The 144,179-nt window shown below is 46.2% G+C and overlaps 2 protein-coding genes and 1 long non-coding RNA gene across 3 annotated transcripts; 2 read left to right on the top strand and 1 right to left on the bottom strand.

Moving 5' to 3' along the window:
- Positions 1-3,992: 3,992 nt before the first annotated feature.
- Positions 3,993-26,445, top strand: LOC126534082 (uncharacterized). The gene is made up of 4 exons (XM_050181304.3): positions 3,993-4,149; positions 13,238-13,320; positions 14,918-14,974; positions 26,084-26,445. Exons 1-4 carry the CDS (start codon positions 4,116-4,118, stop codon positions 26,375-26,377), a joined length of 468 nt encoding a protein of 155 aa, XP_050037261.2. The 5' UTR covers positions 3,993-4,115; the 3' UTR covers positions 26,378-26,445.
- Positions 26,446-69,512: 43,067 nt separating this feature from the next.
- Positions 69,513-105,822, top strand: LOC129385821 (uncharacterized). Its single transcript, XM_055072971.2, has 4 exons — positions 69,513-69,641; positions 98,332-98,411; positions 102,687-102,737; positions 105,466-105,822. The coding sequence occupies exons 1-4, from the start codon at positions 69,605-69,607 to the stop codon at positions 105,820-105,822; spliced, it is 525 nt and encodes a 174-aa protein (XP_054928946.2). The 5' UTR covers positions 69,513-69,604.
- Positions 105,823-118,778: 12,956 nt separating this feature from the next.
- On the bottom strand, positions 118,779-138,586 carry LOC129385438 (uncharacterized). The gene is made up of 4 exons (XR_011895476.1): positions 138,420-138,586; positions 137,457-137,545; positions 130,407-130,454; positions 118,779-119,096 (listed from the first exon to the last, which is right to left on the bottom strand). It is a non-coding gene; the product is annotated as an uncharacterized lncRNA (long non-coding RNA).
- Positions 138,587-144,179: the final 5,593 nt, after the last annotated feature.

Raw genomic sequence — 144,179 nt, 5'->3', positions numbered from 1 at the left:
TGATTAGGCGTGTTCAATAGTGTCTCGAACCGTATTAATACCATTTCATATGAACGTAGTCCTAAATTTAAATCAAGCTGCTTCTGGTGCCAAGCAAGTGCCTGTAGGACCGCGTCCCGTTTAAGCATCGTCTGAAACACTGCCACGACAAACTAATATATGAATTTACGGAATGGAGCTATGACAGTAAGATAAAGTGTGTTTCATATTCAACAGCGCCGCCGCATGTTGACTAGCAACCACATGCGTTGAAGCTCTATTTATTGGGCCACCATTTTCCAGGCGGTAGTCCTTGGAATGATTGAGGGTGGCTGTCGTAATTTGTACTTGTGGGCTACGCAAGCATTTACGCACTACAGTGAAGTTGACTCGATGGACAAGGCGCCTTCGCCTAGCTTAGATGTGATAGGAATGTCAGCGAGGATGACAGGTCCTATCCGAATCGCAAAACTCTGTTCTCGTTATGATGTTGATAGTTTCAGCTATTGTACGTGCTCTTTATCTGACTCCTGTCCTTCCTGGATTCAATTTAACTTTTGTTGGACCTTGTACCTCAGGTATTTCAAATTTCTGTATTTTCTGTTTTCTTTGTGTAACACAAGTGCACCAATACTAAGGTGTAGGGCTGTTCTCCAGCGCTTTCAAAAATTAATCAAAAACCTGGCAGCTGACAATTCCACACATCCTCGAGCTTTGCATAGCTGAAGATAGCACAGAGGAGGAGGCGCTACAATGTCTTTTATCACACTACTGTGTTGAAAATGACATGTACCTAAACCAGCCTATAATATATTCACGTGCGGTCGTATGAGACGACTGTAAGTAATGCATTTATAGATTTATAATTTTTTCTGTATTATCAATATTTTATAGAATAGGACTCTGAAATTTGGGAACCTGAATTACCTGCTAAAGCAATTCTAAGCTACTACGCAACATCAGTGAAGAGAAAGCTAAATCTTGCTGCGGTGAACCTAATTCGTAGTGGCTATATGAGATATCAGCTTTGTCAATAGAGGCAATACTGCCTGGTATGGCTTCGGAATAAATCTGTATAATTCTGTAACTCTGTAAAATGAATTACACTGTACAAAATTTGTATTAGTCTGCCCAAAAGCCAGTGATCGAGTGCGAGCTCAGGAACGGTTCAGTGCTATCACTGAATAGTCTCAATAAATAGAAAAGCATTATAAAATTCTTCCTTGTGTTGTTTAAAACGTAGAAATGACCAAGTTTTGCAGAACGACCGCTATGCCAATTGTTGAGGCACTACCGGCACACTAAGCAATTTTTTTTCGTGTATTCACAACTGGCCACATACATGAATAAGATGTCGCCGAGATGAGGCTGCGGAAGCGTCCTGCCTCTCGCGTCTGTGGTGGGGGACAACTTTCTTTAGCAGCTGTCAACCTCGCACCCCACGGCGCTACGGCCAAACTAGGCCTCTTCTTATTTAGCCGCCCTAGCCACAGTTTTACTCGCCAACAGGTTGCAGCAACGCCTACCTTCTTCATGCGACAGATATAATATCGGTTTCACAGTATATCTGCTAGACACGTCTGTTTTAATCACAGGAAAAATCAACGTTTACTATGCTCTCAGAACGAAACATAGGTAATCGAAATTACGGCATCAGGCTCTTTCTAAGAAAATGTCTTAAATGTGGGCTGCTGTTTCAGCGGTACTCACTTTAGGACAGGGCTAATTCTCAACCAAAATACCAGGGCAATATGCACCCAAAGTATGCTAAGAAATTGTGAAGTAGTATTTGGGATGCTTGAAGCCTCTAACCAAGTTTATTAGCTAAGGGATAGAAAAGTTATGACAAAATGACTAAAATCTACAGACATTCTCCTATTAAGCATACACTCCAGCAGTAATTTCCATACCTAGTGATGTATAACTGGCTTCCTTAAAAAAATGGGGTATAACATCTATTTGCGCAAAGATATATGTCACACACCGTAAATTTGTAACAGCCACTGACTAAAGAAGGAAAATCAGTTTCACGTCTGCGCCCATGTCGCCTTTGTAAGATGTTTAACGTCACCGCTCCATTGTATAACACTCAACCGCGTAACAACCGGGCACATGTCTGAAGTTGAGCTAACGTCATGCGTTTAATCTACTGTTCTGTGTGCGGCAATAATGCTCAACAAAAATGTAGTAATTGTTACTTGTACAAAGAATTTCATTGTATTACGGATAAGGACATTTGAGTGAACTTCAAGGAAAATGCTAAAAATGGTACGGTGCGGAGAGAGAGAATTAACATGTTTATTACATAAATAAAGCTTTGGAGAGGCGCCTTCATTTCTGAACGCCTTGAGCTCGGTCTGCGTCCTGGGCTTTCTCGATCAGCCGTTGGTGATCCGCGAGGTGAGAGGCGGCCAAGGCTCTCTACCATAGCTCGTTGGTTTGATGAAGGTTCGGAATATGTAATGGTGCCTGTCTTCAACCCTCTACCATGTGCCTGAGGAACCAGAGTTCTGTGCAGAAGCGCCATCGTGGAGAGAATTGTCTCGGGGCTATAAGGTCATTTCAGACTGGGTGGGGAGAATGCATTAACTTGTAGAGCTCGGAAGAATCGTTCCTGATTTCTGGATAGTGCTTTGTGTGGCGGTGCTTATGTTCTGCGGGTTAGCTTGTGATGTTGCGCGATGTCTTGGCACGAGAATGGACGGTGCATGCGCTGGGGTTCGGATTCCTCGGCGTCCGCTCGGTGAGTCAAATCTCGAGTCACGTGGTTGGCAACCTCATCGCCAGAAATGTCGTGATGAGGTGGCGACCAGATGATCATGACTGATCTCGTTGGCGTCCCTTGATTGATGATTTTGAGCGTATTGGCATGAATTCTGCCGCTAGCGAAGCTGCGACATGCCTGCTCAGAATTGGTCACTATGACGTCAACCTCTGTTTGGGATACCGCGAACGGCATCCGTTTCCTCAGCTTGGAGGGAATTGTTTGGGGGAAGTGGAATGCTGCTCCGATGTTCATTCTTGATGATTACGTTTGCTGTTGTGGCTGCTCGCCTGGGAAAGACCCCACATCCGTGTAGGCTGTAGAGGGGTGACTCCCGTATTGCTTGCACATGGGTCGGTAATGAGAGGAGACAAACACAAGGGTTATCAGTTTTCGCTCACATATAAAAAACATCAGCTATATGGCTCTATTTTACTGAGACTTTTATGGAACTACTGTAAGAAGTTATCGTCTGTCTGTAGAACAAAAGTGCTATCTGTCATGCGGGCATGTTTCTGTTTTTACTCCAAAGAAAGCTTTCATGACGGACTAATGTAGTTCTTCTAGGAGACGCTTATGTGTATTTAAGGCAATATTGGGAAGACGTGGCTTACTCTTTACAATTTTAGGTCAGTGAAGACAAACATAGGGTCTTAAATAATTTTATTGCGTTATCGACAACGCTGCATACTATAAATTATGTTTATGTTCCTAAATGCAAAAGTAGCCTCTCGACAACATGAACGGCGAGATATGGTGGTGCGACATTTGTACATCTGTATACACTGTGGACTTCTCTGTTACTGGCTGTGCAAGCATAGTACATAAAAGCATAATTTATTATCCTGCGTACTCAAACGCCAGTCGCATTTCGTCTCCACAAGTCGCAAATTATCTTGAAGCTCCTTCTTTAAGAGTGTCTAGCGGGACGGAAACAGACACGTATGAGCAGAAGACGCGTTCAAAGCCCTTCCAGGTGCTCGCGACAGCGCTGAGAACGTAGCCGAACTGCGCCAGGAAAAGCGCGCGATTTAGAAGCTTCGTGCTTTCATGCACAGAGCAGGTTTCGTCTTTTCAAGTCTTCTTAAAGGTCCTGCGAGGGCCGACAAGTTTTGCGTCCTGGTTTCTGTTTGCTTCTCACCTTTAAGCGACACGAAAGCGCGTAAATTTGACACGAACACGCGTTCGCGCGGGACAACGCGTCACTGCCTAAAGCCACTTCGCATAGCTGTCCGGCATGGACGCCGATCCGCTCCGTAAGCAAAATCCTCGGCCGACACGTTTAAAGCTGCTTTGCGCTCGGCGAAGAAGAGCGCAATTTGAGCACTCGAGAAACGAAACGTGAGCCACGCCGGCGAAACGCACGACACCAATGGCGGCCCTCACTGTACTACCTGTCCTTTTAGGTAAGCGATTCAAGGGACTGCTCTATAATATACGCAGTGCAACAAACTTGATCAATTCGTGCACCCAGATGGCAGCGCGCTTATCACTAATCTTTTCAAAGTTATACATTCTTCTCAGAAATTGCATATCACCCGTACACAGCAGCATTTTAAAATCTGGGGTGGCTTGGAAAGCGTGTTGTATAGAAACGATGTGACAAACCAGCAAAATGTCGCGTAGTAATGACTCCCCTTTTCCTAATTTTGCTCAGTTTTTCTCACACTCAACTTCTGAATGACACAGTCCGGTGAAGCGTGCAAACGAATAGATGAAAGAGAAGGGCTGAGCCATTCGGTTTGGCTGCAGTTCTTTTAGCTTCTCGGCTTTGCACTTTCAGGCCGCCCACTTTTCTCGTCGACAGTATGAGTTTCGACGTTAACGACACTTGCGGTTCCATAGACTACAAGTTCCCTTGGATGCCTTCTTCTACGCAAATTTTTCGTTGCATGCTCTCTTATTGTTGTGTATGGTGCGACGTTTTGCGCGTTTATTTCATTTTTTTTCGTTGTTTTCTCCCACGGACTGCGTTGATCTTCGAGTCTAACTTGCGCACTTCGAATTTTAATTTGTAGACTGCCTATAACAAATCGTAAACTGCTCGAGGTAACGGGTTATGTAGTACTTTGTGGATCACCGTGTGTTTGTATTTCTAAAGCTATCTTTGTTTTAAGTGCACGATGGAGCACGACGGCAGCTATTGCCTTTATAAGGCACCAATGGCTTCTTGCATACATTTTAATAAAAACACGATTTTGTATTCAGATGTTCTTTTTTTCTTGAGAACGCATTATATCTCCACCTGGAGAATATACGGCCAACTTCAGCACGTCTCCTTTCTTCGCGGTAAATAATTTCCCAACATATGTCGCCGTTACGCGGGCCCTTTGAAAGGCTATACAGACAAACGGGTAGCTACAAATGCTCATTTTGTAGAATGCGTGGTTCGAAAATAATCAAGGAGAAACAATTTCGCACTAGCAGTAATACGACGGGGAGCGTCTCAGACGAGTATGCTAGTGACTAAACATTACCGTACTAATGTTATATTCAAGAGGCATATGATAAGCGGTGGATTTACTTATTTGCCGATTCATTCTTGTAGTAGGTAGCTTAACGGAAACATGCGCGACATGCGTGACCGCCTGAATATTTTAGGATGCCAGAGAACTCCGAGCCTCTTAGATCTTTATTCCTTATGTGGAGTGCAGGTAGACAATGCGTAAAGGGAAATTACAGGCGACAGAACCCAAATTACCTTTCAAAGCGTTCTCCGTAATTTAGTTTTCTAGAAATTCGGCCTAAGTTTTCTAGGCCCCAGCAGCACCGTGGAATTATCGGTGCGTTCTATGCACTGCTATTTTCCGAGGTCAATCCGTCGGCAAAAAGATAGGTAAAAGTATTTTAAATTTTTTTCTCAAAAATTCCCCAACACCATTGAATGTCTTCTTATCAATTGCATGACGCTTTGACGGTACTCGTATTATTGCGGCTTGGGAATACTTTATTTAACCGCCCGAGGTTCGCGGTTTACTGTTTTATTTCTTTGCTCAGGCACGCTTTCATAAGGCGCTTTATTGACGTAAGGCTCACAAGACAAACAAAATTACTTCGCGAGTAATTGCCAGGCAGGTATTTGATAAGTGGTAAGGGCTTCCAAAGAACACATGCGTTCAGACTACGTCAATACGTACCACACCTAATCGTTCCTTTTAGCAGTAGGGTAAAATGTAAGCGGCTGTTGTATTTGAATAGAGCGATGTATTGCTCGTAGGAAATCCGAATACTAGCCGTCCAATCATTAGTTGGAGCAGATAACAAAATAGTCTTCGGGAATACTTGCGCATCGTAATGGTGTGAATGAACATTGCTGTTTATGTGCACCGTGGTGCCGTGAAGCAGAAGTACAACACCGGGCTTTTAATGTGAAGGTCGTATGTTCGAATGCTCCTGCACACTACATTTTCGGGCTTGGAGTGGCGCCTGACAGCAGCAAACGAAATTACCGAGATCCATTGGGTCCAGGTGCTGCCACATTAGGAAGGCCTTTTAAGCTTCATCAAAGGCAATCCTTTACCAGAACAAAAATTGGGTTCCCTGGTGCAGTATTCGACCACTACCTCACTCATGACTTCTGCAATTAACCTATGACCCTCAGTCCCCAGCGATTGCGGAGCACCTGACCGAGGCGACAGCCAGACCTGCGAGGCGGTAGAAGGTGCTAAGCATTTCTGGATACGGACAGGCCTCCACTGCAGACTTACATTAGGAATATTTAACACGCGGACCCTGTGGTATAAGGCTAGTTTAGCGTGGCTCTTTCAGGAATTAAAAGGCATTGCCTGGGATATTCTTAGCCTTAGCGAGATTAGAAGAGATTGTGACGCTTATACGGTGCTGTCTAAGGGCCAGCGTCCTCTGCATTACAAGTCATCCAGACAAGGGAAAATACGGGGCAGGATTTTAATGGATAAGGACCTCGGGGGCCACATTGACGAACTCTGCAGCATTAGTGCGAGAGTAGCAGTCATCGTAAAAAAGTTGAATAGGAGCAAAAGAATAAACGTAGTAGGAGCCTACCGTAGATGATGTAGAAATGAAACATTTTTATGAAGATGCTGAATTATCAGTAAGACAAGTGCAAGTATAGTGTATTCATGAGGTGACTTCAATGCAAAAGTTGGAAAAAACAGGCTGGGGAACAAGCAATTAGCAAGTACGGCATAGATTCTATAAACACTAGAGGGAAGATAATGACAGAATTCACGGCAAGGAATAGACTCCGAATAATTAATAGCTCCTTCAGGAAGCGTAGAAACAGGAAATTGACCCGGAGAAGCCCTAATGAAGAAAAAAAAAATGAGATAGATTTCATACTGTCGGCCGATCCCAGCATAGTACAGAATGAAATATTGTTAGACAAATTGAGGCTGGTACTCGGAAACAAATATGCAGCTTTAGAACAGGAAGATCAAGTTATCATAGAGGTTATAAATGAAAACATAACAAGGTTGATTTCAGAAGCAGCAATTGAAGTATGAGGTAAGGCACCAAGGCAACCTGTAGGCAAGCTCTTTCGGTTAACAAAGAACCTAATCAAGAAAGGACCAAGCTTGGAAATGTCTAACTCATGAGATCAGACAGAGTTCGTGGAACTGGCAAACTGATCAACAAGAAGAAAGTAGGGGATACTCCAGATTATAATATAGTTCGGTCGCTAGTTGGGTAGGTGCCCCATCTGCCAGCGTAGTTCAACGCTTCTCCGCTCCGCGACGACAAACATGGCGCTGTGGTCAGAGACCTGACAGAAGCAGCGCGCGCCTTGGGCTGCTGTGCTCGTATTACGGTCGAAATGCGGCGAAGTTCTCATTTTATCTAAACTGGAAAACGTCTTCACAGTCACACCATCGATTGTTATAGGTGTCTGTATGCAGCGGAGCTATGCCACGTGCCAAAGTAACATACTTGCCTTCTCCGTCACCAGTTTATTTTTCTGTTTGAGAGGCAAAAATACAGAGCTCTTAACTCTGTTTTGTACGGTAAAAATGATCAAATTGAGTCAACGAAGATCTACACAATTTCACCACGGACGAAATAGCCCTTCATCAGTGCTTATAAAGGGAAACGTAGAGTCGAAATGTGTTTTACGAATTAGGATGTGGGTGCTGCATGAGAACGTAATTCGCAAAGGGAGTATTGTCATGCCACAACATGCTTAATGAAATTGTATTGGTCTACAGGAATGTAAAATACAATAGAATAAATATTAATATTCGCACAACTAACCCTTTGGCATTGCACGTATGAATGCTATTATATATAAACTAGATGTATCATAATCTCTGTCGAGCTATACGTATTTTCAGTATATATATATATATATATATATATATATATATATATATATATATATATATATATTATTTGCATAATACTGAAGACCTCATGAGGTCCTAGCAGGAAGGGCCGATAACAAGGCATATTTACAAACGCCATAAAGTTATTGCATAGACAAAAGGTTTGATACATGATACAAATGAGCGAAACAAGTCAAAGGAAATACATTGCACATCAATCAGCACATCAAAATGCATTTCTAAGCTTTCTTTCAAAACTGTCACTTGAGACAATATGTTCAGGCAGTGCATTCCAATCGTTTATTGTGCGCGGAAAGTATGAGTATTTAAACAAGTTTGTTTTCGCAAAATGTGGTGTTAGGGCGTGGGTATGTTGGTGACGGGTTTTTCGTGTAGTTGAAGGTGTAACATAGGGTGAAGAAATTACAAACTTTCCCTGGATGAGTGAATGAAGAAACGTTAATCGAGCAATTTTCCGTCTCATATGAAGAGGTTTAATTTCGTTGGAGGCCATTAAAGCAGATGGGGCATCAGTTCTTTTGATTTTATGGTAAATGAAGCGCACAGCCCGTCCTTGCACGTTTTCTATTTTTGCTAAATCTTTTTTTGTGTACGGGTCCCAAACTATAGCCGCAAACTCAAGTTTGGGCCGAATAAGAGAGTTATAGGCTAATAGCTAATATATATATATATATATATATATACAAAACTTTTTCCCAGTAAAGCTAAATGCTGTTTTCTGAAAAAAACTAAAGCTGTCTTACCTTGTTCGATGACCTATGATTACCTTAACGATATATGATGAGAGTAGGGGCTTCTAGCGTCCAAAAAGATAGTCTGGACTCTTGAGGTCGTATACCCAGAGGTGAATGTAATAAGGAACTTCTTAGGTCGCACGCGTAAACCAGTGACACCCAGCTTTTACAGGAAACTGTAACCTTAAATTAAACACACGGCCCTTAAACACAACTCCTCACAATGCATGAAGCGTATCGCAAGCTCTTTTTTCTTTTCTGAGTACGCTCAGGAGCCAATTAGGTTCTTGCTCGTCAAAACGAAAGGCAGGAGGGCAATGCATTAGCTTGATGATGCTGTTCGTAAGTCCAGGTTTCTGCTGCTTACAAGCAAGCAATTCAGAAGGTCTTAGCTGGAAAGGGGAACAAAACTCTGCCATTCTGTTCACGCACAGTAGTCGTTTGGTCGTGAACTGAGGCCGCGCACTTGAATTCGAATTCTATTCTGCTATGTCGCACGTGGACATTTGTCGTCCTACTTCCCCAGACATATTCTATCTTATCGCATAGAATCGTTAAACACGCGCGTCCTTTTCATTCTCATCCTCTTTGCTTGAAGCGCGAGTGCAAGTTTGACTCACGGTCTCTTCAGGATTATTTTAGAGACCGGCATCTCGTCAGAGTCTTGCTTGTTCCTTCTGCTGGAAGTTTCTTTAGCTGTAGCGTCGAGCAGCATCGAAACAACAGTGTCACGGGTTAGCCGCAGATGTAGCTTTGGAATCTGCTTAATACGCTGAATGAACTGCTCCTCGAAGTGCTGCTGACACATGACTGGTGTTGTTGAAACATTTTCTCAGCAGAGAAATCTGAAAGCACACGTCTTTTGGAAAGTTTTCGGTGTCGTGGCGCCAAAATCAGTTATATTTTAGCCATCGCTTGCATGTTTGTTGCCGAGATTACGTTTCCATGCAAAGCAAGTAGTGCCTCTCCGGCTAGTTTTCCTCTTTGCACGAACACTTTCATCTGTGTCGCAGCCTAAAAAGCGTCGTGTTCCCGATCATCAGCCACAATATTCAAAATTCAATCCTTAAACTTCTGAGTAAATTACGAGAATGCGGAGAAATTACGCGACTGCAAGCTTAGCGCACCGTGCTTTAAGCGCGTTAACTAGCAATATATATGGCCGCTTTTGAAAACAACTCGTTGGAGTAAGCAACATCATATGTTTAGGGACTCTCTCAACATAATTTAACCTTTTTTCAAGCTCTTACTGCGAAAACCAGAATATTTTGACGTAACAGACACGCAATAAAACGGTCTCAGTAACAATGATGGGCGTTTCGCGACTGGCTTCTGACCGCAGCGCCATTCCTGCTGTCATGACGCGGAGAAGCAGTGAACTACGCCTGTCGGCACACGTACCCACCTAGCCACCGTAAACGTGGGAAGGATCCAAGAAGCAGTAAAAATGACCGCAGCATGAAATCAGTGAGCAGAAAACTTGGCACCCGACAAGGAAAGCTGTGCGCGCCGAAAAATAAGCAGAGTAACCCCTTCAGCAATTTCGGTTATATAGTAAAAGCACCACAATAATTCTATACTAGCCTGTACAGTGCCGAGAGCAGCCACGCTACCTTCATTCGAAGTAGTGATGAACAGAATAGATGGGCTCCTTCTATAAGTAGCGATGTAGTTACAAGGGCCTTGCAAGATATGACTGGGGGAAAATAGGCAGTAGAGGACGGAATAACAGACTATTTATTGAAATATGGAGGGGATATGATGCTTGAAAAAAATGCGACCCTTTATAGGCAATGCCTCATGACTTCAAGTGTACCAGATAGCTGGAAGAATGCCAACATTATACTTAGTTCATAATAAGCAAGACGATGAAGAATGGAGCAATTATACACACATTAGCTTGCTTTCAATATTACATAAAGTTTTCACCAAGATATTTTCCAGTAGAATCAAAGCAAGGCTTGATTTCAGCCAACCAAGCTAACAGGCTGGCTTCAGGAATGAATATTCTCCATTGAATCACATCGACGTCATCAATCAGCTAACTGATATATCTGCAGATTACAATCAACTTCTGTATATGGCATTTATAGATTAGGAAAAGGCAGTTGATTCATTAGAGATAAAACCAGTCATAGAGGCATTGCGTAATCAAGGAGTACTCGAGGCATACGTGAATATTTTGGGAAATATCTACAGATTCCACAGGTATCCTAATTCTTCGCAAGAAAAGTATCAAGAAAGTGCTCTGGCAATTTATTCAGTGCTATTCACTGCCAATGCTATTCACTGCATGCTTAGAAATAATCCAGCAATCACAGTCGGAAGGCTTGAGTGTGAGAATCACCGGGGAATATCTCAGCAACTTTCGGTTTGCAGATTACATTGTCCTATTGAGCAACACTGCGGACGAATAACAGCAAATGATTTAGTACCTTCACCGAGAAAATGTACTAGTGCGTTTGTAGAATGATACGCAGAAGACACAGGTAATGTAATATAGCCTGGCAAGGGAACAATAATGCAGGATCGCCAGCCAGCCTCGAGAATTTGCACAGGAGTACGTTTATCTAGATAAATTATCCACACGGGATACTTATCACGAGAAAGAAATTCACAGAAGAATAAAAATGGGTTTGGGTACATACGGCAGGCATTACTAAATCTTCACTGCGACCTTACCACTGTCGTTAAAAAGAACAGTGTACAATCATTGCATTCTACCAATGCTAACGTATGGGACAGAAACTTGGAGGTTAACAAATAAGTAAGAGAACAAGTTAAAGGGCAACTACAACGAAATTTTCGAACGCGTAAGAAGCGCAGTTTCAGTTAATTTAGAAATAAAGTAGCCTTTGTGTAGAGTTTTACGCTTGCAATGTAGGTCAATGCGTCACAAAGCGCTCTTATAATCAATGTTTTTCACACCAACACTGAAAAGAAACGCCGCCATGATCACTTGGCGGAAGTGACGTATAATGAAGAATGTGGAGTGCAAGCGCCAGTGCTGTCTGCTGTCCTTGCTTGTATTCCGTTCAGGTGTGTCAGCGAACAGGTCCCGCCCGTCTTCCAGCCATACAGTTATTGCACTTTCTTAGCTGCTTCGTGCGCTGTGATACGCCGTTGCGCGACCAAGACTTTCCTTTAATGCGAAGTATTCTCAGAGTCCAGCCGGTTCTCGAAAGCGTTTTCCACGCATAAGACGATGTACCCATCATGATCTGCATGGCAAACACACTTTCTTGGGGAAGACTATGGCTGTGCTATGACTGTGCTAGGTAACTGGGCTGTTCAAGTGTAGCGTGTGCAGCTTGGCGAACTGCAGCTTACAGGCTTTCTGCGCGTTGGCTGGTCCGAGTCGCACTTACGTTCTCCGCCGCGGTGCAAGCTTGCGCTCTGAAAGCTGGGACAGCAAAAGACATATTTGGCGTCCCTCTACTGAGTGTTCTGTACTGCGCAGTTATTGCTCGTGCTCGACTACGTGTTCGAGCACTAGACGGCCACGCAGCTCATCGGCATTGTTGCAACAGCTCAAATCACGAGGGCAACAGCGAGAACGCTCGCCGAGAGATATGGCCCTCAACTAGCAAATGTTGAGCGGACAATGCGCCAAGCTGCCTAGACGCGACGTGGCGCAATTGAGAGAATAATAGTTCCGCACGGTTCTTCAATATTCACCATATCCCCAACTCTACCGCTTTTCTGCCAGGCACACACGTCGTATGCATAGATACTATTTATTAGGTGATAATAACAAAATTAGGCAATTACCATCCCTGCTGCTTTACCAAGATTACTTTGAGAGAATACACTAAACGTTTATATTCGATTTAGCCGAAGTCAAATTTCGCTACAGTTGGCCTTTAAGGGCAACGCATAGAGCGATAGAACGAATAATGTTAGGCGTAACATTCAGACGGACGAAAAGAGTGGTGTGCATCAGAAAGCAAACGGAGATGGTTGATATTCTAGTTGAGATTAGGAAATAATGGAGCTGGGCAAGCCATGTGATGCATAGGGTAGATAACTGGTTGACCATTAGAGGTATTGAACGGTCGCCAAGAAAAGGGAAGTGCAGTCGAAGACGGCACGAAATTAAGTGGGGTGATGAAATTGGGGAATTTGCAGGTTCAGTGGTATTGGTTTGGAATAATTCGTTACAATTCATGACCAATGTTATTTGCGCACCACTTGGAATGAGAACTGTGTCTCTCGTCCACCAGCCCTCATTCCTAGTAGTGCGCAAATAATATTGATCATGAATTGAAAGCGCAAGTTGGAATCAGCTAACAAAACCAGGGGAAATTGGAAAGTCGCAGTTGACATAATTCGCTGGTGCTAATTGTGAAACAGTGCTGAGTACTCAGGTATACTTTCATCTTGCTTGCGTTAAATATATTCACTTAATGGGAAGGACTTTGTCGTGGCCTTTATTTCAGTCGCTTTTCTCGGAGCGCGGGGATATGCCGAGGACAGAAGTAAGAGACAAGTCGTCGGACCCGAAGTAGTTCCGAACACTGCAGTAAGTACCATTCTTTTAAAGCTGATTAATAAAGGTTATGGTGTTCCACAGAAACAAATGCCTAAAGGGCTTCTGAAAGCGCTAGTTGCTCTTAGAGCAATGGATGCAGAGCAACTCAAGGTGGACCGTAGGATATTCAATCAGTCTAATAAAACATAAAACTTGAATAATGCGTTCAGTATTTCACCGACCACGCATCCACGATCCACATGAAGAACAATACCGTCTCTCATTTTTTCTTTGCACCAAATTTGATCTCTACGGCTCTTACAATTACTGCATGGCAGCTATGCCAGTTCTATGTGGTATTCAAAGCCCCTGTATTGAGTCCCGAAGCACACGAATATGGAATTTGTTGCAAAAGTCCTAAATGAACCTGAATTTTCCTTTAACCACGCGCTTTGGACCTGCCCATTATTTTTATCGAATATAAATGAGGCACCTCCATTAGTTCACCGAGGCATGGTACAACCCTCACATGCAACGCATTACGCTTCAAAAGGTACAGAAAACAACGCTCCAGTAAACGTTGGCAAAGCTCATAATGAGGCGACATATGATAAAGTTTTCTCCCGCGGTGCACATAACGCAGCGACCATGCTGACGAACTATAACATAGCTGTTAGGTAGATTTCCCTCGAGACATAGAAAAATATTACTCATAGCATCGGTTTCATACTTTCGGGAACTTGCTTGATAATTTTTTTTTTCACAAAGCCCGTATTTACCTTACGCTCTTAAAACTTTTGTCACACATGCCTCATAAAGTTGCATCAAGTCCCACATATTGTAACTATTATTAAACAGAGAGAAAACTCGAAGCAAAATATACTTTAACAACCTTACGTCTCGGAGTGCGACTGACTCATGCTTCATGGGTGAATCTATTGCGCTCGTTCTTCCACGTTGTCTTTCTCTTCTCTCGGCCGAAGCCTTTCCTTCCCCCTTTCTCTAATTTCGCGAGTTCTCGAAGCTCGCTACTGTTTCGCGCGACGGGCCACCAATTTTGGGCTGGAATTGTCTTCACTGCCACCTAACAGTGATGGTGTTCATGATGGCTCCGTTCAAGACAGCTGTTTAAACAAGGAAGGCAGGAAGGAAAAACCTTATTGCTTTATTTGCAGCTTTCAGCGGCTAACAGAGGTCTTCATGTTTTACTGAAGTCTCCGTCGTCTTCAGTGGTCAACAAGGCGATTAGCATCTCGTAGCGCGGTAAACATTTCACCCTTAAAGACGGAGTCGGGTAGTGTGACCGGCAAGGATGTAAAAAGCAGTAAAATGTGAACATTAATTTTACGTGTGCAAAAAACATTATTTTGAGCGATAGTTCATGCACGAGGAGTTCGACTCCGCCTCAAGTATGCGATAGGCTCCTAAATGCGCTGTTGGAGTGCCACACGTTTACCTTTACGGCAGTGTTTACGAGTCAAGACGTCTGAAGCTTTGTTGTGTGGTTAAGGAAATGCTTGCCATGCGATAAAAGCGCTTCTCGCGAAGCTGCGCCTCCTTTCATCAACGAGTTGACTCCGCATGAAGGTGTTCAACTTCTTTTCATTCTTTCCTTTATTTTTACTAATGATGATGTCGTTTTCTTCAGATTCGCATACCATTCACGATGTGCCAGGCTAACATGAACGATCTGGCTCCATGCACAGTAAGTTTATCTGTTCTTTAGTGCTTCTGCACGTGCGAAATACCATAGGGCTGATATATCAGTCTGCATTTTCTTAGTTCTTGGACGTTTTCACAAAATTGGCCTGTCAGGAAAGTTAGTACATGGCATTGCATAACGATTGCGCACTAGCAAACGAAAAGAACAAAATAAAAACTTAAACAAATCTCAGGAACGACGCAGAAAGGAACAGGAAAGGTGCTGAACCAAGATGGTTATCTCTTGCTGCTCCTTTCTCTGTCTTGACTAACAAATTTCTTTTATTTCCTTTGTTTTCTGGAATCACGTTTCAATGTCAGCCTAAATAAGGATGTTTAATAGTAGCCGGAAATCATAACGGGTGTTCCACAAGGATCAAAACTTGGACGTTTTTTTTTCTTTATGATTATATTAATGATCTGTGCGACATACTCGAGTCCCATCAATTAGTTATGAATGCACATAATATTAACATAATATTTAAAGCTGCTCCTATTACAAAGCTCGAACTAAAAGCTAACAATTACCTGATGCAACTGTCTTGCAGGTTACAACAAAATAAGTTGCAAATGAATTATTCTCAAACGAAATATTTAATCTTTGCTACTGCTAATAAACTACGTAAATTGCAATATAGCTATCTTCTTGAAAATAGGGCGATAGAAGAGGTCTCGGAGTCTGGTTCCAGGAAGATTTGGCCTGAAACATGCACGTCGACCAAATTGCTATTGAACTAAGTAGACCTGTCCGTTGCTTCTATAGACTGAGCACCCTGGTTACTCCGTGGTTGCAACATTACTTGTACTGCGCACTTTTTTGCTCTTGCTTAACTTATTGCATATAATTTTGGGGCACTACTTCGCAAAAAAATAATAAATTAATAGTAGTGCAAAGACGTCATACGTCCATTCGAGGGATATCGTGGTCTTGTAGAAAACTTTAGAACCAAGTCATTTTTTATAAAACATTCAGTGTTAAAAGCAAACCAGGTATAGTACTACAAGTTGATGCAATACATTAAACAAAACAAATCACAGCATATCCTGAATGTACCTACCAATCTGCATTACAGCTTACGGTAAGATAATATGAGAACACTTAAAATAAGAAACAATTACGGAAAACAACTATTTAGTTACAAGGCGCCTGCAATGTTAAATCGCCTACGCAAGTATCATAATGAAATTATGGAAGGGTCGAATAAATCACACGAAACCTTTCTCAATGTGAACAATATAGAGTTCGTCTGATCAGAACCTTGACATAAATTGTCAGTCTTTTCTTTCATTTGTTTTCGGGTTATAGTTATAGTTTGAAACAAAATACCTGAAAATTTACCTTAGGTGTATTTCTTGAAATCATGTTCTTTATTTTTATTTTTATTTTTTTAAAGAAAATATTATTTTGTATCCATACACTCAAGTTGATTTCCGTATATCTGCAGGATTTGTATGCTGCGTGCGGTCCACATGCCGAATCGTTGTAGGAGCAGAAGCCTTTGTCAGGCCACGTGGCCTTTAGCTTCTGCCCGCTTTCTGTTGCAAACAGGAGAAATAAATGCAAATCCAAATGTTCTTGAACGTACAAATGCGCTGTTCAGGAAAAGGTCTTTTTAACTCGCTGCAACGGGCTTGAAGTATTTAGGATTGTGATTGAATTAAATTTCGGACCTGCAGCCACTTCCACATAAAAACGACGGCTTGTTAAGTGAAATATAAACGTCCTATAAATATCAAAATTGTATGACATGATACATCTACATGCTGAGAATATGCAGGAATAATTGGAAACTTAAGGTGTAATGAAAATATAATCGGAAATCAGAATATTTCCCCTAAAGCGTGGTGCGATGTACTACTTAAGTCTATAACGCGTTACCGCTGTCGGTATCGCCTTACGCTATTCCGTGCCGGCGCCAAGTGCCATCAAACTGAACTGTCGTGCCATCCGCCAGATTTCAAATTCCAAATGCGAGGAGGAGAAACAGCGTCGAGTTGTCGTTGTGGGGGGATTTGAGCATACGCAGAGCGGAAACGGTGGTTAGAGAGAATGGTGAACATAATAAGAGGGGGCCACTTGGGTCACAAAGGCGGAGTGGCTCCTTTTGGTCAGAATGCGAAGAGTAGTTGACGTACTGCAGCGACGGCAGGCGGGGATTTCGAAGCTAATAGCTGATGTGGTTAAAAAACTAAGAAAAGTTTCTTAGGATGTGGAGATCTCAGTGTACATGGTGCCAGACGTTGAAAAGAAGGGGCATCTAAATTGAAGGAGGAGTTCTTGGAGTAAACAATGCGATATGGATGCTAGGTATAGTAATGCACCTTTCAGTCATTGCCATCAACAGGGCCGTGAATCGAGTGGACCGCGGTGGCGTTTAGTGCGTTACGGCGCACATTTTAGCGAAGAGACAGCTGCACCAATCCAACGTCGATTTTCTGCATGGGCGCTAGCTTTTTCAGGCGGGCCACAGACCCTAACAAAGGTACGCGGAGGTTCCGGAAGTAAACTTCGTGAATGTTTCTTCAAAGAGGAGGTGGTACACCAATTCAAACAACAAATTGCCATAAGAATCCACGCCCGTTGCTGGTTCAACGACGGAAGGAGCGTCAGCGGAGGAGGAATCAGTGATGCGCAGAATGGCGAAGGAGGGACAGTAGCAGCAGACTGGCGTGTCAGAGGTTATTCCAGTTGAAATAACCATGGCAGACAGACATGTCAGTGCGTGCAATGGCAGGGTAGCGCACAGACAATGGCAGTGCGGCTGTTATCTCGTATGATTGGGCACCTGTTCCCTGCATTGAAATTCCCGCCCTCGGGATATCGTAAGAAGCCAAAAAACACTGACACAAAAGACAACAGAGTGGAAATTACTTGTGCCTAATAAATGAAACAAAGAAACGATAAATTAGTGGAAATGAAAGTGGTTGAAAAATCAACTTGCCGCAAGTGGGGAACGATCCAACAACCTTCGCATTTCGCGTGCAATGCACTACGAATTGAGCTACCGCGGCGCCGTTTCCCCGTCCACTTTCTTGGGTATTTATGTTTCCTAGTAGAACCCTGGGAGTGTTAGCCAGTGCCACCACTCTCATACCTTGGCGATGGATGTAGAACTTCTCGTTTACCACCCTCGAGACGTCACTTCCAAAACAATGCTGAGGTTGAGCAGGATGTGCGAAAATTCTTTGCATCGCAGGGGACCGAGTTTTACCAGAGTGAGTTCTTCAATCTGATTGCACGGTACGACAAATGCCTCAATGTCGGTTGCGACTAGCTTGTTCTAGGTACAGTGCATGACATAACGTTATCATGCTTTTCCAACAAAAGCACTAATTATGAAGGAAAACATTGCAGTACTCTTAAACAAAGGTTTCACTAAAATATAAAGAAGAGCGATTGTCACTGTCTTGCGAAATTTATCGCGCAGTGTACACAAATTATCGACTAAGGATCTAGTCAAGCCGTCTGCGCTCTTAAATAGGTTACAATAGGTTACTTATATCCAGTGAGTACTGATTGAATAAGGAAAAGCACTGGCAAACTACAAGGCTTAGCAGGACGTATACAATATTCACTAACTTCACTTCTGCACTTTTTTGCGTATCGAAGTAAATACTATCGGGGTAACAAAATACGAAGGATCTGGCATTTTCCATTGGAAGGTAGCTTCGTTTACCAGCTAGTAAATTTCCTCCAGTTGAAGATACGCGCTCCCAGCCTGCACACCTCTCTGGAGCACACATCTAATTGTTTAGAGTGGGGCTCTTAGGTGTGCGATCTTGGGGTGAGCGTCGGCGTTGTCCGACGGCGCCGGCACAACCGAGCGAACGAGCGCTGCGAAGAATGAAAACGAACGCTAAGCGCAGCGAAAGATGAAAGAAAGGCGATAGCGCAGGAGGAGGGTGCAGCGGAACCTTGAGGCAAAAAGAGGAGGAGGAGCGCAGGAGAGACGGCGTGCGCATATGCAGAGTTGCCAGCGGCCTAGGCAACCGCAGCCGCGCGGGCGATCTCATCTGCGCTTCCAAGGGGTAGGGGGGAAGGGTGCCATGACGCGGGGAGGGCTGCACTGGTCCTCTGCGTCAGCTTCTATATAAGGTCAGTGCGCGGTACCAGCGTGTGTGACAGGAATCGCTGCTCGTGCAAAGCACGATGGCTAACGGCTACGATCCAAACTGGATGTGACGCTCCCCCGGGTGCTGCCGCAGCTGACACTTCATGGTGGCACGACTTCCCCACAACGAAGGGCCGCTCTCGTCGTTTGTGGTACGAAATCCTAAAAAGAAAAGCGTAACGCTGTGCAAGACCGATTGTCCGGCGACAATGGCTATGATATGGATACAAAGCGCTGCATGAGCGGAGGTCTGTCTGTGACAGCTGCTGTGAATCACACCCACGCGTTACGCACGCGCTGCCTCTCCCTATCTCGCGGTTAGCGAGGCAGATGCGCCACACTTCGCCCGGTTTGGAACGTGCCGCGCAAGACAGATAGTCCGTGCCAGCCAATATAACTCGAAATAGAATCACGTATAGTAATGCGCTCAAATTTTGCATTAGGAAGTACCGCAATCGGGGTGATATTTTTTTCGCGTACTGTGTGACTTGTGTTGGAGATGCAGTATTTCCACCACTTGTGAACACTCAAGGTATGTCTCAGCTGGGGTAATGGCAGGTATGGGGGCAAATTGAGCCGGCAGGTTGCTGAAACCAGGCTGTGCATAGAAGACAATTTTGATAGTTGTTTCAATCTGGCAAGCGCCCATTCCGCTTTCATTAACCGGAGCTCCCATATTGTTTGGGACGTCAATAACAGCGGCACGGACTACAGCTTCCGCCTTGCGCATGGCTTTTGAAAGCGAGGTACTTAAAACCACGTACAGTCTTAACGTACGCTTAAAGGAATTTGTTGCTTATTTTCGATTCTCGCTTCACGGAGTACAGTGATTTGAAGATGTTAGTTTGAAGTACAGAAAAGATATGGGTATCAGAAATTTCCTACGCTATTCAGCAAGAAACCAGGCAGTGAAACCAATCACAAGGGCTATCCAGTTTTCAAGTTAGAATAAACGGTGAATCGAATAAACGAATAAGTGGTCTTCTCAGAAAACTGATTTGTTGGTGTTTCTCTAGTTCGCAGCAGTAATAACGCGGAGCTAATAATAAAAAAGCAGCAGACAGAAATAAATTGTCAGTGGTGCACAAGAACTCACAATATGTTTTCTTTATTTCAATGCTTTCCTTTTTTTGCTGCGGGTGTAAAACATTCGCGATACCTGCCGTCGTTACTTTGGGGCTTTGGCATTGCTCTGCTGTCGACACGGTAGGAGGCTCGATCGATGCCGCAGCGACCGCACTTCGATGGGGACCAAATGCAAAAAAAAAAAAGGAAGAATGGAGAGATCACATGTAGATAGACTTAGGTGCACCTTAAAGAACTCTACGTGGACAGAATTATTGCGGAGTTCCACACTCTCGCGTGCCTCTTATGAAACCCTAGGATCTCATTATTTTTATCATTTGTGGTAGTTAATAAGTAATGTTACTTTATTGCATGCTAATGACTTCAAAAAATTAGTACTAAATCTCCTGCACATGCTATAACGTCTGAACATGAGTTTCTTGCTACGCTTTCGTGATCAAAAAGCAGCGCAACGGAAACAGCCTACCTTGAAAAAAGAAAGAAAAAGAACATGACTAAACACATTTGTTACGCGAACGCTAAAGACAAAATAGTACGTTAATTAGAAAAGAGGACGATAAAAAGAACCTGTAGTGTGGGATGCGATCGCGGCTGGAAATCAGCAGAGCGAAGCCAGTGATGCGTCCTTGAAGAACAAGCAACAACTGACTATTTTTTTGTTCGTTCAGCCGGCTCGCTTGCACACCCTCGGACCACTTCCATTTCCCGCACACTCTGCGATAATATTTTATCGAGTCAAAAGGGGAAAGGGTGTCTGGCTGCTGCTGTGGGACCGTGAGGCAGCCACATCACTTGCCCTCCTAGTGAGTTAGCGAACGTCCATAGGACGATTTAAATTGTTCACAAGTCCATACGACGGGGCGCCCTGGATACTCGTCCACTGCGTGTCCTTGTGACTTGGCGTGTGTGGACGAGTAGAGCCTTGGAGGGTAGTGTCAGAGATGACGGCGCATGTGAAATGGTGTCTGCTTCTTCAATGTGCGCTGGCTTCAGCCGATCGAGTGATACCACTTCGTGACGACCGCGCACGTCGATAGTGAAGTACTTCTCACCTCGACGCAGCACTCGGAATGGCCTGTTATACGGTGGTCGGAGTCGCCGAAAAACGGCGTCGTGGCGCATAAACACCTCTGTGCATGAAGCGAGTTCTGATGGTACGAACACCACCCGTGGCGCTGCCCGTCGCGGTGGCATAGTGCGAAGGTTTTCTATTATGTCTCGTAGCCTAATTGCGTAGGCTGCGGTGGCTGTACAACCGTCTTGCGGGCTGCCCGTGTACAATTCTCCTGGAAGGCGCAATGTCGTTCCGTATACCAGTTCACCAGCGCTGCTGCCGATGTCTGTCTTGACAGCTGTCCGGATTCCCAAGAGGATGAGTGGTAGTGCATCCATCCAGCTGCGCTCTTCTGTTTCGGCGAGTGCAGACATGAGCTGGCGGTGGAAACGCTCCACCATGCCGTTGCTAATCGAGTGGTAGGCGGTTCTTCTGATGCGAGAAGCACCAATGAAGCGCGTAAGGCTGGCGAAAAGTGATGATTCGAACTGCCTTACACGGTCTGTTATGGTAGATGGGGCACCGAAACGAGCAACCCAGTGGTGCAAGAAGGCGCGGGCAACCGTGTCAGCTGTGATATCCGCTATTGGTACGGCCTCCACCCAGCGCGTGAATCTCAGTGCACGTCAGTAAATAGGTATTCTCTTGGCAAGGCGGCAGAGGTCCGACAATGTCGTGGTGTACGTGGTCGACACGCGTCTCTGGAGGCGCGAACGTTGCCGACGGGGTCACAGTATGTCCATGAATTCTGGCACGCTGGCACGGTATGCATCCTCTTGCCCAGCAACGTATGTCTCGGTTGATACCTGCCCAGATGAACCTTGCTGTGAGCAACGTTTGCATAGCTTTTATTCCAGGATGCGATAGCTTGTGAACAGGAAGGAAAATGCGGCGACGTAGATTGGCATGCACGAAGAGGCATGGATTGTCCGTGGAGGTGTCGCAGCAAATCTGGTCGCCTGATCCCGGAATCTGCCTCCACTGTAGCTTGATAGTCGTTTTTGTTGTTAGGAGGATTTTTAGCGCCCTTCGTCTTCTCTTTGGGCTGCCGCCAGCGCGTCGAAGGTAACTCCTTCTGGAGAGTTGACGACCTTTATAGCGCTCCGCAACAGGGCATCGGCAACGACGTTGTCGCTCCCTTTTACGTGGCGCATGTCTGTCGTGAATTGGGAGATGTATGCCAGTTGCCGAAGTTCACGGGCCGTGTGCGTGCCACCGCCCGTACACATAGAGCGGAGAGCATAGGACATCGGCTTATGATCGGTTAAAATTAAGAACTTGATGCCTTCGAAGAAACGACGGAAGTTGTGTATACTCGAGTAGATGACCAGCAGTTCGCGCCCGAAGGTGCTGTAGCGGCCCTCAGTAGGTGTCAACTTCCTCGAGAAGAATGCAGTTGGGTGCCATGTGCGGTCGCTCAGCTGTTGCAACACGGCGCCGATGGCTATGTCTGAGGCAACAAGCATTAAGCACTGGGGAATGCCTGGCCGTGCGTATTCCAGGAGAGCCGCAACTGCCAAGGCCTCCTTGCTTTGGTTGAAAACCCTTTTCGCTTCTTCGCACCAAGGCAGGTCATTCGAAGATCATTCGTTGCCTTGAGCAGTCCGTGAAGCGGTTGTATGATATGGGCGCATTTAGGCACGAAGCCGCGGTAGAAGTTTAGCAATCGCTGAAATTCACGTAGTTGGCGCTTCGTGCTTAGCAGTGGAAAATCTTGTATGGCCTGCATTTTAGATGGGTGTGGCCGTACTCTCGAGCTTAAAATGATGTGGCCCAGAAATGACAACTCAGACACGCCGAAATCACTCTTGGTTGCATTGACGCCCAAAAAGGCGCCCAAACAATGCGCAGGTCCTCTTCGTGTTCTTCTGGGGTGGTGCTCGCGATAAGCAAGTCGTCCACTTAGGTGTGACATAAATTCAGGCCCCGTAGAACACCGTCGATAAACCTCTGGAACGTTTGACCTGCGTTGCGAAGGCCAATTGGCATGCGCAGGAACTTGAATAGACCAAAGGGTGTAGTCATAGCAGCCTTGGGGACGTCTTCCGGTGACACAGGTGTGGTACGTGTGGTATGCCCACACGAGATCAATTTTTGAAAAACGTTTGGCCCCATGCATACCTGGCAGTATGTCGTGAATATGTGGCACGGGGTACCTGTCAGGCGATGTGACACTCTTCAGTGCTCGATAGTCCCCGCAAGGACGCCAGTCACCCGATGATCGCTTAGGAACCATGTCAAGGGGAGATGCCCAATGATTGGAAGAAGGTTGGATGATACTCAACTCCAACATATGGTCGAATTCCTGTCGTGCCACCACCAGTTTCTCAGGCGACAGTCGACGTGGTCGAGCGTGAACCGGTGGTCCAGTAGTAGTAGTGTGGTGAAAGCGTCGTGTTTTACTGGGGATACCACTTGGTGCTGGTGTGTCAGGTCAGGAAATTCGCTCAGTATAAGTGAAACGAACAGGGCCTGCTGGCTCGATCAGCCTAGGGCTGAGCGGCGTATGCCTTGAAGGCTTGCCTTTTACATCGCTTTGTGACACAGGGTCCTGTAACCTCCGGTTACGCACGTCGACTAATAGTCCGAAGCGGCGCAGAAAATTCGCCCCGAGAATGGCAAATTTCCCGTCGGCTACTATGAAAATTTATCGTAGCGTTCTCTGCAGGCCAAGACTGACGGTTAGGGAGCAGTTTCCATACGTCGCGATGACCGTGTTGGTGACTGCTTGCAAAGGCTATGTGTTCGGGTCCTTTCGGTCCACGGGCGATGCTGGAAGTACGCTCACTTCAGCGCCTATGTCGTCGAGGAACTGGAAACCGCTGTTGCGGTCGGTTAGGAAAAAGACTGATGAGCGACATTCTTGCATGGCAGAAACGCTGGTCGCCCTCAGCGCCTTCCCGGAGCGTTTCCCAAGACCTCGCAGGGTGGTACGCATTTGCGTGCAGCATTCCCGAACTTGCGATGGTATCAACATAGTTTTTGGCGTTTCATAGACGACTGCGGAGCACTCTGACTGGTTGACCGTGACGCGGTATGGAGGGTGGCCGCGGAATCCACGAGACGGGAGATTTCGTTCTTCATCTCTTGAAGCTGCTCATGTGGCGATGGTTCGCTTACGACCGCCGTGACAGATGTGGGAGCTACCGCCATGAGCTTGTCGGCTAACTCGGCCAGCTTCGATAGATCGTTCTCATTTGAGGCAGTCATGACCATTCTGATGTTCGGGGGTATTTTCTGTAGGAATATTTCTCAGAGCAGCAGGCTGTCAAGACCATCCACTTTGCTGCCCAATCATTGCCTCATATGACGCAGCAGCTGCCTTGGCGTCCTGTCGCCGAGGTTCGCTTCGTGGAGAAGCTGTTCTAGCCGTTGGCTTTCGAGGGGCGTGATCCTGCGAACGAGTGTTGCCTTCAACGCCTCGTAAACGTTGTCTTCTGGTGGGGAAAGCAGCAGGTCTCGAATTTCGCTAGCGGTGGATGGGGGCAGACAGCTCACCACATAATGGTATTTCGTGGAATCTGCTGTGATGCGTCGTGCCGCGAATTGTGATTCTACCTGAATGAACCACAATGTAGGGTCCGCAGTCCAAAATAGAGGCAGTTTGACGTCGACGCCGGAGAGTGTCGGAATTTCGGTGCCTTTACGTGTGTCCATAGCGCTTGCTGCTCGTCCGGCTCACTAATGCAGTGCGGGACGCGAGCGCGGCTGGAAATCAGCAGAAAGAAGCGAGTGATAAGTCCCTGAAGAACAAGCAACAACTAACTTTAATTTTGTGTTCGTTCAGCCTCTACGGCTCGGTTGCACACCCTCGCACCACTTCCCTTTCCCGCACACACCGCGATAATATTTTATCAAGTCAAAAGGGGGATGGGTGTCTGGCTACTGCTGCGCGACCGTGAGGCCGCCACAACCTATATGTGTTTCATCAGCTTCTAAAGGATAACTAACGCCTGTGTAGGGGCGTTGGGGAGTTGATAAGAAACATTTGCTGTGGCATACTTACTAGCGTTAACAAGGCTAACGGAAAAAAATGTGGCACAGGACGGAGCGCTCTGCCCTCTCCCACGTTTTTTTCCCGTTATTCTTCTTAGCGCTGGTAACCATGTCTCAGCAAATGCATCAACATCAACTAGCCCAACCTTCTGCGTTGATAAGAAACCATTGGCGATCGGGATCAGCTATACAAATAGCGTACTTCTGCACTAGTCATGATTTCTGACATCAAAGTAATGCAACATGGACCTCTGCAGTGACCGGCTTTATCTTGGTAAATCTTGGGGCTACGTTCATCACGACACGTGGCTGCACAGATACATGGACACCTGCTACGTGTCTTCGATTGGGAAGTTATTGACATGCCCTCGCAGATCTATTGTCCAATACATTTGCCGACGAAGTAGTCGGACGAAGCATCGTTGAAACAGTGCAGCCTATAGAGGTTTCATATCTGTTAGAAAGATGTATCTTACAACACACTTATTGAGGAAGATGCGCGTATACCCGCCGGCACATTTTCACAAGTTGTTTTTGGGGGCTGTGAATACCGCTGCGACACTAGTACCTGGACCTACTATCTTTATTGAACCCTGCGTCACCCTTTGCGCGCGCAGCCGGGTACTGGCATCACCGCCTCATGCACGTGCGACAAACGGTAAGCTTATTTATTGACGCCGCGCTACCTGTCGCCCCATTTGATTTTCTCAGAACAGAACATGGTATCCGCTATATTACTTTAGCCTCACACCCAACAAGAATTCCATTCATCGAATGCGATTCGTTCATGCGAGCAGTAATCTGCAACGATCATGATAAAATTGGTCAGCTCACCATTGACCTCTGCTTTTTCAAATCCACGCAGGTGTCACCCTTGGCAGCAGACTGTTTCCAAATGAAAGGAACCTGCTGCAGGGGATCTTGTGTCTGCAACTCCTATCCCAACCCGTGCATCCTAGACAGCGGTCCGTACTTGGCGAGGCGCCGGAAGCGTGCGGTTTTCGAACAGAGCCATACCCGTGATCCACATAGATGCATGCAGTCCTGCAATGACCAGTGCCGGGAACCACGCTGTTTGCTAGGAACTAGCCGCAGCCGGTGCCAGCCGGAATGCTTGGCGGTTTGCATCCAGGAGTGTGAGGACAGACGCGTTGAATGACAGGCTGAGAACACTGTCTGGTGTTAGGCATGCTTCATATAAGTCTGCAAATAAAAATGAACAACATAGCTGAAGCGTTGACAGCAGTTATTGTCTTCTAGGACCATGTGCTACTCTGAGTTTAGTATTCCGCGTTACTCAATGGTCGGGTAAAGGTAAAGTTATCGTGACTAAAAGGATGCCTGTTCGCCTGCGCACAGCTTCGCATGTGTGCCGATTATCACTGCGATGAAAAGATGGCAGCCTCCGCCCCCCTCCTCCTCCTCCTCCTCTTTCCGAGAATAAATAATATTTAGGCACACCATTAGTTCATACTGTCAAGTGTGTATGAATGCACAAGAATATGTACTGACGATTAATTCTATACCATTCTTCTGTATTTTTATATTTGACTAATAAGATTTCTGGTTGTGCTAAAAAAGTTAAATGCGGCTCATATCGAAGCGAAGCTTCCTTTGTCTGTTTCTTTCACTTACGTTTTCCTGACGACTGCAGTCTTGCAAGAATAGATCTTGAAGGATGCATGGGTCACATTGAGCGTAACGTACCCGTCCCAACGTCGACGTCGTACAATTATCTCTGCTGGCCGCTTCCTACAGTCGTAGAAGTTTGGCCATTAACGGGCGTAGTGCTAACAATTACCGGATATGGTGCAAATGGAGGCAGCCTACGATAGCGGGTAACTTACGTAAGTACGGACCTGAACTATAAAACCAACACACCGTTGTTGTCACCCTGTGACATTGTGATCATTCCTTCGTTCTCATGTCATCATCATTCTTTCATAGTTCTCACTCTGTCACTGTCACTGAGTTGCCATATTGTCCTGGTCAATCCCTCATCTTCGAGTCACCATTTTTATACCGTCATCGTCGTTCCACCACATCAGTCTTTCGTCATAATGTCATTGTCGTCATTAAGTCGTCATTAAAGAGTTGCCCTTATGCCATTGTGGTCATTCCATAGTCGTCATTTTGTCCTAGTGATGCCAATGCTTCCATCTTATTATCATCATGCCGTTGTGGTCACACCACCATCATGTTTTTACCTTCGTCCGTGCATTACCATCATGTAGTCGTCGATACCTTGTCGTTGCCATACAACTGTGAATCCAACATCGCCATACCACTGTAATTATTTCACAATGGACGAACTGTTGCGAATGAATAATGAATTTCACGTGCCAAAAATACGAATTTATTATGAGGCACGGCGTAATGTGGCACGGCGGAATGATTTTGACCACCAGGAGGTCCTTAAAGGACCCGAAATGCACGCGACGCCGACATTTCCGCACTTGGTTCTCATCGAAATGCGGCCAGCGCACCGCGATTTTATCCCGCGACCTCGTGCTTAGCAGCGCTGCACCAAAGCCGCCCTGCCACGGCGGCGTGTAGTCAACCTGTCGTCGTCATTCCAACGTTGTCATTCTAAATCCATCATTTCCTTCCCCTCTCCCTGTCGCCGTCTCTTTAACATGGCAACACTTGATCTCATGCCAAGGTCGTCTTGTCATTCTTCTCAAGCCATCGTCGTCACTCGAGCATTGTACTCTTATGGTCGTCATGCCCTCGTCATCACATCGTCCAGCGTCATCGTTTTCAAGTGATCTAATTGTCGTCGTGTCCATTAGCTTCGTGTCATCACTGTCATTCTCTCGTTTTGTTTCGTCGTTGCCATGCATTATTCATTCATTCATTCATTTTATTTCAGCATTACGGTACATTACAGCGTGTACAAAAATGCTGGGGGCCCAGACTAAAAGCAAGAAGCTTGACGGTGTTTGTGCCCTATAGTTGCACTTTCACAGGGGCGACAGCAAATGTTCGTATGCGACAAGCTCACAATGCCAAAACTGTACGTTTAAAAAATATAACTAAAAGCGTTGAAATTAACATTAAAACGGAAATACTTTACTTTTACGCACGACATAAAATTTTTGAAAACTTGGAGAAACTTTTCAGCACAATATAAAAACTTAACAGCAGCAGCATTAGAGAAAACAATGCTGGTTGTTTAAAAGAGTAGGCAATGTATGTGCGATCATTCGTTGGCCATAGTTAGTACGGGTCCGTGGTGTAAACCAAAAAGTGATTCCGCGCGTGTCATAAACATGCATTCTTTCAGTCAAATTAGCAAGTCTTTCAAGCACACATTGAGTGTTTTAATGCCTTGTTTGTAGCGTGTCCTTAGTAAAGAATCGTACAAGTCGACAACAGGTATTACGTTTAGGTTTTTACAGATGAGCCCTCTGTGTGCGTTATATGGAGCAGTGACAATCAAACGGGCAGCCTTCTTCTGTAATCTAGAAAGCCTCAGATTGTAGGAAATTGTGGTGGTTCCTCAGACAAGGTAGCAATAGCACAGTTTTGAAAAAAAAGTGAATTATACAACAATTTTACTTTATTATAACATAATATGCCAACCGAGCGAGAAAGGCTGGAACAAACATAGACTGCGAATCCCAGGACATGCTTTCATTAAATAGTACGCCAAGACATTTCACAGCAGGAACTACCTCAATTTTTTATGTACCAAGACAAAGCGCCAAATCAAAGTTGACTTTCTTGTTTTTAGCTCTAAATAAAATCGCTTTTGTTTTTGACCTATTCATGGTTAGCGAGTTGTTCACAATCCAGGTGGGCAGTTTCGCTAGTACGTTGTTTGCTGTGGATTGAATTTCCAATAAATCTTATCCTAAAAAAAGTTAGTATCGTCAGCATAAATTATAATTTGGGTATTTTCATCTATTCTTACTACGTCATTAATATATACATTAAAAAGTAGAGGCCCTAGGATGCTTCCCTGCGGTATTCCGCTGTTTAGGGATCGAAAGCTTGATTTATAGTTAGTATGTTGTACCTGCTGCTGGCGATCACTCAAGTAGCTTTGGATAAGTTTGTAAAATGCCCACGACATCCGTAATGCTCTAGCTTATTTAAAAGTGTGGTACGATTAATCCGATCAAACGCTTTCGAATAGTCTAAATATTCCAAGTATGTAAAGCTGACGCTCGAAATCATCTAATATGATTTCTCTTTGAAGAAGTAACGTGGATTGCGTGGAACGTTTTTTACTAAAACCAAATTGAAACGGCGTTATGATATTGTGACACGCTGACGAAGAATATGTTTTAATCATCGTCGGAAGAAGACTATGTTCTGGACACGAGCGACAGCGTTCTCTGCGGCTTCTCTCTCTTGGCCAGGTTTTGGGTGATATTAGGCTTTACTAATCTTATTTGTTGAGTTCTCACTGATTCTAACGCCAGCTTCATCCTAGGCAGATGTGCATAAACTCCCCCGGTAGGGGTTTTTCCCCATGGGCTGCCTCTATTCCAACGGATGAATTACCTCTAGATTTGTTCATCCGCAGTAGTGTGAGCAGCATCCCGGTGGCTCTGGTTCCTTCAAATGGAGGCTTTATACGTCTGACCGACCCCCAGGCGATCCAGAAATCTCTGCAGGCTGCTACCTCTTTACCAGAACATCACAGAAGTGAGGCAGTTCGGCCGCGGAGGTATCGTGTGTTGATCGCCAGACCAGTCCTGTGTCGCGGATTTGCTTAAGTGCTCATCATTCGCGTCATTACCGGTGAGTACCTACATCCCTGCTCACCTCACCTGCACTAAGGGAATAGTCAGAGGTGTTGAGGCTGATCTTTTTCCCGCTGAAACACTAAAGAGATCATCTGGGACTGGAGTAATTGCTGTTTACCGATGCAATAGAGTGGCAGACAATAAGCGGGTCCCAACAGAATCGGTGATCGCAACTTTCGCTGGAACTTCCTGCCCATCAGAACTCAAGGTGTGGCCCCTTGTGTTCAGAGTTGAACCCCTGGCGTCGCGTCCGATTCAATGCCGTAATTGCTGGCGATACGGCCATAGTATGGCAGGGTGTCAATCAAGACAACGTTGTTGCGCATGTGGGGAAGAACACGCTCAACGTGATTGCAGTGCCCAAGAAGAGCGATGCTGTCTCTGTGATGGAAATCATTCAGCCAATTATTTAAACTTCTGTTAGGGCTCCAAAATTACAGGCGATTGAAATAATTGATCGACGACGCTGCTCTAGGATGGAGGCCATAAACATTGTGGAAGAAAGGGCATCTGGCTATGGCGGGGATAATAGGCAGACAAAATCTTACCACGGACCGATCACTTACTGCAACTATAGAGGCTGCTGTGGAAAAGGCAGTTACAAAAGCTATGGAAAAATTGGCAATGAGCCTTGGCAATGAGCCTTGGTGAATGCATCTATCAAGCCGTTTCTAGCCATTTATCTCATTTGTTGCAAACTACCTGCCCAGCTCCTGTAACAACGCAAACAGTTGATCCTGAGCACCGAACTAATCATAAAAGATCAGATGCCAATCCTTGCAATAATGACATTGAACTTGCAACTCCCTCTTTCGCGGGCCCTAGATGTGTAATATGATTAATGCAGATTTGGAGATGACAGAGGTGGAACAAAATGCTCAAGCATATAAAAAAAAACCATGTCTTCTATTAATGAAGACTCCTCCCCCGGTCCTCACTCAAAAGCTAAGAAAAGTCAGTCCAGTGTTGTGCTAAAGGAAAACATTCTACAGAAGGCAGTTTCGACTGCGGTACTTTCCAAAAATAGGATCCCTAAAAGTGCTTCAGTGAAACTGCCGCTCGTTATATTCTGCTTCAGTAGATTTAACTTGTCTAACTTCTCAACTTAATCCTGACTGAATTATGTTACAAGAAACGTGGCTAAATCTTGAGAAATCTTTTCAAATGAAATTCTAGAGATCATTTCGATTAGACCATCCTGCAAGAGGTGGCGGATGAATTACATTTATCTCACATAAAATTTGCCATAGGGCTAAAATTTCATTTCAACTTTCTACTCCAGAGTGTGCAATCCTAGCGATAGAGCTGGTTCTCCCGGGATGTTGTCCCTTTACTGTAGTTAATGCATATTTTCCATCTGGCCTACAAGACACTAGCACACTGGATAGTGTTATTAACTCTTGTTGACGTGATATTGTAATCACAGGTGATTTCAATTCTCGCCATATCTCATGGGATATAAGAACAGATTTGTGCGGCACCCGATTGTGGAACTGGTCGTTGGACAATCGACTAACGTGTGTAAACTCCGGATCTATTACGTTTGTGAGAGGCCGATCTTACTCTTCACTAGATCTTACATTCTGTGGCCCGAGTCTCTCCATAACTTCTTGGTCGACTATTGATTGTTCGAAAGGCAGTGATCACCTTCCAATAGTATTTGACGTTGCACGCCCTGTAACAGTTATGAGTGACCAGGTTAGAACTTTCATAAATTATAACATTTTAAAAAAATGCTTACGAAAGGTTTTTTTCAACTCTGTCTGATGTGCCTACAGAACAAAAAACCACGATTATCTGTTCCGCTTTGGAAAGTTCACAAAAACAGGCTCAATTTGAGATTAAATTGAATAAAAGGACTTCTTACAGTCCTTGGTGGAATGAAGAATGCACTCGAGACTACAGAAAGAGAAAAGCTGCTTGGAAAAAATTATTGCATAACCAGAGTACCAAAAATTGGAGTGACTATAAATTTTTTCGAGCTGTCTTTAAACATACAGTTTCTAAAGCCAAATATGAATTCGATTGTAAGCATTTTGATTTCTTGTCTAACAATAAAAATGAGCGTGCATTGTTCCGTTTTCTCCGCGGTAGAAAAGTTCTTCCGCGTCAAATTAATATTGACTCTATAATCTTAAGTAGCGATGAAATGCTACAACCACTAGAAGAAATCGCGAAGGGATTAGAAATTAAATTTTCTTCTGTCATGCCAAGTTGTTCTCGCTTACGAAGGGCATCAGATGATTTTACAGAAATCTCCATTTTAGAATTGGCTGAAATCGTGGAGCGACTTCCAGATTCAGCTCCCGGCGTGGATGGGGTAACATCTACTATGACCAGAATTTTATTTAAGGAAGCTTCTGATGACCTTTTATCTATTGTAAATTACTCAATTCTTTTCTCGTGGATTCCGTCTGCGTGGAAAATTGCTAAAGTCATCCCTATCCTTCAAAATCATGGGGAAGGATATACAATAGATAACATTAGGCGAATTGCGCTAACTTCAAATTTGGTCAAGTAAATTGAAAGAATTATACATACCTGTATGATTAAATTTATACAGAACAAAGACTTGCTTAGCCCCTGCCAAATTGGATTCCGACAATCATGTTCAATTTGGCAAGCTCACGTGGACTTAGAAAAGATAATAAAATTAGCACGGCGACAGAGGCAAATAGGTGCTCTTCTGACAGACATTTCTAAAGCCTACGACAGTGTAGAACACTTAATTTTATTAGATATATTGCGAAATCTACAGATTCCAAATTATTTTTTAAACTGCATTGGTGAATTTTTAAATGGAAGAACATTTTATTGCTGCCTAAGAGGCGTTTCCTCGAGTATATATATAATCAATCACGAGGTGTTCCTCAAGGAGCTGTCACTTCACCATTACTATTTAATATTCTGATGTGTTCCATTCCTCTTCATCAAGATGTACAAACATACGTATAGGCGGATGACATTGCTTTCATCACATCAGACAGTGATATTCACTCTCTATGTTATCGACTACAGAACTACCTCAACGCCATAGAAACCTGGATAAACAAAATTTGCCTTTCACTTAACGTTAGAAAATGCTCGATATTGGTTTTCCGCCTTAACAATCCCGTTAACATATCGATATCCTATCGCCTCGAGACTAAACCTCAAGTGGAGTCGATGAAATATTTAGGTGTAGTACGTGACGGTTCCCTCAGCTGGCTTGGCCATATTGACCATATAGTTAAAAAAGGAGCGCGAGCAGTTGGCATGCTACGTAAGCTGTGCAACAGTCGGTCCGGAATGCGGAGAGATCCACTTTTAATGATATACAAAATGTATGTGCGGCCCATTTTAGAATTTGGATGTGTTTTATTTTCTGGTGCTCCAGCTTATAAATTACGTCCCCTTGTTCTATTTGAGCGGGAAGCCCTATGACTGTGTTGCGGATTACCGAAATGTGTTGCCAATAACATAGTACACCAAGAAGTCAGGTTGCCCTCAATATTGTGTAGATTTTGTTTACTGACGGTGCAAACAGTCTTAAAATTGTATGAATTCCCTATTACAAGATTGGAATACATATTCATTTCCCAGCCTGCACTATTCTTCGGAGTACACTGGCATCGTTTTCATACACCACAGGTGGTCTCCGTACAAACATTGATCAATCCCTTAAATGTACGTCTCTGGGAGGTACCGACTATTTGTGATGTGCGAGAGAACCTACAAATTATATTTGATGACATCTACCCAAATAATACAAAACTTCTCTCTTATAATATATTAAACGGCTTATTACAGGACCATTTATTGAGTTTATCTATAAGTACGGTCATTGCGACAGACGCCTCACAGTGTGAAGAAAGATCTGTAATTGGCATTTTCTCTCCCGCTCTAGACTGGTAATTTGCAATCAGAATTCCGGACTTCCTTTCCGTATTTTGGGCTGAATTTATAGCTGTAGTTCTTGCCTTACGCAAACTAAATTCGTCAATATCAGCGGTAGTAATAATAACAGATTCTTTATCCTTATGTTCCTCGCTCACAGCAAATGGTGTCACTAACCTTCTACGTACATTTCATTTTCTAGTGCCTGCCACATCAATGTAATTAGATTGCTTTCGGTGCCTGGACATAAAGGATTAGTCGTGAACGAAATGGCTGACAGTCTCGCGAGAGCGGCCCTCAGTGGCCCTGTATTACCATTGCTCCCTACAATAGCTTACCTAACGACTACTAGATTCAGGAGATATACAATCATTCAAGACTTTTTCAACCCAGCTGTAGCTAATTTTTCAGAATATCGACACCTCCTATTCCCTTGGCCCAAAAATTCCTTTCATACCAGAAAAACTGAAGTCATCTTTACCCGATTACGTTGTCGAATACCAAAATTAAACTATCGTCACAGGGCTGGTCTGGTGCCCTCCGCTCTGTGCCCAGTCTGTGGAGAAGATGAAACAATAGATCATTTTCTCATATTATGCCGCCGTTTTACTTCTTTTAGAAAACATATTCTACAATCAAGATTTACACAGCTTGGTTTAAGCTTTTCAATTATAAATATCCTTTGTCTAGGAGCCTCCTGTCTTGGAAAGTGCCACAGGGATATTTGCTCAAGCGTGGAGGAATTTATAGTTGCTACAAAGAGATTGTCTTGAATTCTTAAACATTTTATTTTTGTTCGTTTCCTCCAGTTAGCTTACCAATTTCAGTATTTAAGAAATATTGCCTAATTTCACCCAAACCTTGGCCAAACCCCCACAGTAGGTGTGCGCCATCGCATAAGGAATACCATACCATACCGCACGCTGTCTACCATCTTGTCATCTGCTATAATTATTGTAAATATTCGGTAAATACACGTTTGACTGTTTTGAACTGGGTAACATTTTGGTGAAGGTTGCGGGATCATTATCAAGACGGATTTACGCAGTGGGCGCTCCTTGGCTGCATCTACAATGCCAGCACAAGGTGAGGATGCTTCGAGCCCGTCGGCACCTACGCCCACCGTCATTCTAGCACAATCCCGCGACCCAGGAACCTTTTCTGGCACCAACGACACTGCTGTTGAAGACTGGCTTCAACTATATGAGCGGGTGAGCGCCAGCAACCACTGGGACCAGACCATCATGCTCATTAATTTGATATTTTACCTCGTGGGCACGGCACGCGTCTGGTTTCAGACCCACGAGGAGGAACTTACCAGCTGGGACATTTGCAAACAGAAACTCAAAGATTTGTTTGGCAAGCCTGTTGGATGTAAGTGCACCGCCCAAAAAGACATCGCTTCGCATGTCCAGACGTGTACTGTATCCTATCCCACGTACACCCAGGACGTGCTCACTCTGTGCCGCAAAGTGGATCCGAAGATATCCGAACCTGATAAGGTTGCACATCTCATTAAGGGCATAGCAGATGATGCCTTCCATCTCCTTGCCTTCAAGAATTCTTCCACTGTACAAGCCATCATTACGGAATGCCGGCGGTTTGAAGAAGCCAAGAGTCGCCGCATTGCCCAGCCATTTTCCCGCCTTCCCAACACGGCTGCTACGTCCACCTGCGAAAACCTCCGCAGTCCGCCCACACCCGATCGCTTTGATGACATCCTTCATGTCATCCGACGTGAAATAGAAGCCGCATGTCCTGTCACGACCCCAACCTATGGCCTCGACAGTTGCCAGGCGACCGTCTCATTGATACAGTCCGTCGTGCGCCAAGTATTGGCCAATGTTGGATTGACCAACGTCTGCTCAGTTATTCGGCCTGACTGCACTCCGTCTAGCACTGTCATACGCACCCGCCACCTGAATCCCAACGCGGTATCGCAACCCGGCTGAATGGCATACTCCAGACGACAGGCCTATATGCTTCACTTGTGGGCGTAGCGGCCATATTTCACGTCCCTGACGGTCTTGGTTGAACTCGACCCCCTGCTCCTACCACCCATCCCACGGCCCTCATGCTACTCCTAGGTTCGCCCCGCTGGGTGCTTCTCGCGACATTGGAGCCGAACAAAGTCGCGACACCTCCTTGCAACACCTTATTCAACCGCTCACTTCAACGACGTCCGATCCTTCCCATGTTTGAACTTCAAGATGCTATATTGTACCACTCTAGCATGCGCCCGGACGGCCCTGTCCGTCTCTTCGTTGTGCCCGAGCATCTGCGTCACATTCTTCTCGCCCAGCTTCATGATGTACCGACTGCAGGTCACTTTGGCGTGTCACGGACTTATGACCGCGTTCGTCGGCGATTCTTTTGACCTGGTCTATACCGTGACGTCTGCCGTTATGTCGCTGCGTGTGATCTTTGCCAACGACGCAAAAAGCCGACCACACTCCCTGCTGGTCGCCTTCATCCACTTGACGTACCATCAGAAGCATTCTTCCGTGTAGGTGTTGATCTTTTAGGCCCTATTCCTACGTCTGCTTCGGGAAACAAGTAGATTGCTGTAGCAACGGACTACGCCACCCGATATGCAATCAAACGGGCTCTTCCAACAAGCTGTGCAACCGATGTCGCCGACTTCCTCCTAGAAAACGTTATCCTTCCCCACGGCGCCCCTCGACAGCTCCTCACCGAACGAGGCCGCTACTTTCGTTCTAAAGTTGTCAATGACATTCTACAATCATGCGCGACTAAACACAAACTTGCTACTGCTTACCATCCACAAACGAATGGTCTAACCGAGCGCGTTAACCGCGCCCTTACTGACATGCCGTCCATGTATGTCTCCGATGACCATCGCGACTGGGACGTTGCGCTGCCGTTCGTTACCTTCGCCTATAATTCGTCTCGCCATGATACCCCAGGCTTCTCTACATTCTTCCTCTTGTTTGGCCGCGACCCTGCGTTACCTTTCGACACCGTTCTGCCTGCTTGTCTGAATTCCACATCCGATTACGCCCGTGAAGCCATCGTCAAAGCAAACAAGCACGCCATATTGCCTGACGTCGGCTTGTGGAGTCGCAGGACAATCAGCGGCGCTTATATGACGCCCGCCATCGTGACGTCCATTACACAACGGGCGCCCTGGTTCTCCTTTGGTCGCCGTCGCGACGCGTTGGCCTCTTGGAGTAGTTACTTTCACGCTACTCCGACCCTTACCGTGTCTTGCGTCAAGTAACTGACGTCACGTACGAAATCGCCCCTCTTAAGCCAACCGTGGATCAGCATCGCTCTGACGTGGTCCACGTCACGCGTCTTAAGTTGTATCACTCACCCGCCTCCTAACCAGTACCGAGCCGGTGCTTCAGCCGCCGGCGGTCATGTGACACGCTGAGGAAGAAGATGTTTTAATCATCGTCGGAAAAAACGATGTTCTGGTCTTCGCGCCCTGTCTACCATCTCGTCAACTAGTATAACTATTGTAAATATTCTGTAAATACACGTCTGACTGTTTCTAATCCCGCGACAATATTATGCCGACTCAAAAGACTATTCATTCTTATGTGAATCAACTTTTCAATAGCTTTGGAAAAAATGGGGAGTGTGGAAATAGGCCCGTAGTTTGAGACATTATTTTTGTCACCGCCTTTGAAAATAACGGTGACTTTAGCAACTTGAAGCTGTCTCGGGAAAGCGCCAGAAGAAAAGATTGGATTGATCACATGTGTTAGGGCTGGGGCAATGATGTCAAACACGTACTGGACCGGTCGAACTTGTAGATCATCAGGATCGGCGCAGTAGCTATTTTTGAGGGTCGAGAACACTGCTACAACTTCTGGCTGGGAGACGGGAAACAAATACGTAGAGTCACGTGTTTTCGAAGGCAAAGATTCCATGCAGGACGTATTATGAACACTGCTTGTGACTGAGGCAAAAAAAATTGTTAGAAAGATCAGCTAGCTTACAGCCTGTGAAAGTATCGTTATCTAATTTAATCTCAGTGGGACCAATGTTTTCTTTAGAATATCCTTCCAAGAAGGAATTTAGCCTTTTTCAGACTAGTTCCGGTTTTCTAGATACTTCGTGATTAAGCAAGGTGTAAAAGTACCGTTCTTTTTGTCTGCGCAAAATTCTATTTGTTTTATTCCTATGTTTCTTGAACGCTGGCAAATCGGAGGCGCTTTTTGTTCTAAGGAACCTTGGAAACAGTGCATTTTTATTGGTGATAGCTTTCAAACGTTCTGAAGTAAGCCACGGCTTTCTTGCCTTATGAGGACGGGTCTTTTTGATTTAAGGAAAACTTACGTCGAAGGCTGTTTCAATTTTGTCTATTAGTAGTTCATACGCATGAGTAGCGTCACCACTGCCATAGATCGAGGGCCAGTCTGTAGTTAGTAAAATAGAACGAAAACGCTGCAATGTCTCCTGGTTTACGTTAAGGTATGTGACAGAACTTTCATGTTTGTTTTTGGGGTTTGGTTTGTTAAAGCTTTGTATTATGTATATGGGCAAATGGTCACTAGTATGTGATCTGAGAACTCCTGAGTCAATTGTCTGATTTTGACAGTTTGTGATAAAAGCATCAATACATGTTGACGTACTTAACTGTATGCGTGTCCGTTGTTTTATCACATATACCAACGCATTTCCGTAAGTTGTGCCAGTGGCACTTCTTTGCTCAAGAAATCAATGTTAAGATCACCTCCCAAAATTAGTTTATAATTAGTGTCGTTATTCTAAGCCAGAAATTCCTCTAAAAAAGATCAAAATGAAGGTAGTGTCCCTCCAGGTGGGCGATACGTAACCGATAAGATACCATTTTTGCACTTTACCATATGAATTTCATAATCATCTGTAATTCGAGAATAATTCGAGAGCAGTTCACTTTCAAATCTGTCTCGGACTATTAACGTAAGACCACCCCCTTTTTTACCACGATGATTTAGAAAGTAAGAATTATAACATGGCAATTTGAGTACCACCAGTTCCTTTGTATACCAAGTTTCGGTCATCATAACTACATCAAAACAAAATTTAAAACATTCTATAAAAGTTGTGATGACGTCTTCTTTGTTCCGGGCCGACTGGGCATTAATATGAAGTGCTGAAATATGGCTGCTAACAGATATAGGTATACTTAAGTCACTTGGCAATTTAAAATTCGGATTCATCATTCAAGAGGGGAAGTAAAAAATATGTACGAGGGAAAGCTAATGATGAACACCTACCTGCTGCAGGTGCTCATCGATCTTCACTAGGTCAGCGACACATGCTATTTGAAGCGCATTCGAAGAGTCAGTCCTTCTTGCGAATATTTTACCATCTGTGGACCACACAAACCGCCATTTATTTTCCTTCTTTTTCTCAATGGTCATGGCATGCAACTTTTTGAGCTGCGGACAAAGATGCTCATATATATATATATATGGGCGATTTTCCAGAACAGCCGACGTCAGCCACTGAAGGACGCAGATTTCCTAGTCGCGTTTTGACCTGTTTTTGAATTGAACAATGATTGGCGGGTAGCTATGCTTTGAGCGAACACGGTGGCAAGTATCCATGTCGTTTTTCGCGACGGGTTCATTTATCGCATTTCCAAGGACGTCAAACATTTGAAACAACTTTTCATTTGCAGCAAGTGGTGCATCCTTCAATTCAATGTTTTTTTGTTTCGGGAATACTGTTCTAGCGCGATCATTCTCTTCTCAGTGTCAGCAACCTGGTTCTTTAGTTCCCCATAATCCTTCATGAGTGCCTCATTTCGAGTTCTAAGTTCCCAATTTTCTTCCTGCAATTTTTTTATAGTGGTCAGTCATCTCTTCAAACTTTTTGTTGAAAAACTCGGTCTTTTGTCATCTCGCGATATTGATTTCTGGGCTCTCTTTCATGCGTCAAACACGTGTCCTGAAATTCTTTCCGGAATTGCCGGACAGGCTTCTCTATATAGGCAAATAAGCATGCGACTAACCTGTAGTATTACAAAATCGTGTTTCGGCGGACATGCGTCAAATGCTGCCGCCACTGCCAAAGTGCGCAGGAAGACGGTTTTCAGGACTTAAAATAGCCACTGGTCCTGGGGCCTCTCCGGAAAGTGCGTTGACAGCGCATTTATGGCAGGGAAATCCGTGCGGTGATATGGTCTCGCAGCATCGGCAATCAGGCTGCAAGTGGCAGAAAAAACCAGGAGTAAAGTTGAATGCTTGAAACTGGGGTAGGCCAAAGATGGGGCACGGACACCACAGTCCTGCGACGTGCGCCCGAGGATTCCACGGGTAAAGTTTGTAGACGAGGCAGAAGTCACCGTACCTGTAATATTTCAAAATCGTGTTTCAGCGGACATGCGTCAGATGCTGCCGCCACTACCAAAGTGCGCAGGAAAACGGTTTTCAGAACTTGATATAGCCACTGGTCCAGGGGGCGCTCCGAAAACTGCGTTGATAGCCGAGCTATGGCAGGGAAATCCGTGTGGTGATATGGGCTCACAGCATCGTCAATCAAGCTGCAAGTGGCAGAAGAAACCAGGGGCAAAGTTGAATGCTTGAAACTGGGGTAGGCCAAAGATGGGGTACGGGCACCACAGTCCTGCGACGAGCGCCCGAGGATTCTACGGGTAAAGTTTGTAGACGAGGCAGAAGTCACCGGACCTGTAATATTTCAAAATCGTGTTTCAGCGGACATGCGTCAGATGCTGCCGCCACTGCCAAAGTGCTCAGGAAAACGGTTTTCAGGACTTGATATAGCCACTGGCCCAGAGGGTGCTCCGAAAAGTTCGTTGATAGCGGAGCTATGGCAGGGAAGTCCGTGTGGTGATATCGGCTGACAGCATCGGCAATCAGGCTGCAAGTGGCAGAAGAAACCGGGGGCAAAGTTAAATGCTTGAAACTGGGGTAGACCAAAGATGGGGTACAGCCACCACAGTCTCGTGACGAGCGCCCGAGGATTCCACGGGTAAAACTTGTAGACGGGGCAGAAGTCACCGTACCTGTAATATTTCAAAATCGTGTTTCAGCGGACATGCGTCAGATGCTGCCGCCACTACCAAAGTGCGCAGGAAAACGGTTTTCAGAACTTGATATAGCCACTGGTCCAGGGGGCGCTCCGAAAACTGCGTTGATAGCCGAGCTATGGCAGGGAAATCCGTGTGGTGATATGGGCTCACAGCATCGTCAATCAAGCTGCAAGTGGCAGAAGAAACCAGGGGCAAAGTTAAATGCTTGAATCTGGGGTAGACCAAAGATGGGGTACAGCCACCACAGTCTTGTGACGAGCGCCCGAGGATTCCACGGGCAAAGTTTGCAGACGAGGAAGAAGTCACCGTACCTGTAATATTTCAAAATCGTGTTTCAGCGGACATGCGTCAGATGCTGCCGCCACTACCAAAGTGCGCAGGAAAACGGTTTTCAGAACTTGATATAGCCACTGGTCCAGGGGGCGCTCCGAAAACTGCGTTGATAGCCGAGCTATGGCAGGGAAATCCGTGTGGTGATATGGGCTCACAGCATCGTCAATCAAGCTGCAAGTGGCAGAAGAAACCAGGGGCAAAGTTAAATGCTTGAATCTGGGGTAGACCAAAGATGGGGTACAGCCACCACAGTCTTGTGACGAGCGCCCGAGGATTCCACGGGCAAAGTTTGCAGACGAGGAAGAAGTCACCGTACCTGTAATATTTCAAAATCGTGTTTCAGCGGACATGCGTCAGATGCTGCCGCCACTACCAAAGTGCGCAGGAAAACGGTTTTCAGAACTTGATATAGCCACTGGTCCAGGGGGCGCTCCGAAAACTGCGTTGATAGCCGAGCTAGGGCAGGGAAGTCCGTGTGGTGATATCGGCTGACAGCATCGGCAATCAGGCTGCAAGTGGCAGAAGAAACCGGGGGCAAAGTTAAATGCTTGAAACTGGGGTAGACCAAAGATGGGGTACAGCCACCACAGTCTCGTGACGAGCGCCCGAGGATTCCACGGGTAAAACTTGTAGACGGGGCAGAAGTCACCGTACCTGTAATATTTCAAAATCGTGTTTCAGCGGACATGCGTCAGATGCTGCCGCCACTACCAAAGTGCGCAGGAAAACGGTTTTCAGAACTTGATATAGCCACTGGTCCAGGGGGCGCTCCGAAAACTGCGTTGATAGCCGAGCTATGGCAGGGAAATCCGTGTGGTGATATGGGCTCACAGCATCGTCAATCAAGCTGCAAGTGGCAGAAGAAACCAGGGGCAAAGTTGAATGCTTGAATCTGGGGTAGACCAAAGATGGGGTACAGCCACCACAGTCTTGTGACGAGCGCCCGAGGATTCCACGGGCAAAGTTTGCAGACGAGGAAGAAGTCACCGTACCTGTAATATTTCAAAATCGTGTTTCAGCGGACATGCGTCAGATGCTGCCGCCACTACCAAAGTGCGCAGGAAAACGGTTTTCAGAACTTGATATAGCCACTGGTCCAGGGGGCGCTCCGAAAACTGCGTTGATAGCCGAGCTAGGGCAGGGAAATCCGTGCGGTGATATGGGCTCACAGCATCGGCAATCAGGCTGCAAGTGGCAGAAGAAACCGGGGGCAAAGTTGAATGCTTGAATCTGGGGTAGACCAAAGATGGGGTACAGCCACCACAGTCTCGTGACGAGCGCCCGAGGATTCCACGGGTAAAACTTGTAGACGGGGCAGAAGTCACCGTACCTGTAATATTTCAAAATCGTGTTTCAGCGGACATGCGTCAGATGCTGCCGCCACTACCAAAGTGCGCAGGAAAACGGTTTTCAGAACTTGATATAGCCACTGGTCCAGGGGGCGCTCCGAAAACTGCGTTGATAGCCGAGCTATGGCAGGGAAATCCGTGTGGTGATATGGGCTCACAGCATCGTCAATCAAGCTGCAAGTGGCAGAAGAAACCAGGGGCAAAGTTAAATGCTTGAATCTGGGGTAGACCAAAGATGGGGTACAGCCACCACAGTCTCGTGACGAGCGCCCGAGGATTCCACGGGTAAAACTTGTAGACGGGGCAGAAGTCACCGTACCTGTAATATTTCAAAATCGTGTTTCAGCGGACATGCGTCAGATGCTGCCGCCACTACCAAAGTGCGCAGGAAAACGGTTTTCAGAACTTGATATAGCCACTGGTCCAGGGGGCGCTCCGAAAACTGCGTTGATAGCCGAGCTATGGCAGGGAAATCCGTGTGGTGATATGGGCTCACAGCATCGTCAATCAAGCTGCAAGTGGCAGAAGAAACCAGGGGCAAAGTTGAATGCTTGAATCTGGGGTAGACCAAAGATGGGGTACAGCCACCACAGTCTTGTGACGAGCGCCCGAGAATTCCACGGGCAAAGTTTGCAGACGAGGAAGAAGTCACCGTACCTGTAATATTTCAAAATCGTGTTTCAGCGGACATGCGTCAGATGCTGCCGCCACTACCAAAGTGCGCAGGAAAACGGTTTTCAGAACTTGATATAGCCACTGGTCCAGGGGGCGCTCCGAAAACTGCGTTGATAGCCGAGCTATGGCAGGGAAGTCCGTGTGGTGATATGGGCTGACAGCATCGGCAATCAGGCTGCAAGTGGCAGAAGAAACCGGGGGCAAAGTTAAATGCTTGAAACTGGGGTAGACCAAAGATGGGGTACAGCCACCACAGTCTCGTGACGAGCGCCCGAGGATTCCACGGGTAAAACTTGTAGACGGGGCAGAAGTCACCGTACCTGTAATATTTCAAAATCGTGTTTCAGCGGACATGCGTCAGATGCTGCCGCCACTGCCAAAGTGCTCAGGAAAACGGTTTTCAGGACTTGATATAGCCACTGGTCCAGAGGGCGCTCCGAAAAGTGCGTTGATAGCGGAGCTATGGCAGGGAAGTCCGTGTGGTGATATGGGCTGACAGCATCGGCAATCAGGCTGCAAGTGGCAGAAGAAACCGGGGGCAAAGTTAAATGCTTGATACTGGGGTAGACCAAAGATGGGGTACAGCCACCACAGTCTTGTGACGAGCGCCAGAGGATTCCACGGGCAAAGTTTGTAGACGAGGAAGAAGTCACCGTACCTGTAATATTTCAATATCGTGTTTCAGCGGACATGCGTCAGATGCTGCCGCCACTGCCAAAGTGCTCAGGAAAACGGTTTTCAGGACTTGATATAGCCACTGGTCCAGGGGGCGCTCCGAAAAGTGCGTTGATAGCGGAGCTATGGCAGGGAAGTCCGTGTGGTGATATGGGCTGACAGCATCGGCAATCAGGCTGCAAGTGGCAGAAGAAACCGGGGGCAAAGTTAAATGCTTGATACTGGGGTAGACCAAAGATGGGGTACAGCCACCACAGTCTTGTGACGAGCGCCAGAGGATTCCACGGGCAAAGTTTGTAGACGAGGAAGAAGTCACCGTACCTGTAATATTTCAATATCGTGTTTCAGCGGACATGCGTCAGATGCTGCCGCCACTGCCAAAGTGCTCAGGAAAACGGTTTTCAGGACTTGATATAGCCACTGGTCCAGAGGGCGCTCCGAAAAGTGCGTTGATAGCGGAGCTATGGCAGGGAAGTCCGTGTGGTGATATGGGCTGACAGCATCGGCAATCAGGCTGCAAGTGGCAGAAGAAACCGGGGGCAAAGTTAAATGCTTGATACTGGGGTAGACCAAAGATGGGGTACAGCCACCACAGTCTTGTGACGAGCGCCAGAGGATTCCACGGGCAAAGTTTGTAGACGAGGAAGAAGTCACCGTACCTGTAATATTTCAATATCGTGTTTCAGCAGACATGCGTCAGATGCTGCCGCCACTGCCAATGTTGCCACTGCCATGCCATCATCGTCATTCCTTCGTCATCATGCGTTGCTTGTGCATCGTCATGTGTGAAGAAGTTTATGTTGATCGAAAACGTTCCACCTAAAATGTCTCCGACTGAGTCGCCTGGTCTTTACTTGTAAAGTTATTTGCTGCTAAGCAGAAACAGATTCTTCACAAATACTAGTAACAGCTTCCCTTAAATTCATTCTCAAGGGGCGTAGGAAATTTTGATATTTATTTTGGCTAAAGCTTAATTTTGCTATCAATCTTATTCCTACAGCTAGGCCCCCAAGCATCCAGCGATTTCTGATAATTGCTCATAGTTATCTGCTTTTCCCTATCCCATATTACATTTAAAAGTCATAACCTTGGCTAGTTAACTGTTCTGATAAGCTTGTCGGCGAATGCACCAACGAGCCAATAACGCATGCTTTGTGGCTTCGGTTCTCTGTGAGAGACCACAAAAAAGAATGTCCACAAGAAAATTTTCGCTATAAGGTCTGGGTTCTCGGGCACCATTGGGCACTTCTAAGGCACTTCTAAGAAACAAATCCTCCCTTCTGAAAAATAGACTGTTTACATTATCGCATATCGTTTTTCGCTTCCTACGTGCAATGACTGGAATCACCTTCTCGCATCGGTCGCCACTATTACAGACGCATCGAGGTTCAAGACTGCTGTTCTCCATGCCATCAAACAAATATTTTATTCATTGTTCTGCATTCTGCTTCTTTGTTTATACCACTTCTTTCTGTGGCGCCTGCAGGTCTTGTACGTAAGTAAAATAAATATATTAGTTTATTATTCTGTGTACGATAGAGCTTCGAAGCTTGTTATATGTCCATCGTTCCTACCAAGTATGCCGCCTATGGCTATCTGACGATAGGTCTCAACAGCTTTCTTGCTGCCGTAAACCCCGCGTTGACCTTAACAGGTAATTTTGCTGTCGTTCCTCCCCCATATCTGTGCGCGTTTTTGAGACTACAAGAATATTGCTTCTTAAGGCAGCCGAGGTAGAACAGCGGGAAGATGGCGAATCCCACGGTGCCACCTGCCGCCGCAGGCCATATCGATTGCACTGTTTCCAGCACTTGGCGGTAACGTGTTGTCGATGATGGAGTCCCGACGACGGCATGATGAAGGAATGACGAAGCAGAAATAATGACTATGCGAAAATTCCAAGAACATGTGACGACGATGGGATGACTACAATGGCATTGCGAGCTTGAATGACGATACCTGCATGACAATAATGTCATTTCGATGATGCAATGATGACAGTGGTACGACGAGGGTGAAATGACGAAGTAATAACTAGGACAGGATGACGTCGAGGACGTAATGAGAAAGAAATTACGACAATGGTATGATGAAAGTTAAATCACTACGACAAAATTACGCCGATAGAACGACCACGATGACAGGACGGAGACTCTTTGACGACATCTGAATGATGACAATGCCAGGACTACAATTGAATGATGATGCCGGTATGTCGATGTCCATTCGAAAATGGCGGCGCGATGACGACAATCTGAGAACGCTTTGACGGTAACAGAATGAAGATGGCGCATGGCTGACAATAAAAAAAAAATTGCTGTTTCACCCGAAAGGCGAAGAATCAATTGCGATATCAGATTATTGGACAGCAATACGAAGTAACGCTAGTAGTTTTATCCGCATTGTAAAGTCGCAAATATAGGAATACTAACGAAATTAACAAGCCTTGTGTCGTGCGCGCACAAGCCAACATGAACACATTTCACTCGATGACCGCAGAAACGCGCTGTCAAAACGCTGTAGTGAGGAAACGCGGAAGCAGCAACGAGCAAATTGCCCTTCCTGCTGCCGCTCGCATCAACGCGACCTACGTCGCGAAAACGCAACTCAGCGCGGTCTCTGTACCCGTCGCAGATGGCTTTGAAGATACGGCGGCCCGACCGGGTGCGCGCCGCCTCCGGGACCGTCCGGAGAAGAACGTGGGCCCCCTCAGTACACCCCGCCCGAAGACTTCTGCGCGAGGGAACGTGGCACGCTTCCTCCTCGCTTTCTGCCGTTGCGTACGTGAGATTGACCTGCAACTGCCGGCTCACCCTCGCCTGCTTTCACTCGCACAAACAGCATACAGCACCCGGCGACACTTTTATATCCCTTGGAATTTATACGGAACCTCACAGGAATGCCGTCAACGGCGGCAGAAATGCGTCTGGAGTGTCCATTAAGTGCTTTCGCGATACAACATGACAAGGAATCAATGATGACCATGGTATGAAGGTGACAAAATGAAGAAGGCAGCATGATAACAATGCGTGTTCATTTTCCCTCACAAATAATTATTGAAAGGTTATTGAAAGGTCAGTTTTCAGCGTCAACAAATGACTGAAAATACTTTCAGGTAATGTTGAAAGATCTTTGAACAATTGTTGACAAATGTTTCTAATTGGCCTGCGACATTCTGTCGAAATATTATTCAGGCATTTAAATTTGAGAAGTAATTTGTGTACTGCAACGATATTGATTGCCATACTGAATCATTGAAACATTGTTGAAGATGGGTCACATGTAAACGATGAAAGTCCATTGAAATATTGCTGAAATGTGTTGTGTGTCAAAGTGAAAGCCCATTTAAATATTCCTGGAGCTATGTTAAATCTCATCCGTGAAATGAGGTTGAAGCCGATTGAAATATGCTCAAATGTTATAACGAGCAGTGATGAAAACTGCACATTTCTTCAAAAACATCGAGCTATGTTGTGTCACATTGCATTACGTTTGAAGTCACATTGATGAAGTCCTTGCATATGAGATGGTATCGGCAAACTTAAGTACAGGCGCGTTTGTATTGCAGGCCTTGGTCACCCTGGGCTCAAAAGCATGCTCCTCATAGGCTGTTATAAACATTTTGCATTAGAACCTTTATGCCACTCAGTGCTCCTTCACGAAATCAACGGTGCAAAATTGATGCGGACGTATAAGAATTATTTTAGGTGAAATGTTGTAACGAAATATTGGTGTAAATGTACAACCACTTGCAGCTCCAGAAGATCATAAACGCCTTAAAAAGTATTGCAAAAGACAAACTGCCTGCCGCTTGACACCATTCCACAATTGAATACTGACAAACAAAAAGTCCCACCCCTCTGCGTGTCCCTAAAGAAAAACATGTTTCCCTATACAGTAAATAGAAAAAACAACCACCGTCCATGCACCCCGTATTGATGACAAACCAGCGAAGCTGAAATGCGCGGCCCTGGTGTTAATGATTACGTCGACGTTGTCGCTGCTCAATCTGACGGGCGCGAACAGCCGGATCCTGGGCCCGACGTCGCCGCTGGCAATCTCGCTCGCTCGCGGCGTCAGTGGCGTAAGGTTACCGCTTTAGCTCGGCTTCGCGAACTCCTCCGCCGCACGAGCCGCCGGATCGGCCCGACATTGCCGCCTGCGCTTTGCATCACGGGCCCGATCTTCTGCCGAGGTGTTGACGCGACGCCGACGAGATGTCTCCTTCTCCTTCTCTTGGCACTGTTGCTCGCAGGTCAGCTACTCATCGGGAGAACGAACGATGCGTGGCCGTCCCATTGCGAAGCCGGTGAGAGACTACCTTGCGCGCGTTCTGCAGCGAGCGAGAAATGACGTTACTATCGGCGTAGCCAATGGCGCACCACACCTACCACCGGACGGCTTCTGTGGTCGGACCGCGAGCGCTTCCCCTGAGCATATACAGCTTCGCTGTAATAATTCTAGGCGCTAAACACGCAAACGCGTTAAGGTCCAACCACACGGAGCACGGGATACGCGTACGCGTAGCGAGATGAATCTACGAGCGCGTACGCGGGTGATGAAAAGAAGGGCGGCCAGCCACAAGATACGTGCAGACCTGCGCGCTTCATTTCACGCAGCACAGGGCTGCTAGACCAGCGTCGGCCGAAACGTTTGTGTTTGGCATAATAAACGAGTTTTGTGTCAAAACCGCACACACGAGAAAACAGACAGCACGAGTGCTTACTTCCACTGTTTAATGAGCGTAAAAGCATGCTACACAAGGAGCCCTCCCAGAACCTGAGTGCATGCACGGGTTTGAGAAATTTTATCCTTATTATCCTTCTGACTAACCTTTTCTATTTATTTTAACAATGTTAGAGCTACTACACTGTTTTTATATTGAGAAATGTACGCCGATTTTATCTACACATCGTTACTGTAAGCGAGGGTAGGTCGATTATCAACATCACCACGGATATACCCGGACAGACCATAGCGTCTGCTCGCGCACGGCTGCAGTTTACAATCTGCGCGCGACTATTCATGACGTTGGTGTCGAGATTTTGCGCATGCACTTGCTTCGCCAGCTTCAGCGTTCGCTGCCCGCAATCTACCACATGAAAATGAAGCTTTTGCTTCTTGCGCAGAAGCTTATGCTGCAGCTGCTCTTGCAAAGGCGGTGGGAGCGCAGAAAGCGTCTTCAGGGACGTGGGTGGGTGCGGCCCGTCTTTCAATGGCGTAAAGAAGGTCTTTGCCATAGATCTGTGAGCAACCTCTTTCCTTTCGATGATCTACCGTGGTAGAACAAGGAGCTAATGTTTGGACATGGGGACTGTATTCGTCACGACAGCAGTTACTTTCCTTATACCCGTCTTTAAGTGCGCGCATAGAAGACGTAAGTGTAAGGGTTAAAATAGTAGAGCGATTATCGCACACACAGCGCGCGAACGCCACAATTTTCATAACGGCACCGCGTCGTCCGTAAAAGGTTCGTCTAGGTTGACAGCAGCGATCGAAACCATAAAGTAGCGTACACGAACGGAGGAAGTCAGAACAGCAGGACGTATTTCGGAAAGCGCGAAAGCATAGGTGAAGATCGGGCTGATAAGCCACTGGATGCCCGCAGATCATATATCAGATACGCGGGGACGATACTTAACGCCGTTTCAACAGCCGTCTGTGTAATACGTGCAGGCGTATGCAGTATCGCATACCTTCACTAATTCTTCAGCTTCGAGGGGAAGAAGCACTTGATTCTGTTCAACAGACAATCTAATAATAAAATAAGCATTTTCCAGACTTTCATATATTAGAATTAAGGTGTAACCAGTGCTGGAATACTAATTTGGAGCTCCATTCATTACCAGTTGACCATGCCGCATAACAGAGCTTGTGTCGCACACCCTTTTCTTGCAAAAAAAAAAAAATCTAAGGGTTATGGTTTGCAATAAATTTTCTGCTATCAGGTATTTTATTCGATATTCACCCTCTCCTTTTTCTTCATTTCATTCGATATTAGATTCTAAATCTACTATTCGATATTTGCGCAGCCCTACAAATATGTTTGGGACTGATAATTATATTTGTACCATTAATATAACACATGATATCAAGAGGACCTCTTGAAACATTATACGTGCTGGTTATGTACTAAACTTGTGGATACCCTATACTTTCTGTCTCTCAGAAGTGTTACTGTACAATACGAAGTGTAATGTAACTAAATTGTTACTCGGCAGGTTAAAACAGCGCACCAGAGCTTACTGAAGTTTCGTGGCAGTGGCCAGGCAATTTTTTTAATCTAGCATTCACTGGTTGTCCTATTTTGCCGACACATTGTTTGTGTTCCGCTATACAAACAGTGCAGAGAGTAAAGTATTCATGGCTAGTGGCTATACATGTGGGTCCGTTAAAAGCGTACAGCTCCTGATACTTCGTAGAGCACGCGCCTTCCGTCAGGTAATAATGCACCAATTTTTACAGCTGCAACGGATGCGTCAGTGTCACCACACATTTTTCTATAGGTTCTTTCGCATGACGTCGCAGATCACTGAGAAGCTATACAGCTTTCTCGTAAAGGACCTCACACGGAACTACCGCATTCTAGAACCCCTGGAGCATGAAGAATGACATGCTGTGGCATTGAAGTTAACCAAGGCTAGTTGCACCTGCAGAAATAATACACGATTGGAAGAATATATAATGTGCGGCCTTAACAGGAAACAGCATCTCTTTGTCATTTAGAGGATTATTTATTTCATTTTATTTAATTAAATAATACTTCCAGCTCATTTCAGCAGCCAAAGAAAGGAGGGCCCACGATACATTGAAGAAATACAAAAGAAAGAACGAAGCAACTGACACTGCGAGTGCAAAAAATACGATTCCACAAGCTGGTTCATTAAACAAAACTAAATAAAACGCCTAAGCCAATGCTTGGCTCACAAAACGCTGATACAATACAAGAGAAATAGTTACGAAGCAACTGACAATGCGTGCGCCACTTGTAAAACATGCACTGGAGAATGCTTGCACATGAAGTATTAAAGGGAGTAGTTAACCCGCACAAATTAAATTTTCATCATATGTCACTCAAAAAGTGCCCCCATAACTATGGAACGCATTGCAAAGAAAAGTCATGTCATCATAATTATTGTGCAAATGATTAAGCAATGCGTACTGATTATTTTACAATTTGCATTCCAGCTACTTGGCATGCCCGGGCAAGACATAAAAGATATTGCCTTGTCTTACCGAGTGGGGATTAAGACAGCTAGATTCTGCCTTCATGTGGCCTGTAGAGCGATCTGGGCAAGGCTGAAAGACCACTACGTGATTGTAAAATCACATAGCTATGAGGGACATTGCTGGCACACATGTTAAGGTCCTGCTGTGAATGTAAACCTGCCGCTTATTTCATCACTTTTCAAACGTTTGTACTTTGTTCCAACGACTACATCAAAAATTATAATCTTAACTCTTAATTACGCATATTACTTGTACAAATTATTAGAGGTAGGTGAATATCAACTTTGTCGGATGTGTATAGAACATCGATGAGTCAAATGCAGAGGCATATATTTAGCACAGCCATATTTATTTTGATATAACTGGGCATCACCCTCATACTCCCTAGCGAAAAAATAAGACGACTACCGGGCTTAAGTAAGGTCATCATTTTCCAAAACGACTGTCGTTAAAGGGAAGCTGAAAGGTTTTCCAGAAAAAATGAGTGAACATATGTACATAATGGTTTTGAACCCTCCGAATTCGAATATCGTATCGAAATTGAGCGAGAGAAAGCGCAAATATATTTTATTTCGACGAAAAGTGCAGCAGCGGACACGCCCAGCTCGCGCGTCTCGTTTCCGCCTGTGATTGGTCGGGCGCCTCGTGACGTCAACACTAGTAACCGACCGCTGCCGCTGCACATGAAGCGCGGTGCCAGGTAGTTTGGTGCTGTTTTTCTGAGACGGTAATGGAACATTTAGAGCGACTGCGTTTTTCTGAAGAGTTCGGCGTTACTCCCTACATGTACGAGCCGATTGCGAAGAGCCGGCCTCTCGAAGAAGCAAACGATGCTGGTGCGAGCAGTGCTTTCGACGCGAACGAAAGCAAAGTCTTGGGATCTCCTCGTGTTGGAAATGCTCTTTGGTGAGTATGTTTTTTGCAAAGCGATCTAGTGATCTCGCCGATCTAGTGAGCTCGTTTTCGGTCAAACAACTGTAGTGTTGTGTTCCTGCATGCCTCCTCGTGGAACGTAAGCGGGGATGGGATTGTCGGCATTTGTGCGCTGTCCAAAGCTGTCGGCAATCTACAAAGATGGTTTAAACGCGTGAAAAGCTTCCCGGTTCATGCAGTACGTGTAGTGACCTTCATCTGTTGACTACCACGCTGACTACCACTCACGTTGATTACCACTCACGTCGACCACCATGCACGTTGACTACCACTCTACATACACGCAGACGCACCAACAGAGGAATGCAGGGTCGATCGAAGCAGATTACGATGGCACGCACGCAGAAACAAGCGCGGTCAGGCACGGTCGCGGACGCTGCGAAGGAACGAAACACTAGAGTTGACGTCACGACACCGCGGTTTCCGGTCTCCGCTCGCATCATCAGCGTCAGCAGCAGCGCGCGGCATTCGACGGGGGGCGGAGCTACAGCGCAATTTCAACCGACGATTACGTCGCTCCTCATTGAAAAAAAACCCAAATTTTACCTATATAGTTTATAAGGTTCCGGCATCCGTATATGAGCGTCTTATTGAATTCGACAGACTCTTCAGCTTCCCTTTAAAGAAACTGCAAGAATATTCTGAACATCTTTAGAGCCTGACACTTGGGCGTCTGGTGTAACTCTTGACCGGCAATTTTCAGGGCACCTTTTCAATTGTACTGATGGCTGTTGTCAACAGCATCTAGAAGTACATGCTGATAGGTTTTGGAACAGAAGGCAATCATCGCGACGGCGGTATTTTCCAGAACTTCTCATTTGCAAAAACCTTCCAACAAGAACGCCTCTATTTGCCTGCTTATGCTTGACTTCCTGGAACAACCGCCACCTTGCGCCTTCATTGCGGACACGAAATTCTAGCTGCGCAGCGATATTAAAGCCCGCAAGCAGTCAGGATTCCTCTCAGGTAGCCCTGGTTCCTGTCACAGAAGGGTCATACGCACAAATACATCATTTGCGCCCTACCCTCAATGTCACTGATTACTGTCAACGACTCCGGCCAAACATCCAATGCAAAACACACAAAACCAACTCTGCAAGTGAACAATGTAACAGAAAAAGAAAAAAAGAAAGAAAGAAGAACGCGGGGCTTGTAATGCAAGTAGGCTCAGCTTCATGGGAGAGGGCAGACAAGGAATGTGGCTTGTGGATGTTAATCGTGGCAGAAGGAGAGGTTGTCTATGTTGGCAGTGAACCTCACCTCCTGATTAGATAGCGGCAAGGACATTACCTTTCTACTGTTTCTCTAATCATAAAAGAAGTCGAAAACTGCTTCCGGTGTTAGAATGCCTCCGAGACAACGCTTTCTAACTTGCAGCATATCAATAAAATTTCCAGTGGCGATGGGTTCAATGTCCATTACATTTTTTTTCTTTACAGACATGTACAGGCAGCCGTAGATGCATACACAACCTTGAGCATGCACAAGTGGTGCATTCAGAAAGGTTCACTGCTGCAAGACAGGTTCAATGAGTATGGGCATATCAAAGAGATAAACACCTGTCTTTCAACACAGGACGTATAACTGCATGTCAGTGTTTGTGCTTATTTTTTCTCGTAGGTGGGTTTCTAAGACACGTTCACACATTTATACGGTAGCAATGGGTAAAGAGCTAGGCGCACATATGTCAACTTTCTGCAATTCTTGAATAATTATGCACAAAAATAAGGATACAACACAATGTAAAACGAAGAAAAAGATGAAATCAGGGGATTTGGTATAAAACCGACAAGGAAACGAAGTAAAGCCTAGGGGAACATATCTGTCGTTTTACTTGTAATGTCGACGTTTCAAGGAGAAGGAAAATTATAGTGCACAAGAAGACAAATCCCCACTTGTGGGAGCTAAACCCAAAACCAATTGAGCTAGAGTGAAAACTATACGTCCATCAATTTACTAGGATGTTTATGTGTACTAGAGAGGCTCTGGGAGTGTTCTTGGACGAGTAGCACTGGCAAGCACTACCAGGGCGACATCTAATACATGCACATATGAGCTCAAAACAGTTTGCAAACATGTAGCGATTGCTGCAGCTCCATTAGTAGAGCAACCCAAGCATATTTCCAAGGTTGTGGGTTCGTCTCCCACCAATCAGAAGTTATCTTTTCATCCACTTTCATTTCCATTTTCCTCCTTGTTTCTACATCTCAATATAAAGCAATGAAACTCCTCAACGATTTACTTCATTTCATTTTAATTATGCAATTAGTTGAACATGTTTCAATCTGTTGTGCTAGTAATGTCTACACCAACGAATAATCCAGCTCAAGAACGAGAATTACGCTGTTTGCCACAAGCGATATTTGATGATTTCGTACAGCTCAAAAAATGACTACACCATGTCATCATGATCATCATCATTAGCCTAGTTACGCCCACTGCAGGGCAAAGGCCCCTCCCATACTTCTCCAACTACCCCGGTCATGTACTAATTGTGGCCATGTTGTCCCTGCAAACGTCTTAATGTCATCCGCCCACCTAACTTTCTGCCGCCCCCTACTACGCTTTCGTTCCCTTGGAATCCAGTCCGTAACCCTTAATGACCATCGGTTATCTTCCCTCCTCATTACATGTCCGGCCCATGCCCATTTCTTTTTCTTGATTTCAACTAAGATGTCATTACCCGCGTTTGTTCCCTCACCCAATCTGCTCTTTTCTTATCCCTTAGCGTTACACCTATCATTCTTCTTTCCATGGCTCGTTGCGTCGTCCTCAATTTCAGCAGAACCCTTTTCGTAAGCCTCCAGGTTTCTGCCCCGTAGGTGAGTACTGGTAAGACACAGCTGTTATACACTTTCCTCTTGAGGGATAGTGGCAACCTGCTGTTCATGATTTGAGAATGCCTGCCAAACGCACCCCAGCCCATTCTTATTCTTCTGGTTATTTCAGTCTCATGATCCGGATCCGTGGTCACTACCTGCCCTAAGTAGATGTATTCCCTTACCACTTCCAGTGCCTCGCTACCTATCGTAAACTGCTGTTCTCTTCCGAGACTGTTAAACATTACTTTAGTTTTCTGTAGATTAATTTTCAGACCCACCCTTCTGCTTTGCCTCTCCAGGTCAGTGAGCATGCTTTGCAATTGGTCTCCTGAGTTACTAAGCAAGGCAATATCATCAGCGAATCGCAAGTTGCTAAGGTATTCTCCATCAACTTTTATCCCCAATTCTTCCCACTCCAGGTCTCTGAATACCTCCTGTAAACACGCTGTGAATAGCATTGGAGATATCGTATCTCCCTGTCTGACGCCTTTCTTTATTGGGATTTTGTTGCTTTCTTTGTGGAGGATTACGGTGGCTGTGGAACCGCTATAGATAGCTTCCAGTATCTTTACATATGGCTCATCTACACCCTGATTCCGTAGTGCCTCCATGACTGCTGAGGTTTCGACTGAATCAAATGCTTTTTCGTAATCAATGAAGGCTATATATAAGGGTTGGTTATATTCCGCACATTTCTCTATCACCTGATTGATAGGGTGAATATGGTCTATTGTTGAGTAGCCTTTAAGGAATCCTGCCTGGTCCTTTGGTTGACAGAAGTCTAAGGTATTCCTGATTCTATTTGCGATTACCTTAGTAAATACTTTGTAGGCAACGGACATTAAGCTGATCGGCCTATAATTTTTCAAGTCTTTGGCGTCCCCTTTCTTATGGATTAGGATTATGTTAGCGTTCTTCCAAGATTCCGGTACGTTCGAGGTCATGAGGCATTGTGTATATAGGGCGGCCAACCTTTCTAGGACAGTGTTCCCACCATCCTTCAACAAATCTGCTGTTACCTGATCCTCCCCAGCTGCCTTCCCCCTTTGCATAGCTCCCAAGGCGTTCTTTACCTCTTCCGGTGTTACTTGTGGGATTTCAAGTTCCTCTAGACTATTCTCTCTCACCTTATCGTCGTGGGTGTTACTGGTACTGTATAAATCTCTATAAAACTCTTCAGCCACTTGAACTATCTCATCCATATTAGTAACGATATTGCCGGCTTTGTCTCTTAACGCACACATCTGATTCTTGCCTATTCCTAGTTTCTTCTTTACTGCTTTTAGGCTTCCTCCGTTCCTGAGAGCCTGTTCAATTCTATCCATATTATAGTTCCTTATGTCCGCTGTGTTACGCTTGTTGATTAACTTAGAAAGTTCTGCCAGTTCTATTCTAGCTGTAGGGTTAGAGGCTTTCATACATTGGCGTTTCTTGATCAGATCTTTCGTCTCCTGCGATAGCTTACTGGTTTCCTGTTTAACGGCTTTACCACCGACTTCTATTGCGCACTCCTTAATGATGCCCATAATATTTACACCATGTAATTCTATCATATTGTCACAGACAAAGTCACAAAAGACTTCGGTCAACGCTATAGATCTTTTATATATCGCTGTCCCGGCACCTTCGTCGTTGTCTTCTTCTGGAAGCCACCCAACATGCCTAGCATGTGGCGCCGAATTTCAACGAGTGGCTGTCAGCTATGTCGAGGTCGTGGTATTACCCCCCTCCCTAGAAACATCGTCTCGATGCGGAACATTGATCCACTGGAGATTGCCACGGTGATACTGATAAGAGAGACGTAGATGGTGAGAAAGGTGTGCAGCTTTGCGTTCAGCGGGAGTGGTATAACTTCAATCCAGAGACGTGAATGACATCGAACAGACATGGGCGTTGGGGACGGCGAGTGTTGCTTTCTCCTTCAGGAATGACTTCGTATGTGACGTCGCCGAGTCGTTGAACGATCCTATAAGATCCAAAGTAGCGGCGCAAACGTTTCTCCGACCGACCACGCTGGCGGATCGGTGTCCACACCCATACTTTTTCACCGGGTTGATAAGTGACGTCGCGGTGACGAAGATTGCATCGGTCGGCGTCGTTGTGTTGTTGGTAGCGGATACGCATTCGTGGAGCTGGCGCGCTTCTTCGGTGCATCGAGCGAATTCGGCAGCATCAGTGACAACATTAGAACAGTAGGTGGGTAAAAGCATTGCGTCCAACCCTGTGACAGCTTCCCGGCCGTGCACCAAGCGAAAAGGGGTGAAGCCAGTAGTTTGTTGTGGTCGACAACAGTTGTGCCAGTTGTGTTCGTCGTCAACATACATGGAAATTATATCAGCGATTGTTTTGTTCAACCTTTCTGTGAACCCATTCGTCTGGGGATGGTAAGCAGTGACTTTGCGGTGAAGTGTACCACTGAGAAGCATGATATCTTCTGTGAGCTGTGCTGTAAATGCTGTGCCCCGCTCGGTTATAACCACTGTTGAAGCACCGTGGCGGAGTACGATACCATGTACAAAGAAGGTCGCAATATCATTAGCAGTGCCTCATGGGAGAGCTCGGGTTTCAATGTAACGCGTAAGGTAGTGTGTGGCAACAGCAATCCAACGGTTACCAGCGCTCGACGTGGGGTATGGTCCAAGCAAATCTATGCCAAGCTGCTGAAAAGGGATCCGTGGAGAATCCACGGGATGGTGAAGTCCAGCGGGAAGCACGGTTGGTGTCTTGCGTCTCTGGCAGTCGCGGCATGTCTTCACGTATTGCTTTACGTCACGGCGAAGGTTAGGCCGGAAGTACTTGTGGCGTATGCGTGAAAACATCCCTGCGAATCCCAAGTGGCCCGAAGATGGCTCGTCGTGAGAGGCCCGCAGGATGTCGTCACGCAGTGAAGACATCTTCTACAAGGAGGCTGTTGTGCTGTGTGCGGTGGCGGTCGAGCGAAAACCCAATTTGTAGAGCAGGCCATCGCGGAGAAAAAACGAGGATAAATTGCGGATCAACATACGGGGCGGCTCTGGTAGACGGTTCTCAAGGTAGTCGATGAGATAACGGAAATCTGAATCATCGCGCTGTTTCTTGCTGATGTCTGACACTGTGATATTGGACAGAAATGCGTCTTCTTCTTCAAAGTCGTATGGCGACGGTTGAAGTGGAGCACGAGACAGGCAGTCGGCGTCGGTGTGTTTACGCCCGGACTTGAACACTATCGTCATATCGTATTCTTGCAAGCAAAGACTCCAGCGTGCAATACGGCCAGATGGATCCTTCAGATTGGCGAGACAGCACAATAAATGGTGATCTGTCACAACTCGAAACGATCGGTCGTAAAAATATGGTCCCAACTTAGCAATTGCCCACACAACGGCCAAGCATTCCTTCTCCGTTGTGGAACAGTTCCTTTCAGCTGGACACAAAGTGCGGCTTGCGTACCCAATGACACGCTCGTCTGCATCTTGCCACTGTACGAGGACTGCACCAAGGCCAACGTTGCTGGCATCCGTGTGCAAATCGGTGTCCCTGTCTTCGTAAAGGTGTCCTAGAACAGGAGGTGTGTGCAGACGTTTCTGGAGTTCACAGAAGGCCTCTTGTTGGTACTGCTCCCAGACAAACGGAACATTGTCCTTAGTCAACCGTTGCAAAAGTTCGGCTATCCATGAAAAGTTAGCCACGAAGCGTCGATAATATGTGCAAAGCCCTAGAAAACGGTGGAGTTCGTGTTTGTTCGAAGGTGTTGGAAACGAAGCAACAGCAATGGTTTTGTCGGGGTCTGGTCGAATGCCCGCGTAGCTGACGCCATGGCCTAAAAATTTGAATTCGTCATACCCGAAATAGCATTTTTCAGGCTTTAAAGACAGGCCAGCAGTACGAATTGCGTCAAGAAGTGCTTGTAAGCGCTGGAGGTGCTGCTCAAAAGTTTCTGAAAACACAACGATATCATCTAAATAGACAAGGCATGACCGCCACTTGAGACCTGATAGAACCGTGTCCATCATGCGCTGAAAAGTAGCAGGCGCAGACCACAATCCGAAAGGAAGGACCTTGAATTCGTAGAGTCCGTCAGGGGTAATAAATGCGGTTTTCTCACGGTCACGCTCATCAACCTCTATTTGCCAGTAGCCGCTACGAAGGTCCATCGATGACAAGTATCGAGCTTGTGGAAGGCGGTCCAAAGACTCGTCGATGCGGGGAAGGGGATAAACGTCCTTCTTCGTAACGCTGTTAAGCTTGCGGTAGTCAACGCAAAAACGCAGTGTTCCGTCTTTCTTTTTCACCAGAACCACAGGTGACACCCATGGACTGGTGGAGGGCTGTATGATGTCGTCGGTAAGCATTTGTTGGACTTGATTTCGGATGGCGTCTTGCTCTTTACGAGAAAAACGGTAGGCATGTTTGCGCACGGGTCTTTTATTGGGATTTGTAATATTCCTGTGTTTCGCAATAGGCGCTTGGTTGACCTTCGATGTTGAAGCGAAACAGTCCGCAAAAGATTGTAAAAGGCTTCGAATGCTAGCTTGTTGTTCACCTGATAATTTAGAATTCACATCAATATTGCTGTTGGCTGGTACGTCACAGTTAGAATCTCCATCATTGTGTCCTACAGTTAAACAAGCGCGAAAGTCAGTGACTGGCTCCAAATAGGCGATGACAGTTCGTGGGGCGAAGTGCTGGTATTCACGACTGAAATTGGTCACTAAAATCTGAGCAGCCCGTGACGACAGCTGCAAGATGCCGTGGGCTACGCAAACGTGTCGAGCCAACAAAACTGACAGATTGCCTTCAGCGATTTCGAGATGGGGAGGATCGTCGTCTGTTTCTACGGTAGTCAACGCAGTACTCCGGGATGGTAAAGAAGCACAGTCACCCGAAACGCGTAATGATGTCGACTATGGGTGGTAGTCGTCCGAATGAGTTGCGTGCTCGCCGTAAAAAGTGACAAGCATCTCGTGAAGGTTTATGATTGCGCCCTACTCCCGAAGAAAGTCCATGCCGAGTATGACCTGCCTAGAGCACTCTACCAGTATGATAAATGAACCGACAAATGTGACCTCACGAATTTGTACCCTCGCAGTGCATTTGCCGAACGGCCTGAGAACATGACCGCCGGCTGCACGGAGCTTAGGTCCTGGCCACGGTGTCGTCACCTTGTGAAGTCTAATAACCAGTTGTCCGCTCATGACAGAATCGGCACCAGTATCGACAAGAGCGGTTACCGGGTGGTTATCTACAGAAACGAGTATGTCGGCTGAAACAGGCTCACGGTTTTCGAAGGAAGGTGTCGAAGGTACGCAGTCGTCCTTGTCGTCGTCGTTATCGTCGTCGTCGTCGACGCCATCGTCGGGGTGTCGCAGCGGAGGATCTCTCGAAGTGCGTTGGACAGCGGCCCCACCCCCGGAGGTCGCTGTTCTTAGTTTCCCCGACTTGGGCTCGTGGGCCGGTTGCCCACGGAAGCGGAGAACGTAGTGTAGCGGCTAGGTGACGCCGATCGTCGAAGAGATGGTGATCGTGACTGGCGCCTCTGCGGAGACGGAGATCGGGTCATTGGCAGGGACTGTTCAACCGGAGGGAACTGCGCGTATGGCGACGAATGTTGACTGGCCAGATAGTGCTGGATTTCTCTGGCGCGCTCTCGCTCACGTGGGCGACGAGCGCCGGGGTGATAGCCCTGGAGTCCTATTCTTCGGTAGTAGCAGGCACGGTACAAGTGGCCCGCTTCGCCACAGTGGAAGCAGAGTGGCTGATAGTCAGGTGTGCGCCACACGTCTGACTTTCGCGTAGTGATTCGGGGGCTCGTGGACCTGTACATATGCGTACGTGAAGCTTGGCCCTGGAAGTGGCCAAGCAGGCGAGTTACGTTGGTTCCCGAGTTGCGCAGGTAGCCTCACTGCTTGCGCATAAGTACGTACGGGGGTGGCTTCAGGTCTGGTTTGCATGAATGACTGTGCCGCCTGGCGGACTTCTTCGCGGACGATATCTGTGAGGGATGTTACGGTCAGTTGAAATCGCACTCCCTGTAGTCGATCGAGCTCCTCACGCACGACACTACGCACAAGCCCTCGAAGTGCATCAGTGTCATAGGGCAACGAGAGAGAAGAGGCTGATCCCAGGCTGATTTGGCGATCGTAGACCGAGGAGCGTTGCTCAAGGGCTCGCTCCATTGTTGTCGCCTCACTGACGAACTCAACTACTGTAGCTGGCGACCTTCGCATCAGTCCAGCAAACAGCTGCTCTTTCACAGCACGCATCAGCAGGCGTACTTTCTTCGCTTCTGTCATGCCAGGGTCAGCGCGCTTTAAAAGCCTCGACATGTCCTCTACGAACATGGCTACGCTTTTGTTCGGCCTTTGAACCCTATTCTGATGGGCTTGCTCTGCTCGCTCTTTTCTTGTGGGACTGCTGTACGTATCGCGTATCTGCCGTTGAAATTCTTGCCAGGTGGTGATGGATGGCTCGTGGTTAGCGAACCATGTTCGGGTAGAGTCCTCTTACACGTTCCTTAACTTTTTCTTCTCGTCCCAATAATTGATATCAGCCACACGATCGAAGTCATCGAGCCAGTCTTCCACGTCCTCAAAAGGCTCACAATGGAACGGCCGCGGCCAGCGTGGGGTGTGGAGAACCCGCGACGCATGAGGCTGTCCCGTACCGTATGCCTCCTGTGTCTGGCTTGCGGTTGAGGTGGACATCCTCGGCAGACTTTGCAGTCCGTATTCCGGAGGCAGTCTTTGAAGCCGTCGGCTTTCGCGTAGGTTGTCCGCTTCCAGTTCTTGGGGGTCAGAGTACATAGACGGGTACCCAGCACCTCCACCAGTTTGTCCATGCCAAGCCACAGAGAGAGAGAGAAAACTTTTATTGTGAAGTTTGAGTGGAGTTTTCTTTCCCATCGGTGCGGGCTAGTGTGGCATCTGCTTTGCCGCGACGCTATCAGCCCATTCCGCCAACCGTATCTGGTCTTGCGGGTTGGAAGTTTTCGTCTTCGTCTCCCTCTCGTCATGTGTGGGAGCTCGCCTAAAGAGTTCTCTCAGGGGAGAGTTCTTTTGGCATCCCCACAAGATGTGATCTTGGTCCGCCAGGGGGCAGCTACAATGTTTCCAGTTTGGTGGATATTCAGCACCGGTCATTGCAACTAGCCTTCTTGGACTAAGTACAGATCTAGTCTGTACTCTCCTGAGGTTAGTGGCTTGTATTCTTGTTAGTGTCTCGTGCGGGGATGGATATATTCGCCTGGATTCGCGGTAATAAACGGTCATTTCGTTATAGGTGTGGATACCTTCGTGTCGGTCAACCCCGTCGGGCAAGCCCACCTCCGGTTACTAGCTGCTGGGGCGGCTAGGTGGGCGGCCTCATTGCCAGGGTTGCCCGCATGAGCGGGTACCCACGCCAACTTCAATTGATTGAGATTTTTGTTGATGATTCTAAATGCTCGAGGGGAAATGAAACCTGAGGTGTAGTTACGAATCGCTGTTTTCGAGTCGGATATAATAATCTTGGTACCCGAAATGGAGGTTTCCGTGGCGATGGCGGCCTCTTCCGCCTCCACAATGGAAGATGTGTTTACCGTCGCACTGCTGATGGTGTGTCCGTCGCCATTATTGACCGCTATGGAGTGTCGACCATCACAAAAGATTTCGGTCGACGCTATAGATCTTTTATATATCGCTGTCTTGGCACCTTCGTCGTTGTCTTCTGGGAGCCACCCAACATGCCTAGGATGTGGCACTGAATTGCACCGAGTGACTGTCAGCTGTGTCGAGGTCGTGGCAATATATCGGTTGAATGGCATGTGCAAATTTCACTAAACCTGACAATTGGAATAAGTGATGCATTGGTAGCTGTTTATTGTGCTACATTACATGTTGGGTGATCTATTTGTGTGTTCTGCCATTATTACTAGATTACTGAACAGGTCATTCCATACCAGGGGAATTATTCATTTTGACTACTTTACATTTTATGTGAAAACCATGGCTATAAGTGGCCTGCTTGAAGACTTAAAAAATTATTTCTCATATGGGCACCACTTAAATTTTGATCAGTACCACAATATGAGATAGAATCAAAGAATTTACAAAAAATTGGTTTCACGCATACCTGAGAGACGTATCATCGTCGTTATCGGAGAAATCTATTGTTCTTTATATTCAAGCCAACTTGAACCTCTTTGTTCTTAATTATGTATTGGGTTAGAAAAATAAACTAAGGTGCAGGCGCACTGGGTTAGCCTCTTCTGACAGTTCTTACATGCTATGTGTGCGTAGTGGATGTACCGGCTTCGTGTGGCGATTGAGCGGCTGAGCACTGGTCAAGAAGAACGGAGCAGCCATGCTAGCCGTGGCACGGCGAGCGCAAGTCGACCGTCCTCAACGACGGTCACGCGGAAGCGTATGGGAATAGCACCCATACGCTTGCACGTAAGCCGAGTTCCCAAAGTGAAACCGTCACTGTAACTACTACTCTACATTCATATATATTTACAACATCCCAGGACAAGGATACACTTTCTCGAATGCGCTATAATACGACGCCTATATCAACGTGGTATTCGTGACTTTCGGTTTGTGTGCATACACAAGTTGTCTGTCAATGGAAGCAGATATCCTGAAACTACGGCATGTCGGCCGGAGCAAACCTGCCATCAGATTGGCTTGTCGGTACTAAGATCCAGGTCCGGCATCGTTGGGTTTTGAACTTTTAGTTTTATTTGTATATCGTGCTGCGCAAGCAGCGCCGCCGGGAGGTAACTTCCTCCTCCTTGATGGGCGCTGCACGTGGCGGGAGTTGTGGTCGGTGGCCAGGGCTCGAGGCAGCGCTGCAGGCTTATTTGACCGCTGCGCATTGGGCCCTGGCTTCGGCGGCGTACGCCGACGAAAATATCTGGCTAGGCCAGATCGGCGGCCGTCGTCAGCTTTTTACACCGGGCGTCTGGCGACCGCCGCCTGATGATTTTCTTCGCTTGGACGCCGATATTTAGCTCCACCTTAGTTAGGCTTAAGCATCCGCGTGCGTAGCACATGTGCTGTCGGTAGAAGAAAAGCACTCCAACGGCTGTGCTTTTAGCAGCGTCTGCACAATTTTTATGGCAGTACCGCCACAGGTAATCACACTATGTTTTATACAGATATACGTAAATAAAGCTGTTGCCACTCGCCCCTGTTTAGAGAGTCCCTACTTTTACAGCAGTAAGAAAGCGCGTCTTTAATGAAAAATACTTAGTCCCTTTTGATTATGTTTTCTATAGAGCAACAAACCTCATCGAATAAAATCATGAGCTATTCCCCTCTTTGATGGTATGTCACCAGCGAAGCCCTGTAGCACACGACAAAGCGGTGACACAGAGTCTGAAACGAAGTTACGAACACATTTATTGTTTTGATCGATGGGGATCGTGACGAAGCATACGTACACACATCAATTTTATGTATCCACATTTATTCGTGTTATACATTCGGTGTATACGTACATTGGTGTTTTCATTTCACGATAAATCGAGGCAAAGAATTTGAGACTGATCATACTAGCGTATGATGAGAGGCATCGGAGACAGCTGTAGAAGAAGGCAACGAAGACAACGCGCGAGCAATGGCATGAGCCATTACTGATGGTGACCGTTTTTACTTGCACAGATTTTTTTGATGGACAAAATAAATGCACGGAACCGCGTATCCATAAGCAGCTTTGCTGTAACACATTAATCAAAAGCGCACGAAATGTTGTACATGCTTGCCTGAGTACAGCAAGAGGTACAAATCTGCCTCCAGAATGAAACCGGTAGCGCTGTCGCTGCCATTACCACTGGGGAAAAAATTCCCGTTCGTGCGACCATATTTAGGGACACCACACTCTTAAAAATGGTTCCACCCTTTGCGGCGTATCTTGTCCCACAGCGATAATTGTTATCTGTCTTGCCTGCGTTTCCTTTCTTTAACGCTGCGAGCCCGTTACCTCCAAGTCACGAATGGTATGCGTGTTATCAGCGTGACATATCATTCTCCACAGGAAAGTAGCGAGCGCAGCATTTTCACGGTAGGAAACGCAGGCAAGGCAGATGAGGATTGTTGTTGTAGGAGAGATCAGAGAGCAAACGGGTGTATAGCCGATATTCTAATTGACATTAGGGGAACAAAATGGAGCTGGGCAGTCCATGTAATGGGTAGGTTAGATAACCGGTGGACCATTGGGGTTACAGAACGGGTTTCAAGAGAAGACAAGCGCCGTGACGGCAGAAGGCTAGCTGGGGCGATGAAATTAGGAAATTCGCGGGCGCTAGTTGCAATCGGTTCGCCCAAGACAGGGCTAATTGGAGATCGCAGGGCGCGGGCTTCGTCCTGCAGTCTACAAAAGATAGGCTGATTATTATTATTATTATTATTATTATGACTAAAGGTTGCCATTGTTTTATGAGTTTAGTTCAAAGCACCATTGCAAACGAAATACGCCTTGTATAAAACAAGGAACAATACACGAGCGAAGCTCACTGAGAGCTATGAGTTACAGAAACAGCTTCTTAAAATGCTAGCCACGGCAGCTATATAAAAGAATATGCCGTTTACGTAGCGTGTCCACAAGGATGGAGACAGTACAAAATTCTAGCCCTTGTGATGCATTCGGCAACCTTGCCTTGTGGCGCTAATGCATCACGCTGAGAGCGCCGACTTCGCAAGAAATTTTCGCTGGTGGTCGCTGGCGGTTTCGGCCCTTGGTTGAAGATTTGTTTACGTTGGTTTGCTGTTCTATCTCTTTTGTTTATGCTAGCACACGTGCTGTGTTTTAATGTCCGTAGTTAGTAGAGTGATTCAGGGAGAGAGCAACGCTTATTTTCCAGTGCTGTTCGAAGAAACTCAGCCACGTGGTAGACCTTTCTGACGGTGTGAACATGAAAACGAGAACTCGCTGCAGGTGTTTTTCATGCGGTCCAACATCATTTGCAAAACAATTGAGTAACCAGCGCCGGGCGCCCTTCACGCATCAGCAAAACATATGGTTCGCATATAATTTCTGCAAAAAATGGAAGACAACTGACCAGGGGAAACTTTCATTCGGGCTACCAGAGCACCAAGGCTGCGGAAGGTAGGCAATACAATACTATAGTTGCTATTGACAAGTGACCATATTGTGTAATCAATATCTAAAGTGCTAATTTAAGACACCTATCAAACAGGTGCACACAATATGGCCGAAAAACGAATGCGAGCGAAGGGCACTATATGGTCTTGCATACAGTCGATATGCTCCTCACTTTTAATCTTTGCTGTCGGTAATATGACCAGCATCACTAAAAGGGTCACACTGCACATGTTATGGAATTATGCTTCACACATACTTATTCTCTAATGACAATTCCTATTTGTAAGAAAATGCTGCTTATGGGATCATAGCGCTAATTAGATAATCATGTTTCAGCACACATGTTTTATTTACCAAGTACTATGCTTTCCTCGACAGCTAAATCTCGTAATGTATAATATACTTGGTTAATACCACACCTTACTCACACTTCACCATTACATCATATGCCGAACCAAGATATTCTCATCGTAACATCAAGACCAACGCTAAAAAACACACTTCCACTATATTAGGAACCTCAGATACTACCTCTACCCTGTTTCTCCAGGTACAAACTTAGAATACTGCTTTACAAACCACTGAATTACATGTTTAGCTTTGGTGCGTTGAAAGCAAGTAATCTATATAATTGAAACCCAACCATGTTCGCATTCCACAAAAATGTTCTTTTACCATCGGTACATAGTATGACAAACATAAAGATACATTTTCGTCCATTCAGTTCTGTAAAATCCCAAAATATATGAGCGCCGCAGCTTTGATATATATGTACAATTTCGTAGTTTTATCGTGCAACTTCATGGAATCTGTCAAAGAGGGTCGCTTGATCAATCCGCAGTTAACGATAATATGGTATAGCAGTATAGCTTAAATATTTGTAATCGCAATAGAAGCACCTTAATTTGCCATTTTGCTGTAGAGGAAAAAAAACATTACCCCATCAAACATGTGTTGCGCGCACAATGTCATTGTTTCGCCCCGCATGATACGGAGTTCAGAGACGCAAAAGACTACGCAGGATTTCGTAAAGGCTACTCAACGATAGACCATATTCACACTATCAATCAGGTGATAGAGAAATGTGCGGAATATAACCAACCCCCATATATAGATTTCATTGATTACGAGAAAGCGTTTGATTCAGTCGAAACCTCAGCAGTCATACAGGCATTGCAGAATCAGGGTGTAGATAAGCCGTATGTAAAAATACTGAAAGATATCTATAGCGGCCCCACAGCCACCGTAGTCCTCCATAAAGAAAGCAACAAAATCCCAATTAAGAAGGGTGTCAGGCAGGGAGATAGATCTCTCCAATGCTATTTACAGCGTGTTTACAGGAGGTATACAGAGACCTGGATGCGGGAGAATTGGGGATAAGAGGTAATGGAGAATACCTCAGTAACTTGCGACTCGCTGATGATATTGCCTTGCTTAGTAACTCAGGGGACCAATTGCAATGCATGCTAACTGACCAGGACAGGCAAAACAGAAGGGTAGGTCTAAAATTATTCTGCAGAAACGTAAAGTAATCTTTAACAGTCTTGGAAGAGAACAGCAGTTTACGATAAGTAGCGAGGCACTGGAAGTGGTAAAGGAATACATCTACTTAGGGCAGGTAGTGACCGCGAATCCTGATCATGAGACTGAAATAATCTGAAGAATAAGAATGGCTGGGGTGCTTTTGGCAGGCATTCGCAGATTATGAAGAGCTTGTAGCTATTATCCCTCAACAGAAAAGTGTATAACAGCTGTGCCTTACCAGTAATCACCTACGGGGAAGAAACCTAAAGGCTTACAAAAAGGGTTCTACTTAAATTGAGGACGACGCAAGGAGCTATGAAAAAAAGAATGATAGGTGTAACGTTAAGAGATAAGAAAAGAGCAGATTGGGTAAAGGAAAAAAACGCGAGTTAATGACATCTTAGTTGAAATCAAGAAAAGTAAATGGGCATGCGCAGGACATGTAATGAGGAGGGAAGATAACCGACGATCACTAAGGGTTATGGATTCGATTCTAAAAGAATGGAAGCGTAGCAGGGGGTGGCAGAAAGTTAGGTGGGCGCATAAGATTAAGGACCTTGCAGGGACAATATGGCCACAATTAGCACAATACCGGGGTAGTTTCAGAAAGTGTGGGAGAGGCCTTTTCCCTGCAGTGGGCGTAGCCAGGCTGATCATGATGATGATGACAACCTTTATCCGTCCGAGTGGGAGTGGTCGTGTTTGAGCCATGGTAGGTATAAATTGTCAAACTAAAGGAGGTGCTCATCAGGAGTAAACAGGGCGTACAAGTCTGATATCTCTGGCATAAATTTCACGCTTGCTCGGCTAAGCTACCCGGCGTTTCACACGTGGAGCCCAGACACGGCGTGGAGAGACTCAGGCATGCTTGCTCATTCATTATTCTTCTTCATTCTTCTTCTCAGAGGGCCATGCAACCACTCTGATCACCAATGAACGTATTCGTTTCCATAGAGTGCCACCGCAGGAGAGGAAGGCGAGTGCAGGATCCCCTAGCATGTGTGAGTACAGCGGCCTTAGGCGACTCAGGGAAGTGGCGGGAGCCTACAGTAGGAGGATCGTTTCTTGACTCTCTGCAGAATAAACAGGCCCACTGCGAATAAGAAGCGAGCTCAATCATAAAATTACACCAGAGGACCCCACTCTAGCTCTAACGTAGGTTAGGCATGCAAGTGTTCTAAAGCGTGTATTTCGTCATGTCACTTCTGTACCCTACTGACCATGCGCCATCTGCCACACGACAGTTTACGTCCCACTGCTGCTGACACTCAAGGAGAATAAATTGTTAGGCTACTTCGCCTTGCCTTTTAGATCACGAAATTAGCGCAACCAAAAGGCAACGCACGGAGGAAGCACATGTCTTCGTCTTGCCTTCCTGTGCAGGTTATCTTTTTGTTGCTATAAATTTACTCATCAGAAGTACCCTTACAACTTTGGGCTATGGGATGTCCCTCTGTCTACACACATATGCAGTATCTATATACATTGATCATAGCGAAATGATCGACTGATTCTAGTAGAACACATATGGTGTAAGTGCCGTTTACAGACAACAGCGAAAACTATGCATGACGATGTAATCGGAATGTATTTGTCGGGCTACACTAGTGGCGTAACACGATTCATGAGTGAGAATCTGCTTCCATTTTATGAGCGTGTAATGCACACGTGTTTGATAACGTAAAAAGGAATCCGCCACCTCGGATCTCACTAATTGCCTCACCTTTTGAAACATTCGTTTACTGTCAGTGATCCACCAAAATAAAACGGGTGTCTTTTGTAAGGTGTGCCTGCTGTAGGACTTTCACGGCCGCTCAGTCTTCTGAATACGGGAAAGACCTGGAACATATTTTCATCCTGAAGCCGTGCGTATCTTCTTAAATAATCATGTATTGCTCAACAATCCTCAAAAAAATGTTACTTTTATTTAGCGGGACACGTCAGTACAACCGTCGAAAAATTCAACGTATTTAAAGGGGTTGTCAAGCAACCACGCCGGCCAGCAACAAGCCGTCTCAGCGTAGGTAGAAAGTCTAGCTTCGTCGACGTGAGCAGGTGGTTTCTGGAAGGATGCGCTTAAAAGCCTGATTCAGCTCTTTAGGTACACGTTTAGACGTAAGCAAGCAAGCTGATCAAGCGATGATGAAGGCAGCAACGACGTTACTCGTCCTTGTCGGTAAGCGACAATACCGGTCACTGCCATGCGTTTTTTTCACGCAGGTTGCTAAAATTTAGTACATTTTGTTTGGTGAAAGCTCTGACACAGCCATCGAAAAGTTTTTTTGCATTTCAGGAAAACAACAATTAGGACGAAAGTTTTAAAGTTTGATGCACGTCCTCTGATTGCTGCATGCTGAAGTATTCGATACACATCTCGTTTGGCTGGCATTCAATTGAAAATATTCTTCCATTATGTTGAAGGGGAACGGAAGTGCTACTTCTGCATACGCTACACGTTGTGCAATTCAGAGTATTTAAACATCTCTTCTTCAAATAGAAGCTATTCATAATCGGTACAAGTTGGCATCGATAGCGGCGAAGTGCATTTGTGAAGTTCGACGCTAATATATTCTGATTGAATTCCGCCAAAACCGCGATAATCTCGATAATATGTGCGTATAAAGAAATATCATACTAAATGTTGAAAGAACTAGCTTTTCTGCACGTCCTCGTAGGTTCTCTATTTGTTTTATTCTCAGGCTTGCTTGTGTACAAAAACATACACGTTATCCGAAACGTACACGTTATCTGCCCTAATTTGCAAGTTTTTGATTTCTGACTGATACTGCAATACAAAGGAGCACCTACGTTACCTTACAGCGAATTTTTAGTGCGACTTTAAGAGCTAAAAAACAATATATACCAGTTTTCCCGACGCTACGAAAGCACTGCATCCTTCACCAAATTCAAATTTAGAGAAAGAGGCAGGGCATGCTTACAGTAATACGCAGGCAAAGTAGAATGATGTTTAGGGTAAACAAGGGATTAAATAAAGATCACTAGACGCCATATTGTACCGTTTAGAGGTGTTATATGAAATTCCTACGGAGTTTTCCCGTAGCTCTGAGGGAACCAAAAACGTTAGGATTGTTATATTTACACAGAATGGGCATCATGTTGTGCTTGAAGTTTGACGGCACCTTATGCAACTTTGTTACCTAACTATCTTACTCTTATATTACTAACCGCCTAGGAGGTTTTCTCAAAATACAAACAACTCAATGTGTAAAAATGTTGAAAGTATGAGTGAATAGCAATGTTGTTCATGACAATATTCCAATGTTTAAAAACTTCCACTTGATTGCACTTTCTGCAAGAAAAGCTTGAGTTAGCAGCCATAAAAAACGTCCTATCGCTGGTATTCGCTGCCTTTTTCAATATACCAAAATGGCTCTAAGTGAGATTAAAGTTATTTTTCACCAAATAGAGGCGCATGTCAAGCCTCAGCAGCTGCGAAATGCTGACTTTTATGGTTTATATGAAAGTGCCGCCCATAATTATTAAACCATCATGTTTTTCCTACTTTTATGCGCTGTACGAGGTTCGTACTTGGTTTATCCTGTAACGGTGAACTTCACTTTTCAAGAAACTCCGTTTTCAAGAAATTCAGTTTTCAGGAAACTGGGCGACATGATCTACGTTAAAGATTTGCAAACTTCGCAGTGTATTGGTTGAATAATAAGTTACGTATACAAGTGCTGCGAAGCGATGAGTGTCTGATTTACGAGCAGCCCTAATTCTAGTCTGCTGCCCTAAAATAGCAAGAAAATATGCACCAGAATCAACTTAGCAAGGGTGGAGAGAGCACTAGTGAAAATTAGTAAGTGTGGTTAAGTGCATGCATATGAAATATAGCCTTTGTAAGACAAATTTCTTATGGAGGCCTAGACAACTTCATATCACCTTTATATGCTATATTTCCAACTGTCGTGGTGCAGCTATGCATTACAACAAGTATTTTTTTGATGGAAATTGGAGGTGGGGGGGAGGGCACCTCAAGTGCAATGCATAGCGATAGTTTGTTTAGTGCTCAATTAGTAGTTTTGCAAATAACTAACGTGCTGTAACCTTTAGGTATTAAGGTGTGTTTTGCAAAGTTCATGGTACGCTTCCCCGGTGCGCTCACTGAACCTCAATAAGACACCTTGTTTTATTAGGTGAAAGAGCCAGGTTATGGTGGATGTTTAGGCAGTGATTGATTGATTGAAAACGTCTTTATTTTCATATTATTCGTAGAACTCGTGGGTGGGTCGCCTAGTCCTGTAGTCCACTGGTTATTGCTGCTGCGCTGGCCCTCCCCACCATCCAGTGCTGACGATGTCATGTCTAGGCAAATTCTAGAGTGTGAAAGTTTTATGCAACCTTTGCGATAAATAACGCATGCGAATTCTCCAAACGCTGTGAATGGGTCTTACGGTTATTCAGCGTTTAGACCGCTGCCATGGCATAACTATCAACGTCGTCGAGATGACATTTAGCAAAAAGGCCCGGCCAGGAAAGGGGGGTAGGGGGCACTTATGGCATATCTGTGTAAGAAATTAAATGAGTAGTCGTTAAATGCAGTATTTTCAAATAAATTTCTTTACGACGTGCTCGAAAGGGTTCACATTTAAGTTACGCTATGTGCCCCATTGTGCCTGGAAAACCGTACGTTACGCCGAGCTTACACTTAGTGTGAATGGGGGCACTTCGTTACTTTTTGTCCCAAGGGATTCCTTACCTTTGCCCATAGGACAGTATACAAACTTTTTTTATTAGGCACTAATCGGATAGCGACCGCAGGGGCTGGTTATTGAGGCCTCGAGGTTGCGGTCAGTAGCATAACGCATAGTCACTGAGCCACCGCGACTGATTTGCTTAAATATATGTCGAAATACTAGCAAAAAAATTTAATTGCTCCTATGCTACCTCGTAGGATCACAATCCAATTGCTAGCGATGGCGTTTCTTTCTAGCAGTTCAAATAAATATGCCTGTTGCCTGTGAACAAAGCACATGAGTTAAAACGCTACCACCATATCACGAGCTCGTTTGAAACGTCGCTTTCATTTATACCATTGAAGAGTACTGTTCACTAAATCTTTTACGAAGGTGCTCACATCCGCACACTGTTGATTCTGTGAGAATGTTGGACAAAATGTTCACCCCCTCCCCCCATCTCCCCTAAGTTTGATCTCGGCAGCGTTCTTCATTATACCAAGGCAGAGGCCTAAATTGCGCGTTGTTCGTGTAACGTACCTATAACAGTCAGGATCATTTGCACATATACTCGTATTGTACTACAAATGTTGTACTTGTCGCTACTTTACACTTCTACATATCATTTCCAATACCGTACTTCTAATTTTAAACAAATATGTGCAAGACAGTTTGTTTAGTTCACGAAAAAGAGTAGAAATACCCGCCATGAGCTACGTGTAACGTGTATACGCACATACAAAGCGAGCATTAAGTAACTATTTGCAATGCCTCTAATTAGGCCAATAACGTAATATTTTCGCTACACATTGTACGTAAGATGCCCTTCATATTAACCGAGTATAAATTTGGTGTAACATAGCTTTCTCGCAACTTTGAAAATTATACTCAATAAAAGTGACTTATTATTATAAAGTCGTTGCTAAAGAAATTTCACTTACAAATGCTGTATTTATCCACATGCATTTAACTTCGCACACACTTTCTATGCCATTGTTCAAATTTTTTATTATATATTTTTTAATGATTTTCAGTTTTCCAAGACAACGGGATAAATTTTTCGCAGCTCGCCAGACATACTCATAATGCTTGAGAGCACTTGCAAACATATATTATTTGCAAACACATTGAACTTTCCCTATATCTCACCTACACGTACTCATTACTTTCATCAAATCAAATGAGATAAATTCTTTAGTTCACCGAGAATACCGAGGCAGCTATCTACGATACATCTATCAGCCGCGACAAGTTTGAGTGGCCCTGTCTCGGGAGTGAGCTGAGGCCACGGTGTGCCACGATCCGGCTCGCTCGAATTTCATGCGTGCTGGCTCGTTTCCTGTATGCTAGAACCCACACAAGCGCAAGCCATGCTTTATGAAATATGTTTCGGCCACTGGCTGATCTCAATCTTGAAGTGAAATTTGATTTTTCATGCAACCGAGCGAGTCGTAATAATTTGAGCTTTAGATATTGGAAGCATCGTAGAGTTAAAGGAGTCTAGCGCTCTCGAAATGAAGGCGTTGTCTGTCTAAGTCGGTCACTCTCGTTCTAAAAGAATGTCAAAAATATTATGACTATATCAAATTGTCAAACATTTCGCCCCAGAACTTTAAGCTTGCCTCTGTAACTTGCTCATGGCAGACACTGTGTTTACGTGGTACAGAACATTGCTATATTGTCTAAATATCGCAAAAGCGCGTAAAAGACGCACTCTGCCTGTAAAGTTTCTGTCGACCTTCTAATAATAAGGTGATTTGTTATTGTCATAGGCGTTCACTATCCGTAAGCTTAACACGAAATCTTATGCGCGCATTTTCTATAATAAACTTGCTATTACTGTTTCCGCTCTCGGCAACAGCCGCTTCGAAAAAGCACTATACTGGGCTCTTTCGAAGACCACATCTGAACAGAGCACGCCTCAAATAAAATTTTTCTGGCTAGTAGGAAGCTTTATCTTGGGACCAAGTCGAATTTTCCTATTAAATAGATGCAAAAGGAAAAAATGCTTTATCACACCTCGTGATCATGTTTAAGTTTTCTGGAATTCTTAAAAATTGCCTGTTGCAGAGGACACAACTCTTGTCCTTCAGCTGGAATATTTATAGCGACCAACATTACTTGCTCGAAAAATCGAAAAGCATATTCACCTAAATAAAAAGTAACAAATGAACTCCCGAAGTAATAACTTAATGGCACATATTGCAATTTACGAACTGTGTGCAGTCATATTTCAATGCCCCTCGACTTGGAAATAATTTCGAGAATTACGCCAGCTTATACATATTCTTTCCCAAAATGTATGACGAAATAGAGGGCGTTCCAGTTACTTTTGTGCTTTTTACTTTTGGAAATCCGGTTGTTTGCTTAAAATCAGGGGTACAATCAGGACTCGATGGGAACCAAAGGTCAGTGGGTCGCCTCGCATTGGGCGCTCACGGGAAGACTAAAAATGAAGCTGTGCAAGGTGATATGGGCTGGACTAGTTTCGAAGTCAGGGAAGCTCGCAGTAAAATTGAGTATGAAGAACGGCTGAGTAATATGGAAGAAAGTAAGTGGGCTGGGAGAGTGTTCCCAGGTATCTGTGCAGGAAAAACGTTGATTCACAGTGGAGGAAAAGAACTAGGAAGCTTACCAGGAAGTATGCGGCCTGTAGGGTGGGCAACACAGCAACAAAGAAGGTCAAGCGGAAAGTCAGAGAGGCTGAAATAATCTCATAGGTGGCGGCAATGGAAAAGAAACCTGTCATGAGTAGCTACCTAAGAGGGAAATACGAAATCAGGAAAGAAATAATTTATGATAACTCAAAGGGAAGCTCATTACTTTTCGAAGCGAGATCGGGATGCCTTATAACACGCACCTATAAAGCGAGATATAAGAAGGAAGAAGAAGCATGTGCTTGCTGCGGTAAAGCTAGGGAGACGAGCATGTTTTATTGGAATGTGAAGACGTCTACCCAGCGGTCGATTTAGGCACCACTGACCTCCTTGAAGCCGTTGGGTTCAGCGGGAGCAGTGGAAAAATAAACATGTCCGCAATAGGCATGAGTAAGAGGCCATTGGAGGATTGGTGGAAGAAAAGTGGGGAAACGACAAAAAACCGAGACGTACAAAAGCACAGTTCGCAATAGGGGATCAGAAAATTTGGGTGCGGTAGTTCATAGCGTTTTTTTTTTTCCTTTTTTATTGTTTAACCTAGGTAGGAAATTAGGCAGCATAATAGCTAGAGCTTGGTGGCGCAACCCACCAACCCGTTCCAAAGGGGACGCTCATAACGTCCATCTATCCATCCGTGCTTCAATGCATGAAGGGAGGTTTAGATAAAAAAGATGTAGGAGCAACAACAGTGCATTTTCAGAGTTAGTTTGATTGCATGTCTCCAAAGTAATGAATAAGTTAATCAGTGAATTTTTCCTATTTATATGAATTTCCGTTCGCACTGGGATATTCAGTAGGGAAACGGTTGAACATCCCAGCACTACCCACCATGAGTTTTATACTGGGCATGATGGAAAACGTAGTGGATATGATGGAATTCATCGCTGGTATAGTGGGTGGATGGGAGGTTCGGTGGTAGATGGTGGGATCTATTGGTGCGGCACAATGCTTGGCTTGTCTCAATGGTGGGCATGCTGAGTGAATGTGTGGTGTGCTGGATGGATGGTTGGACACATACTGTGTGACATGAGTATATGGTGGGTCATTGATGAATGAGGTGGGTGTACGGTGGGTGTGCTAGGCGGTTGGTGGGATACATACTGGGCGACGTGTAAATTCTGCGTCAAAAGTATGCATGCTGGGTGAATGGTGGGTGTACCGGGTGGATGGTGGGATACACAGTCGGAGGACAATAGATGAATGTATACGACATCTAGAACATAAAGATGGCGTATGGAATAGAAGTGACACAGTGATGGCGGCGGGTTCATGATGTGATGTGATTTACTGGTTTCCTAAAGAGCATCACTATAGTCTCATTTTGCTTACATAAACGTACGTGCACATGTACTTTTCTAACATGTTTTTCAAGTATTTCGTTACATCTGATTAATAACTTATACCCTGCTAAATGTTTGTAGTAATAATGTTTTTTTTATTATTGAAATGATTTCAGTATTTCTTGTTGGTTTCTGTTCAAAATAAGATGTCACTCCTTTGCTACCCTTTCTAGGCAGAGGGAGCTGGTCAATTGGCTTCGCTTTTGCTACCACCATTTCTTGTGTGCAGTGCATAAACATTAATAATGAGTTCACATTTGAAACACTGATGTGATCGTGGATCGTGCTAGACATGTATGTGTTACTACACTGCACTGCAAATGGTAAACTGCATGCCCGTGAACCTGTGGGAAGCACCACACGCTCTCTCTCAACGGTTGTTGGGAGACCAATTGCATGATGTGGCAAACTCGGAATTTCCTAATATAATTTGATATGTGTAATCGGTACAAATGACAATCATACATGGGGCACATAAAGAGAGAATGCGATATTGAAAGAGTTTTCAGAGTGATAAGACAACATGCCCAACTAAAATTATCAAATAACTGAAGGACAACGTTCTTTGAGGGAGCCAGTAAAATAATGTGCACTGTTGCACAATCGCTATGCAGGCTGAACGTGGTCCGCAAAAATAGGGTAATTTAGGTTGGTTAGGATGCTTTTTTCACTGCACTGACGGGGCATCTACATCTCTCTGTGTAGTTTCAAGATGTGCCCAGTTTAAAAATACAGCATACCAGTTTGATGTATTCCAGCGTTTTCTAGTTTAAACACCAGCACAGTCTGGTGCTTCCTGGCTGGCACACCAGAGTGGTCTGGTGTCATCTAGTGTGCCAACCAGGATGGTGTAGTGATACCTGGTGGGTATGCTGCAGCATTTTAGTGTTATTTGGCGTGCGCATCAATGTGGTCTGGTGCTTGTCGTGCGTGCAATCCAGTGTGTTGTGGTGAAAACTTTGTTTTTGCGCACCAGCTAGTGCATTGGTTTATAGACGTCCTTTCTGGTTTGTGGATGTATGTCTTAAAGCGAAAGCTCTAGTAACCTCGTCGAACCGCATTTCACCGTCGCCACGAATTTGACCTTCGTTTGACCGCAGCTGTGCCGTAGCCTTTGCAACGCGTTATGTGACTCACTGGGCCGGGCTCCGGCGCAGCTGCGGACGCTAGCCTCCGCCGCCGGCTTGGCCCATGCGCTCTCCGCAGCTGGGAAGCCGCCTGACCACGTGACTCGCCGCGCACCTGGCTAGTCAATACGAGCTTGGCCATGGATAGGAGCGAGGCCGGGCCGTCTTCTCTGAGCGCTGCGCGGGAGCTGGTTGCTTTGAGCCGTCGTTGCCAAGCGGCGTCTGACCACCGCGCGGATATCGGCCGGCGAAGTGCTTCATTGGAGAGGGTGCGGAATGCAACAGGCGTCGCACTGTCGAGATCAATGTATCAATCACGTTCGCACCATGCCCGTTTGTCCTTCGACGCTGCACATGTTCTTGACATCTCGTTTGCATGTCTAGCACTTGTGCTTTCGCTATGGCAGAACAGGTGTCTGACCGTCGAACGGTGTGTATCTACCCAAGCCTAATCACAGTCATGTCAAGCCAGCAGCCTAGGCACAGCCGTTATACCTGCCTTAACAATGATCCTGCACCTAAGTATACTAATTACAACTAAACCAAAGGCTAACTAATTGAAACAAAGAGTTAACCAGGCTAAACCAAGCTCTCGCTTTGCACATCTACGATTAGCTGAGCTAAGCCGCAGCCAATTTTTTTAAATGCTAATTCGCCTCCTTTTAAATTAGCACAGCCAACAGATTGAAATTTATTTATTCTATTTATTTCAACATAGTGTGACCCCAAAGGGCTACTGCATGAATCGAAAGTACCGAATACAAATTTAGCAAACGAGTAAAGGGAAAGCCAAACAAGATGCAAGGCGAAACCACAGGACAAAATATAAAAGAGGAATTCATCAGGTGACAAAGAATAAACATGGCCCAGTAAACTATTCCACAGTTCTATGGTGTGGACAAAAACAACATTTAAATTTCTTAGTGCAGTGCTGAGAAGGAGACATATTCAGACAAGATGGTGTTCAGCAGTTTTGATGAAGCTGCTGAATAAAGGAAATTGTGGAGAGGGACACTGCATGGAAAAACTTTAATGATTCAACGTGGTGACAGATAGAGAGAATGGAGCTGAATATTTCAAAAGAAGGTGTTAGCAGAATGGAAACTATTTCACGGGAACTTTCCCTGCGACTTATGACCCAATGCATGAGCTGCATTGTGATATCGCGTACATTAACATTAGCACAAAAGTTTTTCAATTACCACGATTTACGCATTTGCTTGCAAAATTACAGAATACATGACAAATCTGATTTACAAGGCGATGATACATTTTATGTGTAATATCTTTTCAGGGTGTATCAAATTACAATTAAATTTTCCTTCTTGAATTCCCTACAATTCAACCTTTACGACAGCAACGGACACTTTGTTTATTACTGCATGTTTGACTTGACACAAGCAGAAGTTCCTTGGGAAATAGTAAAGCAATGGTGGACAAACGACCATGGGTATATTATGCTTGTTTTATCTTGGTGCCCATTGCCACGTGGTTGCCTGATATGAAGCTTTAGAAAACAAGCACCATTAAAATATATTTATGAAATGACTAATGAATTCGTATCATTTGTTATCTTCACAGGAAGGCATGAAACAAAGCGGTTACGATAATGAAAGATCCTGCTTCTAGCTTTCATAAAAATAATTTTGAGTGATGTAGTGAAAGCCGGTACTTGTGTCTGAGATTTGTGTTTGATGATTTTTGATTTTGCTTCCGTTAGAATATACTAAATATTGTGTGAAAACTAGATAAGAATTCCACAATGTGAAGGGAAGAAAGGGGATTTATTAAATACAAACACTCTGCTAACAGATGGCTTGGAAGTTGCATAACTCAGAAACGCACACACACGTTCGCTCAGCAAATGTCATTTTAGCACTAGTGGGATATAGGAGCTTATTTTTTAGCGAGCAGTTTGTTGCTCATATCATGTTCTGTACCATTGTCTAGACAAATGCACATACACATCTCACATACACAATAATTTGGTTTCGGAACCAATTATCAAACTAACAATTTAGTGTTGAATCATTCTTTCAGCGCAAGCTGAAATTATTTTTTTTTGCTTCATGACATACAAACTACAGGCGAAAGAGGAATAATATTTTGCGTACTGATATAAATACTTGAACGTAGTTACTATACACAGCACAATATATAATACCCCTGAATTTATTTCTAAACCATGTAACGACTACTGTTAAATGATATCTCAATATGTCATCTTACATTGAAAAAGGAAACTGTATATATGAAAATTTTGTTCTTAGAATTAAAGATATGAACAAATGATATACACTACTTCAGAGAAGTAGACAATGACATTTGCATTTACAATGGTGCAATGTCCTCAACACTGATAACATGCTGACGTTTTGGCACATCATCGTGAGATTGACGTAGCGTAATACGTTTAGATAATTTTGCTTTATAAATCGATTTCCAAAGCAGGATCGCACTTTCATCAGCCCCACTACAGGCGTTTTACTGTCAAGCAAGAAAATCTTTGAAACGCTACTCAATGAAGAAGGCAAGCAAGACACAAAATTACACAATTACAATGTAACATCATGGAAACGCACTGTGGGTTCTAGCACAGATGCAGGTAAATCAGAAAGATAATGAAGACATAGTAAACAAAACCGCGCGTAAGCAGCCTCATTTATTCCGTGGAATGCACGGTAGCCTATAGACGCAAACACATTTTACACCGCTGCATAATTCTGACACACACCACATAAGACAAATTTAGGCTGCAGAGACGTGGTTTTTCTTAGGAATATTCGTGAGTCGCACGATATGCACAGAACGCATGGACGACAGGAGCGAAACCCGCGCAGATTCAGCAGAGTAACACGAAAGCAATGACGATGACACGAATGTAACCTGCACCAGCAGAACAATGAATCTTCGTAGATTTGATGCTTTCTGAATGAAATAGTTACAACGCGCACGGGAACATCGCACACTGCACCTGTGTACCTCGGAGATCGTGTCAACCATTTCTAACGCTACAATACCGGCTGACGACAGCAGCAAGTTATTTAAAACGAAGTGACGACGCAGGTGGCACGGGCAGTAGCGCGAGGCGCCCTGGATGGGCTTCAAAACAGCTAAGCGAACTCCAAGTTGTTCCAACCAGACTGCAGCGACGGCCTCCTAAGAATATCATAACTAAATCTCGAAGGCCATGTTTTTGCTGCTTGCATGCGGCGGAAGCTACTGTAAATCGAAAACACATCATAGAATTCCCTTGTTTGCTAAAGTACACTAGAAAATATAGAGTGTGCGATGGTTGTTTTTGCGTTTCAGCATCTGTCTGTAGTTGGGCGCAACAGGACACAAAACGAGAGTGTGCTGGTTATTTTAGGCATCACGGAGGCCTCTCAGCCTCACGAGTCTACAGGTAGCGCCACCCGCCGCCCCATTTCAAAAGGGTCGCTCATAGCATCACTCCATCAATCGTGTTCCTCCGTTTTAAACGTGCGGTTGGTCGTGCGAGCTGCTACGATGTGTTTGCTTCTTCGTGTCTTTGTGCTCGTTGTAATGAAATGTCACTTAGTTCGCGTGCACAAAAGTATCAGAATCTAGCTTGTGTCTCGCTGTAAACTCGCCGTATGTGTGGCGTGCTAGGCAAATGTGAACCAACGATTTTCATGCTGCGGAGTGCATTCGCTTTATCCGTAGTTGTGGAAAGTTCGGTGAACGTCGCAAAGAAATAATGTCTATTATTAGAGTTCCTCAACTGGTCCACTGCACAACGGCATATATGCTGCGATAAATTTTGTTCCACCGCCACTTGAAGGGCTCTTCTAGACCACGTCGTACCACGTAAAAGTTAAGTAATCATGCTTGCTAACAACATGCGGATTATGCATGCTTCTTGTGCATTTAGAGCGCCTTGCGAACATAAGAAATAGAACTCCTACGATGAAAGTGAAACCTGTTTGGATCCTTCCTGAGTGCTGATTAACAGAATTTGATTGCACAACATTTATTCGCTTAGTGCTAAATTGAAAATATTGATGAGCGTTTGCTTCCGATGAAAGTGATTAGGTTCGGTAACAATCGTGCTCATCATGTGCGCGAACAGCCGCTTTTATGCTGAAGTTGCTTAATAACGACTCATCTGCCTCTTCACCGATTATTACTGCAGTGGCGTTTGCTCTCTTACATAGGCTTCGAGGCTGTAAATAATCTCTGCTTAAGCGGTTTTTGGTTTACGAGCAGTCATATAGAAATATGTAAACCCCATGGAATCGATCTTGCCCGAGACAGCGAAAAGCAATGCGATATAGATGGCTGTCACATTCGCTCGTCGACTAGAAGTCGTACCCCATGCGAGTGACGACATTGAGCGGCGTCTCCTCGGTGTTGCCTGTATGAGGGCAGTAAATAGTTCCCGAAAGTGGCGTGATGCGTGCTTTATTACTTCAAGTTGACGGGTATTGCTGTAAGGAGCAGCGTAAAGTATTCTTTAAAGTCTTGCAGTAGGTTCTTAGCCTAGTGCGTATCAAAATCGTCGTTTGCTCGTTCCGTGCGACAATTGTAAGTACTTGACCGACTTACATCCAGTTCCGTCTTCGCGCTACTAATCAGTCGCTCGCTCATAGCAAATCTGGGCGACGAGCGACTAATTGTAGAAGTCTAGACAGCGTTGGTTGACACAACTTTGACGTAACTAATCATGACAAGGGAAATGCAAGATCAAGAATGGCGCTGACAGATGGAATAGCACACTGTGGCATAAAGGTTATAAACGACGATTGAGTGCCGCAGAAAGGCGGGCCAACGCTTCGACAGGAGCACCTATTTTCGTCAAAGACGGCCTCGTCATCGTCGGCATATTAGTTTTAACGGGTTCGTAGAGTGACGTCACGTGCGGTTGTTGTCGGTGGCGGCTGGTTGTAAAGGGATAGACGCCAAAAAACAAAAAAAATTTGCGCTTTCACCTGACGTCTGCAAGCATGGTTTTTAAGAGTATGGGACAAGAGCGGGAGAATGGGAAGGCCGGGAGAAAACCAAGACATAAAAAGACCTAGAGGGAAAATATAAGCCAGAAAAAAATAAGGGCATACGGGAGCGACAGGTGAGGGTGCTTTTAGGGGTGTCGTTGGCGGTATGCTTTTGTGGCTTTAGAAGAGCCGGTCAGTGCCTGAGTAACAAGAAAGACCATGTTTATGAAACCAAGTGATGGAAAAAGCACATTTGTTTGTATTGTAGTGTTGCTGCCTGTCAAAACGTTCACTGTCATGAAGGGGTCCCTATTATCACGACATTCATCAGTGACTTTGACGTAGTGCTGTTCCCAATCGTCAGTGGTGCAAACATCGTTTTCCTGACTATTTTTGTTGCTCCTTCGATGTGATCACAATGTGACCGCTTTAAAATGCGACGGCTAAAGGTTAACACAGGATTTGGTAGTATGAGGCCATGACCCACAACAGTGTCCACGTCTGGGAGGAGCACATAGAAAAGCAGGGACCCCACGGCTATTGCTGCAGCAATACGACGTGTAATCCAGTGATCGGGTCAGGTTTCTCTAAAGTGTATGTGTTCGCAAAAGTAGGATCTCTCTATCATTCCTGAATAAGTTTATCGACATATTACTTAGCAGAGTTTACTAAATAGGCTAAATATTTGTTCAACTTTATTCAACTTGTTCCTTATTTGTGATTGTAGACATTATGTGCAGATTATCTTGTTCACTATAAAGCTAGACCTGACATTCCTTAATGTTTGTATTTTTTCTTGCGTCAATCGCTCGGCTGCAACCTACATTTTATTTTTGCTTAGTACACAGTACATTTACCACATGGTAATATGTTTTATTGCTTTGCAACTTTCCTATGTCATAGCTTTTATTTCCACACTTTCCCCCCATATGCTACGCGCTCGTACACTTTCTGCACATGTAAGGAATCAAAGTGTGATGGGGCAAATATGTCAGACCTCTAAGCATGCGGCGCGCACACCATTATTTAACATTGATATTCAGAATTACTTGACGTAATTACTAACACGAACAAGACTGACGGGAAAAAGCTGGTATATGACAGAGCGCACTACCTCAACTGAAAAAGTTTATTCAGAAAAAAGTTCGAAAGATGCCACCGCATGCTCAAATAAATGCACAGACAGATGACAAACGAATGAGCCACGTAAGAGACAATCAAATGCTCAACAAAGCCGATAAATGGCCACAACAAGCCATTAGAAATCGTTCACCAGGTTCTCCTCAAGGCACAACACTTCTTTATCAGTGAGTTCCAGTGATAGAGCGCTTAGGTATTCATCAGCAGCTTTTTGCTAAGCGAAACACCTCAAATATTTCTTATCTAACTGCCTGGAAAACCGTTTGAGCACTTACGTCTTTTGAAAGCACGGCGAGCATTCACGAGTACATTTTCGGCAGCGCTCAACCAAGAGAGCAGCGCCTGCTAGAGCGTTTACAGCATTCCTGTGCTCTCTAAGCTGGTGATTCAGGCACACGCTTGTTTGTCCAATATAGAACTTTCTACAGGGATGTAGAATCTTGTATACTACCCCCACTCACTCCTCTCTGTATTGCCTTCGGGCCTTGAAAGTATGCTAAATAAATAAATAAATAAATAAATAAATAAATAAATAAATAAATAAAGTGGGTGGCGTGCTCCTTAATGCATGTACTTAATTGACTTCCGGCGTTGTTTACCGGCCTGGTCATTCTTGCGAACTTGAGTGGCGCTGAAAAAACACCTACACCGCAGTTGTTCGCACACCTTTTGATTTGGCGGTGGGACACAGCGTCTATGTATGGCACAGCCATCGGGCGCCCACCGGGACGTGCATTATTACACTGAGCGGCTGCTGGTTCAGTTTTACCTCTTTAATGAGGCTGTCAGTGAGTGACACCAAGGTGTGATCGGGACACCCGGCCCTACATGAACGGCTCGCTTTTTGCTGAACGCTGCAGGAAACCTGCTGCTCAAGATTTGACCACAACAGCTCTCGGGCAGTTAGGAGCTATGCATCTTTTAACTTGGAGTGAGCCAAACGGTAGTCAAGCAAGGGCTTCTTGCTCCTAAGATAGTAATCCAACATAGGCAACTGCATTTAGAATCGTACGAATATCGAAGAATTGCGGGTGGTCATCTAGTGGCAATTCATTTGTGAACTATAGTCATACTGCGCACTTTTAAAAAACACCCTCAACGTTTTCAATAGCAACTACACTCCCCTCAATACACGCACGCCCACTTCACGCCCACTGTATATCCAATAACGCACGTCCCATTGGGCGCCCTGCGACAGTGCCATACGTACACGTGGTGTCCCGCCATCTAAAAAAACGTGGCGCACAAGTGCGGTGTAGGTGCTGCTTTTTCAGCGCCACTAAGCTAGCAAGAATGTGCCGGTTGGTAAACAGCACCATGAGTCAAGGTACATGTACTAAGGAGCATGTCACCCGCTTTATTGACTGCAATGTGTTATAGAAGGTTACACTTTCCTGTAGAAAGTGCTATATTAAACAAGCGGACAGGTGATTAAATGACCTACTTAGGGAGCAACGGACCATTCTAAATGCTATAGCAGCCGCAGGCCGCTTGTATGACCACTGCCGAAGATGTACTCGTAAATGCTCTCCGTATTTTCATAGCACACAAGTACTCTGTTCGTTCGCGAGCAAAAAATATTTCTCGGTTACGTGTAAATCAGTGTAGATAAATTTAATATGTTGTTTTGAGCTAGAACATCCTTACCATTTGTTATTCCCGGTCAGTATAGTAGTACTCCTCTGGCTTTATATAAAGCGTGCCAATAAATACTTCTAATCAATGCATAACTTAGCGCTTGTTGGTGATAGCTGAACTTAGACATCATGACAAGTGAAAAGGAACACGCCAAGAGAAACAGACTGGATATGCGCTAGACATCAACTGAAGGGTTTAAGGACAAAAGCAGCAACACACAAGTTGCGCAGAAACCTACAAAGAGATGAAGAATTCGCAGTTGTCAATCGACAACATTCCAGTGCCGCTGGAGGTATGCTTTTTCCTTGCCATGCAAGGCCAGGGAAGCAGTGATCACACATTTCTAACTCGCAGATTTTTCTAGCTTGCTTCGCAAAGCAGCGCATGACATGGGTGCCCTGAAAGTCAGCCTTGGACGAGCACCGCATTTTATGATCTGCCATATGTGCACCCCTGCTAACGACTAAACAGCAGCGCGATGTTGTCTCAATCTTTCATTGGCTCATCGGCCGGTAACATCGGCCGACGTAACATTTTCCGCAGTAAAGTGGGATCCAGTACACCGCACCCACTTTTCACTTCTCCAAACGTGTAGTGTGCTTAGTTAGTTGCACAGACTTCCTTGGTAGCACCATTCACGATATTGCACATGCGTCCAAGCTTACCAAGCACCGAAAAAACGCGACCAAGATGCCGCTTTTCCCAGTCACTCTCTTGATGCGTTGAGTGAGGTCAAGAATGTGTGGTATAACCGCAGGCCGTGCATTTTTGGTTTCAAGCTCATTGTGGCATGTCTGGGTCTCTCAATTCACTTCTGTAAACAGGATGCCTGCTATGGAAGCCAACAATTCTGCAGGAAATTCAGCACTCTGCCGGTGTAGCACTTTGGCCTGAAAGCTGCATGGAACATGATGGTCACAAGAAGACTTTTGAGAGTAGTGTGCGTGTAGTCTTTCTCATTACCCCTTTTCACATTCATGGAATCGGCTGCATCGTAGCTAAGGACTGGTTTTTTAGACCTTCAATCTTATGAATAGCACACCTGACCGTCATGAAAACTGATACTGATATCGAGAAACTCAAGGCATCCCTCTTCAGGTAACTGAGACGTGAATTAGAGCATTTTGCCAAAAAATGTTAAGCACCTGGCACTTGGTTCAAAAGCGCTTCAAAATGCTCAGGCCGCACATCCCTTAGAATATCTACGTAATCATCAACACACCTGAAAATATGTAGCATCTTAGCTGCAGATACTGTGTCAAGGCAGATGGAAGTATGTTTGCCACAAAATAACAAGAACGGATCACCTAAACAGGAGTGTACATGATTCAATACAAGTTCCCTGCTTTTGAAGGATGGGGTTGTGATTTCAGGCGGCGGCTGCAGAGTGCAGGTAAAATATTAAACTTTTCATAAAGTTGACAATGAACAAACGAGTACAATATTCAAAGGCAACAGGAGTAAAGTCTGATGTTTTCGCAGATAGCGTAAAAGTGTTCGCATTGCAGAATAGAATCAAAAAAGATCAACTACATCAGTAGAAATTGTTTATAGTGGCAGAACAGGATACGCATGCTTGGAATGATAATCTAAGACAGTCTCCAAATTCGGCATGAGGTAAAGCTCATACACTTAAAGCAATTTGAGATTCTTTTGGGAGAATCTAGAGCAGGTGCCTTGCCCCGAATCTTTTTCAGTCATAATCACCCTGAATGGCCTCCCCTTTTTGTCCATTTTTACAGCGAAAAACATATCCAGATCTTTATTGCACAACTTGTGGTCTTGTTGAGGCTTTGCAAGTTCAGCTCATCACATAAAGCCAAACTTTTCTTCTCTAACTCCATCTATAAACAGTTGATGGGCAGGACATTTTTTATATTGTTAAGCTGTTTCCGAGAAGACTACCCTGGGAGTCACCACAAGTTCCCCCTCCTTTATGAGACACCAATAGAGCTAAGTTAGTTTTTGTTTTTCAAAACAGAGTAATGATAAAGACGTCTGTCAGAAGGTGTTCACTGTCTTATATCCAGATGACTCCATAGTAATGTCAGCTTTCAGGTCTGGAACACCAATACCTTTTTGAATAAAAGTAACTTAGTGCTATTGGCTGTCGTCTCGAAAACACTCCACAAGCTGCATCGAATAATTTTATGCCCTTCAAGTGCTCATGGAAAGAATTAGGACAGAAACTTTCCCTCATCCGATGAGTTTAACTTGCAAAGCCTCAAGACTATGGGTGTTGCAAGTAAGCAGATGCAGGGTTCTTTTCTCCATAAAAAACGGACAAAAGGGGGATACAATTTGCGGCTGTATGTGACTGAGAAAGATTCATGGCAAGGTGCCTTGTCTAGATTATTGCAAAATCATCTCAAATTGCTTTAAGTGTATGACCTTTACCTCGTGCTCAATTCTGGGAGCATCTTAGGTTATCTTTCCAAGTATGAGTGTCCTCAGCAGCCATTATACACCTTTTCTGTTCATATAGTAGATTTCTTTATTGTATATCCAAAACAAACATTTTTCCACTGTCTGAGAAAACATCAGTGACATTGGTACTGTTGCTTTTCGAAATTCCACAGGTTTGAACATTGACAACATTATGGAAATTTCAAGATTTTACGTGTGCTCTACAGCAGTCTCTTTTAAACACACCCCTGTTCTTCAAAAGGAGGGGATATGTACTCGATCATTTATATCTCCTGTTTTGAGTGACGTTTGTACTTTTGTGACGCACTTATTTCCACATGTCATCACACAGCATCGCAGCTAAGGCTTTGCACATTTTCAGATATGTTGGTGATTTCTTAGTTATTCTACAGGATGAGCGGCCTGAGCATTTTGTAGAACCTGTAAACCAACCGCTTGGTGTTTTTCATTCTTTTGGCAAAGGGTTCAAATTCACCTGAAAGGGATGCCTTTGAATTTTGCGTAATGGTCAGGCGTGCTGAAGACGCCATCCACGGTCTAAAAAAACAAGTCCACAGTTATAATTTGGCCCATTCCAAAACTTTGAAAACGGGTATAGCAAAGACGCGCAGAAACTCTTGTGACCATCAGGTTGCGGCAGCCTTCAGCTTCCATGTGCTGCGCCTGCGCACTGCTCTCTACTACCGCAAAATTGTTCGCTTCTATAGCAGGAAGCCTCACTAATAAGTGAATTCACGGAGCCAGCTATGCCACAATCAGCTGGAAACGAAAAAGGCAGTGCCTGTGCTTGTGTCAGACGTTCATGACCTGTCTCACAGTAGCAAAAAGGTGGCTGAAAAATGGGGCGTCCTCTCGTTTTTGTTTTTGGTGCCTGGTAAGCTTCTACGTTTATGCAATATCGTAAGTGATGCTACCAAAACCGGCTGCACAACACAGCACACCACACGTTTCGATGAGGGAAGAGTGGGTGTGATGTGTGAAAAATGTCATCTTTGCAAGACCGGCCAATGCGTCAATGAAAGATTTAGAGCGCATTGAGCGGCCGTTAAGTTATTGGCAGGGGGCGTACATTTGGCAGATCCGTGCCGGCAGTGCTCGTGCATGCATGGCTTCAGGGCACCCGCGTCCTGCACAGCTTTGCAACGAGCAAGCTAGAAATTTTTCGACGCCTTGTGCATTAGCAACAAAACTGACAAATGTGTGAGCACTTCTTCCGTAGCCTTGCATGCCACAGAAATAGGGTAGCTCAAGTGGCACTGAAATACTTTTAAGTGACAACCGCATCTTCATACTTTCGTGTGCTTCTGCGCGAGCATGTGCAGTGCTCTTTTTTCGTCAATAAACCCTTCAGTTAATGTCTAGTGCCCACCCAGTCTATGTGTATCTTATTTGTATTTGCATCCTTTCGTGCTCCTTATGATGTCCAAGTTCGTTTACTTCAGTATTTATGGTACCTGTTGATAGCGTCATCGCACCAAGTCAAATGTTGTTAATATGCAAGTGGTATTTTGGCTATCAGCATTGCTCACAGTGTGATCAGATACACATAATAGCGGAGTTGTTCTGGTTGGCTGGTGTCGTAGCGCAAGCTTTGTGTGTGACGTCTTTTGATATCTAAATATGGTCTGATATAGTGGCGCCACACGAGCCTGTGACGTCATAGCGTTTTCTGTATAAGAGCAAGCCGATCTTGGCAATAAAGTAAGTTGTCTTTCTGCTCCTGGACCGTTGTCGCTCTTCTGCGTTAGTTCATCTGGTGACGAAGATGGGATCACCGTGACCTGGCCTACTGGACACCATCAACGAAGATGCGGCGGCCATCGAGAGTCTTGTAGGGGTGACTACGGGATCTGTATCTGGCGGTTGTTGCGGCTCGGCCAGGCACCTTGCGTCGGGAAGTAGCTGCAATGGTTCAGCTGAGACAGGCCTCGCAAAGGAGTGACGCAAATGGTCAGCATGCACAAAGCGCACTTCACCCGCCACATTCACAAGATATGTCACTGGGCTTACAATCTGAGTAACTACGCCGTCTTCCCATACCACATTTTCACCACGAACGCATTTAACAAGCACTTTGGCACGAAGATGCGGCAGCTTAACGAGGCCACGCTACTACCGGAGGCGTCGCTACCATAGGTCTCGCAAAGGAGTGACGCAAATGGTCAGCATGCACAAAGTGCACTTCATCCGCCACATTCGCAAGATCCCGTAGGATGGCTGTAGACGAAGCAGTGTAGCAATGCTTTTAAAGCGACTAAGCATCTGCTTCTAAACAGCCATGCTCTTACTTACTACAACGCACGCAAGCCGCTCGGGTTGCAATGTGACGCGTCTGCGTACGGCGTTGGAGCTGTTATTTTTCACGTGCTACCGGACGGAGAGGAGCGTCCGATAGCCTTTGTTTCACGAACTCTGACGTCAGCTGAGAAAAATTATGCACGATTTTTGGGCTTCAAAAGTTCCACAAGTTTCTTTTCGGTAGACAGTTTATGTTGTACGCAGACCATCAGCCACTCGTAAGCATCTTGGCACAAAACAAAGCGACACCGTCGCAAGCAGCTGCGAGATTGCAAAGATGGTCCTTGATAATGTCCGCGTGCAGGTATACGCTTAAGTACCGCAAAGGGGCTGAAATCGAAGTGGCTGATGCTCTGTCTCGTCTACCTCTACCGTCCTGTCCCAAATCTGGGAGTTCGGAATGCTTTTCCGTGTTCAAAAGCACTCCGTTGAACTCTTCTGACGTAGCTAAGGCAACTGCACGGGATGGCGAACTGTGCAGAGTGGTCGAGTACACGCGATATGGTTGGCCTTCAGAAGTGCCTAACGAGCTCCAGCCATACTACGTTATACGTGTAGAGCTATCACTCGAGTAAGGTTGTGTCACGAGGGACACAAGGGTGATCGTACCCGAGGCATTGCAACCGGCTGTGTTGTCCTTGCTACATGAGGACCACCCAGGCACCTCAAGGATAAAAATGCTGGCTAGAGGCTTCATTTGGTGGCCAGGTCTCGATAAAGCAGTATATTACGTACGAACCTGTCGGGTTTGCCAAGTCGTGCAACCAACCGCGCAGCCTGTACCACTACACCCTTGGCCTTATCCGTCCAAGGTTTGGCAAAGGCTGCATGTTGACTTTGCTAGAAAGGACAGCTTAACTTTTTAGTCTTAGTGGACGTCTATTCTAAGTGGATTGAAGTGTGGCTAATGACCTCAACCATCACAAGACAAACGATTTCCAAACTTCGAAGTGTCTTCGCGGCGTACGGATTTCCCGACAAAATTGTGAGTGATAATGGGCCGCAATTTGTATCACAAGAGTTCGAAGACTTCTTGGCCAAGAATAACATAAAACATACAAGAACGCCGCCCTATCACCCAATTTCGTACGGGGCAGCCGAACGTCTAGTCCAAACAACGAAGCGCGCATTGCTGAAACAGCTGCTATCAGATGTCTCGCAAAACCGAGAATAGGTGCAAACCGGTTTAGACAGCTTTTTGATGAGCTATCGAAACACGCCACATAGTGTGACAGGCAGCACTCTTAAAGAGGCAACCTAAGACCAAGTTGTCGTTCCTCAAACCCGATTTTAAGCAAGATATGCTCAACAAACAGCTGAACAGCAAGCGGCAGAAAGATAAGCACCAGGGTACTGAACGTGGATTCTTAGTGAGTCACAATGTGTTCGTTAAATGCGTTCGTCGTGAAAATGTGGCGTGGGAAGACGGCGTAGTTCCTGAGACTGTAAGCCCAGTGACGTATCTTGTGAATGTGGCGGGTGAATTGCGCTTTGTGCATGCTGACCATTTGCGTCACTCCTTTGCGAGGCCTGTCTCAGCTGAACCATTGCAGCTACTTCCCGATGCAAGGCGCCTGTCCGAGCCGCAATAACCGCCACATAAAGATCCCGTAGTCACCCCTACAAGACTCCCTATGGCCGCAGCAGAAACCGTGGAATCTGCATTACGGGACTCTATGCAGAGTCCAACTCCTCGGGCTTCAACCGACCCTCCGACTACGGCAGCAATAACGACTTCACACAAGGACACATCCCCAGCAGAACAGAGCACAGAAGTTCCAAGCAAGCCCGAAGTTATGCCTCGACGAAGCGACCGTGTGCGACGTCCGCCGGATATGTTTAGACATGAGGACTTCAGGAAGTGAAGTGCGTACTTAATCTAAGTGGGAAGGGATGTCGTAGCGCAAGCTTTGTGTGTGACGTTTTGTGATATCTAACTATGGTCTGATATAGTGACGCCACACTACCCTGTGACGTCATAATGTTTTCTGTATAAGAACAAGCCGTTCTTGGCAATAAAGTTAGTTGCCTTTCTGCTCCTCGACCACTGTCGCTCTTCTGCGTTAGTTCAGGTGGCACAACCTGTACTTCTTTCTGCACATGCTGAAATACACTACTTGGGCTCAATAAAACTGCGTATGTGTTTCTTGTATAGCCTTTAAATATTACTTTCAAACAGAGGTGTGCCATATAATTTTCTTTGCAGCCCTTGCACTAATGCTACTGGACCTACCTGCTCCTTTAGGTTACGTTTATTGCACATTCAGACAGGCTTCTTTGTGCTATTAGCACTTAATGACATATATTTTGTGAACTTCAACTTTGCTACGGACGTGACACCGATGTAGAAGACAGTGCACATGGAGTTAACAAAAGATATCTACCAGCTAGCCTCCCAACACATTATCCTTGAGTTAATGACCTAAAACTGGTAATAAGGTAGCCTCATTACCAAGAAAAAATTATTGTTGTCATGAACAATAACTGCAGGCAAACGCACTCTATGAAGTATAAAGGATATAAACAGGGATAAGGTGCCTCAGAAAGGCTGGTGAACGTTTCGATAGGAGGATCTATCTTCGTCAAAGGTGGCCTCGTCATCCTCGACATGTTAGTTTTAAAGGATTAGTGCAGTGACGTCACGTGCGATTGTTGTCGGTGGCAGCAGGTTGTAAAGGGAGAGACTTCAAACAGAATGAGAACTGTCGCCTGACGTCTGTGAGCATGGTTCACAAGACGAGGGGACCAGAGCGGGGCAGTGGGAAGGCGGAGACAAAAGGAAAGAAAGAGAAAGCGAGAAGATAAAGGGTACATCGAAAAGAAAAAAGAAAGAAAGAAAGAACAAGAACAGAAAAAGAGGGGCATGGGAGGTGGTGGGGTTGCGAGAGGTTAGGGAGCATTCAAGGGTGTCATTGGCGGCATGTTTTTGTGGCTTTAGAAGAGCCGGTCAGGCGGTCAGTGCGCGAGTAACAAAAAAGACCCAAAAAGACATCAATTGAAAGAGTGACATTAGTGGCCTAACAGCAGTGTATCCAGAAATTTTGAAGGAGTTAAGATGGCGACAAGGAGTATGGGCACCAATGCACGAGTAACTGGAAGGCAGCGGCATGGTCTTTCAAGGGACGTTCGCCCCAGTAGCTCTACGTAGGTGTCGTTACGGCGGTATACAGAAATGGCGATACCCTGTGTGGCTGAGGTGCCGAAAAAGGTATACTGGCATCTGGGACTTTGCAATATGTTGGTGAGGGCGTTTCAAAAAATATAACAAAAACAGACAAAACCAAAGGAAGGGGTGAACCGAAACCGGAATAACAAATTCGTAAGGTGACGTGCGCAGAAGCGGGCGGAGGCACGTGTAATTGTGAAAAGGGGCTCGTGCACTCGATTTAAACTTAAAAACATAAAATAGTATAATAAGTTGAGTAGTAAGCAGGAAAAAAAAATTTGAAATAGAGGAATAGGTGAGGCTAAGAATTAAGGTGAGCTGGTGGTATAATGTGTTTTGTGCCTTGGTTGATGATATCAGAATTTCTCATTTAAGTTGCCGCGTGCCACAATATTTTCCCGTCGGGTATAGGCATTAAACTTGTGTATGAGGCATGATTTCGTATATTTCTTTTCGCGAGGTGAACGGAAATTGGTTTGTAATATATAGAGCCTTGCATTGTCGAATATATGGCCATGTCTTTTAAAGTGGCTGGTTACTGCTTTAAGTAAATTGTGTTCGGTATCCGCGCGGTGACCGTTTAGTATAGCATGAATTTGTTATCCACTCTCACCTATTTATTGTTTGCTACAAGCGGCCCATTCTAGACAGTAGACTACGTTGCTTGATGTGCAGGTTACTTTGTGCCCCAACGTACCCGAAGCTACTTTGCGAGTAATTCGGCGCTATACTTTTTACTGCAGTAGCGGATTTATTATGTTTGCATGTAGAGCACCTGGGGCGGCCACAGCGACCAGTTCGCAACATCGTCTTTGTTCTTAGTTTGGCATGCACAAAAATATTTTTAAGATTAGTGTTGCGTCTGTAGGCTAATCTGGGCGGGGAGGGAAAAATCTTAAGTTTCTGGTTGCTGGTGAGAATATGACAGTATTTACTGGGGATGTTGTTCACGTTGGGAGTTCGTTTGAGAATTTAGTAGTTAGAATAGGGGTTGTGGTTTTTGTGATCCTGGGGCGTGGCTTGTGAACCTCGGCTCGATCAAGTTTGGTTGCAGTGGTGTAGGCTTCTTGAAGGTCACTGTTTGGGTGGTTCCTGTTGGATAGGGTTTCTTCAAGGTGATCGAATCTATCTATGTTGTCTTGGTTTTCAACGCAAATGCGACGTAGTCGTGTGACTTGGCCATTAAAGGTGCCTTCTGAAAGAAATGATGTGCTGTATGTTGTACGTGTGATTCCAAAGGATGCAGGGATTTTTCGCTTCTAAATTGATCGAATTATTTTTTTTTCTTTCGATGAAGACGGGATAATCCTGGCATTTCAGCCATAGACAGCTTTTCTATAAAAGAATTTGCACTGATGTAACAAATTTGTCTTTTTCAGGCAGAGCTGTAGCCCTCGGGAAGATCAGAGGGTGCGGCTGGCTGTGAACTGGTTGCAGCTTCCAGAAGAGTTCTAAGTTTCATTACAAGACTCATCTCGGCATCGGGCTAAGGTGTCATATATTCAAAAATAAAACGCTAGAATAAAATATAACCAGTGGGGCCCTGGAAGAGGGGCTCCAACCGCAGTAACCAATCACAGTATTTATTGTACTAAACTTCTTTCTCGTTCTCCCTTACCGCGGAAGCAGGAGCCAACTTGCAAAAGTGCCTAGACGCTTTTACCGTCATGCTTCATAAATGTGAAGCGTTTTTGACTACTGTAGGCACTTCGTCTGTCTGTCGGCCTGCACTGGAATATATCTGGATATATATTACATGCAATTATAATAAGAATGGCATGCCACTACAAGGAGGACATGCATGTATGTTATGCCGTGCACGCATGACCCAACAAGCATTATATGGCATGAGTCAGAAGGTATGCATGCCATGATATCACCTGAATGAATGATTACGTGAACGACATCACATGCATTTGCGCGTCATATTTGCGCCCCGTCATGATATACTGCTATACATGATAGTTTGGGTTACACAGTATATGGACATCATGTCATGACATGTCATTCGTCTTATCTCATGCATGCATGTGATACATATCACGCACGTCATGTCATTCATATCACCTACATGTCACGCATGCGACACCACACATGCATGTCTTCCTCATGGCATGCATGCACGTTACCATTGTCATCTCATGACAAGTGATGTAATTTATGTCACCCATCCATGTCCAGACATGTCCTTGCCATGTCATGTGATACATGTCATGACATCTAATGAGAATACTGAGATGTCATGAAATATTTTATACATGACATATTTGCATTTCGTGCCATTTTTGCCATGTTACGCGTGTCATGTGATGGCATTCATTCATGTGATTCACGCCATGACATTGGTGAAGTCATGCATGTCATTGATAATGTCTTGTAAGGCAAGTTATGTCATTTATGTCAGGACATGCATGCCACTCATGTCATGCTAATCATGGCATTATTGTTTTTTTATGTCATGCCACGCATAATAATGAAGCGGTACATTGCGATGTGATGTGAGAGGCACAGGTGTTTAGGATTCAGTGCTGGGTGGCGAAACATTTACGTAATATTAGAGCACGTTATTGCACTCCACGTGTACCAGTCGGTAGCAGACTAGATAAGCAAGAGACGTTAAGCGTATTGGAGGAAAATGCAAGGAAGAAATTGATACGACCGGATCTAATAACGGCATAGGTAGCGATACAAGGAAAATAGATAGGCTTTAAAAAGAGCGATTACAGAGATGCATACAAAGATGCTGGGATGAAAAACATGTTCAGTATACCGGAATAAATAAAGCAGGCTATATGACTACTTGTGTAAGCCACGTTTCGAAGGGGATGCCAATAAACCATCATCATCTCGAGCTGTGAAAGGAAAAGGTACGCGTTACTCCATTCCCTTTGCGTACAGGGGCACTAGCTACCATAAGTGTACTATTGCGCATGGTGGCTCCAAAAGTCGTCTCACATGGCCAGTAGACGTGTGCTGTTTCAATGTACATCTTTGATGCTAACTTCAGTAGCTAGTTAATTGCCACTGAGAATGTGCCGCTGTAGAATCACCAAAACAATCATTTCAATTCCTCTCATGGTCGGTAGAGTCATACTCTTCGCGGACGTCACCGTTAAACGGTACAGCATGGAGAGTGTGAAGCAGCATGCAGTAGCAGCAGGATAGCGGCAGAGAAGCCCGGCGTCATTACGGCCACCCAATTTCGCGATCGATGATTTCGACCAGGCGAATGTACCATGCGAAAAAATTCGGAAGTTTTCTCGTGCTGGGCAGAATCGAGTTCACTTCACATGTTCTCTTTAATGACAGCAACCCAACTCTTTAGCGACCGATGCCATGAATGGAGTGGCCATGCTCCGCTCTTCAATATATTTCGCTAGAATAGCAGCTTGGGCTTGTTGGTTTTCCATCCTCCTGTTAACAGCGCAAAATGTAGACGAGAGACGAGAGAAGACAATATATGTCTCGTCAACTTGGGTCGCTGAGTCTGTGCTACTAAGCGTGCAGCCAGAAGATGAGCGATTCTCGGCGTTCACACGGACCAGCGCATCGCGCATGTCCTATGCGAGAGCGCGCATGGGCTCCTCGACAGCGCGCCACTATATGGCGCAGCGTGTCCAAATAAAAAGCGCGAAAGAGAAGCCGCGCTGCAGCAATATGCGTTTCCCTTTGCAGGCACTGACGCGCCATGCAAGTCGTAGGCAAATGGAGGCTTCGTGGTTGCGGCGCTAAATGGCGCAGATTCTTTATAGGAAAGCCCGAGCGAAAGAGAGAGAGAGAGAGAGGAGTCCCGCTGCTGTACACGCGTCATGCATAAGATGTTTCTCCAGTTGCAATGCGTTGTGCCGCTATATTGCTTGAGTGATAAGTAAATTACCGCAAGCGGTATTCTTCACATGGGTTTTGCGGGATCTTACAGCGACGCTGTATACCTCTACCGTACAAGGAAATTTTCTTGTCGTTATGGTAAGCAAAAAACTCCCTTTACGTGGGCCTATACCGAAGATAGTGCAATGTCGGCCCCACCCGCGGCGCAGGTTAAGCAGGCGTTATGCACTCCCCATACGTGGGCCGATCCCGAAGATAGTGCAATGTTGGCCCGACCCGCGGTGGAGGTTAACCAGGCGTTAAGCACTCCCCATACGTGGGTCGAACCCCAAGATAGTGCAATGCCGGCCCGACCCGCGGCGGACCTTAAGCAGGTGTTAAGCACTCCCCATACATGGGCCGATCCTGAAGATAGCACAATGCTAGGCCGACCCACGGCGGAGGTAAAGCAGGTGTTATGCACTCCCCATACGAGGGCCGATCTCTAAAGTAGCGCAATGCCAGGCCGTCCTGCGGCGGAGGTGAAACCGGCGTTAAGCACTCCCCGTATGTGGGCCAAAATTTATACTTTGATGGCTTTTGCGAAGCTCATAGTAATGCACATTCTGGAACATACGCGACCATCAACGATTCCGCTTGAAAGCAAAGCTAATTATGTGCATGGACGACGTATTTCGCCCATAAGGCTCGTAAACAAGCTTAAATTACCACTGCTCTCGTCGTGTTTTATCGTTACTTGTCTTTCTGGGTAAAAGCTAAGCTAATAAAGAAGTAGAGTCGCAAAAGCCAGTATTGGGACTAACTAGCTCTTCACCGTCACCACCAACGCGACAATATATACAGTACTAGACAACCACTCCCCACAGAGCACATCAAAAAGGCCATAGAAATGCCACATTGCCACACATTGAAGAATCCGCTGTCTTAGGAGATATAGCCATATGCTCCACTAACAGGAGTGATCGGTAAGCAGCTGCAATTTTTATCAGAAATGAAGCCTTATTGACTTTTGCAAGTGAAATCTGCCTGCCTACATATACAATGGTCGTGCAGACGTACACAGATATTTTTTGAGCATAGTAAAAGAAAACGAGCAAAGCTTATGGCACACAGAGTAACAATAACAAAATTACCACTTTATTTAAAGTTAACCAATTTTCTTAACCATGCAAAACTGTTTTTAGCGTAGAGAAAAAGAACATTTTGTAAATGAAATCCGCTGTGTTAATTTTGGAGCAAACGTTTTCAATTTTTCAGAAATGAGTTCCTAATAACACTTGTATTGAAATTCTATTCAACGCAGCTAATTAGAAGCGTATCACGTCTATTCACTGCCACGCCATTTAATATACTATTGACTTCAACGAATAAAAACTGAAACAGTATAGAGTTCCGATTTCTACACGATAACCTTATAAAGTATTATTATATATATAAAATCCATGTTGGCATGGGTTGACTATTGAGAATATTTAAAGAGACATATGACAAATGCAACAACATCTCTCAGTTTTGTTTTTGCCTGCTTTCTCGCGTACGTTGTTTTCTTTTAATGACAAGTAAATTAAAGTTTTTGTAAAATACTTTCAACAGGTTTTTCCATTGCCCAGGCATATCCTGAGGAGGAAGCCGCATTCGCAAGACGCCGGATGGCGAAGTTCCAAGACCTTACGGTATGCGTTGTACCTCAGTCGTTGAACATTTGATGAATATCATAGATGGCTTCCAATATCACTGTGATTAATCAGTAAACTCCAGGATTGCGTGAGTGTCGGTTTTCCTGCAATGCCACTCAACTCTCGGAAAGGCAGAGAGGTATAGACCCGTAGACAGCAGACTTATTTTCCTATATATATTGGTGTCAAGCTAAATTACTCCCGTGGAACCTATTTCACATCTTACATGCAATTATCTGAGGCTTACGTGAGCCTGCTTAAGAAGGTACATGGTATAAAATTTGTGCAGCGCGAAGCACTGAAGTGCCGAAAAAAAAAGGAAAAAACGGGCGAAGGAGGAAGGACTGGAAGAAGACAACAGGAGAACTCGTGCACAAAAGACGAGGCGTTTGCTACTTCGCCAGACGCATGCTTGATTTGTATATTTAACTTATTTCTGTTCACTTAAAGCAAAAGATGTAGCATTTTATGATTGCCGTGAGATGAGCGAAATAGCAATGAAATCATACTTTACTGTTATATTTCGGTGACTTGGCTCGTAAGAAACGTTATCTTTCGTGAAAACGTTTTTTACCACCACGCGATCATGTCGCCGTAAATGCCGTATTATTTACTAAATTCCAACTTTCACAAAAATTTACTTACGATTGGCGTGCGCGTTATATTGGAGTACGAAATCAAAAGTATGATAGAGAAAAATTATCATTGCCAAAAAAAAAAAACAATGGACAGAGCTCTGTCACTCTCTAGACGGGCAACTCCACCATCCCCGCTCGTGGAAAATCCTCAAACATTTGATTGATAGCACCACCACCCGCTCATATCAACAAGATCGCCTCACCAAGCTTTTATTCACAGAAAGCAAGACGCATGGCCAGGACCACGTTAAGAATAGCTTATGTGAAAAGTACATCCCATCTGGGCCCACTCAACCTCACGGCCCATACACAGGGACCTCCAACCCTGCCCTTGATGAAGATTTCAGCGTGGCAGAGATTCATGCTGCCCTACATAAGCTGAACAGCCGTTCGGCGCCAGGCCCAGATGGGGTTACGAATAAAACACTAAGAAATCTAGATGACCCCTCGGTGCAACAACTCACCGAATACATCAACAACTGCTGGCGCCAGGGATCAATTGCCCCGACATGGAAAACGGCCAAAGTAATTCTCATCCCGAAACCCGGTAAGCCATCTAGCCTCGCCAATCTCCGGCCCATATCGCTAACTTCATGTGTAGGCAAGGTCATGGAGCACGCACTCCTAACCCGTGTAATCTCCTTGCTCAACCGTGGAGAACGCACTTAAAACTATGTAAGGGACTTTCTATCCAATCGGAAGGCCTTCCTGTCGCTCGGAGACATTCGATCAGAGGAACTCTCCCTCGGCAGCACAGACACACCGCAAGGCTCTGTCATTTCCCCAATACTGTTTAATCTGGTTATGCTCGGATTAGCACAAGAACTACAAAAACTCGACGGCATTGAACACACCATATACGCCGATGATATTACAAGCTGGGCTGCAAAGGGCAGTGACGGCCAAATCGAAACTGCCCTACAAGACGCCATTGGCGTCGTAGAAAATTATCTTGAAGGCACGGGACTCCGCTGTTCCCCTCAAAAGTCGGAGCTTCTCCTATACCGCCCCACACTCCGTGGACGCCCCCCGCGGGGCTCCACGACTAAACGCCAATACGAGGAAATAGAGCTCAACCTGAGGGATGGCAGACCTACACCCGTGGTCCCTTGCATCCGCGTTCTTGGTATGACCATAGAAGCCAACGGAGCTAACTCTACGGCTATCTCAAAGATCCTTCGACAGACCGCCAATACATCCAGACTGCTGAAACGAGTGACCAACCGGCGAGGGGGTATGAAGGAAGACAGCCTCATCCGCCTTGTCCAATCTTTTATCGTCTGTCACATTACTTATGTTGCGCCGTTTCTCAACTGGTACAAAGCTGAAAAGACTAAACTGGACATCATCATTAGAGGAGCCTATAAGCAGGCCTTAGGACTACCCAACCACACCAGCACGGATCTTCTACTACAATTAGGTATCCACAACACGCTAGACGAGTTAATCGAGGCCCAACGTCGATCTCAACTAGAGCGGCTTACTCTCACGGAAACGGGCCGCAGCATTCTAAACAAACTTAATATCACCTACCACCGTCAACATGGAGACAAACACCCAATACCACGCGAAATTCAGCAATAGATACACGCCGACCCTATTCCGAAAAACATGCACCCAGACTACAAGAAAGAACGCAGGAAGGCACGAGCTACTTCCCTCATCAAAGCTTACGCTAACACAGCGGGCGTCACCTTCGTCGACGCAGCTCAGTACCAAGATGGACGCCGCTTTGCGGCGGTTACCACAGCAGGCGGCTTGCTCCGACATGCTGCCAGCATCATTACAAAAAATGCGAGACGGCCGAGGAAGTGGCCATTGCCCTGGCCACTCTTGACCCATCCTGTCACGCCATACTGAGCGATTCTCGCGCAGCAGTCAACAACTCCATCAAAGGTCGTATTTCTCATCAATCACTCCGTATCTTACGACAAGCCCCGCATTCGTCTGAAAGTCAAATCACCCTCGTCTGGATCCCTGCACACGCCGGCGTTGCCACCCGCACCTCACCAACCTCAACGAGGTTACACACTCCGTAGCACGAGGACTAGTCAACCGTGCCGGAGACGGTGCAGGTGCACCCGCAGGGCGCGACCGCCTTACAAGATACAACGACCTTGTAAAGTCATTTTACCTCGCAAGAAGAACCTTCCCCACGCCTCACCGCAAGTTAAACAGGGCACAGGCAACCACTCTTCGCCTGCTACAGACGAATGCATACCCCTCCCTCACACGCTATCACACTATATACCCCGACATCTACCCGAGCCAGACGTGCAAGGTCTGTAAAACTGAATCGGCAATACTCCCCCACATGCTATGGGAGTGCAAAGATCAATACCAAGAACTTAATCCCGTGACCCTCTCGTCGAGATGGCACGCCGCCCTGCGCAGCTCCCATCTCGACGACCAACTCTGGGCGACCCAGCAGGCCTACGAAGCGGCGAAGAGGCAAGACCTCGACGTCCCATCGTGCGAGGCCTAGGCCAGCCGACAGAACTGCTGGTGTTCATTGAAGTTTACTCTCTCTCTCTCTAATCCACACGTCACTTTAGCGGTCGGAGCTGCGGTTAGATTGTGCTTGCTCATTAGGTTCCCAAAATTCGCTATCTCAATTGTCATTAACAGATCCGAACATCAAGTACTCTGTGTTCTTGATGGTTCTAAGGAGGTCTCCGACAGCGAAGAGTGGCGAATACGTGGCGTGCAGCGAATTAGTGGTGTGCAGTCTGCTGTAGCTACGACGCCATAAGTTTTCTTTCTTGAATTGAGAACAAATCCTCATTACTTTTTCAGTGTTATTAGGACAAACTGGTTAGTGAGCAAGCTCCAAAATTTCAGTTCTATTTCCTAAAATATGAAACACTTATTGCGTGTTTTTTGCGCAATAATCGAGGCTATCTCGTCTTTTCATTCGTGGCCGCGAATATCAAGTGCCCTTTGTAATTAAGGGTGCGCTGAAACTGAAGACATACCTACGTTGCGCAACATGCGATATATGAATTTATTTGTGCCTGTTGACGCTGTCCTTGCCGTGATCACTGCGCCGATACAGAGAGCCTGGTGGCACGCATGCGCAGCCAGTCAATATATTTAGGCATGTGGTAGTTTTGGTTTCCGTCATTTGGTCCTGGCGTGAAATTCACACCTTCCACTTGGCATTGAACCAACATGTATTCTGCGTGATCATCTCATATTCATTGCACACAGAGCGCTACGAATTGTTGGCAGCTACAACTCGCGTTGATGTTTCTGTATCACGAAGTCTTAAGGTTTCGTGGAATCGTTTTGTCTCATAAAGGCTACCAACTGACCAATTTTTGTCCTTTATTGTCCTTTTTTCGGCGCGGGATATATTTTTTTAGTTGCATGCAAAAAAAAAAAAATTAGTCGAATTCAGAAGACAATCATATGTAATTATAGGCCAGCAATAATTGCTCAAGCCGCTTTCTTTAACGATTGAGACACGTTGCCGCTCGCAAAAAAGAAAGTAGCTTACCCTTCCAGCAATAGAAAAAAAACATGCATACTCAGTTAAGCCCACATTCTGATGTCCTGATCATCACTCTGTAAGCAGGAGTTTCAGGCTTAATGGTTTTCGCTATCATGTTTTCTCAATCCCAATTCGACGCAGAATCCACTCAAGGTCTGTCGTCCCCGCAGCGATGACTTTACGTCGTGCAAGGTAGGAAGTCAGTGTGCTTTTTATTGCATCACTGCGTCCCGCCATTCAGAAATGTTGAACCCGTTTGATTGCTTTTGCTTTAATGTTACTGCGTTCTACCCGTGCATTTGTACTGAATATAAACGCGAGTAAACAAGAGCTAGCTCATGACTATTTTTATACCGTTCTACCTGTCATGCCATATGGAGAGCGACTGGTACTTGTGCACCTCAAAAATGGAAATAACGTGGCTGAAGCCGCGAGACGTAGTTTCGATGGAAGGTTACTTCAGTTGGGACTGTAGGAAGTAATTTATTACGGTTAACGTAAACTGAATATCGGAATGATTAGCTCTCAATGGAAAATAAATAAAATATAGTTCATAGTGCTTGAGAGATGGAGCCTGGGTAGCTCAATCTAACAATCTGCCCTTTCCCTGGTTGTACAAGAACGTAAAGTGCGATTCACTGTTATAAATGGAGCATTCAAACCTGCGCTTCTCATTTTTCTAGGGCCTTCGCCACAAGGGCCTCCAGAAGCAATGTCAGTGCACTGCAGAAGTGTGTCGAAAGCAATTAGAGTTACTAACCACGAGTTTTCTGTTGCAAATCTATTACGATTGTGCTCTCTCGACAGAAGAAAATCCGAACATTCTCAGCAACGGAGAATTCTCTCGAGCACTATCCCTCTCTACGCTCATAGATGAATGACAAGACAAGTGAGAAAGGGCACAGAACTCCAAAGCGTGGTGTTCGCGACGGCTTTGGTATTACAAGTCAATTTAGTGAGAATAGCTTTCTCACGAAAACATGCCTACGTGAGAATCCTTCCCAGTGCTTGGGCAGTAATGGCGCACAACCACTTTTAAAATAATGCTGGCAACGAAGCATAGCAAGTTTCGTTCTCTCACGCCAGCCCCACTATAAAAAAATAGTTTTGCATGAAAAAATTCAAGGTGAACTTGTAGCCCTTCGTACTTACTAAAGCAAGCCATCGTGTGGCTGGTGCGTTAATCGTATAGAAAAACGGTGGACAACTCTGAACCTTCCTGGACACGGGGTGTGTATATCGTTAGAAACTAAGAAACATTCGACGTGCTTTCATCGACATTTTAATAAAGCATGAGCGGTTTTGACCAATCTCAAGCTTTTCGTTTGTTCAGGGTATTTTAGCAACGCCACCCAGATTTCTCAGTTGCCTATGCACTAGGCGGTATGGTGTCACGTTAATAGCCCGGAAATTTTCGTTGCCAAATCTGACGTGAAGAAAGCTGCGATGTCAAAATCAGCGCCGCTCACTCGGCCGCATACAATTAGATTCTATGGTAGTAAGGGGAGGTAGCATGACTCCATGGATCAGAGTGCACGGGCTGTGTATTATTTAGGTTGCCTTTATCTTAGGAACATCTAATATGACCCACTGGCGAACTAAATTGCTTTGCAGTAAGCCCCTTTACTTGGCGAGGAAGGACGCCTTAAGAAATGGAGTTTTCGCGTGGCCTCCTTTATCTTTTTTCTTTTTCACAAATCGCAGCAGCAAAACAGAAGGTGCTGCTTGTTTAAACTGAAACAGAGGAAACGCTAAATATTCTATATCTGGCCAATAAAAAAAAAGAAATCATAAAGCATAAAAAAGAAAAGGCATGACGCATAATACACCCGCCACTACGCTACAATTTCTGTATTCTGTATTTTGAGGATTCTGTCATGTTAGTAGCGCAATTAAGATTTTCTTCAACAGCGATCGGCAATGAGCAAGCATGTTGCTAGCGCTGCCCCGCGGCTGGTCTGGCACACGCCTCATGCGTCTTACCGTACGCGCGTTCCTGACCTGCCGTACGTATAGGTATGGTTTCATAGAGGCGTTCAATAGTTAGCGACTACAACGTCACAGCTATGAGCAACAATTTACGTGACGCGCGCGTCGGTAGGTACAGTGCCCGTATGTTCTAGTTTACTGAAACGCTCCGCTGAGGAATCTGGGTAGTCAGAAAAACACGTAGACGAAGCTCCCCGATGAGATTATGGGGACAAGAAATTGGCGACCTTTAGGACGCGGCCAGTAAACTCCAGTATGGCTCCAGTAAACGTTCAGTGCTGGGTAAATTAGGCACCTTCCAACTGCACATAAATTTTAAATGTTGGAATAAATAAATTCGCTAATAATACAAAGTGGTTCTAAAAATTTTTCGCTCTGCAATGGCTGTGCAGAAGGCTGGGGCTATACGCCTATCAGGTAGTTTCATGGCATGGTGTTTTCAATGCGAACGCATTAATGTGCCATTACGCGAATGTACGTCGTAGTCAGCTTGGCCGAAATGTCGTACAAAAATGGCCGACCATGGAAGACGTGAAAACACGTCAAAAACGCTGTGATTGACATCAAATCTATTATGGAGTTGCCTGTAAACAAAGATAATACAGTCAAACCTCGCTATAACGAATATTGACGTACGGAAATTTGCGATGTAACAAAGTATTCTCATTTCTTTATGTTAGGTTCATGAAATAAAGCTTATTTTGTTTCGCGATTTAACGAAGCAGTTCCGTGACATGGTTTCAATTGAACGAAGTTTTTGGCCATTTCAAGCATGTAATTGATGCCTGTATGAGTGGCAAATCTAGAAAAGAACAATAAATATATGAGCCAAGCAAAAGTGAGACACTAACGACACATACGGTCGCTAGTAAATTGGGCGCGAATTGCTGGGGTCATGTTCTGATAGTTATTGTTTCGTTTTGCACCATAGCTACGACGAAGGAAGATGCGTCGGTGTCCTTCTAGGCTAAGCGTGTGCTGCCAGGGCAAGTGCGTCTGCGAGTCAACGCCCAATCCATGCATCCGAAACACAGGGGAAGAGGCGCAACACCGTCACAATAGAATCAGGAAGCCCACCTACCCGCCCGACTGGAATCGCTGCTTGCTCTCGTGCTGGAACGACTGCCTGCTGGCCATCTGCATAGAGAGAATTCGCCGCAACAACTGCAAGGCAACGTGCACATACTATTGCAACAATGAGTGCAGCAGAAAACACCAACGGATCTGCTATCGCATGCTGTCTCGTGTATCGAAGGCTCTGCCCTTTGTGCCGTTGCTAGTGAGGTAACGGCAAGTGGAGAAAAGGCCAGGAACTGCACTGTGCCTGAAACAAAAAAAGCATGATTAGCCTGTTTATTCTCCGAGGGATTCCAAATTTTGTCTACTTTATTTGGTTTATTTTCTTTTCTTTACTTTAACGGAATTATCTCTCAGCTTCCTTGCATAATATTATCCAGGAAGGCTATCTCGCATTTTTAGACAGAGCTATGCTGCAGTTAATTGGCCCGCATTTGCAACCGCCATATGATTCCTTTAGAAAAATAGATGTTCTCTCTGTGTACCATGGGACATTCCTAAGTATTCACTGGAACTTGAAAAACAGATTGAATGGAGAAGCTGAAAATTTCCTTGCGCATAAATATTTTTGCTGCATATATGGCAGAAGTTTTAAAAATTACATTTCTAAGTATTTTTCTTCGGTATTTGATCGATATTGCTCGGAAAAATATAGAGTGTCCCATCTTTCGATGTGGTTCTGCTGTGTTCAATGTCCTCAAGTTAACAGCGCTATGTGCGGTATTTCGGTTACCACGAAAATGATTTCTCTTTTTTTTTTTTTTTACTTTACATGGTTCCCAAATTTTAGTGACAGCGACCTAGCATCGACAGCTCTAGCGAGCCCTCATGCGATGCCGCACAGTACGGCATATTAAAACCTTATCAAGTCCGAAATTGGCCAAATTTATAAAACTACGGGCATGTACAGTGAATTCTCTCCAATCTGAATGTCGTCTACTATGGTGCTCCGTTAAAGAGCACAGTATCCCTGCTTTCAAACAATGCTTCCCAATTCAGGAGTATTATGTACCAGCAAAGTAAAAGCGATTCACTCAATGGTGCACATGCAAAAACCGCCAAGTGTTCGAAAGGGCGGCAAACCTAACACCTTCGCAACCGTTACATTAAACAGTTGAACTCTAAATTGTAGCACACGTTGTTGTAGTATGGCGCAATATAAACCGGCAACTTATTTCCTTCTGCGTGAATGAAGTGTCTGAACCATCGCCGGAGGAGCGCTCGCTCGCCAAGCTTGAAGCGCACTTAACTAGAGCTATTCAACCCTGGGGTCTGACCGAGGACACTGGACACGAAGCTTGAGTTCAATACAACTTCAGAACTCAGGAGTAAAACCCCTACATCCACGCGCCACCGCCGCTTTCTTAAGTAGCGACAACCTTTGTTGTGCGCCGCCTTTCCCCTCACACCAAATCCGGTTCTGGTATTTCCGGTTCCGGCATTTCCGGTTTAAAAATTTCCGGTTCCGGCGTTTCCGCTTCCTGGAGTTGCGCTGCGGGAATTTCCGCTTTGACTGCTGTTAGACGATGGTGAAACGCCCGCGCGTGCTTAGCAGAGCTGTGGCAGTCACCATAAGAAGAAAGCATTGAGGACAAGCTGTTGTATTCCGCTGAAGTAGGAGTTCACGGTCGCTGCTTTCCAAATGCACGAAAAATGGCAGTGGTCTGCAAGCGCCCAGGCACTACATTCCACTTTACGTTGTCGCTCGTGCCGCAACCCGTCGCAGGTTGACGCGAAGCAGCGAACACGAGCAGATCGGCGGTTACAGTAGGCGGTGGTTCTTGGATGGAATCGCATTCACAGTTTCAACCGCAGCTCGTGTAATTAAAGCCTCTCATGTGACGCGAAAGTAAATAACGCTAAACAAAGTGTCACTTCCACTCGGAACAGGAAGCTGCAGCTACGTAAGTTCCTCTTGACGCCGGAAGCTAAGGCGGTGAGTGGGAGAGGAGCGTGGTGGAGGAGGGCAGGTTGGCGGTACTTAACCTAGTCGGCGGAAACGTGTATGGAGGGGTTTTAGTCAGGAGTACGCACAAGCTAGCCCCACATTGCTCCCCAACTGACGTCACCAGCTGACGTCTCCATACAAAACAAACTTTGGTTCAAACGTTCTAATAATATACACCGCAAGTACAGTGGCAGTGGGGCAGAAAACTACCTGTGGCCGACCTCGTCAAAGACCCATGTCTTGTTTCTTCTATAGTACCGATGACCCAATGCAGAAAAAGGTGGACACAAAAGCAAACCGAGAATGCCTATTTGCTAGGAGCCTCACTTTGAAGATTAAAGGTATAGTGAAAAAAAAAATTTGCCGCCGAGATTTCTGTCTCCAGTGATAGCTGTCGCACCGAGAGCGACCAAAACAACACTCTTTCTGAGGAGAAGTGAGCGAAAAGTAATTATTTTAATGAATATTTTTCAAATCACAGCACCTACCGGTCTCCTCCGAAAGCTCCGGCAATATCGCGTCTCGCTTACCCTCCTCGAGGCCCATTTCGAGCGATCGTCCACACTGAGCGCGCGAAGGGGCGAGTTGACGTTTGGAGCGACGCGCTTTCTTTGTTCAACTGTCCTATTCGCACAGCTTCATCGTGTGAGCTGTTCGGAAACCTTGTCTTTCATCTCGTGGTTTTGTGGATTGATGTGTGGAGCAGCCGTGTCAAAGCCGCAGAACGCCGAGGGTCTGCTGCGCGCAAGGGTGCCGAAATAGTATTGTCGGGCACATGCAGCCGCCATAACAGAGACACGCCGTGCCACTCTTTTCCGAAAGATGAGACGCTGTGCAGAATGCAGACTCGAGCAGCGCAACCATCGCGTCCAACGTGGATGCCGTCGAGCTGCATGCTCGCGTGAAAACGACAGGCATCGGTAGTCTTTTTCACGCGTGCTTCTCATTAATGCTTCTCCCGTAAACCGCTGGCTTGTTCACGCTGTAGTTTTGCGCACAGGTGCCGTTTGACCGTAATTTGTTGCTTGTACGACGTTCTGAGCCAGATGTTTGGCCAATTCTGCCGGAATGAATTGAATCCGCATCGTCTGAAGCGACGAAAAATCTAAATTCGCCGACATGAGACAGGTGGCGCCAGCTCGTTTGCACCAAGGGAAGGAGTTCTCGGCTGCGATGAAACAACGGGAGCGGGCGCGTTTGCTAGGGCAAATGCGATAAGGTGCATGTTACGTGCTCACTACTTGGATTCCTCGTTGGTGGCAATACTACAGGCTGTGCCTAAAGAATTGGCCTGCGATTATGCTTCTTGGTAATGCAATTTTTGAGGGCTTTCTGCTGCCTTATTTCAACAGTTGGCGACCGCATACGCAGCACAGTGCCGAACGGAGGTGGCTGTGCGTTTAGCGATCCTAACGCTCTGAAACCTTATTCCTCTGTGTTTACATCATTCTCACTAGAACTTTACCTTTTGCACTGTGCAACGCGAGCAAAACAAAACTGCGCAGCCGGTCAGTTCGCCCCGCGGCTGCTGATGGTATGTGTGACATCAGATCCGTCGGCTTGTTGTCGGAAGCGCTTTGCGAGTGACGCGATGGCCGTTCATACAGCGTCAGAAATAATGCCATGCGCTGAAAAGTAACCCGAATGATGATTATATACTGTAGCAATCGTGTCTTAGGAATGCAACTGTGGGGCTTTCTCTGTATTCTTTAATTTTTATTCTGTATCCCTTTAATGTTATCTCCCTCGCAAGTGAAATGCTATGAATGCTCAAGGATGGTAACTCCAAGTGTTAATTACCTTGTGTGGGAAACCGAAGTACTCAAGACGTTCTCGGACATGTACCGGTAAGGAGGTAACATCTTTCGAAGGCTACCTGCTATTACGGGTAATTCTTGTTTCTGTGCTCGGTGAATTTTTGGTAAAATCTTCGGCTTTCGAGGTGCCTCGCCTCCCCGTCTTGCAGCCATGGACGCGGAGCATGCTAGAGGCCCGCCTGGCCAGACGTCATCACAGCCGTCAACCGCAAGGAAGCGAGTTGGCTCCCCCAGTGACACCGAAGACACCGAGCTGTACTCCATGTCGGACGACTCATCCGACGACGGCTTCATACCCGTCCGGAGTAAGAGGGCGAGAAGAAAAATCGTCAACACAGCGCCGTCAACTCCTGCGAGCACAACGACTATGAAGTCAAGGCCTGCGCGCTGGCCACACGTCATCATCTATATGCCGGAAGAGCCATCAAGCAACCTACGATTGCTGAACAGGCAAGCCCTATCCATTTTTCTGGAACGTGCGGTGCCGGATCAAATTAAAGATATAAGAATAAATCCACGCAAGAATATACTCGCCATAGATGTGTTCAACGCGACTGCGCTTGGAAAACTTCAAGCGATCACGGAGCTAGGCGGAATCAAAATGCGCCCCTTTGTCCCGATCGACGACACATCCATAGCCGGTGTGATTTACGACATCGACATAGCCATTCCTAATGATGACTTACCTAGCCTCATCAAGCCGGCATACGAAGGCACGATCATTACGCAAGTGCGCCGCCTTGGGAATACGCGCTGCGTAAAAGTAATATTCAAGGGGCATTGTATCCCATCCCACGTTAAAGTCGGACATTTTCGACATCCGGTTCGACCATTCATCCAGAAGCCGCTTCAATGCCATCAGTGTTTCAGGCTAGGACACGTTAAGGGCGTGTGTCCCAACTCGCTACTGTGTCCCCGTTGCGCTGAACCTCATGCAGAACAGACCTGCGGTGCCACGGTCCTGAAGTGTGCCAACTGTAGCGGCCCTCACGCGGCCTCGTCGAAAGACTGTCCCCGCATCAAGAGGGAACGCGCGGTTCTCAAGCAAATGGCCAGAGACAATTCGGCCCACAGGGAGGCAGCCAAGGTAGTCCGGCGTCGGCGTCGACGTCGGCACCATCGTACGTCTTCGAAGAAGACGCATGCGCGAAGTGACAGTACCCACTCCTCTGCGGTGCCAGTTAGCCGCGCCGCGAAAGGGCCCACCACTTCCACGAAGGAAGCAGAAAAGACTCTATCTTTAGAGGAATGGCCTACGCTACCGAGCCGCTCCCTTGCGAAAGAACCTCAGAAGGTCGGGGCCCCACCTGATCCTTCTCCGGCCATGGATGATTCACCCAAAACAAACCGTCAAGTCATCTCGGTGCTACGTTCTCTCATGGAGGCCATTCGAGCGCTTTTAGTGGACATGAGGACACCATCTGCTCGAAGCGCACTTAAAGTGTTGGACGCCTTAAGCCCAGTGCTTGCATCCCTCAACTAGAAAGATGGCTACTCATACCCCATCCTTCCGGAAAGAAGTCAAAGCAGCGTCCGTCATCCAGTGGAACGCCAGAGGGCTAAAATCACGAATTTCAGATTTTCGTCAGTTTGTCTACACCAATGGGTTTCCACTCATCGTCATTTGTGAGCCCAACTTGTCGAAACCAATAAGACTGTCAGGATACGAGTTTATCATGTCATCAACAAACGGTGCATGCAGCAAAATCGTCGTTTTTGTTCGTCGTGAACTCACCTATGTTTTGCAACCAATTGCGCCCCACGACGACAATCAATATATATGCATCACAGTTAAAAAGAACAAACTCTTGTTTACTCTCATAGGCGTGTATATATCGCCTTCCAGCAATTTCAATACCAAAAGATTTGAGGATATCTTGAGTGTTTGTCCCGCCCCATGGGTCATCATAGGAGATTTCAATGCGCACCATCCAGCATGGGGAAGTACAAGGACAAATGCAAGAGGACGAAGATTGGCAAGTATCGCCCACAACTATGGCCTTACTCTCCTGAACGATGGTAGCCCCACCTTTCTTCGAGGCGTGACATACGGCAGCTGCCTCGACCTTGCTTTCGTCTCCAACTCTCTCGCCAGATGTGTGAAGTGGTTTCCAGACATTGAGACACATGGGAGTGACCACATTCCCACCTATCTGAACATCAAAGGCTTGTCGTCTACATCAGGCTCACGAAATACCATTCGGACGATTCAATGGGCCAACTTCAAATCTGAGATGGAAGATGCCTGCCGCGAGGGCCTACCCTCTGGGTTAGAGCAAACGATTAAAATGACGATGCAAAACGCCACTCGCATGATGACGATCTCTTCCACGCGAAATGACTTCGACATAGAATTAGAGCGACTTCGAGCGCTTCGTCGCCGGGCGGAACGTCGATATCGACGTACAAAATCAATCCATGACCTTAGGGCAGCCAGGAGGATGCAAAAGAAGATTCAGCGTCGTATGGATAGATTAGCGTCGGAACGGTGGGCAACGTTTTGCCAGACACTCGACCCTCGCAAGCCACTGTCTCACATTTGGAAAACGGTGCAAGGTCTGCGTTGCCTTCCGGAACGGCGTTTTCCATTCAAGGCGCTAGCGCTTTTCCAAGGGCGGCAAGACATCGATGTCGCAGAAGACTTTTGTGCGCGGATCGCAGACCAAGCGACTCGTCCAGATCCTCCAGCCCGAGCTGACGTCCCCCATTCCCGTGATTGCCGCATGGACCTTCCTTTTACAATGGAGGAGCTCGAAGCGGCACTAGCTCTCTGCAGGCGCTCATCATCTCCGGGTCCAGATGGTATATCATACCGGGCCTTGTGCTATCTCGGAGAGTCCGCACGGATAGAATTGTTGAGCCTTTACAACTCCTCATGGCAGGAGGGAAATGTTCCTGACGAATGAAAAGTAAGCCGCCTGGTGCCACTCTTAAAGCAGGGCAAATCCCCATTAGAACTCACCTCTTACCGCCCAATAGCACTGGCCAGCTGTGTAGGAAAGATAATGGAACGGATGATCCTTGGCCGCCTGGAATGGTACCTTGAATTTTACAAGATTTATCCGCTTTCCATGGCTGGTTTCCGACGTGACCGCTCTTCCATCGACAGTGTAGTTGATCTCGTTTCATATGTCCAGCACGAAAGGTACCGTAAGCGTTTATCTGCAGCTTTATTCTTAGATGTGAAAGGGGCATATGATAACGTATTACATGAGGCCATTCTCGACGCTCTTGCGACGGTTGGCCTAGGTGGTCGAGTTTTCTTGTGGATTGCAAGTTACCTGTCTGCAAGATCATTCTATGTGTTAACTGACGATGGCCCAACTACGCGACGCTATACCAGCAGGGGCGTTCCTCAAGGCGGTGCTCTCAGCCCGACGCTATTCAACCTCGCTCTTGTTGGACTTGCTGAATGCTTGCCACCTACCATCAAGATTTCAACATACGCTGACGACATCTGTGTCTGGACTTCGGCAGTCACACGTCCTCAGATACGTGCGCGACTTCAAAGAGCGGCCACTTTGACAGCGAACTACTTGTGTAAACAGGGTCTCAGCATTTCACCTGAAAAATGCGCACTAGTCGCATTTACTCGGAAACCGATGACGCCTTATGTCATCTCAATCAATGGGCGGACCATTTCCTATGTCCGAAACCACAGATTCCTTGGCGTCATTATTGACCGAGACCTCTGTTGGAGCCCACACGTGGCCTACATGAAACGGCGCCTGACAGCTACTTCCCAGTTGTTCAAATACTTGACAGGGAAGACGTGGGGGATGTCAGTAGACGCAATGCTTAAACTCTACAGAGCTCTCTTTCTCGGTTTTTTAAGATACAGTCTACCTGTACTGAACAACACCTGCAAGACAAATATTCGTGTACTGCAGGCAGTACAAGCTCAAGCACTCAGAGTCTGCCTTGGTTTGCCCAGATGTACGTCAACAGAGGCGACTCTTGCGATTGCTCGGGACCATCCAATGCGAACTCACATTACGGTGGAAGCCCTGAGAACGCACATCAGACATTTTGCACGTGCCCCCTATCACCACCTTCAGGCACTACCTTCAGACAGGCACCAATCATCATTCTCTAAAACTATCAACAAGTACAACGACAAACTTCCCTCGGGCTTCACCGCTGCATCTAAACCATCGATACCCCCTTGGTGTCTTATCAGCCCCACAGTACATCTCAGTGTACCAGGAATCGGAAAAAAGTCTGAACTGTCGTCGCCTGTCCTCAAACAACTGTCTCTGCTTCTTCTGCACGAGAGGTACGCGGACAGTGAACACATTTACACTGATGGTTCCACAAACACCCAGTGTTCGTCCGGTGCTGTGGTTGTCCCAGCAAAAGCTATTACCATCAGCTTCAGGACTGACCACCCGACAACGTCGACATCTGCTGAACTAGCTGCTCTTCGCGCTGCTCTCCGTTTCGTAAGTCGGGAGCCACCTCGACAATGGTCCATCTTCAGCGACTCAAAGGCAGCCCTACAATCTATACTATCAGCTCTGCGTCGCGGGCCATTCGAACAGCTCGTATTCGATATTAGATGCCTACTCCATACATCACAGGAGAAAGGACACCACGTGACGTTTCAGTGGCTGCCAAGTCACTGCGGCGTCATTGGAAACGAAGACGCCGATAATGCCGCTCGGGCAGCTCTTGAAGACGCACAAGAAGAGGCCATACCGCTTTCACGATCCGACGCAGCTAGCAGACTTCGAGTGCTTGCACAGGAGATGACGCTCTCTTCATGGTGCACACCAAACAGCCAGACCAACCAGAGCAACCGTCAATACCACCTGCCCTCTTTGATGCATCTCTATATGCCAACTGGACTCCGCCGAAGCGAGGCGACTCTGCTTTATCGCTTATGGTTAGGGGTGGCTTTCACGAAATCTTACTCATTCCGCATTGGAATGGCCGACAACGCTCTCTGCAATGCCTGTCTTTGCGAGGAGACGCTGCAACACATTCTGTGCGACTGTCCTGAATATAATGTTCAGCGACAGTCCCTGGCATCCGTTCTCGCGCACCTTGACACTAGACCATTGTCCCTCGACACGATTTTCACATGCCGCCGACAGAAGACATCGCAGGTGAAGGCGACGAAGGGACTACTTCAGTTTTTGAAAGAGACGGGATTGGACAAGCGGCTCTGACAGTGTTATCACGTACAATGCCAGATTGATGGACTCTACCGGACGATGTTTGTGTGTTGTGCTATGTGCTCTCTCTCTCTCTCTCCCCCTTCCCCATCTTTCATCGCCCCCATCCCTCTCCCATGTGTAGGGTAGCAAGCCGGTTACGCTAAACTGGTTAACCTCCCTGCCTTTCCTTCTCTACTTTTTCCTTCCTTCCTTAAAGAGACGCCTAACAAACAATGCAGCTTAGCGTGCAAATCATCCATGGCAAGGCACACTTAGCTTCCTTGTCTGTGCACAGTTCCCCAATAGGGCGGAACTATACTTTATATATAGTAATCTGAGTCGGTGCGTGGTACTAGCCACCAGAAAATTCACGAAGCCGTACAATAAAAGAGCACGCGTTTTATCACTTTTACATGACAACACTGTCAGCATATAGGACGGAAGAGACAGTGTGGTAATTCTCTAGTTGGTCGTTAGCAGGTTGCGCTCGCTACCTGCAAAGCCACCCGAAGTTTCGGAACTCTAGTGGCAGCTTGAATAACGTGAGTGTACTCCACTAACCTGTTCTACCTCGGACCCTCTCGGAGACTAAATGGACTTGCAGCATTTCGCACTGTCGAGACACTAGTGCTTCTTGGGCTTGAACATCGGGGAGCGCATTGCTAATCCACTCCAATGTTACAAAAACAACAGAAGCCAAGTGACATGTCAATTAGAGAAGAAACAAAGAGTTCATTTAGGAAGCGACGGCGCGACGGGAAGTAGAACACGATGCGCCCACCCGTATAGTCTGAGCTCTGAGACAAGTCTAGAAAAGCATGCTAGGTAAGCATACGGCAACAGGAAGTTGCAAGCCCCGATATTCCGAAACCACCCTCGTTTGTCAACAGGCGAAGAAACTTCCTCGCTATCGACTATGTTTTTCCAGTCAAGTCTCCATAGGCTGCCACCAACCTGCTGAAAAACCATTCGGGTTGGCGTGAAACTCGAGCTATGATTATACAGCCACATAAACAGTAGAACGAATTCTGAAGCCCTTCTTTAAACATGGATAATTGGAAATTCAAGGCAGTATCAAGGCGCAGCTCTGGTGTTTTGAGTACATCAAACCACGTTCCTCTTGGTACGTAACCAGTGGGCAAGAATGTGACACGCCATACCTTGACGTCGCTAGCCCATTCAGCTCTCCCCAGGGAGATCTTCAGTGAACTAGTCCACACGTGCTGCCTTGGTTTTCTCTGCAATAACACTGGCAATTGAGAGACAGCTGTACTCGACGCGTAAATCCTACCCCGTAAGTCATGACTTCTCCATGTGGAGACACAACTTTCTTCATTGCCTTTCTCATCAAACAGCGAAGTTCATGCGGCGCATTGGCATGACCAATATTCCAGAGGCAAATAAATGTGACGAGCGCTTTCTAATAGAAAGCGGCAAATCACTGCTCAAGAAAAATATGTAGCATGATAGAAGCATCCCCGTTTTGCCGGAGTTGTGGTGAGTAGCTCTTCGAATTTCTCTTTTACTGCAGCCTCAATCATTCAGAACATTTAAAAACTCGTATTTTGGGTAAAGAAAGAGCAATGCCTTATCAAAAACAGTTACTCAATAATAAGGGTTCTGTTGCTAAATAGTTTTGGCCCGCTTTTGATTGGCCTCTTCATACGGAGACACCCTGACTTACTCATTCTTTCTTTTACAAGCCGGCGGCCCATACGAACCGCGCGAAAATTTAGAACTACCGACGCTTCAATAGACTTGTTTGGACATGTAGTTCACTATCAAAGCATAACTTTGAATTTGTTTTTCGAGTATTCATTTTTTGTTTTTGAGTAGCAGCAGCTTTTCAAACTAAAGGAAGGATCATGTTGAGCACTGCCTTCACAGTGAAGGTGGTAGATGATCCCGTTTCGCTACTATCGATGGAATGACATCAGTCAGGCAGTTCTGTCGCGTCCTCCAGCGGTTGCCTGAATATCAGGGACCCCTAGTTTGATGCCAGAGCAATAGAATCTCGTTCCTGCGAAGGAGGCCCACTGAACCACCCTAAACTGATGCGACTTAGCATTGTTCCTTTTAATGCCTTTGCTCAATAGCCCATCTTCAGTCACCGTCCTTGCTCTAAGCGTGTTGGGATCATTTATGTGTGAGGTGCGGTGCGAAGGCCGACTGGCGTCGGCAAGCCCAGTCACCGCTTTCGCAGCCGTGGAAGCAAGACAAGTGTGCGGCGAAAACAAGGGTCCGCTGCCGGAAATGCGATGTTTTCCTGTGCGTCGCAGCTGAGAAGGACTGTTTCTTCTAACATCATGACTTGTGAACCTGTGTACGCACCACTCGCACAATCTTGAATAAATAATTTGTCTCCTTTCCATAATCTGTCAAAGCTTACTTGCAAAAAAAGAAAAATTAATTAGTATTAAGTCACGATGTCTCCATATGAGGACGCGACCGCATTTACATAATAACTGTGCTACAGAGGTGAATCTTTTTTTTTCTTTGCACTCCGGACATTTAAAAAATTAATACCTGTAAGTTTTAGGATGTTCCCTGCGGAATGTAAAGATTGGTGATTTAAGGGGCACAGCCAGTTTTGTCTATAAGGAACGAGAAAACGTCATTGGCTTGAGCAGATGCTTTGATTTGCCTTTACCGCAACAGGGAAACGTCTGATAGACACAGACTCATATATGCGGCGCAAGAGCTCCTCCAAAGACAGGGCGAAACGTAAAAGTGAATGTTCAAACAATTTTGTTATGAAGCGTGGATCTTAACTGGCGTAGACTTGTTATGCGTCATGGGGCTTACTTGTACATTTAACACATTAAAGAGACTCAACCCCAGTTGATAGCTACTTAATGTGGGGCATGTTTGGTTCTGTAAAAGATGGTGGTTATAAATAATATAATTGATCTGGAGATATCATTTTTTTGCGCTTGCTACTTCTGTATCCTATGGCTTTGTGTTGCCTATGTATATAGACAAATAAATGTGTGTTTTATTAACGCGAGAGCGTTAAGGAGCTTGTGTCGCAGAAAAGCCGGTGTCGTCGGCGGCGTTAGCCGTGAGCGAGAAATCCCAGCAGGCACTTCATGAATAAAAAACAACTTGCATGATGGGCTGAGTGGAAATCGAACCAGGGTCTCCAGAGTGTGAGGTGGAGACGCCACCACTCAGCCACGAGTTTGATGCTTCAAAGCGGTACAAAAGCGCCTCTAGTGAATGCGGTGTTGCCTTAGAAACTAGCTGTTTCTAAGGCTCAGGCGTGCGTCGCTTGCTCAGGCGCACATTTCGTTGCCGCGCCGAACGCTGCGTTGCTCGACGCTCACTGCGTCCGATGCGGGGCGCGTAGTCGCTGCGCCGTAGCCCATTGTCTTACACCCCTTGGCGGGTCGACGGGAACGCTGTCGCGTTCCACTCTTGAAGGCGAAGCTTAAGCGTCCTCCAATTTTTTATGGCCACATACCCAATAGCACGCGCCATATTTCAAACCCAATACTACGATTAGTCATCGAAGTTAATTTAGTCAATGCGTTACTCAAACTAGTAGCTTCATGCCCGTATTCTGAGCGACCTTGTGTGGGATGTTTTAGGTATGAAGTATATTTCGCTGTGCGAAGTATAATCGTCTTGTTTTGGTTTTAGACTAAATATATCTACATGGCGTCGAGAATACAAGTGTATCATGATATAAAATTAATGACTTTACCCACCTCCCACTTGCCGCTCTACATTCGCCGTCTGACACGGCATGACGTGCTTCAGCGTGTACGCAAAATGTCCTCATTCCCATGTATGAAAACGGGTTTATTATTTCAACTTGCACAGCGAAACGCTACCGATGAAAACTTGGTTGAGTGAGAAAGATATTTTGTAAATAATCTAAATGGTCGCCTTCGCAATGTGCCCGAAACTATAGAGCATTGCTTAGTAAGTCGTTAACATGCAAACGTAGTTTGGGGTGTGCTGGGATGATGTATACATTTTATTGGCACAATGGTCTGGGATGGCCGAAGCGTGCCAAGGGATGTCGTTCGAACGTCTCTTAACAAAGACTTCATTTTTAATCGCCATAGCACTTCATATTTTATTGCACCCCCGCGAAGAAGACGTGCCTTTTGATGTGTTTTTCTTTTTCCTAACTTAAATGCATATCTCACAGACGACACGCATGTTGGACGAAAATGCTGAACCCATTGTTTCGTCGAAATTTCATTGTACCCCCAAAAAGCTGAAGCCCTATTGGTGTCGCTCCGACGCAAATCTTTATTGCACGAATAGTCGACGACCAGGTTATTTTTTCTCGCTGCTGCGTTCATCGGACTGACTGTGTTCAACACTGACTGTAACATAGGGATGCGCAACGGTCTATGCATTCGTCATGCGTCTTATTTTCACTCCGGCACGTTTTGTAGCATTTCTTCATGCACTCAAGAGCGCAAATCCCTCCTTGTCGAGGCACCGGCCCACGCATTGCGGATGATTCGCATGGGCTTGGTAGTACATTGCAGATGCACTTGTTCCGACAGCACCTGCCACGGCCTCCAGGACACCACCCTACCATCTGGCGTCGAGTTGCATTGAAAGAAAAAGGCATGATTAGTGGGAAAACGGAGATCATAATGACCCGCTGTCGTGGGTGGATATGTATAGCTTGAAATTGATTCATAGCGATTAAGAAATTGCCAAACGTAGTACTTAAATTACACAAAAAAGCTTATATAAATTAGTGCTTCTACTATCTTCACTCCGTATTTTTGTGTGTAGAGATTATTGTGGGCGCAAGAATATTTTCCTTGGCCGAAGCACAATGACGCTAGAGAGAACAATTTCCAAATAGTTCAACATTCTTTGTTATCTCATGTTGCAAGAAAAGCAACATCGATACACTTTTTTTTTACTTTTTATTCTACAACGATTTCTTTACCGGCACGAGGGATCCCGCACCTATTTCTTTGAGCACTTCGGCATGCCACTGTGCCTACAACTTCTACCCGCTGAAGTTATAGCAATGCTACTTAGCACTTATACGGTACCATTTAGTGCTCGACAATACTGCGCCATGAAAATGTCCCCGGGAGTAAAAGAAATTGGGGATTAAAAATATCTTGTCCGATCTACAACGACACTATAAATTGAGCTGTTAGGGTCATGAATCATTCCATGCTTATTGCACTCATTGTTGATATCGACCACCAGCCTTGGCAAAAATAGTGTGTGAAAATTAAGTGCATCGGTTAAACAATTGTAGACCTTGTCTACTCGCTCATTACAACACAACCGCGTCCTCTGCCACCACCGATGCTGGACACTCGCTCAATCGTGGGCAGCCACACTGCGCGTAATTCTAATCGTGCTAAACACATCGACCGAAACTTACATGCACTTTAGAAGGCGCATTCCGAAAGAAACCGCAAACAGGCGCCGCCTGATGTCCACTTTTATCGCAACCGTGAATACTCAGTACCAATGCAGAAACTACCAAAAAGCAAAACTGGCAATATTTCGCTTACAGGTAACCTAAATATATAACTAAATCTATAAATTTCTAGTTTATGATATCTTTCTCTTTATGCATTATTATTATTGTCTTGTCGCATGTTGTCGCCATTGATTTACGAATGCTGAAACTGTTAATGTTATCGCCGCGCTCAAAGATTCGCCTGCAGGTGTTGGAACATTATTGCAAGATGTAGCCGATTGCCTCTCTTGTCTATGCACAGTCTGGAAGGCACGCGAGCGCCAGCGACTGCGCGGGAATCTGCGACGAAGCATCTATAGATAGCCAACGCGCTTGACTCGCAGATAAGATTTCGACGATCGACGCCTGTTGTTGCCCCTGTCGGTGTGTCTGAGTGTAACTGCTTCGTGTGGACGCATGTTCGCCCAATATATTGTCACGTGGTGGTGACGTTAAGAACACAGTAGCAATACTGTGAAAGGCAAAACTAGACTTTATTGGGCGAACCTGTGCCCACAAAACAGGCTACACTTATAGCACAACGAAAGCAGCGAACACAGTCGGCGATCGTCGGAAACCTGATCAGCGAGGCAAGCGCGTCGGCTTTTATACAGCAGTCGTCGAATGTTCCAGACTAATCGTTCGGACCCGCGCGCCTTCCACAATGTTCTACACCATTCGCGTCACACGATGAAATCAGATAACACAACGTTCGGCGACAACAGACAGCCGGGTAGAAGCATCGATAACTTTCCAGGAACTTCGGATATATGCAGGCGCGTCCCGCGCTGTGCGATTAGGTTTGTTAGGTGGCGAAACGTGGTCGCCCGATAAAGATAAGTACACGTGTCAATACCCCCCTCTTAAAAAGCATCGACCCGATGCTGCAAACAAACGAAGTTAATAAACAAAAGCACTCGTAGCAAAGAAAAGAACAAAAATGACGAAATTCGTCAGCGTCCGCAAAAGGGTTTAAGGCGCACCACGTGGACCACTTCAGATCGTGCGCGGCGCCGCTGTGAATGCGAAATGCCGTCTGGCACGACCTCATAATCCAGAGCGCCAATACGTCGGATGACCTTGTAGGGTCCGAAATAGCGTCGGAGTAGCTTCTCACTGAGTCCTCGTCGGCGTATCGGAGTCCAGACCCAAACACGGTCGCCAGGCTGGTACTCGACGAAGCGTCGTCGGAGGTTGTAGTGTCGGCTGTCGGTCCTCTGCTGGCTCTTGATTCGCAGGCGGGCGAGCTGTCGGGCTTCTTCGGCGCGCTGGAGATAGCTAGCGACGTCAACATTCTCTTCGTCAGTTACGTGCGGCAGCATGGCGTCAAGCGTCGTCGTCGGGTTCCTGCCGTAGACCAGCTTGAACGGCGTGATCTGTGTTGTTTCTTGCACCGCCGTGTTGTACGCAAAGGTTACGTACGGCAGGACCGCGTCCCACGTCTTGTGTTCGACGTCGACGTACATTGCTAGCATGTCGGCGAGGGTCTTGTTCAGGCGCTCCGTGAGACCATTCGTCTGCGGATGGTAGGCAGTTGTCCTCCTGTGGCTTGTCTGGCTGTACTGCAGAATGGCTTGGGTGAGCTCTGCTGTAAAAGCCGTTCCTCTGTCGGTGATGAGGACTTCTGGGGCACCATGTCGCAGCAGGATGTTTTCGACGAAAAATTTCGCCACTTCGGCTGCGCTGCCTTTTGGTAGAGCTTTAGTTTCAGCAAAGCGGGTGAGATAGTCCGTCGCCACGACGATCCACTTATTCCCGGATGTTGACATCGGAAACGGCCCCAACAAATCCATCCCAATCTGCTGGAATGGTCGGCGAGGAGGTTCGATCGGCTGTAGTAATCCAGCTGGCCTTGTCGGTGGTGTCTTGCGTCGTTGACAATCTCGGCATGTCTTGACGTAACGGGCAACGTCGGCGGTCAGACGCGGCCAGTAATACCTTTCCTGTATTCTCGACAGCGTACGGGAGAATCCGAGGTGCCCAGCGGTAGGATCGTCGTGTAGGGCGTGCAGTATCTCTGGACGCAGCGCTGACGGTACAACAAGGAGGTAGCTGGCGCGGACTGGTGAGAAGTTCTTCTTCACGAGTAGGTTGTTTTGAAGCGTGAACGAAGATAATCCACGCTTAAATGCCCTAGGGACAACGTCGGTGTGCCCTTCCAAATACTCGACTAGGGCTTTTAGCTCCGGGTCCCCTCGTTGTTGTTCGGCGAAGTCTTCCGCGCTTATTATGCCAAGGAAGGCGTCGTCATCCTCGTCATCTTGCGGCGGTGGGTCAATGGGGGCGCGGGATAGGCAATCGGCATCTGAGTGTTTTCTTCCGGACTTGTATGTTACAGTGACGTCGTATTCTTGTAGTCTGAGGCTCCACCGCGCCAGCCGTCCTGAAGGGTCCTTTAAGTTAGCTAGCCAACACAACGCGTGATGGTCGCTGACCACTTTGAATGGCCTGCCATAGAGGTAAGGGCGAAATTTCGCTGTAGCCCAAACGATGGCGAGGCATTCCTTTTCGGTTGTAGAATAATTGCCTTCCGCTTTTGACAACGACCGGCTAGCGTAAGCTATCACGTGTTCATGGCCATCTTTTCTCTGGACTAGGACGGCACCGAGGCCTAGGCTACTGGCGTCAGTGTGTATTTCGGTATCGGCGTGCTCGTCGAAGTGCGCAAGTACGGGCGGCGACTGCATGCCTTGTTTGAGTTCTTGAAATGCGCCGGCCTGCGGCGTTTCCCACTTGAACTCGACGTCACATTTAGTTAGCTTTGTCAGCGGCTCAGCGATGCGTGAAAAGTCCTTGACAAAGCGCCTATAGTAGGCACACATGCCAAGGAATCTGCGCACTGCCTTCTTGTCGGTTGGCTGCGGGAACTTTGCGATGGCAGCTGTCTTCTGTGGGTCGGGGCGTACTCCTGATTTGCTGATCACGTGGCCTAGGAACAAAAGCTCATCGTAAGCGAAACGGCACTTTTCCCGCTTCAGAGTGAGCCCTGATAACTTGATGGCTTCTAACACTGTCGAGAGCCGCCTAAGGTGATCGTCGAAATTTCCGGCGAAGACAACGACGTCATCCAGGTAAACAAGGCACGTCTGCCACTTCAGTCCGGCTAACACCGTGTCCATGACACGCTGAAACGTTGCAGGCGCCGAGCACAGTCCGAATGGCATGACCTTGAACTCGTAGAGGCCGTCTGGCGTGATGAAGGCAGTCTTTTCGCGATCCCTCTCGTCGACTTCTATTTGCCAGTAGCCAGACTTGAGGTCCATCGACGAGAAGTATTTAGCGTTGCAGAGCCGATCCAATGCGTCGTCTATCCGTGGAAGGGGGTACACATCCTTCTTCGTGATCTTGTTCAGTCGACGATAATCGACGCAGAAGCGTAGGGTTCCGTCCTTTTTCTTTACCAGGACTACAGGAGAGGCCCATGGGCTTTTCGACGGCTGGATGATGTCGTCGCGCAGCATTTCGTCCACTTGTTGTCTTATAGCTTCCCGTTCTCGCGTCGAAACTCGGTAAGGGCTCTGGCGTAGTGGTCGAGCGCACTCTTCGGTTATTATGCGATGCTTTGCGACTGGTGTTTGTCGAATCCTCGATGACGTCGAAAAGCAGTCTTTGTATCGTCGAAGCAGACTTCTGAGCTGTTGCTGCTTAATCACGGGGAGACTTGGATTTATGTCGAAGTCTGGCTCGGGAACTACGGTCGTCGGGGTAGATGCAACAGAATCCGAGAGGACAAAGGCATCGCTGGTTTTCTGAATTTCCTCGATGTATGCGATCGTCGTGCCCTTGTTGATGTGCTTGAACTCCTTGCTGAAGTTTGTCAGCAACACTTTCGTGTTTCCTCCGTGCAGTCGAGCGATCCCTCTTGCGACGCAAATTTCACGGTCGATCAGTAGATGTTGGTCGCCCTCGATGACGCCTTCTACGTCAGCGGGTGTTTCAGTGCCGACGGAAATAATAATGCTGGAGCGCGGCGGGATGCTCACTTGATCTTCGAGCACACTCAAGGCGTGGTGACTACGAGGGCTTTCCGGCGGCATCGCTTTATCTTCCGACAGCGTTATTGACTTCGACTTCAGGTCGATGATTGCGCCGTGTTGGTCCAGGAAGTCCATGCCGAGAATGACGTCTCGTGAACACTGTTGGAGGATAACGAAGGTGACAGGGTAAGTCCGGTCGTGAATGGTAATTCTTGCCGTGCACATTCCGGTCGGCGTAATCAGGTGTCCTCCAGCGGTCCGAATTTGAGGGCCTTCCCATGCAGTCTTAACCTTCTTCAACTCGACGGCGATGTGTCCACTCATGACTGAGTAATCGGCGCCTGTGTCGACTAAGGCGGTGACTGCGTGGCCGTCTAGAAGCACGTCGAGGTCGGTGGTTCTTTGTCTTGCGTTGCAGTTGGGTCTTGGCGTCGGATCACGGCTGCGTCGTGTTGAACTGAAGCTGTTACGTCGCGTCGTTAAGTCGTCTTTCGGCGGTGTAGTCTTGGCTTCCTGACTTCCTCGGGACGGCGGTGTGTCGTTATTATGTCGTCGAGATGGTTTCTTCGGCGTCTTCGTCGGCGGCGGAGGATCTTCGTCAGTTCGACGAACAGCAACCGCACCTCCATCGGTTGCTGCCTTTAGTTTTCCGGATATGGGCTCGCTGACCGGCCCCGGGCTGGGCCAGTGTAAGGTCGGCGCTGCGGCGACAGGTAGCGGCCTGGTGATGGCGAACGCGACGGTCGTCGAGAGCTCCACTGAGTAGCGGCGAGGTAGTCGGCGATATCCCGGGGGCGTTCACCTTGCTGCGGACGCGGAGCGTTCACGGCGAAACCTCGCAGTCCCATCTCCCGGTATGGACATCTTCGGTAGACGTGACCCGCTTCTCCGCTGTGGTAGCACAGCGGGCGGTGGTCAGGAGCGCGCCATACGTCTGTCTTCCTCGGGTAGCTGCGCTGGGCGACGGGTGGGCGTGCTGGCGGCGGGGGTGGTCGACGGAATTGCGGCGTTACAGGGCGATGTCGCGGTCGCGGAGGAGGACCTTGACGGCGTGCGACGGCGGCGTAGGTCATCGCTTCTGGCTGGGGTTGCGGTAATTGAGGTTGCACCTCCGGAACCCCAAGCGACCGCTGAACCTCATCTTTGACGATGTCAGCGATCGAGGCCACTTGAGGCTGCGACGACGGGAAGATCTTCTGGAGCTCCTCTCGTACGACTGCCCTGATAGCCTCGCGCAGGTCGTCGGAGGCCAGCGATTGAACGCCGGCATAGTTTGTAGAGTTGGTGCGGCGGTCGAATTGCCGGTTTCGCATCTCGAGTGTCTTCTCGATGCTAGTGGCCTCGCGAAGAAACTCGTCGACGGTCTTCGGTGGGCTTCGTACCATACCGGCGAAAAGTTCCTCCTTTACACCACGCATCAGTAGCCGGACTTTCTTTTCCTCGGACATTTCCGGGTCGGCGTGGCGGAATAGGCGGCTCATTTCTTCCGTGAAGATGGTAACGTTCTCGTTTGGTAGCTGCACTCGGGCGTCCAGCATAGCTTCAGCCCTTTCCTTGCGCACGACGCTTGTAAAGGTGCGCAGGAAGCCGCTACGGAACAGGTCCCACGTTGTCAAGGTCGATTCCCTGTTCTCAAACCAAGTTCTGGCGGCGTCTTCTAAAGCGAAGTAGACATGCCGCAGCTTGTCGTCGGAGTCCCAGTTGTTGAACGTCGCGATGCGTTCGTAGGTCTCCAGCCATGATTCCGGGTCTTCAGTCGCTGCTCCATGGAAGGTTGGTGGGTCCCGAGGTTGTTGTAGGATAACGGGGGACGCTGGGGCAGCCATTGGGGTTGTTTTGACTACGATCTTCTTTGTCGACTCAGGTAGAAGTCCGTGCTCTGGGGGCAGCCCTTGAAGTCTGCGGCTAGCACGCTGGTCTTGGGCGATGTTGGTTTTGTCCTCGGGCTTCGGGCTTGGATCGCGGCTTTGCGGGGGCGTTCGGTACATGAACGCACTAGCACCTCCACCAGATGTCACGTGGTGGTGACGTTAAGAACACAGTAGCAATACTGTGAAAGGCAAAACTAGACTTTATTGGGCGAACCTGTGCCCACAAAACAGGCTACACTTATAGCACAACGAAAGCAGCGAACACAGTCGGCGATCGTCGGAAACCTGATCAGCGAGGCAAGCGCGTCGGCTTTTATACAGCAGTCGTCGAATGTTCCAGACTAATCGTTCGGACCCGCGCGCCTTCCACAATGTTCTACACCATTCGCGTCACACGATGAAATCAGATAACACAACGTTCGGCGACAACAGACAGCCGGGTAGAAGCATCGATAACTTTCCAGGAACTTCGGATATATGCAGGCGCGTCCCGCGCTGTGCGATTAGGTTTGTTAGGTGGCGAAACGTGGTCGCCCGATAAAGATAAGTACACGTGTCAATATAGTTAGTCCCCTTACCATTCAGTTGTGTCACATAGCTTGAGCATTCCTCTTCACAATAACATGACAGTGTCAACCCCACGATTCACCAACTTAAACGCTCTATAACATATTCGAGGACACCTAAACTCTACCTACGAGTTGTGAATGCGAAAGCATTGCTGTCCAATATTCCGCCGCTGAGCGGTCCTACAAGTTGGGAACTCTCCACGGGCAAGCGAGCGCGCTGAGACGCTTCGCCAACGCTAGAAGGCGCTGGTTTAGTCCGCTGGGTAAGACAATCGGCTTCTGAGTAAGGCCTTAAGTTCGAAACTCCCTAGCCCCAACGTTTTTCCTTTCGAATGTATTCTTTTTTATACATTTCTTCATAGCGATTGCACAGGCGAACCTAGAACGCAGATGAGGGCTTGCGCACACACGGCACGTGCGGATGACACAGGTTTCCGAGAGTGAGGGTGACGCGGCGTCGCAGCGATGCCCTATCCCTTCACGCATCGCCTGGTGCGGCAGCAGGTGAACATTTTCGGCTGCTCTGCATTGTCGAGGAGCACACGTGACGAGGGGTCGCAGCGAACGAAATTCATGGTGCCGTTTCGCTTCTACCGACTCCAGCTTTTTCGTTCAATGGGCCATACCATGCTTTCACATCAAAGCTAAGCCATGGCGATGGCAAAGATGAAAAAGAATGTGACGTACAGACTTCGAAAAAAAAAAAACAATGCGAAATGATAAAAAGCAAGCTAGAACATGTGTCACGCTTTCCACTGAAGCGGTCGAATATGCACCCCCACTTATTGCCACAAATTATAAGGACCAGCGATCCTAATTTTTTATCCTTTTCGGACTTCATCGCCATAAACAACCACCCTATGGCAGGCGTCTGTGGGTCGGCGCGCCTGTTATATCATCATCACTGACTTCATCACTACATTGAGTGGTAGTAAGATCGGAAAGCTACAAAACGATGACATATCAACGATATTGTGATGTTATGTGTTACCACCTGGTAAGTGGAGGCTTACCGCTATCTTTGACTAGAAATGGTTAAGCCATTTCATTGTACCGGTACGTACATATGGGGCGGAAACTTCGAGGTTATCAATGAAGCTTGACAAGAACTTAAAGACAGCGCAGAAAACTATGTAATGAGAAAACACACTTCTAACGTTAAAAGATACAATGACACCGGTGTTAATGAGGCAGCAAATTTGTGAAGCCAATGTTCTAGTTCACATTAGAACAGAGAAATGGGTTTGGGCTGTCCAAGCAATGCGTAGGTCACATAAAACGGTGCTCTATTATAGTTACAGAATGGGAGCCAATGGAAGGAAAGCAAATCCAAAAACGACAGAGAACTGTGTGTTGTGATGAAATTAGCAACCTTGCAGGCATAACATGCGGTCAGCTGCGGCAAGACACTGGCAAGTGAAATCGCTGAAAGAGGCCTTCCTCGTGCAACGCAAATAAATAAAGCTCATGATATCTAGCGTCCTTGAGAAAATTATTTTTATATGACGAATGATATATTACAACTATTGATTGAGAAGATATATCAATACCTAAAAGTAAATATTTATTTCATATTTAAATGCCGAAAACACATTGTAGTAGGCGTAATCAATTAGACGGAAAAACTATTTTGGCGGAACATTTTCGGCAATAGGTGAAAACCACCAGGCAGAATACTGGAAGACGGCTTCCCACCAAATCACCTGTGGCTTCGTTTTGATATTTGTGTAGACAGCTATGGTCATATGTGAAGTACAGCTGGGGCCCTATAACGTAAAACTATGCCATTATATTTCTATTCCAATCTCCTGACATCAAATTTGCGTAACCACCAACGCAAGCACCGGGCGGTCACGCGCAGGGTTTTATGAACAGACCAATCAAACCCTCTCCTCGTTCATAGGAGGCCACTTTTGTTTCCTTGAAAAACGAATAACATTGCCTACACTGAGCGGCTTGTCGTATCTAATTGGCTGACAATAGGCGAGGAGAACGCTCAAGTGGAGAGGGATTCGATGGGGCCTGGCCACTGCACTGAAAGTCGATTACCGGATAAGAGGGTGGCGCCGGCGTCTACGATTGGTCGGCTTTCCCTTACTTAGCTTGCGGTGGCTGGTCGAAAATCGCGGCGGCATGCAACGGAAGCTCAAGAATGACGCTAAAACGGACTCTCAGCAAAGAAGAGTTGGCAGAATAAGGGGGTAAACGTGCCGAAAGTGCTCGAAAACTTTACACGGTCACGCAAGAAGTCTTATTATACGCAAATACACCCATGATCTCCGGCAGGTGCGAGTAGCCAGCGTCTGAGCGATCAGCGGCAGCCATCTTCTATTCCTTTCGGAACGGGGCAACCTGCGGCTATTCCGAAGAAAATTCAGTTTTGTTCGGCATAATAATGCATCTTTATCGCGTACACGTCACTTTGACGCGGTGAGTTCTTGCGGTTTTGTGACGTCGCGTGACAGGCAGGGGAAGTGGGTGCAGCCCGAAAACGTTTTACCATTAGCCGAGGACTAATGGCGAAAAGGGGTCGAATCAGAAATAAGTGTTTTTTCTTTTTTCTGTCAAATCATGCATAATCAGTGCGTACACATCATATCAGATGGGGAGGCATCACGGTTTTCGTGACGTCGCGTGACAGTCAGGTGAAGTGGGGGTGGTCGAAAAAAGTTTTTGACCAATCGTGGAGGGCTGATAGCAGAATTGCAATAGAAAAGTTTGGAATAGCTTTACGTTATAGCGCCCCTGGCCATTTCATTTGCTTTACATCACGTGTACGGCATCACTGTATATGGAGATCTTACATGAGTCCGTACCCGCTGAACTGCTTCCTTGTCATGTGTTCCTGCTCTAATCAAACAAATATCTTTTACTGTATGCCATTCAGTGTTGGCTCAAGACCATTAGACGGAAATGCCTTCCTTATACCAACACCTGGCGATAATCTTTTTTTCTGGTATAGAACTGCAGGTAACTCTCCTCCATACACTGTTGTTAAAAATGCCATAAATGAGTGCATATGCTATTAGGTGGTGGCGGCACAGCAATGCATAATATTTTACGGAAGTTCATTAAGTCTTACATAGAAGAACATTATAAACTTATGGATAAGACATACCGTATTTACTCGCATAATGCTCGCACTCGCGTAATGCTCGCACCCCCCACATTGGCTATCAAAAATTGGAAAAATTTTTTTCCCCGCATAATCATCGCACCCCCAAAATTACTGCCGCGAGCCGTCTGCTTGTCGTAGCGATCGCCATGGTTGGGCGCGCGTGCTACGAGGCGGCGGTGCTGTGCTATCATCCGCTGCCACCGCCGCTACCGCTCATCGACTCACCACCGCTACGCCATTTTGCGAAGGTGTCTCCAGCTCTCCGGTGTCTCGTAGGCCTCGTTTGCCTTGTTCGCGTGTTGCACCGTGCTCTTTGTGCCACTTCGCCATGGGACGCTACGCAAGCTACACAGCTGCTTTTAAGCTAAAAGCTATTGAGTATGGGTTGGAACATGGCAACCGCACCGCCAGCAGATACTTCGGCGTCAACGAGTTTTGCGTCCGGTATTGGAGACGGTAGCACGACGAACTCAAGACGACTGATAAGACGCAGAAACCATCGGAAGACGAAGAAACCATCGATTCCAGTGTCGACACGGACTCTGATGAATAGTACAATTGCCTGCAGGATGTACGCAACGTGAGTAGTGACGGGGAGGTTGCGCGCGGCAAATAAAGTGCTTTAGCAGCTTGAGCTTACGTTCACATTGTACTTTCATAACGAAGGTAAGTTACGCTTGAAAGTAATGTTTTCGTTATATTTACAATTGCGGACCTGACAATCCTGATCTTGTACCCATTCATCTTTGCATTTAACACTCCGAAACATTTGCTTGAAAATTTTCCCCGCATAATTATCGCACCCCCAAACTTCGCGTTGATTTTCAGGGAAAAAAAGTGCGAGGATTACGCGAGTAAATACGGTAAGTCATCTTTACCTCGCATTTGTCGTTGTCCTTGAGTCCAGACCTACATCGATCATCGGCCTGGATGCAAAAGAAGACACAAATTAATTGAACTCCTACAATAAAAGCTTCTGTATGAGCATTAGCAACGTCAGCGCTGAGTGGTTCTTGGTATGTGGTACTAGTAAACGTTAAAGGCAGAATTTTACAAAACAACAATCCAACTTCATCCTATGAACGAATCTATCCGGAAGAAATTCCTTTATATGAGGACCACAGAGTAAAACACACAAGAGCGCCAACACGCGTATGTTGCAATGCTTCTCGCCCAGGAAACTAATGTCTCCGCAATAACTAGAGCCCCGTATTCCACCGTACTATCTGGCTCCGCTTACCTCCTTTCATTTCGGTCGGTTTTAAAGGTGCTTTCCTCCCTTTCTTACTTCCCTCCCTAGTTGTGGGTGCCAAATGTTTGCGCCGTGCGGTGGTCAAGTCAAGAAATGAACGTATCGAGAGCCTCTTTAGGCTACGAAAATATTGTAACGACGTGGGATCGACGAGTATGCGGAGCAACACCGCCAAGAAATGCACTTTATCATTCGCCCAAGCGAAAAACAACAACGTCTTCTTCGTTTCCCCGCTTCACCTAAAAACCCGCGCTACTTCAGCGTCGTCCCCACTGGCGCGTACCCGCTGCATCATGGTTGTGCCAAATATAGTCGTGTCATTTGCTCCCCCTTTAGAAAAGATTATCGTCCCGATAATAGACGCTTGGAAAGCAGCGGTAAAGAACTGCGCAGTCTTGTCAGTCCTCATAGTACGGCTTCATACGAAGCACGTGAACGACTTCGGGTAAATGCAGTCGGCGCTTTGAACAGTGAGAGCTGTCTGGAACGACTTCGTAGTTGACGTCACTGATGCGTCGGAGAACTATGTAGGGCCCGAAGTATTTGCGCAGGAGCTTTTCAGAGAGCCCACGCTGTCGAATAGGTGTCCAGACCCACACTTTGTCGCCGATGTGGTACGTTACGGCTCTGTGCCGAAGATTGTAGCGTCTGGCGTCAAAGTCCTGTTGTTCATGGATTCGCAGACACGCACACTGCCTAGCTGCCTCTGCTCGGTGTGTTAGCTCTTCAGCACCCGTCTTGTCGTCAAATTCATGAGAGAGCATTGCGTCTATTGTTGTTGTAACCTCACTGCCGTATACGAGACTGAAGGGTGTCTGCGAGTGGTCTCTTGACGAGCCGTATTGTAGGCGAAGGTGACATAAGGTAAAACCTCGTCCCAGTTCTTATTCTCTACATCTACATACATGCTTATCATATCAGCCAATGTCCTATTGAGTCGTTCTGTCAGTGCGTTTGTTTGAGGGTGATACGCCGTTGTCTTGCGGTGGGCGGTATCTAAAACTGGGTCATGAACGCAGTACATCTGTCCGTAACGACTACTTCGGGAGCGCCATGCCTTAGAACGATGGATTCCAGAAAAAATCGTGCCGCTTCATCTGCTGTTGCCCGTTGCATAGCACTTGTCTCGCCATATCTAGCGAGATAATCCGTGGCGACGAGTATCCACCTATTACCAGTAGTAGACGTTGGGAAGGGGCCCAGAAATTCCATTCCTACTTGTGCAAATGGTGCGGCCGGTACGTCAACAGGCTGGTTTGACGGATGGTGATTTGCGACGTTGGCAATCCAGACATGTCTGAACGTAACGTTCAACGACCGCAGTAAATCTCGGCCAGTAGTAAATCTTCCGAATCCGTGCCAATGTGCGAGTGTAGCCCAAGTGCCCAGCAGTCGGCTCGTTGTGGCAGGCGTGTAAGATTTCACATCGAAGCGATGATGGAAACACAAGTAAGTAGTTGCTGCCGCTAGACGAGAAATTCTTCTTGTAGAGGACGTTGCGACGCAAGCAGTACTATGCCAGCCCTCTTGCAAAGAGCCTCGGCACGCTGTTGGTTCGTCCTTCGAGGTAATCAATAAGCGGCAGCAATTCAGTGTCATCCCGTTGCTGGTGTGAAAGATCGGCAGTAGCCACGAGTCCCAGAAAGACCGTGTCGTCATCGTTTTGTGCTGCCGGCTCAACAGGAGACCGAGAAAGGCTGTCGGCGTCTCCATGCCGTTTTGCCGACTTGTATGTAACAACAAAGTCGAGCTCTTGGAGTCGAAGGCTCCAGCGTGCGAGTCCGCCGGAAGGATCTTTCAAATGAATGAGCCAGAAGAGGGAATGGTGATCATTAACGACGGTGAAAGACCGACCATACAAATACGGACGAAATTTCAGAACTGCCCATACCATTGCGAGGCATTCTTTTTCAGAGGCGGAGTAGTTAGCTTCGGCTCGGGATAGTGTCCTACTGGTGTAAGCAATCACTTTTTCGCTGTCGCCCTGCCATTGTACTAGCAACGCCCCCAGACCGACATTACTAGCGCCTGTATGCAATATCGTCGGGGCTTCCTCATCGCAGAGTGCTAATACGGGAGGCAATTGCATGCGTTGCTGGAGCTCGTGGAATGCCCGCTACTGGTCCTCGCCCCAAGTAAAAGGCATATCTTCTCGGGTGAGCTGTGTTAACGGCCATGTGATGCGCGAGAAATTCGCAATAAATCGCCGATAATATGCACAGAGTCCCAGAAAATGTCGCACCGCTTTTTTGTATGATGGAATCGGGAAATTTGCAACGGCGGCAATTTTATCCGGATCAGGTCGGACTCCTTGGCTACTGACGACGTGACCGAGGAAATGGAGCTCGTGAAAACCAATATGGCACTTTTCACGCTTCAAAGTGAGACCGGCAGAGCCTATCGCTTCAAAAACAGTTTTCAGCCTTCGTAAGTGTTCGTCGAACGTTGCGGAAAAGACAATCACGTCATCCAAGTACACCAGGCATGTTTGCCATTTGACTCCGGAGAGCACAGCGTCCATTAGACGCTGAAATGATGCTGGCGCCGAGCACAAACCGAAAGGAAGTACCTGAAATTCATAAAGTCCGTCAGGCGTCACAAAGGTTGTTTTCTCACAGTCTCTCTCATCCACTTCGATCTGCCAATCACCGCTTTTCAAGTCCATTGACGAAAAGTGGCACGCGTTTCGCAACCTATCCAATGATTCATCAATACGTGGCAGTGGATAAACATCCTTCTTTGTGACCTGATTGAGCTTCCAATAGTCGACGCAGAAAGCGCAGGCTACCGTCCTTCTCCTTCACTAAAACTACAGGTGATGCCTAAGGTCTATTAGATGGTCGAATAACGCCATCTTCCAGCATCGTCTTCACTTGTTTTTGTATTGCTTCGCGTTCCTTTGGGGCCACACGATAAAAGTATTGTCGGATGGGTCTGGCGTCGACATCAGTAATGATGTGGTCTTTGGTAAGTGGCGTTTGACCGAGTCTTGACGCAGAGGAGAAACAGCCCTGGTACTGATTGATGAGCTCAAGAAGACGGTTCCGCTCAACGGCCGTTAACGTCGGATTAACGTCTACAATAGGCGCAGCTGTGTGGATTGTAGAGGCCCACTCCTGCGCTAAGTGGTAGTCTTGTATTTGTGTCACTTCGTCGAAATAGGCGACAGCAGTGCCTCTAACAATGTGTCGGCGCTCCTTACTAAAATTCGTCAGCAAGAGTTCGGCGCTTCTGTCGATTACATTGATAAGTGCTCTGGCAATGGAGACACCGCAATTCAGGGCTAGCGCACTGGTGTGTTCTGCTACTCCTATACCATTCTGCAGGCTGTCACATCGCACCTTTACGAGAGAGCAACTCCACGGCAAAAGTGTGACGTCGTCCGCGGCAATACGTAAGCGAAGTTGTTGTTGCTTCTCATGGGTGACAGTATCCGAGCTCGTGGCAAACGTGACGCTTCTGTCACGGATGTTAATCACGGCGCCGTACTCACGTAGGAAATCCATGCCCAATATAAGTTCTTTACAACACTCAGTAAGGATGACGAGGGTGGCGACGAAGGTTTAACCGGCGATTAAGAGTCGGGCCGTGCATTTCCCGACAGGTGTCGCCAACTGACCTCTGGCGGTTCTTATGTTGGGCCCGTGCCATGGTGTCTTTACGTTCCTTAGTTTGTCGATGACCTGTAAGCTTATGATTGAAAAATGGGAACCAGTGTCAACCAGAGCGGCTACTTCGTGGCCGTCAATGCAAACAATGAGCTCGGCACTGACGATGTCAGTTACGTCTTTCGTACTTGTATCCGTCGTATTCGTCGTATTTGTCGTTGTACTGGGCGTCTTTTTCGTCATCGTAGTCTTCACGTCGTCGTTCGTCGATAGCGCGGGATGTGGTGAAGTTAGAGTATTGGCAACCTCACCCCCGGAGGTCGCTGCGGCTAGTTTCACCGTCGAGGGCTAGGGGATCTGCCCCTAGTGACGTCGGCAAAACTGCGACGAGTCGGTGAATTGTAGCGCGCAGGAGATGGAGAAGGAGAATGTGGCCGGGGCGTCGTCGTATTTTGTGGCTGACTGTTCACATGAGCGTCGTTGTAAGCGCGTCGACCGTCGTACGGAGAATAAGCACAGTTGGCAGATAAGCTTGGATGTTGAGCGTCGCGATAGTTGTTCCATTTGTGGCAAACTCTATAGACGTGTCCAGCTTCGCCACAATGGTAGCACACTAGTCGACGGTCGACGGTGCGCCACAAATCGGTTTTCCGACGCTGAAAAGACGGGTCATGTGTTCCGAGAACATAGTAACACTCTCATTGGCGTTTTGAACGCGGATTTCAAGGAGACGCTGCGCGTTTTCCGTCCTGTCGATGCTTAAAAAGGTCTCCAGCAGTTGTGTGCGGAAGTCGTCCCACGTGGCAAAGCTCCACTCCCGGTTTACGTACCACGTACGAGCACTGTCCTTCAAATAGAAATAGACACTCGAGAGTTTGTCGGCCGAGCTGGTCTTATGGTTGTACTGGGTGACGCGCCCGAACTGGCCTAGCCAATCTTCGACGTCTTCAAAGGCATCACTATGAAAGCTCTCCGGGACCGTAGGATTCTGTAGTGTTACTTGCGATGGAGCTGCGCAGGCCATGTTATTTGTAGGAGGTAAACGATTCCTCGAAGTTTCTTGCAGAGGACTGGACTCGGGCGCTAAGCCTAACAGGCGACGACTGAACCGGTGGACCGCTGTTTCGATGCGCGATGGTTATTCCGGGCTCGATCGTCGGCTCCGCGAAAGGGTGCCAAGCATGAAGAATACCCAGCACCTCCACCAGTGTAACGACGCGGGATCCAAGAGTATGTGGAGCAGCACCACCAAGAAATGCACGTTATCAGTCGTCCAAGGGAAAACAAGAACGTCTGCTTCGTTTCCCCGCTTCACCTAAATACCCGCGCTACTTCAGCGTCGTCCCCACTGGCGCATACCACTGCATTATGGTTGTGCCAAATATAGTTGTGTCAATATTAAGTGGCTGGATGATGCGCTTTCGCTCTTGTAATCGCTTTTGTGGCACACTATTTTGGCACGTTCTTGGACAGCGAGTGCAACGGGTAATCACGCGATCAGCCGGTTTCCAAGACTAAAGAAAGCACTGTGCCGCTGAAGTATCCATCGCTGTTTCGTTAGCTGAGATAAAGGCGATAACAACACGCCATTTGAGTGAAGCTGGCTGCTACGCTAATCTGAGTTGAAAACAATATGAAATGCTTTGCCAGTCTGCCAGTCTGCTAGTCAGTCTGCTACTACATGCCAGTCTGCTACTACATTCCCGAGCGCGACTTGAAAAAAATTGTATTTGTTTTAAGCAATGTTTCAGCATACTGCAACAGGGCTGGCCGTTTGCTCTTTTAATTTTGGTGCACTGCTATGACCAGTCGCCGGATTACGTTTTGTTGTGTACGTTAAACCCACCTGAAAGCTTGTATTGTAGCTGCACAATTTATTGTCTGGCACCGGGGGGCAGGACTTATATGAATAATGGCATGCCAGCTGAAGCACGTGAAGACAGTGGCCGGAAGATGCCGCAAATTGAAGTTGATAATAAAAATAATAGTAATAATAATGTTAATAATAACAATAATAAAATGTTATGAACACTAATAATAATCTTTTGTTTCATCTATTCTCCTCACAGTTACATATCCAGCCCGCATAAGCAATAGTGTGTGTGTGCTGTTGAACACAGAGAAGATAGGAAAGCAGGCTCAAATAAGCAAGTCTATAGATCAGATATGCTCTCAGTGACAGTCTAAATGCACACAGGCATGAGGCAGTGTACAGCTTTTACTCTAAGCTATCTTTAGTAAAGTTAACTTTTGCAAATGAGTATCGACGTACACAATCGTATTCTTTATTACAATGACAGAGGCAGTTAGAGTAGTAAAGTTTATACATTTAAGAGCAACAAAGTATCCCGCGAAATTCTGCGCCATTAAACCTCAAACAACAATGATCAGAGAATAAGCGGTCCTTGCTAGCGCCCGCTCAAGCACGGGTGCCCGAGGGGCACAATCGTAATGCATCAACAAATAAATTAGGAAACGAAAGGCCCGATTACGCCACTTTACACGCCACGTCCCAATTGCCCTCTTCAGGCGATGCAGCTCCTGGCCACTAGCTACAAGTTGTAGCGCCATCGGCGATTTACGCTAGAAAGCAGTCAGCTCGCCATGACACAATTTGGAACGCGTTATCAGGCGAACCCTCACTCAAGTTTATCGTGCGATGTGGTAAGCGTATCATGAGCAACATCACTACGTTTTCATTGTTCCAGAGGTTACTGTATGCCGACTAATCAAAGGTGGCAGCTGCATATTATTTACTACTTCAATTTCGTCACCTTTAGAGATATCTCCTATTGAAAAGAAAATACCTTGTATTAGGACCCTCCCCTCATAAAGAGACCTTTTGCGTAAATATTTACCGAGCAACTTCACACATCAAGTCGGATATCACCTCCAAAGAGTATAATGGATTTCAAGTCTGCATATAGCAAATCATTAGGATAAAACCTATACTAACCTGAACTGAACAGCAAGTAAGTAATGTAAGCAGCACGTTACACAATACTTATTGCTAACAAGCAAATAATATGTTTGCCAGTCGTGTGTCAAGAAACTGTTGCTGTTATTACCGTGCTTGCCCGTGGCTTCAACATAGGAAACACGTCACGCTTGGCTTTGTTTTGTGCGATGGGATCATCAGATAAGCCTTGACAGTACACTGAAAACAAAACAATAACGTAAAATAATTGCCAACTTTCCAATGAGGTAGCTCATGAAGATTCCCCATGAAAACACGTGTAAGTCTTAGCATTTATAAGCCTTATTCACTTGGGGAATCAAATTTCTTCCACAAAGATAAAACTCTTAATTATTTGAATGCGTTCAAAAAATATTGCGTTTCTGCTTCCGGTACATTTGTTTAGCATAACTTGAAGTCGCTCACCTACAAGCATCGCCACAATATCAATTTCTTAACCATTAATGTGAATTCATGCGGGACTTAAGCCACATGCTGAGATGTGAATTTACGGGACAAGAAGGTTATTGCAGACAGCCTAAATAAACTGAACAAGTGCAAATTTACATTATCATGCTTGTTGGAGGCCAAGCTGCGCCATCTATAGTTCCACACATTTCCTCACATGCCTAATGTGTGTGGCTATAATGCAATGAGTTGACTTCGATATGTTTAACGAGGAGTCATTGAAATGCTTGGAGAAACAACACCTATATAATCAGTGCAGAGACGATAGGGTGGCACATAAATGAGCGCCCACAGAAATGCCTTGGAATAGCGCAAGATATAAAGGATGGAAGGGTAATATATACATATATATATATATATATATATATATGTGTGTGTGTGTGTGTGTGTGTGTGTGTGTGTGTGTGTGTGTGTGTGTGTGTGTGTGTTTGTGTGTGTGTGTATTAGTGACTGGCCTTACGTTCGACATATTCTGTCCTTCACTAGTATGTCCAAAATACTCTCGCAGATACGCATCTGTGTGCTGCTTGGGCCGTCTTAAAACAAAACGTACCTTGTCCATGCAAATAAATAGAAGTTAGTAATCGAATAGCGGGGCTGCACTTACCACAAAATAGAAGCAATAGTGTGAGCCAAGTCATCGCACTTTTTCCACTCGAACCTCGCCTATAGAAGTTGCTACACACGCTTTCGGGATCTCTCTTTATGTGGTCGATAGTAGAGCTGGCTCAGGTTTTCGGCACAGTTTCCTGCACACCTTAGACAGCTTCGTTTTATCTGCTTGGCGACGCAGGAAAGCCATGTGACAATAGCTAGCTGATGACGTGTCAGTTCTTTTCCCACCCCTGTTTCTCTTATATTGATCCACCGCAATAAACCTTCAGTTGTCAGTCAGCTCCTGTCATGTGTGTTCCTTCGTCTCGCGTCGCTTTTGCTCTGTTTTCGCCTTTCTTCGCAACGCAGTAGGGCTTCGCCTTTGTGCCATAAATCATGTCAGGATGGTCGGTTACTATGCGTATTCACTGTGCATGCTCGCACAGCTGAGACCGAAAATAAATTGATACTATTTGACATAAGAAAGGAGCTCGTGAAGGCACAATCCATATTCTGTGTGTTGCATAGTTACAACTGCTATTTGCAATACGCGTGGGGCATCATCTAGTACAAACTGTAAGCTCATTCTCCAAAAGCACTTTGAAAAACGAGATAGCCTGACACAAATACGATCACAACAGCTGATATGGCCACAACTTTCGTCACCCATATGCGGAAGGCTTGTCCTTAACGCCCAGCATGGGTGGAATTTAACGGATAATTTACGTCGTTGTAGAGAGGCACATTCCTTGCAGTACAAACCTAAATAGCCCCGCTGGCTTCAGAGACGTTCGTCGAATAGTGGGGCACACCTATTGGGAGATACCCAATGAGCCAAGTTGTTATCAAATAAAATGATTGGAGGTTATCGTAGCCCAAGTCACACATATGTAGTGCTCCATGTCGGTATTGAAGTGTTTCTTCTGCCGCGTTATTTATTGACGTGTAAAGTCAAAGAACGACGAGGAAGGTCTCAAAGGCGAGCGCCAAGGAGCATCGGGCGTCAAGCGGCCAAAAGTCTGGACCAGCGAAACCACAGGTTGCATGGCTACCACCAACACTGACGCTTCCTTGCTTGGCTGCTTCATCGTCTTCTTCTTCATTACATCGGCCCTAGGGGAATGGTGTAGCCATCCTGGCGACTCAAGGCGTTGACAGTATAGCGGGGTGATAATAGGGCTTGAGGCGACTCACATGGACGACTTTTTGGCCTCGATGACGTAAATCTTGGGACGTTGTTAAAGGCTCAACCTCATAACTTACTGGAGATGTCCTAGTGTAGATACGGTAGGGCCCATCATATCGGGTCAGTAATTTAGACGGAAGTCCGGGCGCACTCGAAGGTATCCAAAGCCAAGCGAGGGCACCGATCGCGAAAATATGGAGATGTCGGTCGGTGTCGTACCTTAGCTGCTGGTGACCTTGCTCTTCGGTTGTCAATGAACGGGCCAATTCTCGACAATATTCGGCCTACTTGGCAACATCAGAAATGGGAGTATATTCAGATGAGTCAATTGTGTAGGGAGGCACAGTATCCAGCGTGAATAAAAGAAAAAGAAAGCCGAGACTCCTGTGGTCGTGTGTGTAGCACTGTTGCACGCATATGTGATGAATGAAGGAACGGGGTCCCAATCGGTATGGTCCGATGCGGTGTACGTTGTCAACATATCACGGAGAGTGCGATTAAAACGTTCAGTTAGGCCATTCGTTTGCGCATGATGTGCAGATCTCATGCGACGAACGATCTTGCACTGAACGAGCAAGGCTTGAATAGTGTCAGACAGGAAAACACGTCCTCGGTCGCTCGAAAACTCACATGGAGCACCGTGGCCCAGGCCGAAGTTGCGTAAGATGAAAAACACAAAACAGAGTTTTAAAGTAGTTTCCCCAAAAGTTTGGGGCCCCAAGGAGCTTTGCGGGTGTTAGCGTCGGGGCACGCAGGAGTGAAGAGCTTTAGAATAGGGTTTGCGTTTCCGGATAGCGTCTTGCGCCGACAGCGCCACTGTGGCGTCAAAAATCATAATCGTCTTCTTATCGTAAAATATGCCATTTTATTGTAAGATGATTAATTTTGAGTTTCGTGTTTTCGCGTTAAATTATAAGTTAGAGGTTATTCTATTAGCAGCAAGCATTTAATTGGGCAGAGTTCTGAGTAAACAATTTTACGAGCCTTCACCAGCCAAGGTGAACTGAGTTATGCATCAGAGCCATGAAATCGACAATCAACTGCGGAATCAGCGGCGTCTAATGAATCAGTCTTCATAAAACACGCTAGTTGAGAGAAAGCGATAACGACAGCCACTTCTCCTAGCTTGCGAACGTCACGCGTTAGCACGAATCGAGCCCAGTTTGGTGCTAGGTTCGAGCAGTGGCTTCCACCGCTGCCGCCATGTTTATTGACGCAAATCTATTGAGGCGGTTCCCGGTTCTCCCGCTAAATGAGTGAAATGGCGTGCCCGACTCAAAACCCAAACGTATCGTATCTCGCGCGTGTGCTGTGGCATCGACGCTATTTCTTTTCTAAAACTCTCCAATGTCTCTCGCTGTGGCTGTGGGTAAAGCTGTAGTCTCTATGTAACACGTGAGGCGGCCCAGGCCGACAATCATCCACCTATTCCCTGAATAGATTGAGGGAAGCGGCCCGTATAAGTGATACCGATGTGGTCAAATGGACGGACCGGGCAAGGTACAGGCTGAAGTGTACCGGCCAGGCGTTGAGGTGTAGCCTCGCGCCACTGACAGGCAGTACAAGCACGTATGTATTTGCACACAAATGTATACATTCCACACCAGTAGTATCGCTGACGCAGGTGGTTGTAGGTCTTGTACGCGCTGGCGTGAGCGCGTTTCGGGTTGGTGTAGAAGGCAGCTCAGATTTCCATGCGCTTTTGGTGGTGTACGAAGACTAGGGGCCCTGGGATGGTTGAATGACACCACGCTTAAGCATATGATCCTCTTCGTCAAATATACACCGTTCTTCCGCTGAAACTCGATATGGTTGTTGGGGTAAGGGTGCATGACAACCAGTGTAAATGTGGTGTGCGACGCGCGTTGTACAACCCAGAGGGGGTTGAACGCAATCAAACGAGGAGCGGAAAGATCGAAGAATAGCCAGGAGTTTGCTGCGAGGTGCTGACAATAGATTGGCAGCAATAGAAGAGTAGAAATTCAGGAGCTGAAGGTTTGGGGACAAATGATGTCATGGCATTCAGTTGAAGATGAGGCGGAACCAGCTGACGGTACATGGTGCCGCAGATGACATCGGCAGCCGAACGGTCAGTCATAGTCGAAGTCTCTTTGGCCATAATTCGAGCAGGAATAAAAGAGGGCGTCCGGGAACGAAGTTCCAGTGTCGTGAAGGGGACGCGCTCAATGTTCACCGTATATCACGTCATTTATCGACGTGTAGACGTCACGAAAGCACAATGAACGTACAAAGCAAGCGTCAAGAAACGGCGGCCGTCAAGCGGCCAAAAATCTGAAAGCTTGGGTCCTTTGGCTTCCACCAAAACTATGGTTTGCTTGCATGGCTGCTTCATCGTCGTCTTGTCCTCTTCATTACACTTTGAAGCGTGATAGCTACTTTTACGTATTAAATAATAATGGGTGTCTTTCGACGCCTCCTACGAATCACCCACTTGACCAGCGTTTTCTCAGACGGTGATGGGGAATGGCACCTAAGGTTGACGGGCAAAAAAAAAAAAAAGAAGCTGCTTCTAAGTGACAGCAACCACTGCATTCTGCGGAAACCCTAACGATAATCAAGGCCAGGTTTCTAAAATTGTTACAGGCTGACCTTCAAGACGAGACGACTAATTGACGCAAGGGCCAATGTCGGGTACTTCAGTCGGAACGGCGCAAGTTGTTATTCCCAATTACCACGTGTTGTATTGCAGGCGGATTCGAAAGTTTTGACATCAGAGGTGAAGTCCAGCTATACGCTGCTACCATGTTCGCAAGGCTGTGAACACTGCGACCCCTCTGATAGGCCGAGACACGGTCATCAAATTCGCTAGTCTAGTTACTTAGAGAAAACGGCCATTCTAAAACAGGACACCTTTCGTGCTATAGGTGTGCACTGACACGTGAAGACATCTATCTTCTTAAATGTGTAGTGAGAGCAGACCTGGGACGTGCTCAGACATAGACTGTGCTTCAATAGCGCTGAAGGGTTCAGAATGGTGATTTTTATACATATAAAATAAACCCGTTTCTCCTATCTCTCAATGTCCGAATCTCATCTCCTCACCAACAAGCAATTCTCGGTGATAAAGATAGATGACGATGTGGGTCAGCTTAGCCAGAGAGTTAGTGTGTCGTAACGGTGTAGCGCAGCTCAGTTACCATGTTTATTTAAGTGCTCCAATGGCGTAGGCAAGTGACCCCCTGTGTGACGACTGCGTCCGAACTACGAACCACAGAACCAGGCCACAACACTACCCTAGTCGCACATCTATAGGGACCCTCGTCCGCTTAAAAGAGGTTCGTTGAGAAGCGGCACATGTATAGGCGTTGCTGCACACTCAGTAAGCTAATTTGTCCGAAAGTTGTTGAACCTTGTTCCTTCAGCACAGCGGCCCGATATGCTGCCCATTTTAAAAAATGGTAGGGTTTTACGTGCCAAAACCACTTTCTGATTATGAGGCACGCCGTAGTGGGGGACTCCGGAAATTTCGAGCACCTGGGGTTCTTTAACGTGCACCTAAATCTAAATACACAGGTGTTTTCGCATTTCGCCCCCATCGATATGTGGCCGCGATGGCCGGGATTCAATCCCGCGACCTCGTGCTCAGCTGCCCAACACCATAGCCACTGAGCAACCACGGCGGGTGCTACCCATTTAAGCATGGACTGCCTAATGACCTGAAAACGTTCATATGCAAACATAGACAGACAGACAGACAGACAGACAGACAGACAGACAGACAGACAGACAGACAGACAGACAGACAGACAGACAGACAGACAGACAGACAGACAGACAGACAGACAGACAGACAGACAGACAGACAGACAGACAGACAGACAGACAGACAGACAGACAGACAGACAGATAGATAGATCATCATCCATCTGTTTTATGTCCACTTCAGGATGAAGGCCTCTCCCTGCGATCTCCAATTACCCCTGTCCTGCACCAACAGATTGCAACTAGCGCCCACGAATTTCCTAATTTCATCGCTCTGAACGACAGAAATCTGAGCTAGTTGGTAAAGATTCATTATGCAAAAAAGACGAGGTGTGCAGACAGGACACATCAGAAGAGAAGTGGACCACACGAATGCCAACTATTAACTAACTGGATCACTGAGGCGAAAAAAGAAAAAAGACACAAAACTCATCTGCGCAAGCTCTGGAATAATGTCACCACGTGTCAGTCGGGTACATGTGCCCGTCTACGTGAGAGATAGCTGTTAAGGCACTTAATTTCTTCCTTATGTAAAATAATCGAAGGGTGGCTCATGCACGCACATTCACCATTATAGATGTCATGCCTCTGCCATAAGACGCGTATCTTCATTCTTGTGCCTGTATAGTATCGCTCCACCTAGAATTCTGCTTTCCTCGACTGCGTTTCCCTTCTCTTGGTACCCATTCTGTAACCCTAATGGTCCAACGGTTATTTACCAGCGCATTACATGACCTGCCCAGCTTCATTTTTTTCTCTTGATGTCGATTAGAATATCGTCTATACGCGTTTCCTCTTTGATCCAAACTGCTCTCTCTCTGTGTCTTAACGTTATGCCTAGCAATCTTCGTTCCATAGCTCATT

This window comes from Dermacentor andersoni, chromosome 7 (genome assembly GCF_023375885.2).
Source record: "Dermacentor andersoni chromosome 7, qqDerAnde1_hic_scaffold, whole genome shotgun sequence".
In the NCBI taxonomy this organism is placed as follows: domain Eukaryota; kingdom Metazoa; phylum Arthropoda; class Arachnida; order Ixodida; family Ixodidae; genus Dermacentor; species Dermacentor andersoni.
Note: the sequence above shows the minus strand (reverse complement) of the source record. Positions and strands in the feature narration are given on the sequence as shown.

What these genes read in the sequence shown, in the direction of transcription:
- LOC126534082 (XM_050181304.3), top strand. Translation starts at nt 4,116, where the DNA reads ATGGCGGCCCTCACTGTACTACCTGTCCTTTTAG. An exon ending in TGTACTACCTGTCCTTTTAG is followed by an intron (nt 4,150 to 13,237) that starts GTAAGCGATTCA and finishes CCTTTATTTCAG; the next exon opens with TCGCTTTTCTCGGAGCGCGG. An exon ending in ACGATCTGGCTCCATGCACA is followed by an intron (nt 14,975 to 26,083) that starts GTAAGTTTATCT and finishes AAATCCACGCAG; the next exon opens with GTGTCACCCTTGGCAGCAGA.
- LOC129385821 (XM_055072971.2), top strand. Translation starts at nt 69,605, where the DNA reads ATGATGAAGGCAGCAACGACGTTACTCGTCCTTGTCG. An exon ending in CGAAGTTCCAAGACCTTACG is followed by an intron (nt 98,412 to 102,686) that starts GTATGCGTTGTA and finishes AATTCGACGCAG; the next exon opens with AATCCACTCAAGGTCTGTCG. An exon ending in ATGACTTTACGTCGTGCAAG is followed by an intron (nt 102,738 to 105,465) that starts GTAGGAAGTCAG and finishes TTTGCACCATAG; the next exon opens with CTACGACGAAGGAAGATGCG.